Source organism: Leptidea sinapis, chromosome 19 (genome assembly GCF_905404315.1).
Source record: "Leptidea sinapis chromosome 19, ilLepSina1.1, whole genome shotgun sequence".
Taxonomy (NCBI): Eukaryota; Metazoa; Arthropoda; class Insecta; order Lepidoptera; family Pieridae; genus Leptidea; species Leptidea sinapis.
In genome coordinates this window covers 5,496,039-5,609,613 of record NC_066283.1, presented here as the reverse complement: position 1 = coordinate 5,609,613, position 113,575 = coordinate 5,496,039, and the positions used below count along the sequence as shown (strand labels likewise).

Below are 113,575 nucleotides of genomic sequence, written 5' to 3'. Positions count from 1 at the left end.
TATATCAAAAGCTATGAAAGCCCTTGGATTTATTATAAGAATCTCGCGTGATTTCTATCAAGTCAAGACACTGAAGATATTGTACTGCACCTTTGTTCGTGGTCACTTAGAAAATACCTCTCAAATCTGGAATCCCTTGTATTCTACATATATTTCTCGAATAGAAAATATTCAAAAAAGTTCTTACGTTTTCTATGCTACCGTACTAACGACAGATACAATTCAAAGTCCTGCGAGCAGCATTGTAAAAAGCAACATTTACTACAGCTTGAGAAACGACGCATGATCTCTGACATTGCTTTCTTCTTGAAAATAGCTCAAAATAAGGTTGATTGTACAGATCTTCTTTCGACAATTTCATTGAGAACTTCGTCAACTGCACTACGCTATAGCCGTTTATTGTATGTACCTCAATCATCTACTTACTACCGGAGTTTTTGGTTTAGTTAATTTGGATATTTTTAATACAACTGTCAAAGCAATGAAACAATTTATCACGAAAACATTTTTTGAATCCTAACCTGTAAATATCAAGTGTGCTTATTATTAGATTATAACTTTACATGTTTACTCTTTATAATTTTGCTTCTTACTACTTCTATTGTCTATTAGTGAATATCTGTAATTAGCTCTAAGTTTTTATTGTATTTTTATTTTGTGTAAATAGCTGTTGATATTCCTTGAAATAAATAAATTTATAAGGGGTATTTGGTTTGGTATGTTAATTGGCATGCAAAATCACTACAAACTTTGTCACAATAACGTCTAAATGCATAGATAATAATAATAATTAAATTCTGTACTGGTTTTATTGGTTTATTATACAAACAACTTAAAAAATGCAGACGCGCAACCGCTGTTGACGTCACAGGTCACTCTCTCCTTCCACCCGCGCACTAGCTTAACTATAAAAAGTTAGAGCTTATTTTGTTTTACTCATGTGGACTTTGAAATCTCGAAGGATGAATACGTACGTGAGTATATGCTATTATCAATTTCTTTCTCAATTGAAGATCCATTGCGTAGTCTCCTAGAACCATACTAGAGCGCGCAAAGTACTGCGTGAGTGTTGACTGACGACGTCACACGTAGCGAGAACCAGCCGGTCAAAACTCGCGCCTTGCGCCTACTTATATAATTCCATATCGCGGAAACTAATTAAAGTATCGAAATAATTTTTAAACAAAATTTTTATTCTCTATACAGAATACAAAAAGCTAAACATTAAAATTAGTGAACATTCTTCATTGCATCGCGCAGTTAGCCCGCTTAACCATAGACAATCATATAATTTATGCAAGTGAACAGTTTGCATTATTTACCATAGTATGTAGATCTAGTATGTACTCTGTGATTACTCCTAGCGCCACCTTTAGAAAAGGATGTCAATTAAATTCAAAAAAATTCAGTTTGTTGTTGAACTTTGAAGCATTGAATGTTGTGAGAAACAGGAAAGTGGAAACTGGAAAGGAAGGATCAGTAACGGGCAATTTATTGAATTTTTAAAGAACCATAATCTATTGGTGTCCAATTTATTATTCGGAATCTATGATGTGTTTTGAATCTAGTTTATGAGTTTCAAGCAGGAATATACCTACCTATTAAAATGGATCCGTTTACTCAAGTAGGTTGTGAATTCAAATAAAATGCACATAGAATTACAATTTTCGTGTATTTGATTTTTTTACTTTTACAGCGAATGTTGGAGAGGGCACGAGCCAGGCAGGAAAAGATAGATCAAAAACTGGCAAATTCAGGACAAGCTGTGCCAAAAAGAAAACCACTTTCTGAAAACGTAGATGTAAACCCAAAAGCGTCCCCAGGAAATTCACCTAATAAAATAATTAAACAAACTAATTCTTCACCTAAAAAGCCGTTCAAAGAATCAAATATTCATGATACACCTGTAATAAAACGTGCAATAGAAAAGTCAGCAATAGATTCATCACATAAACGAAATGATGTTATAGTCACGAAGAAAGAGTTTAAAAGCCCTAAGCGGGGAAGTTTGACACGAAGAAACTCCGATGTATCTGTTGAAATTAACATATCACATCGTAATGATATTCAAATTGAAGTACAGGTTGAGGAAAGAGACGCACCAATTAGCATCATGTATGATCCTTCTATAGAAAGAGGAAATAATGTTGTAATTGAAGGTATGTAATAGTATCTCTTGTCTTACACTAATGTGTCACAGCTAATTTTTTTTATTGGTAATTATTTACAGTTCAAAACTTTATAATAAAGTCAAGTAATTATTTTCTTGTGATGGTGACATTCTGGAACCTTAAAGCCTATGTGGCTAGACTGAGGGTAGGTAGAATGGTAGTCTTAGATCTTTTCTTTATCTAGTTGTGTCTATCATTAAAGCAATTGGATGCTGGTTTTTCATTCTCATATTAAGACCTATACCGAAGAAGACCTAACGGATGGAAATGGTAGGGAGGCCTTTGGTTAGGGGTTATTATAGGCACCAGGTAGAAAGCGGCATTTAATGTTTGAAAATAGCCAATAGTACAACTTACTACTTGAGCTATGTTTTTTTTTTATGGAATAGGAGGACAAACAAGTGTACGGTTCACCTGGTGTTAAGTGATCACCGCCGCCCACATTATCTTGCAACACCAGAGGATTCACAAGAGCATTGCCGGCCTTTAAGGAAGGTGTATGTGCTTTTTTTTAAGGTATCGATGTTGTATCGTCCCGGAAACACCACACAAGGAAGCTCATTCCACAGCTTAGTAGTACGAGGAAGAAAGCTCCTTGAAAATCGCACTGTGAAGGATCCAGATGGTGGGGATGATATCCTAATTTGTGGCATGTCATGCGAAGTTGGAATGTGGCGGCAGGAATCAGGTTAATATGTAGCTTGTTTTGTCAGTAGCTGGCATGTACCACTTCAAAAGACTTACACACTTTTTAAGCAGAAGCTGTTTTATTTAAATTATACATACTTCAACTTGATTGATGTTACTCTGTATTTGTGGCTAATAATTTGCTTATCAAAAATGTCTGGTGTAATGGGGAATGGGAATATCTCTCCTATTCCTTACTCCTTTATAAACATATTTATTTTAATATTATTAAACAAATAATATCTGATAATAGCTTATCTATTTTGTGTCATTAGAATCACATTAACCATTCTTTTCCTTTGTATAATGAGAGGAGAGTCATTATAATTAGTCTTATTTATGAAAATATTTGTAGTTTTGTGGTATATCAATGTGGTGTTGGTTTATTTTCGTCCAATACAAGTTGCAATATTATTTTCAAGTGTGAGTCCGACAAATGTTTTTCAAAATTGTCAAATTGATCAGTTTTACAATTATATAAATAAAACGTATATTATGTTAAATGCAGGAAGTCAGTATGTTACACCTAGCTATGTTTATCCAAGTCTTTTTAATATACTCATGATTACTCAATATTTTTTTTTTATGAGAAGTAACAAGATAAGCAAGAATTTACTTCATGGTAATGTTGTACCATTGTGTCTCAGTTCTATCCTTGCCAGTCAAATACCCATATGTCTTCGGTTTTTACATCTTTTATTAGCCTATTTTTAAGGTTGGCAAAGTTCTTGTGATTCTGCTGGTTGTGGTGATCTCATACCATTAGGTATGCTTGTCCTACTGATCCATACATTTAATGACTTTTGTGAGTTCTCTGGATCCAAGTATTTAAGGTTGTTTTGGTTGATATATGATTGAAAGTAAATCTGAATTTTAATTTTTTTGAATCATTCCCCTTCACATCAATGCTTATTACAAATCAGTATTAAAAGCCTTTGTACATTATCACCCAAGCTCTGATCAAATATAAGTGTCAAATGTATGTATGTACGCTAAAAGTACTTTTTTAATTCAGAAGAGAGTGCTATAGTGGATTTGATAACATAATCAGATGCATAAAACATATATGTTGTCTAATTTAAAAAAAAAAGCAACTTTGTGAAAGAACTAGTATTAATAGATTATGTGTTACATGTATAATGCACCAGTAGAGTGGAGCTTTTCACATTTAACAATAATACTGTCTGTAACTTTATGATAATTGTTATTAAATAGCTAACTAACTAACAGTGATGATCAACTGCTTGAAATGTGTTCTGTTCAATTTCAGAGAGCAAAATACAACACCATTCACAGGCAGTTGAAATGGCTGATGAAAAGTCTGATAGGGAGAACCACCGCTACAAATTTAAATCAAGATTAGACAGGCTGGGAAATCTATATTCTGGTAAGTTATAAGCACTTATAAACGGATATTAATAATGTTTTAATTCGTATGTCAAAATCACTGGGCAGTGTAGTTACAGATATATCACACTACCCTCTTTCACCTCCTATTATTGAATGTGAGTATTCAATCACATTACATATATATGATGATGTAGATTGACATCCTGTATATGGTCATAAAACATTGGATTTTGGCTATCAAATATAGCTGTCATCTGTCAATGACTGCACATTTCATACAATCAAGTGAATCACTTTTTTCTTAGAGAGTTTCCCTAGGCTGTTTTTGATTGCTTAACCGCTAAAGATTGCCTTAACTCTCACCACCAGGAGTGTAGGAATTATTAAGGTGTGCATGTAGGGTGCCCAATATATCTATTCTATTTACATGCTCAAATTTCCTAATCATAAAAGATAGTTTGTCACGCAAGGTCTAAAGTACATGCCTCTCACTCCAAAGGAACCAATTTAATCCATGCCACATAGCAATGTATTTTCCATTTTCATTAGATTATTGAATCCATGTGTACTTTTTTGGTACCCTTACTGGGAAGGAAAACATTATAATGAAACCTAAACATATCTATAATTAAAAAAAACTCTTTGTCCATTTTGCACATGGCTCAAAAGGGCTTGAACCCAAGTTGAACTGAATATTTGAAATGTTTTTATGAGCTTGTAGTGCAAAAAAAGCAAAAAATGGGAATACAACGAGATGAAATTCTCATGTTGATTTTTAAAAGATTATTAAAAAACAATTTTTGTGTGTTAATTGTGTACTGTCCCATGCAAGCTTGTAAAGTGCCAACTCAATGTGACTCATGCTTTTTCCAGACAAACCAAACCTCTCGTCTCCTATTCACCGTACAGAGTCTGAGTTCACATCTGCAACACCACCTTCAGTACCTCAGATGGAAGTCAAGCCAGCGAATAAACCGGATGGCAAGAAGAAGTTTGGTAGACTTGCTGCACTGGCTGACCAGATAAATAACTGGGAGGATGATCTGAGTCACCATACTTATGTGAGTAAATTTAATTAAAATGCAAACAGTAAAATAAATTCCTTGTGCAATATGGTCCAAGATGTGTGACTTAAACTGCACACATCTACTTCAAAGCATTATCTTACCAACAACCTACCTATTACCAAATGGGCAAACTTCAAAAGCAGTGCTACCTGCATTATAGCTTAAACAGAAAAGATATTCATATTTTACCAGCTTTCTAATAGGTCACACACCACTAAACAAGCACCTTTAAACAATCAAGGTTTCTTGTCAAAGATTATATTATTAAGCCGCTTATGTAATCCTGGTATTACACGATCTCAAGAGGTATGTTCACAGTATCCTCTGAGAATGTTCTGAACTTTTGGATGCATTTGGAGTTGGAGTAACCGGCCAAATCCCTATACAACATGGACCCTTTTAGGTTAATTGCAAATACAGCAGCCAGCCATGGAATAACATTTTAATTGTGTAATATTTGATTGAATAAGAGTTATTAAGTTAAAATTTGTATTTTCAGCACCCAGAAAGTAATAAGCCAATACAGAAACATGACGATAAACTAGAGTCTTCTACGTTGGATATATCTATTCACTCAATCAACGATATCAACAAAGCTCTGCAGAAAACAGATAAGTCTAAGGTAATTTTATTAGCCATGACTTGGTAACAAATTGGTAAACTCAAGTATTCAAACTAGTGATGCTTAAACTCGCTTTATGCTTTACGGTTATTTACTTAACATATAATCTGTTAATAAAAATTAGTTATGTTTGTTATGTGCTTCTTAAAATATACAATTAATTAAAATTAAATATTGTTTTTAAAATGGTAATAAAAATTTTTACCAGTGAGAGGCTTCTTTGCACAAGAAGCCGGCTGGATTCTGGGTACCACAACGGCGCCTATTTCTGCCGTGAAGCAGTTATGTGTAAACATTACTGTGTTTCGGTCTGAATGGCGCTGTAGCTAGTGAAATTACTGGGCAAATGAGACTGAACATCTTATGTCTCAAGGTGACGAGCGCAATTGTAGTACCGCTCAGAATTTATAGGTTGTAATGGGTATACCAATTACCATTAGCTGAAAGTACACATTTCCATTCTATAGTAACAGTCGGGTTTTCATTGTGCATTGTTTTTCTAGCAAGGGAAGCACTGTAGATTTTACTAATTGTAGTTGCGCTTTAGTCTGACAGTGCCAGGTTTTGAGATCTACATACTGGAGTTGTTTGTGTTTCGCATATAGTTTCCATACCATATAGTCAACCTAATATTTTAGTTTGTGTCATTTGAGATACAAGTACTTACCTAACTATAATATAATATAATGGTTAGAATTTAGATATTAAACACCTCATAACGCGAAGTGGTTAACGTTGTGCTCTCGACAAGTCAACGGGGAAAAGGAAATTATGTTTTATTAAAATTCTATATAAACTATGATTACACATATTTTCATTTTTACCGCGATCTAGCGGTAAGGGCCAATACTGCAATCATCACAAAATTTAAGATATTGAATAATACTTGTAATGTCATTATTGAAAACTCTAAATATAGTAATACGTTTTTGAAACGTTTGTCGCTTCGAAAAACAACTTTAAACTCAAATCACAGAGTACCTTTGTATATTGACTCTAATATATAAACTTTTAAACTTATTTTTTTTACCTCAAAATAGCACAGCGCTGTCGGCTACATAGTTCATAGTATAATTTTAATATGATCCTTTTTTAGCTTTTGTAGATATTATAGGTACCTGATATTTATAAATTCACTTACCACTGCTTTTGCCGGTTTTTTCGGGCTGTATTACAATAATATTACTTATGGGCGATCGAACGTCAATTTTTCCCCAACACAATTATCTCAAAAATGCTAGGTCGATTAAAAGAAACAATTTTTATTTAATTTATTAGTGAAAACTGTACCTATATCATAACCGGCACACTAAATAATTACTCTATTATATTTTTAAATAATATAATACCTACTTTAAACGAAAATGACGCAGAAACTGTTTTTCACAGTAAAACTTCACGTCACGGATGACGGAATGAACTATAATAAAAAAGAAATACTAATTATTAATCAATGAATATACCTATCTACTGTAATGATACTAATGTAGACAAAAAACCAAAACAGACATAAACTCATAATATGTCGCGAGCGAGACAGATGTGGGGTCGGGACTCGGGAGTAATCGGTTTATCTCGCTACAATTCGTTAAAATAGGCTAGCCTACCCAGCGGCCCAAGCACTGTTGAATGTCGTATGACAGTGACCAATATTTTTCTAAATAAGAAAACCAATATTTTCTAAGAAGTATGAAATACTCGGATGCGTCATATATGCAATATCGGGACTACTTACCGTACGAATTTAGTATCTAGCTTAAGGTAAAATTGAATGAGTTCTAGAGTTGAGACGTACTAGGCAAAATGCAATACTAGGTATGACGGTGACTGTGACTCAAAAGTAACAGCGACAAATACCTGTTACAAAATACTAGCTGTTATTTTAATACTATCTGTGATAATATACTAGATACTGTAGTGAGACGTGTATTTTTCGTTGTTTGGTGTTACTTGTTAGCGCCATCTATACGTATTACATAGTACTTTCTCTTGTGGTAACTTCGAATTTCAAAAGTTCTGTTTAGGTAAAGCTGTACAGACCTATTAATTATTTTTATAGTTTTGATGTAATAAAAATAATCATTATACTTTCGTATTCAATTATGTTTCAATACTACCTATGCTTAAACAGTGATCCTTACCTAGTACACAATTAAAATGTGCCCTTATCATATGAATAATTCAACAATAAAGTAGAAATAAACATCATAAAAATATATTATTCAGTAGGTACTATCAAATTACCAATATAGGTTTTTTCTTTCGAAGAGGTGGGCCGTATTTTCCTGCACAATATAACTGAATAAATACGATTACAAATAATGATATCAGAGACAGGGTCTTCCATTTGAAATTTACTTCAATATTTTAATTAGGTACCTACCTATCTTATCTTAACAATAGTATGTTAAATAAATGTATGAAAGTGATGTATCTATTATTTACTTATGTGTCTAAAAGAAAAATATTCAGTAAACAATAAAAGTAAACAGGGTTTTTCTTATCCCACATATTTTAAAAGAATAGTTGAACCATAACTATTTTTTTACCTATTGAATTAAAAATAATATAACAGACCTACAAATCACACAATTATAGCTGTATCAAAATACTGTTAAAAAATACCTACTAAATACTCCTAACTATTTATTTTTATTGAACACAATAACAGGTATTACTCAAATATCAGTTGCTACTAAAATACTTGTTCAGTAACAGTCGTTACTAGAATACTAGGTGTTATAAAATACTAGCTGTTACAAAATACTAGTTGTTACAAAATACTCCTAGTACTTGTCACTGTTATTTTTGATATCTTGTCACAGTGACAACCGGTGATATTTTAATACCTGTTACATTTGTAACAGGTATTAAAATATCACCAGGTATTTATTTACCTGTGACGATAAATACGTCTCACCCCTAATGAGTTCGTGTTCAATAGAAGTTGGGTTATAGAATAATTGAAACAAATTAATCTTTATCAAATTTATTATTTATTAAGTTACTGTATTTATTTATTTAATAGATACTTTCTTAACGAGGTAGGCAATGCCTAAAGGCATATATATGATATGCACGCCCCTGGTAACAGAACTTGTCATATCTGCATATCTTCGTCCCCATTAATTACATATGCTGCTCCCTCGGGAACTCTTAAAAAATACTAATAATACACATGATGAATGTGTAAAGGTGCGAAACATTTACATGAATATTTGAATGTCTTATATATATTACAACCACTAAAACATAAAACAAAAAACGATAGCTCACTGGTTTGATTGGCCTGGATAGAATAATACCTTGAAAGGCTATTTATTTATTTATTTATTTTATTTTAATTAGATCCTCAAATGTTTACCATAGACTCAAGATTTGAATTTATTTAGTGAAACTCAAGTATTTTTGCAATTTCGGGTAATTATGAATTTAAAGATAAAAAATTAAAACGTTGACGTATTTCGAACAGTAGACTATTTTTTAACACACTGCAGGCGTGAGTGATAAAAATAAATATAAGGGTACCCTCGGATGAAACAATATTTGGAACCTGTAAACTGATAATTTTCAACACTATGATTTGAGACATTGCTACAAACAAATGGTTAGGCATTAAATATGTGTTAACGACCAGATTGTCTTCTCTCGGACGTAAGGAACCCCTTATTTATATGAGTGCACGTATTATGATGAAAATTTGTCAATCAAATTATTTTGAATTCGATCAATCAAGAACCTTGGAAACAAGATCATATTGTTAAAATTGATATTTTGCGCGGTGGTCGTCTTGTATTTCGAATAAGATCCTTTGTAGTTCTGCACCCTTGATAGACTTGAATATGATATCCATATTGTTGAAATAATAAATTTGGGTGGCGGCCATTTTGGATTTCAAAAGTGATCCCAGATTCGTTCTCTCTAATGCCTTGGAATCAATGTCCACATTATTCTGCATCAACTTTACTACTATTGATTAATCTTTTAATCTGTATATCATTGTCCCCAGACAAAACCTACATTAAAAGCACCAACCCACCAAGGACAGCATTTGAATAAGCAAATAGTAGCTGAGTTGGTAAGTGATAGAGATTTAAGACAGTTATTTAATCATAATTTTTATGGTTTTCTTTTTATATAGAAATATTGAGGTATATAAGTCGTTATTCCCAAAATATATCATTATATGTTGATACTATGGTGTTATAAAATAATAATATTGTGTAGATTGACAAATAGTTTTGCAAGAAAATCACTTCATATCTAATTCCGCTTACCATTTTCGGTTATGATAAATTGCGTATCTGTAGTAAGATAACTCTGTGACAAAAGAATTATAGGTCAATGACCTTAAATTTCGTTTTTCGTGACCGGATTATATATAAATATTTTATACATAAGTAGGTAATAATTTAGATACAATTAATATGAAGTTTATAATATATATTTACTATTCATAAAGTAAATGGGAATCTATTAACTTATAAACCTCGAACGTGAGTTAACTTTTAGCTAATTTGAACATGAATATGTTATTGTAAGTGCAACATGTTTGTAACAGTGTTACAAGGTAAGTTTTTTTTTTATTTACTATGTCAGTAAGAGTTGTATTTCATGCAGTTAAACTGGCTTCAAATCATATTTTATGTACTTTTTATTATTAATGTTATTTATCACGAATGCACTATTTCATTTTACGATTGAACAATGGTGACGTCCTTTACTTTTCCGTATCTTCATCTTTTCAGATTAATATGTTTATTATTCTTTAAATACTAACTAATTTTCTCCACCCGTTTAATCATAATAACGCTTTTGAGTTATATTATTATTAACAGTTATAATTTTGCTTGGGAAATCTTATAATTTGGCTGCAGGATAATGTGTTTAACTATAATAGAATTGTTGTAACGATGTTGTGTTATATTTTTTATGTGTCCTTAACAATGGATTGGAAATGAGAACGTAGGTATGCGTTTTATATCGTAATTAACGTAGCGGCATTTCGTACAAAATAAATTTAACATAAGAACAACAAGTCATAAAACCTGAACTAAATACATTAATTTTATCAATGATATCCTACTAATATTATAAATGTGAAAGTTTGTATGTCTGGATGTATGTTTGAACTTCTTTAACGCGAAATCTACTGAATAGATTTTGATGAAACTTTACAATAAAATAGCTTACACACCAGAATAACAATTAGGCTATAATTTATAAAACTATCGTGTTATTTATACAAAATATAAAAGATTGTGATTGTTACTAATGAATACAACTAGCGCCATCTCTTATCAACTAGCAAGCAAAAGATCAATACAATTTATATGGCAAAACAACGTTTGCCGGGTCAGCTAGTTTATAATAATTTACATCTTATATACGTAACTTTATATTAAATGCACAGGGCAATCATTTTGCATAGTTGGACAATGAAACGGAGAAGTTTTACTGACTCGAATTCAAGGTTCAACGAAGTAGAATAAAATAGTTTTTATTATAGTTGAACTAAAAATGTTCATCTTCATGTTAGTTCAACAGACTGTTCATAGGTGGCGCTTTTTACACTATTCCTTACTACTTTTAGTAACAACATCAGCTATAGTTATGTACGTATTTTTTAGTGTTATACATTAAAAAATTTGACTCAATAATATTTTTGAAAAAATTAAAGGTAAAGGATATTTAAGGATAAACAAATAGATTGAAACGATAAGGCTAAATATATTATTATCTAATTTCATACAACACTCACTTGTATCGCTTCGATTTAAGAATTATATAAAAGAAAGTGTGTAACGCAGAGCTGCTCGAATTGTCGGAGACCCAGTGCTCTTTAAACAGATTGATCACCTTGCGTTGCGTAGAGACGTCGCTTCATTGTGTGTCTTCTATCGCATTTACCACGGGGAGTGTTCCGAAGAGCTGTTTCACCAGATTCCTGCCGCCGAATTCCACCTTACAATTTACAACTAAGTAAACTAATTACTTGACAAATAAGGATAAACAACTGGATGTGTGATGTTCCTCACCAGTCAAGGAACTTTCTTTCGCATATCACAAAGCTGTGGAATGAGCTTCCTGGTGCGGTATTGCCGGGACGATACGACAGGTACCTTCAAAAAAAGCGCGTACTCCTTCCTCAAAGGCCGGCAACGCTCTCGTGATACCTCTGGTGTTGCGGAAGAGTGTGGGTGGTGGGGATCAGTTAACACCTGTTGACCCGTACGCTCGTTTGTCCGCCTTTTCCATAGAAAAAGACGTTAAGCCTCATGTAAGCCCAGTTTTATGCTATAACCCCTCAGGTGACGACCATGATATAGCGAATATCTCGCGTGTATCATAGCACGAGGTGGTGGCGGTGACACACAGGTTTCTAGGATTCCCTATATATATATATATAGATTCCCTAGCTATGCTAAAAACGGCGATTTATACCGTTTTTACGCTAAAACTATAGTTATTTTGACAAAATCTTACATTTTCTACCTAGATTTTGATTTCTCACACACCCCGTCTGCCCTTTCACATTATAATGAAAATAAAAAGATTATTAGTAGCAACGGAAATCGAATGAAATTATTCAAAATTTATATCTTATAATTACTAATATCCGGACGACCGAGCCTTGCTCGGATTTTTAAGAATGTACAAAACTTGAACAAAAAAAAAAACTAATAGGACATCTGGATTCGAACCGGGGTCTTCTGCTTTCCGGATCACCCAATGTCCCATCTGAGCTATAATAGTCTTGTATATAGTGGCGAAATTTACCTTTGTATTCTAATGTTATTGTAGCTGTTTCTCATTCAAACATGGATAAAACCATTTTTTTTTAAATTGAAACCTAGCTAGATCGATTTATCACCCCCGAAATCCCCTGCATACTTAATTTTATGAAAATCGTTGGAGCCGTTTCCGAGATTCAGATATTATATATATATATATATATACAAGAATTGCTCGTTTAAAGATATAAGATTAGGTGTATCAGCATCATTTTATAATGATCATTCAGTCATTTATACACACACATGTTATTATTATATACCGATATAAAATTTCAGACTCAGATTTTTTATTATTAAGATTAATATGCTGCGTAAATATTTATAAAAACTTAGATACTAAGCTATATTGTAATCAGGCAACCCTGAAATGACAAATTTTAGTCCCGATTTGGAACTCGAAATAAAATTGTTAATGTGACCTTTGGAAAAATACCCATGGACAATAGATGCTTGGAGTGTTATTGAATAATAATTTTATAAGTTGGTATACATGTTGTTTAGACTCTTATTCTTCTGATTTAATTATGACTTAATTTTTATTTAATGAAATATATAATAATAATAAATAATAACAATTTATTTATTTCCGACACAGGTCCATACAAAATATAAGATATGTTAGTAAAATAACTGAAATTTATGTTAGTATACACTTAAATAACAATAATTAATACAAAATGCTCGTATGGTAGGGCTACGCATGCAACGCAGGTTCATCATGTTTGTCTGCTAGCGTAGTTAAAATGCTATTGGTACTGTCCCAAAAACAAATGACCAACCATTTTTCGTAACCATAAGGTCGACGTTTTATGACCTGAGCACCTAGTTACAGCTGCTATTAAGCGCATTACAAGTATTGCCATTTAAGAGTGAATAACTTGCCTACCCATGAGGGGTATCTATAAAGATTTTCCCCCAACAACAAAACAAACAATAATTTTCCCTCTATATTGGTTTAGTATAGATATGTAAAATAAATAATAATTGATATAGTATAACTAGCTGACCCAGCAAACGTTGTATTGCCGATATTAAAATCGCGATACAAAAGTAACTGTTGATCGTAGATGAGTGAAAATTTGAAGTTGTATGTATTTTTTAATGCTGACTCATAATCAAACAAATTTAAAAAAAAAAATTCGTGTGGACCACCCTTAAAATTTAGGGGGATGAAAAATAGATGTTATCCGATTCTCAGACGTACCCTACCTAATATGCACTCAAAATTTCATGAGAATCGTCAAGCCGTTTCGGAGGAGTTCAATGTTTAACACCATGACACGAGAATTTTAAATATTAGATAATAACAGCTCCATTCTTTTCGTGTCTAATCCCGATTGGTATCTTGGCGGTAATGTAAAATTTGTTTGCTTTGCATACGTAATAAGCGATAGTCAGTCTATTACGTATAGCATTTGCATATTTACTCACTTTTGTTTTCGTTTATGTTAAGAACGGTATTTCAAGGACTAACACTCTAGGCTCATTAGTTCAAGTCGTGTCCAGAAGGTATATATATAAATCGTCTGTGTACCGGCCGTTTACCGAAATCTGATCAGAATATCTTAAAAATACCAATAATATAAAACGCTCCTGGGCTTCCTCTGGTGTTGCAAGCGATATTGGGCGGCGGTGACCTCTTACCATCAGGTGACCCGCACGCTCGTTTGTTCTTCTCTTTCATAAAAAATGACACTGTGCGTTAGATGTGAACTCGGTGATATTCTGTTCTCCAACGAACATTTTAATAGGTACCACACAGACTATAGAGTTTATCACCGTAAAAAAAAATTTTTGAGATAAGTTCATATACAGCGTAAATAATGCCGGGTTTATTAAAATTACCAAAACTGCTTTTTTGCTGGTCCTAACAAAAAATGGTTCGTAAGTTTTTATTATACTCGTGAAATTACTTCATCGTGACGATTTTTGTATTTTGAAATTTTAAATTCGTTTGTTTATTGTGGTGCGATGTAATATGATGCTATGTTCTGTAAAAAAGATAAAATCTCAGTCAGTTTTCGACCTTTAAATCTGGTATCATTATCTGTACCATAAACATTGTGTTAATATCGCTTTGTATTTAGATTGTAATTCGATGCGTCAAGGCATGGGTATGGACATGTTATATTTTTTGCTTGTGTTTTTATTATTCGTTTAAATTAAGTTGCGACTTTATCTGTACTTTTTGTTCCTTCTTTAAAAGTTTTAATTACCGTACTGATGTTACTTATACGTACCGTTCCGAAAAGCTGTTTCACCTGATTCCTGCCGCCGAAGTCCACCTTCGCAGGGCGATACGACATGGGTACCTTCAAAAAAAGTGCGTACACCTTCCTTAAAAGCCGGCAACGCTCCTGTTATTCCTCTGGTGTTGCAAGAGAATGTGGGCGGCAGTGATCACTTAACACCTTAGGTGACCCGTAAACTCGTTTGTCCTCCTTTCTCTATAAGAAACATAAGAAAATACGTCCGTTAGAGGGAGAGTCTGCGGTACTAAAACTAGTGATGACAACCTCAGCAAACATCGATAGATGGTGGGAAACTATTTACAAAAAAACTTACTCTATTACGTTGATTCTTGAAGTATAAATAACACGGAAAACGAACGAAATTAATTCAAAATGCAAAAATAGTTCAGAGTATTGTCCTGTATTGTACGTGCCTTCGCAGCCATTTGTATTACCTATACGTCAAAATTAGTTCTCTGGACGCTCGCGAGTGGCGCTTCAAATAGGGTGTAAAAAATTTGCTGTCAAACATAAGGAACAGTATGTCCAGTAATATTTGTACAGGTCAGTGATTACAGCGTTACAATTTTAAAAGTTTTAGAGCTAGCGAAGTCGTATAGGCATATAGCGGAGATAAAAATTATTAATAAACCCAGAGGCGTCGTATGCGCATAGAAAAGGTATTAATAACTGAGAGTAGAAAGCCACAGACAAACAGTCTTTCCCTGCATGCGGTGTATTCGAATACAGCATACTCGTGTTATATCACTGTAACGACAGGAGGTTTGCCGTCCGTTTAGCTACATGCTTATTTTGAAGGTACCCATGTCGAATCGTCGTGGAAAAATCGCTCACTCCACAGTTTTATACTCCTTGAAAATAGCACAAATAAAAAAAACCCAAAGCATTGCATGAGTGAGTGATGCCTCTGCCTAAGTGTGGCTTTTTAGAATTTTTCTTTGTAGTGTAGGGGTCCTATTTCCCATATAAAAATATATAAAAAAAATATAAAGATCCAATTTAATAATAATAATAATAATATTGAGACACTTTTTACACAAATTATCTTGCCCCAAGTTAAGCATATACAGCCTGTGTTATGGGTTACAAGACAATGATATATTTAATACAATATACTTACTTAAACATACATAAATACATTTTAACATCCATGACTTGGAAACAAACATCCATATTCATCATATAAATGCTTGCACCTACCGGGATTCGAACCCGGGACCTCTAGCTTAGTAGGTAGGATCGCTAACCACTCGGCTATACAGGTCGTCAATATAGAATCTTCAATTTGTATATAACGTGAATTAAATGAGTTACAGACCGCAACTGAATATATAATAAAATTATAATTGATGGCAACATAGTGTGGACACGCATACATATATACAAATAGCTTCCATAAGCCAACTTGTAAATCGTAGAAAGAGCTTCCTTATGCAAAAACACCAGAATGCATGTAACTTCTTCACCCTTAAAAAATGGCGAAGGTGTCTCTGGTGTTACAAGAGATTGGTAGCGGTTATCACTTGCTAATCATCACGTACTTTTTACTACAATTATTCCAAAAGATTACGAAAATGGGTGCCCAAAAACATAGTGGGCGTAAAAATAAAAATTCATGTGTGTTCTTTATTTAGTTTCACATAAAATTATTACTTCGTTTTTACCTTTGCTTTCAAGAGCTCGACAAAGCAATCAAGTTAATGGCCGCGTCGAACCTCGAACGGCGACATAAAACATCAAACAAAAGGTATTCGAGACCATAGTGATGTGCCGAACTTGAGACATGTCGTAAAATGTATATTATTTCGGGGCCAGAAATAAATATAAAATTTGACCGTCCCAAGTTGTTGGCTTTCTGGGTACGTTACTAATGCCTTTTGCAAAGAGGTTACGGGCTCGACCCCAATGAGATAATACATACAATATTTTTTCTACGACTTGGTTATTTAATTTATTATTAAAACATACAAATACCACAAGTTTTCGAGTTGACGCTTAATATGGGCGGGAAATGTATTGTATGCATACTTATCTCTGGCGAGTGGTTTCATTTTTCCTTCAAGGAATGGCAAAGGCACCTACACCCATACAGCCAACACGGGAAAATTGAAAATTACAAAATATACCTAGCAAAATGTTTAGTCTAACGATTTAAACATGAAAATATTATGTGTGTTAGTTATATTATGGTATACATACTATCTCATATTTCTATGATATTTCTAACCTAGATTTAGTTGTCTGTGGCAACAAAATAACTGTGCTTTTAGCGACATTATTGTACTTTAAACAATGTTTTTTTAGGTCATAAAGTTTAGACTTTTAAAGACTAGATAAAGTATGTATTTTTATAATTGATCGTGGCTGTATAAATCTATACTAATATTATAAAGCTGCAGTGTTTGTTTGTTTGTTTGTTTGAACGCGCTAATCTCTGGTACTACTGGTCCGATTTGAATGATTCTTTCAGTGTTGGGTAGTCCATTTATCGAGGAAGGCTATAGGCTTTCTTTTTTTTTCAAAATTAGGGATCCGTAATAAAATTGCTATTTTGTAACACAAGGTGTAAAATCGAAAACCTATTTTTGCGTGCGCTGCAAAAACTATTGACAATAGAACAAAATGATGTACAGGCTATAATATAGGCAATATTTTTATTACTTATAAAACTATCGTGTGAATTATACTTTATATGGCAAAACAACGTTTGCCGGGTCAGCTAGTGACAGATAAAAGTAGAGGAATAGAAAAAAAAATACTCCTCGTGCTATTTTACGTTTGTAGTAAGAACAATATTGTTATAAATAAGGTATTAAATACAATCAATAAAAAAATTGTTATATCTTCAAAAATTTAACACAACATTCAGTAAGTGATTATGTCGCTAAAGTAACAAAATCTATACTGTCACACAGTCAAGTTGATAGCCGCGGGCAGAATGTTACTTATTTCATTCACACTTTACAACATTGGCAAATCAAATCACCGGAGTGAGTCTACTTACGTAACTAACGTCAGGGTGTCGAATTTGGGTGTCGCCGTGCGCGCGTATTGTAATAATTCACTCTAATAAGGTTCCCCTAAGGCTAGGGTTACTATGGATGCGAGTTCAGACGAAAATTTGTTCTGACGAGTACGTCCGAAATTCCTCGTCAGAACAAGGCGTTTACACTGTGCGCGTTTTCTGTTATTCTGATGGTCAGTTCGTTTCTGTCGTCCAGCGAAGATGGACGAATTTGATGAATTTGATTTTCGTGAAAGTCCACTATTTAAATTATTATTGTTAAATGGTGGAAAGACATTGCATGTCAACGAGTTATTTTCTATAAGAGACGACAAAGGAGAGTTCCAAATGTAGAGTGTTGAGTTCTGTAGCAACTTTCTCCCACTTTTGCCGAGAAATATATCTGTTGTGATAATTTTTGTCTCTCATATCCCACAAACACCTGTTCTCGTACACGAGACTGATCAATTTATCGTTATCCATGGTTGAAACCAAATCACTCGAAATTCACAGACGCAGGTCGTGCGAAAAAATCAAACTCGTTTGAACGCTCGAGCGGTTCTGACGACGTCGTGCATGTTCTGACGCGTTCGTCAAACATTGCCAGTGTAAACACTGTCATTGGATACCAGGCGTTTGTTTCTTCTGACGAATCCGTCAGAACTCGTCAGAACTCGCATCCCTAGCCTAACGCGCCTTATGCTTCATACTTTCAAAAACTTGTACAAATATAAAACTCTCGCATATCGCATGGTCGATATGTAACGAGACAGCCGCGATGACTGTCAAAATAAGTAATTAGTTATGAATTGACTGTCGTATCGACTGATCGAAATTGGGATTGATGCAACGGTGCTGAAAGTGGCAACCAGTTTAGTTTAAAAGAGGCTTACCCGATGTTACCTAATACTTGCTTGGTATAGTTGTGGATTGTGGAAGACTTTCCGTAGATAGATATACTGAAATATACAAAACTAACTTTTACCCTTCGTCCGAGTTGAATAGTTACTTTGGGCATTTTTTTTATATTTTAGGATACTTTTCAAATAATACACATACAAACTGCTCTTTCCGCTGCTGGCAGCGTTCTTCTATTATACAGGGCATATCCCTTGTCACTGTGGACAGTTTCTTTAATAGTATTTCCGTGTGAACCTTATTCTACCATTTCATCTCCATGTAGATCAAAGTTTCTAAAATGCTCGAAAAAATATATATTAATTATTTCTTATCAAGTGACTATGGTTCACGGTTTTATCTTCGATAATGACGAATTTCCATACAAACTGCCATCCCCTATTTCACCCTCTTATTGAATTTTTTCCTTGAAAGCCTCATAATTGGGACGCATTTTGACAGGAAGTAGTGAAAGTGACACAATATGTAATTACTCGCCGGGGTCGTAAATCTACTCTCGAACATCTTTTTATTCGTCTTTCAACTATTCATTAAATCACTGTTACAAAATTTTATTTTATTTTATATTAAATTACACCAGGCCAAAGCCGGCTGTGTCTCTCTTGCTGAATTTATAACATCTCACATTTTTTTTTTGCATAGTGACGGCTAATTTTCAAATTTGAATTCAATTATTTTTAATCTTTGCGGCCGTCAATACAACAAAGATATATTAATACACGGATATCTTCTCCGTGCCTCAGTAACGTTTGCTTACACTTAGGCGCAAGTGATGAACTTTATATAGCTGTATTCTTATTGTTCACTTCACTGTAATACAAATTGGCAGTGTCCAATACATACTAGAAAAATCTAGAAATCTCGAAACATGGACAGTTATAAAAAGTATCTTATCTTCGATTTGCGTGTTCAATTAAGAAATTGATATATTTTTATAATATAATCTTATATATAAAAATGAATTACTGTTCGTTAGTCTCGCTAAAACTCCAGAACGGTTGGACCGATTTGGCTAATTTTGGTCTTGAATTATTTGTGGAAGTTCAGAGAAGGTTTAAAAGGTGAATAAATATGAAAATGTTCGGATTTAAATAAAAACAACAATTTTGTTTTTCCTTTGATGGAGGACACACGGGGGTCCTTCAGAAATCAAATTGAAACAAAAGTTTAAAATGAATAACTAAGTAATTAGAATCTTTATCTTTCTTACTTTCTCAGGAGGTAAAAAACAAATTAATTTTAGCTACCTATAGTTGGTAGATTAACTACAGCTGTTAACTATGATGGCAATACAACGTTTGCTGGGTCAGCTAGTATGTTAATAAATAATACTACTTCTAAACAAATATAAAAATAATATAATATAATAGTTTAAAATTTGAATTAAATTGTTATTTATGTAACTTAACCCTTAGTATACTGTTTTGAGCTCTCTGGAGGCAAATAATGTTGGATTTGCTGGCTGTCGACCACACTTTGATTCCATATGTCCAGATCGGTTTTATTATGCAGCGATATACCCTAAGTTTGTTAGATAGGAATAATAATAGGGCAGACTCTACCGAGAAGCCAGAGTAAGTTTTTGAATCTAAAGTTGATTTCGTGAACTCGGATATCCATGAGTATCTGGAAATACCAACCATATTTGACGAAGTAAAACGATACTCAATGGCTCTACCTCGCCAAACCTCAACCTCTTGCAACTCACCTGATTAGTCTTGAGGACTGAAGGAAGAAAAAAATAATTTGCACATCATAAATATGGCAAACATGTACTTTAAAGTATTCATCTAACTGGTAACATCAATCTAATAAGTTTATGCAAATAAAAACTTTGACTTTGATTAAAGGATTAAATTCGTTTTACGAGAGTCTAACGTCCACAAAAGCATAGAACTGTAAAAGCATTCTTGAGCATAGATAGTACCACAGTGTACTGTTGATTTATAGTCTGTGATAGTTAGCATAGACATTTTCAGTGATAAAAAAATCCCCTTTTTTAAGTCTTTCCCCCGAAGTTATGGCTAAATAAAAGGCCAACGTACCTGAGATTCTGAGGCGCGATGGTCTGCAGCTGGGGGCCCCCGCTAGTCCTCTAGGAACTCCTGGTGGCTAAGGTGCTTGCTCGTTACTTCCTCTCGGCTTGTGTAGAAATAGTAGATTGTTAACCGAGGGTCGAAAGAATCATTTCCCAAGGTATTTAGACGCCCGAGCGCAGCGAGTTCGGCTATAGTCCGAGTAGGAATTGATTCTTTTAACCCGTGTTAAACACTCTTCTTTTCATTTCGAATATGAGAAAAATAAAACTAGTTGTTTATCTAAGCACAGATTAGTGTCCCGCCAATTTATGTCGACTTTTTAAATTTCAAATATGGAAGTTACCGCGTAATTGTTGCGGTTTATTCCGCTCAAAGAAGTTTGCGCTAAGTTCACACTGGCTGCTTAGAAAGTCACATGGCCGCAGCATTTTTTTAATTAGTTCTTTTGTACATAAAACTCTTAAAGTTCATTCCGGCTATTAGATGGGAAGTAATTTGTATGAGTTTTTCCCTCTCTATGAAGGGAAGCAACATTTTCCACCTAATAATCAGATCAAAACAACATTACTTGTATGAGAAATGAAAAATATTTTTTGCGTTGCGTAACACCGAGAACTTAACGATTAGGTTGTTGATCACTGATATAGTATCAATTTACTATTATATTATAATATGCGTTTTGTGTTCATTTGTATTTTCGTACGATCTGTGTTGCTCGGTGACAATTTGGTATTATTAGGCGGCGCAAGAGACAACTGTCATAAGTTTCGCCTCTCAGATGACAATGCCTCTGTTGTCTATGGTATTTCTGTATCTACAGGAAACTGTCGGCGCTATAAATTGCCATAACCAAATTACAAGAAAATAAATAATTGCGGGGCATCCAAAACCAATGCGTCTATTCGTTTTACTATTGCTTTACGGACAATATCGGTTCGACATTACGCATGTTTACGTTCCAAAAGGAAGAACCAATTACAAATATATAGCGAGACAATAATAGTTATGTAAACAGCTTTAAAATTAACGCGTTATACATAAGTATGTACATTTACAAGTGAGAGGCTTCTTTGCACAGGATGTCGGCTAGATTATGGGTACCACAACGACGCCTATTTCTGCCGTGAAGCAGTTATGTGTAAACATTACTGGTTTCGGTCTGAAGGGCGCTGTAGCTAGTGAAATTACTGGGCAAATGAGACTTAATTCTTATTTCTCAAAGTGACGAGCGCAATTGTAGAGCCGCTCAGAATTTTCCAAGAATCCTGAGCGGCACTGCATTGTAATAATGGATTTAATAATAATGGATCAGCTGAACGTCCTGCTCGTCTCGTCCCTTATTTTCATAAAAAAAACGTAAGATTGTATTTTTTTCCTTTTTATTGACGCATCGACTGGTACTACAAGTCGCGATATATCAGTTTGAATGACGTGTCAAAGTTATGAAAAATCCATTGATCTATAAACAGTTTTAATACATCTATCCATATATATATATATATATATATATAAATTTATTGCTGTTCGTTAGTCTCGCTAAAACTCGAGAGCGGCTTAAGATTGGGTTAATGGAAAAGAATGGGTTAGTGAAAATGCTCGGAATTAAATAAAAACAACGATTTTGATTTTCCCTTCGATGTGTCCCCCGTCGTTTAGATATAAAAAAAAAAAACAAAAAATATACTTTATCAGGAACCTTTAAATAGATTAACATACTGTATCATAAGTGTGTGTGTCTGTCAATATTAAATTGAAATAAAATTTCAACTTTTATTTATCGATTGAGGCAGTACGAAGTCTGCCGGTTCAGCTAATATTTTCATATATTTATATCCATCCAGGCCAATTTAGGAAGAGCGCTCGCCAACGCATCTCAATACAGGGTGCGCGACTTGTACCTGACACGGCCGTTTGTTGAACCAAGTTTTTGCGTTGCACGTAGCGCTCCGTATGTTTTTATTGCGATTGTTAGGTGGGAATTTTAGGAGCAATGAACTTGGTTTTATACCTACAGTTCATCATCTGCGTTTCAGAGGACACGTCTCGTAGTCTAGAAAGTTGAATTTTTTCGCGGTCGTCTAACGGAGCTTAAATTTGCTAGATGACGGTTATGACAGTGTAGTATTGGGTCGATGTAATGTTATAATTAGACAGTCTTTCGGTAGCGCAAAATGTGCTACACCTCAATTAATAATAATAAGTAATCTAATATATAAAATTCTCATGTCGCGGTGTTTGTAGTTAAACTCCTTCGAAACGGCTTCACCGATTCTCATTAAATTTTGAGTGCATATTGGGTAGGTCTGAGAATTGGACAACATCTATTTTTCATCCCCCTAAATGTCAAGGGTGGTCCACGGCAATTTTTTTGACATTTTTTTTTATAAATTTGTTTGATTATGAGACAGCATTAAAAAATACATACAACTTCAAATTTTCACCCGTCTACGATCAACAGTTACTTTTGTATCGCGATTTTAATATACAATACAACGTTTGCTAACGTTAACGTTACTAACGTTTAATAATATTAACACACTTACACAAATTATCTTGTGCCAAATTAGGCCTAGCCTGTGTTATGGGTTACAAGACAAGGATATATTTAATACAATATACTTACTTAAACATACATATAAACAACCATGACTCGGAAACAAACGTTCATATTCATCATATAAATGCTTGCACCTGCCGGGATTCAAACTCGGCACCTCTAGCTTAGTAGATAGGATCGCTTACCACTCGGCTATACAGGTTCGCAGAATAAAAGTAATACAAATTAGTACGTTTCCTGTATATATGAGCAAAGATGCTTCAAGTCTCCTTCATTTCTCGCGATAATTTTTTGTTTCCTTATAGGATTATGGCGTTAACAGCCATTTTGTTCTAATAGTAGGCGGCCGCACCGATCTTTTATGGTCTTCGACGCAGGATGTGTTTATATATTCTCTATATATCTGTATGATATGCAAACATAGAAGCTTTTGAAGTGTCTTGAAGATGACCGACGGGTCAATGCATTCCTGGTTTCTGACACACCCAATTCCATTTTTTTATTTTATGATAATAAGGGATTCTTGTAAAAACCATAATTCTGAGCGGCACTACAATTGCTCTCGTCACCTTGAGACATAAGACGTTAAGTCTCATTTTCACCAGTAATTTCACTAGCTACGGCGCCCGTCAGACCGAATCACAGTAATGCTTACACATTACTGATTCACGGCAGAAATAGGCGCCGTTGTGGTACACATAATCTAGCCGGCATCCTGTGCAAAGGAACCGCCTACTAGTAGGTCCATTATTGTGATTTAATAATGTTATGTTGAAACCTGAAACAATATGTGAAAATGCGGAAAATCATAGTTGATAACATAATTACAACCAAATTTGTATGCAAGACTAGTTATATAACATATCAAAAGGAGATATTTTTATAACCAGTCGAGTACTAGGTACTTAATGTAGGTTCTGGCATAGTGAAGGTTAAGGCAAAAAAAAAGTGCGGAAAGCTAAAAAGACTAAACCTAGTAACATTGTAACATGTATTATGAAGTAATTAATTAATTAGTTTAATACTTCTAGCCAACATCAGCAGATGGCCAGATAACCAAATCTAGTTATACAACACGATTAAAGAGACCATTTTCATCTGCTGTTGATGAATAAAAAAACTTGTTACGCCAATATATAGTTTTTAAATTATGATTTATTACACAAATAAAATTTCGAACCCAACTGAGCCATGCGTTCGGGTGACGTATCGTTGATAAATCTTGTATGTCTTGTTCAACTCTCAGGTTGTGGTTTATTTATTTAGAGCATTGGATATAAGAAGAATGTTGGAATCATTCCATATACTCGATTTCAATAAATACATTTATTGGCAAAAATTCGTAATTTGAGTCAGAGTACCTAAAATTTTTTAAATTAAGGTCGAATACGACCTATAGTTTATTTTCTATACAAACATCTACATGAAAAAAACAAGGAAAACCTTGGTGTAATTTGCATTATGCAGCGTTATATATGTTCGAAATACAAGTGGGCAAAGAAGAAGACTATTGAAAAATACATAGTGATTATCGCCGACGACTTCTATTAGTAATATTTTTCTTACTGCATTTTCGATACTAACTTTAATGAAGTGTCGTCCACTCTTGCCATGACCGGCCATATCGTCGTTTTAAGTCAAAGTAAAAAGAAATATTAAAATTTTAACAGTTACAATTCCTCTGAGAAGTAAGCGAGTGTCTCTGTCGTAACTCTTCTGAATGCTACAAAACATGTCGTTTTATAAATTATTGCAATAAAAATCACGGACTAGTAAAAAATGAAGGACTCCGCGCCGTGATATTAGCAAGTGAAGCACCGTTATGCTAGTGTGTGTAAGGTTACGGGGTATGCCAGTTACACAATTTTTTCTCCCTTAAATAATCATATATCCACAAATACCTTTATAGTATTGTTTTTACACTTTTTCACAACGCACGACGGCATTTTTTAAATATTTTATTGCGACGCAAACTGATCTGTCACAGACGATGGCAAATCTCATAATGGCGGCCGATCGGCTTGTATTAGTGTAAGTGTATGCGTGGGACTATGTATCACTGTTATGTAAGGTGACACGGAGTCCTTATTTTTTTACTCGTCCGTGTAAAAAACCGCAAATTGAGAAATAGAGAAAAAAACAACATTCTTTGAAGGTCGCTAACTCGTCTTATACACGGAAATATCTCGACCGAAGCATTAGACAGATAGGAAACTAACTGGCTTGTTGGAAACTTTGTCTTCCGTCATTTTTCTTATTCCTATGGATGGCGCAATGGTTATAGTGCACAACGAATAAATTATACTTTATTTAATAGGGAGATATATTACATACTAGCTCTTACCCGCGACTTCGTGCGCGTGCTATTTTTACTTTGGGTAGTATTTTTTATTTTTAATATACTCACTTTGCAAATTATACACTATAAACTGATGTGGTTAATACATTTTAATAAGCTACCAACTATAGAACTTACATCCCTCTTATCCATCCCCACATCGGTCTAAATTTTAAAAAGGTAAAAATATAAATTTATTTCTTATCAATTGCCTAAATACAAATTTCATAACGATATCTTCGATAATGACGAACTTTCATACAAACTTCCACCTATTTCAACCCCGCCAAGCCTTTTATTCGCGATAAAATGTAGCCTGTGGCCTTTCCCAAGCTCTTGTCTATCTCTGTAATAAATTTTATCAAAATCGGTAGTTTAGGCGTGAAACCTAACAAACTTACATTCACATTTATAATATTAGTAGGAATACCTACAGCTTAAGAAATATTTATATATTCTTCTACGTCATTACAAACGATAACAAATATATTATGTTCATTGATTGTAACACATTTATTAAATACTCTTTAATACACTAATTTAAAAAAAAAAAGAATTGTCATAATTTCGCTCACTGTAAAAAGTATTTTATTCAAACATAATATTATGTGAACTAATCGCTAATTTTTCCGACCACACGTTGAGTGATGAAATGATAGCACCCTATAGTTAGATGTCAACGACCTTGCAGTTGGGGTGTCAAATTTCGTCCACCAATTGTTTTAATAGAAACAATTCATCCTATTTAATGTTAGGAACAGTAATTTATAGACACGTCTCGCTTTCGATTGTATTTTTAATCAGCTTATTGTTGCATATAAGGGCCATATTGATTTGACTGTATAATTAAAAATAAAAAAAAAATATAAAAAAAACAAACAAATCATTTTATTATTGAAAATACATATTATATTTTATTTTATCGTTGTTGTTAACTCATTCTTATTCTACCCACAAATTACACACGTAATTCCAAGTACGTAAGTACAAATTTTGAGCTTCAATTACCTTCAGTTTTCGTTTCGCTTTACTATCATACAGATGTTTATTTGAAAAATGTCAAAACGAAAGCTACAATCGCTATCATTACGTGAAAAACTGAAGTTAATATCCGTTTATGAAAGTGGGAAGACACGCGAAGAAGTTTGTGCCGAATTTAATGTGCCAAAATCTACTCTTTGTAGAATAATTCAGAGTAAACATAAAATTGAATCACAATGTTCTGAAGGACAAGGAAAACTAAAACGTGTACGTTTATCAGAATATCCTGAACTTGAACAATGTTTGCTAACATGGGTTAAGCAACTTCGTAACAAAAACGTTCCGGTATGTGGATCGGTCCACATTATTTTTGATTAAAGAAAAGGCACAAGATTTCGCGCGAAGGCTCGATATTCATAATTTTTGTAGCAGCAATGGTTGGATGGAAGGATTCTCACCTCTATTAATGGAACCCTCTGTAAATGAGACAGATATTTATTTATACCTGTATATCTGAGACACTGGGTAAGTGGAATACCTCTATAAGTGAAACGACATTGCAGGTCCCTTGATGTCTCACTTAACCAGGTTTCACTGTATTATATTTTATTTTATCGTTCAGTTAGCGACGACTCTGAGGTTGTCATTTGTAAAACACCCTCAATACACCCGAGTACTGGAATCGCACTTACCCCCGAGTTATGTTACTGCAGCTACGAGGAATTACGTTAGCAAATAATTACAATTTTATCAAATAAAGCTTAAATTAAGGATAGTGATAGGGATAGTCGCAAAGTGGGGCAACTAATACTAAACCCATCTGGCGTACTCGAGCCATTTACGGTAAAACGTATAAATAATACTATAAGAAAGACGCTGGGATCACATACCATCAATAAGTATTTTGCGTTTTACTAATTTCAGTGTAAAATAACACGAAGCGTATATAAGTTACAAAATTTGAAGATTGGCATTGAGTGTCAAGATGCCACGCATTCAAGCATCTTTACAAATAGCCAATAAAAAGCTATTGTCCTTAGGTATTACGGTATCTAGTTGGGGCGCAGCGACCAACACTTAATCTAAGAAATAACTTATAAACTGCTAACTAACTAACTAGTGTCTTACGGGTGTTTTCAATAATGTATCTATAGTTACGGATACATTGCTGTCACCGTTTAATGACAAGAACTCATCTATCCATAGTTATGTCCAATATAGTTATAGTCCAATGCTTTATGTCGATAGGTTATTGTAATGTAAGTAAGCGGAAAAGGATAGATTTGTCTACCTCTAGTAAGTTAAACTAAGGATAGATAGGTTATTGAAAACGGCCGTTAGTCCGTCAGAATCTTCAGTACACAAATAAAAACGCAAGACGCGTTACAATATGATTTTTATACATTACCCGCATATTTGTACGAAATAAATGTCGCATATATTCGTCCCGGTTATCATATCAACACGAAAAATAAAAGAAAAAACTTTTATTAATACATTTGTACACTACAATAATACCGCTTAGTGTTCGAATTCTTGTTAAATCTGCGGTTTGTTGTTTGTTTTCCTTACGGTGATTCAGTAAGTAGTTTGCATGCAGGCATTTTTGAAAGGAATTAATATGTATCTACCTTATTAATAGTGTTTTAGGACACCTAGCTTACTATCAACGACTTAAACATTTTTTAAAGTAAAATCTGAGGAGATTCTTTTTTCGATATTAACATAATCAAACTAATTAGAATATCAATTTGGGATGATATGATCGATTTTCAATAAATTTATATGTCTAACATAAACAAACATACAATAGGTACTTAATTGCAAGACATAGCAGACTGTAAATAGCTTTTGCATATAGCGACGTGAGCCGCGTTTCATTAACGTGCCAACTATACGATAGCATCTATTGCATTCGCCGAAATATTAATTAGGTTTCCTCCTGCACTCGTGAAACTACAATGCAGCTTTAGTTATCGACGTCTGGATTCCGGTTCCACACGTGGCCAGCGGCAGCCGGTCTCACATCACCGATCAGTCGACGGCACGACGCCGCACGCGATTCACGCCCTTAATTATGTTCCCGAGCATCGTTAGCTAAATCCGTTTCCAATCCATTGTAAATACGGACCAAATTACGTGAACGTTGCAACATCGTTAACCCGGTTACGTTTGAGGAGACGTTTGTGTCGATAGCGCACGTGTTTCTATAACCCCGCGAACGCCATTGTCCAATCGTAGGAGGGCGACGGGTTCCGGCGTGTGTCGGACAACCAATCGCGGCTCGTCTACAATTTCGCCCCGAAGACACACGAACGCGCCCGACAGGTCCCGAGCTCGTCAACAACCCCCAGTGAAGCTTCAGCCCCCAACATGGCCACTGTGGTGGCCGCGCCGATCGCAACAGTCACGAAAAAGCCGTCAATCAAAAAATATAAAGCTCCAACACCGCCCAGGAACGATTGTGACGATAAGGACAAAGAGAATAACGTCATAGAACGCGAAGAGAACTACAACGGCGCAAGTGTTGATTCTATACAAACAAAGCAAGACAAACCGGCGAATTCTCCCGTTGTTAAGAGATTCGCTCAACTGAACGGAAATGCAGATCGGAATTCAGTGCTCTCCAGAGCTGCGATGTTTGAATCGGGCAGTCCCAAGTCCAAGGAGAAGGACCCGGCCGAGATGAGTTTGCGGGAGCGGAAGGCATTGTTCGAAAAGAATAAGGGGACAGTTATTGTGCCGAAAGCCCCGTTCGGAATGGCACCCTCAATAAAAACATTGCAAGGAAACAGAGGTAAGTGCAGTTTTATTTAAAGGTGCTAACGGTGGTTACAAATCTTTTTATAATACGTATATTTTTCAATATAGGTTTAAGGAAAAATGATCCAACTTATTTTTGCGTGCGGTAAACGCATATTGCAATTTCTTAAGGTGTTGCATAATAATTAATATTATTACAAATTATCGCATATATTTCATCAAAGGTTTTGATCAAATGCACAATGTTGCCATTTATTTGTTATTTGCTGACCATCCTCTAGTTCGATTACAATTTAGAAAGTATACCTACAATTAATGAACTTTTAAAATGATTGCTTTTGGTTTTTGTAGATAATATATATCTTAGCATTCTAGTGTTATTCTCTTGTTACCTCAACTTTGATGAATTTTACAATCTTTCGCGCGTGCAGTTTTTTTAAAGCTACAGAACTTTTTTGACTTTGTATAAGTATTCACAAGTGCGGTATTTGCATTACGAATAGGTACCTAACCTGTATTCTATCTGTGCTATACTTACAATGTATTAAAAAAAGTTATACTTTTAACTGCATACCACAGTTTTACAAATAGCTTTTAGCGTTGATTTCTTTTTCACAGTTAAAATTAATTATTTTAGAGAATCAGGGTGCTATGAGTATAAATTATTAACTCAATAACCGTGAGTTGCAGAAAGCATCCTTAAAAGTAATTGTTTCATTAAATATAATACCATCACTTTCTTTTTCATCTGGATAGTCAAAGATAGCATGTGATATAATGAAACATTAACTTTAAGATTGCTTGCTGCAACTAGCGGTAAATTGGTAATAATTTAAGTTTAATAAATTAAAATCGCTTTGAGGCAAATCTAGATCAAGCGAAATGATTTAATTTGTTCACTGTAAAAATATTGTGAAGGAACGCAGACAGCTATTTGTTTTTTTTTTCGTGGTCTGTCACATACTTTGTACAATCAGTTGTAGCAGGCCAGTTAACGTTTTTGAAAAATAAAATTTATTATCTTAATGGATTTTCCTATTATGTGAAATGTATATTTCGGTCCACAAGACCACGTTGGTAATGGAGTGTTTGTTTCTATGAATGAGGTGACGCAGGTTCAGCCCAGTTGTGATATTGGAAGGAGGATTTAGTATGTTTTGCTGGGAGTTTCTTGCGCGGCTTCTTCTCTCTCAGAGCGCCATTTGTATCCGAAGCGGTAGTAGCGTCTAGTATATTAGAAATGACATCAAAAATAATTCTGAAGGAATCAATTTTGAGGAAATAAATGCCTTTTTATGGTCATAAAGGCCTTTTCTATAGAGAGAGTATTTTTCACTACACTGTTATTAAGTCAAAATCAATACTGTATTTATTGACTTAGGTCAGAATATACTAAGCGTATAGAAGACCTGACAGACTAATATAACCTGACAGAATAATGACCAATTTTTTTTTAATTTGTCAATGTTTGCGTTAACTAGTGATTTTATATTCATTATATGGAGCTAATGCACAGAATGGCTGACTTCTTCGCTCTCGCACGCTAAGTTTGTCTATACGCCAGTTGTTGTAAGTGTAACTAAGTTTTACCAGTGGGAGGCTCTTTTGCACAGGGTGCCGGCTAGATTATGGGTACCATAACGGCGCCTATTTCTGCCGTGAAGCAGTAATTATGTGTAAACATTACTGTGTTTCGGCCTGAAGGGCGCCGTAGCTAGTGAAATTACTAGGCAAATGAGACGTAACATATTATGTCTGAAGGTGACGAGCGCAATTGTAGGGCCGTTCAGAATTATTGGGTTTTTCAAGAATCCTGAACGGCATTACATTGTAATGGGCAGGGCCTATCAATTACCATCGGCTGAACGCCCTGCCCGTCTCGTCCCTTATGTTCATTAAAAAAAAATTGGGTCGTTCTCTTATGAATCTTCTGGTGTTACGAATACGAACCTATAAGCCGAAGTGAACACAATATGATTGTTGTTGATCCTCCTCTTTCATCTAATATATTAAATTCTCGTGTCATGATGTTAAACATTGAACTCCTCCGAAACGGCTTGACCGATTCTCATGAAATTTTGAGTGCATATTGGGTAGGTCTGAGAATCGGACAACATCTATTTTTCATCCCCCTAAATGTTAAAGGTGGTCCACACGATTTTTTTTTGACATTTTTTTTAATTTGTTTGATTATGAGTCAGCATTAACTCATCTACGATCAACAGTTACTTTTGTATGGCAATTTTAATATCGGCAATACAACGTTTGCTGGGTCAGCTGGTAAATATATTTATATATATTTGTATGGCAATTTTAATATCGGCAATACAACGTTTGCTGGGTCAGCTGGTAAATATATTTATATATATTTGTATGGCAATTTTAATATCGGCAATACAACGTTTGCTGGGTCAGCTGGTAAATATATTTATATATATATGTGTAGATAGATGTTATTTGAGATTAAACTCACACAAACACTTTACATTTAACGAATAGTGATATAGAAACTTAACTATCTTAGAGAATGTGCACATAAACCTCATTACCCTAGATACATTAAAATTTGGACCAACTAACTGACTTCAATTATGACGTAGCCGGTATTGTTATCATCTGCCTGCGAACTTGATACGACCCTGACTACTAAGCTAGAGGACCCGGGTTCGAATCCCGGTAGGTGCAATCATTTATATGATGAATATGGATGTTTGTTTCCGAGTCATGGATGTTTATATGTATTTATGTATGTTTAAGTAGGTATATTGTATTAAATATAATGTTGTCTTGTACTCATAGAACATTCTGCTTAGTTTGGGGCAAGATAATTTGTGTGAAAGTGTGTCAATATTATTATTATTATTATAACTTGATCGATCGGTGATTAGAGTATCGTGTAGATAATTGTGGAGTAGCGTGAGATGTTTATAAATAAGTTGTATTACTTTCAATTTTCTTCGGGTTCCGCAATGTTTTTTTTTTAATTCCCATTTTTCAATAGTACAATAATTGTACGCAAATATTATTACGATCTAAGCAAATAGGCTTAATTTGTAATTTAGCTGATCTCGAATCGAGGGGAGAATCGTTAGTACAGAATCATGTGTCTTCTTAGAGTTGAATTGGACTAAGCTTTGCCGGCCCCATTCCAAGACTTTGCATACTAGGCTAGACTTAGTAGACTAGTCTTAGATGAGTCAGACAGTGGTATTTCGTTTATACATAAGATTCAACCAAAAATGTGTCCAATAGCACTTTTCTTAGTCTCTAGTTCTATTTGTTGGCACTATATCATCTTCACTCGAGAGGTTGTGTTATTATGAGTCTTGGTCCCCTTTAAATCTCTTCTCAATCGGTCACTCTTTTCAGAGTGCTCGTGGTTGCTAAGATGTTGCAACATTAGTCGCCGCGCCGTTGGTCTCCTTAGTTTTGGGTCGCACTGCCTCCCTCGCGATGCTCCTCCACTCTTGACGGATTGAAGCATTGCGGGAGCACTCCACCACAGGTTTCTGGGTCACTGCTTTGATAAGATCCGTCCATCGCGTGGGTGAGCGTCTTCACGCTCTTTTCCTCTCCACCTGGCCCTGCACTATCAACCGCTCAATCGATCCTTCATTTCCCCTTCTAATATTATGTGTCTTTTTCAATGCGATGAACAATGTAATGTAACTGCCCAAATTGAAAGGGACTGAAAATAGTAGTAGAGATAAAGGTGGGAGGTAGTATTCTAGCCGTACAATAACCTTTTATTTATATTGTAATATTTATTTCCCAGCTACATTATCTCTAGACATGACGTCGATGACGTCACTACGTTGCTTTGTTACGGTGTGCAAAACAAGCATCACTAGGATATCTATATATATAAAAATCAATTGCTGTTCGTTAGTCTCCCTAAAACTCGAGAACGGCTGGACCGATTTGGCTTATTTTAGTCTTGAATTATTTGTGGAAGTTCAGAGAAGGTTTAAAAGGTTTGAATAAATATGAAAATACTCGGAATTAAATAAAAACAACAAATTTGTTTTTCCTTTGATGTGTCCATACATAATTTCTATGCGAGAATTTATTGACGCACGGTTTGACAGTTCTGCTGTGAAACAATTTCATTACGACAGCAGGGTGCATATTTTACGGAGTAATTTTTGTTGTTATGATATATTATTGACAAATTCATTTAAAAACATTATTTTATTTATTATGATATACAGAACGTCTGTCAGGTCAGCTAGTTATTAATAAATAACAACGATTTTTTTCTTCAGTATTTAAGGATTGATGTAACAATGTTGCGAGATTGATTATTATTATAATGATGAAGTAACAATGACAGAATCTGGGTTAAGAAAAAAGATATTTTTTTTGTTCTGGAAGTATTATTATAGGGACACAGAACAACAGAAACTACAGAGCTATTAATAACAAAAGTCAAAACGTAACAATGAAAAATTCTAAACTAATAGTACGAAAATTCCACGACCATAACGGTGATGAAAATGCAAACCGTACTGGCGTAACATGACGAGCGAGGGTGTGAAAGGGGAACGAGAGGGGGCTTCACGTTTCAGCTAGGCCCAGGTAAATGTGGCCGTGTAGTAAATGTATTATCGCTCGTAACAATAGTAGTAATACTCACCGTACATATACTCGTATATTCAAATGTTTATGTGTCAAGTTGATTGCGTAAAGTGTCAAATAAAACAATATATAAAAATGCTGTGATAATGCAAGTCCTTCTGCCACATGTTTAATATCTATTATTCGCACTGTTAATTGTTACAAAAAGACAGTCGTCAGATAACAAAGGTATCGTAAACATGAACAAACGCGACAAAACAAAGGAGGCACGCTTTGACGACAAGTGGGACTTGTAGTTATTTATAAATAACTAGTTGCCGCCCGCGGCGTTACTATAATGCAGGAAAATTACTATAATTGTTATATTAATATTTTTACTTGGTTGGCCTTTATTCAGTTTAGATTAACGTTTAAACACCGCTGGCTAAGGACGTACACTTATAAAATAAACACAAGTCACGTTTTCACTTCTACTTCTCCCAAGTCAGGGATATATCTTATTCTGAGACTAAACTTTGTACTAAGCGTCTTTATAGCCTTGTGGTTAGTAAGCTTCGAGAATTCGTTTGATGATTTTTAAGCTATTGCATAGCTTCTATCACGGGCCTTGAGCGTGGAGACCGAATCCAGAAATTCCGTAACGAAAATAACCTAACACTTACTTAGTAGATGTAGGTATATAGATATTTCGGCACGGTCATTACAGTTGCCGTGGAACAGCGGTTATCACGTATCTACGCTTTTTGTGCAGAAGATCCCAGTTTCTAGCCTGGGGTACATCTAGATTTATTTTAAATTTCTTTATTTTTTTTATCACGTTTTTTTAATTTTTATTATTATGCCAAGCATTTTTATTTAGTTTCACCTGTCCCGTCGTCTGTCTGTAATCAAATCTTGCAAGTTAAATTTTACTCACTTCCATTAATTTTATCAAAAAAATACTGCGTAAATAAAGTAAATAAATAATTATAATTGCATAAGTTGATAAAAAAAGCTATGCAATAGCTTTACCGCGGCAGTCCCCGAGTACCACACGTTTCTATTTGTTTCCGAGTTATTCTTTCAATGTATGTTTTTCTGTATATGTAAGAATGTATTTTGTAAATGAATGTATTAATATATTAGCAGGGAATCGATAGTATAGGCAATGCCATAGTTTGGGGCTGGATAAGTCGTGGGAAAGTGCGTGAGTTAAAAAACACTTTGTGATTGTTTAATATAATAATTATAATAAAAATATAATATTGAAACACTTTTACACTTTACTTTTCCGGCTCATTTGATTCAGTCTCGTGCCAGATTTTGGCGAGACAACACGTCCTGAGGATGCCTCGAGTAGATGCGAAACACGTGTCGAATTGTTTAAAGACAAATATTGGCGGAATTAACACTAAAGAAAGCTCAAATCATTACACTTTTACACTAATTATCTTGCCCCAAACTGGCCATAGCCTGTACTATGGGTACAAGACAACGATATATTTAATACATAATACTTACACACATACATAAACATCCATGACTCGGAAACAAACATACATATTCAACATATATATGTTTGCAACTACCGGAATTCAAACCCGGGACTCTAGCTCAGTAGGCAGCGTCACTTACCACTGGGCTATATGGGTCGTGTTTGACGGTCGACCTTGGCGTAACTTGTTGCAATGTCAGTGAACTGTAAATGGTTTTATGTATCTAATATATAAAACTCTCATGTCGCGGTTATTGTAGTTAAACTCCATCGAAACGGCTTGAACGATTCTCATGAAATTTTGAGTGCATATTGGGTAGGTCTGAGAATCGGACAACATCTATTTTTCATCCCCCTAAATGTTAAGGGTGGTCCACGCTATTTTTTTTTTAATTTTTTTGACTTTTTTATGTTTAATTATGAGTCAGCATTAAAAAATACATACAAATTTTCACCCATCTACAAGCAACAGTTACTTTTGTATCGCGATTTAAATATCGGCAATACAACGTTTGCTGGGTCAGCTAGTAAATTTTCTAATATACTAGCGTATAGACCAGAGATTCCAACACGTTTTTCTCACCGACCACATTCAAAACTTTGCTGGTTCGGTGTACACCTTGCACGTTTACTTCTACCATATTCCAAAAATCAACAAAAATATGACTATGAAAATTTGCCTTACGGCTGAAGTTCCACCCACCATTTAATAGTTTTCGACAAAAAAAGTGAGAATTGACAAGTTAATTTATTAATTGATTGTGCTGTGAGAAAAAAAGAAAATTTTCGAATCAGTAAAGTGAATCCGTTTATGAATTGGGAACTCCCACATTTTTGGCAAGCCAACGTTATCCCCGTCGAGTCTCCTGCGACCCTGGGGTCCACCTGAGTCAATTTGGGAACTAATGGTATAGACTATAGACGAACAAAGCATCCAAGAGAGAAGAACGCCTATAACAGAGATATGGCAAGATAGAAAAGACAAGCCGAAATTCGATTACATACGCTGCGGCAGGCTATACTGAAGTCGGAGGAGTATAACCAGCCACTATGCTTGGTGTTCGTGGACTTTGAGAAAGCCTTTGATTCGAACTAAACCCGGACTTGAATGTACTGGGCATCAATATCATCGGCGAATACATCACTCATTTTCTGTACGCAGACGATATCGTTATCATAGTTGAGACCATGGAAGACTAATACCATATGCTGCTCGACGGCATCAATACAGCATCCGAAGGTCTCAAAAATCGCTAACCACTTTCTCCGAATGACTATCATGACACAGTGTATTCACAAACTCATAGATTTAATGCAATTACTATTTGGCTTCCTTTAAACGTGAGACGTTGGTCTGGCACCCTAAAAAGTTGGAGGTTCTATACCTGTGTTTTTTTTATGTTTGTAACCTCTGAACTCCGTCGTTTACAAACCGATTTAAGATTTATTTCTCATTTTAAATGATACCTGATTGGTGGAATTTAAATTACCGATCACACCATGTTTTAGAGAATATTTCGTTTATAGCGCGAATGGGATGAAAGAATAAAGCCTACCTCCCTTCTGCTACATCTTTAACTAATTATACAACCACGCGTTTCGCAAGAATTTTCTTGCCTGACACAGCCAATTTGTTGATTCATCTTCAAATTTAGCTTCATCTGCAAGCTTAGAAGCGTCCATCTCAAAGGCCTGCAATCTGTAAACTACTGCTAATTTAAATGAATATGCACTGCAGATTTATACTTCCCTTTCGGTATGCCACTTGAATCCTTCAATACACTGACACAATACAGTACTAGAATAGTACTTTAACTTCATACTAGATCGTCCCAATCAACGCACGCACACATACACACGATTTACACGTTCGCTAAGAAATCTTAGGAAGATAAAACTATTGAGTGCCACGCCGTACGCCGCTATATATATATATATAGCATATAGCCCAATGGTTAGCGTCCCTGCCTACTGGGCTAGAGGTCCCGGGTTCGAATCCCGGTAGGTGCAAACATTTCTATGTTTAATACGATTGTTAGTTTCCGAGTCATGGACGTTTATATGTATCTATGTATGTTGAAGTAAGTATATTGTATTAAATATATCGTAGTCTTGTACCCATAGTACAGGCTATGCCTAGTTTGGGGCAAGATAATTTGTGTAAGAGTGTTTCAATATTATTATTATTAATTTCAAGGAGACCGCTGACTACTGTTCTATTACTTGTATTGTGACATTGATTAGATACCATACATCTTGCTAAAGATGTATATTAACTGAAAAAAAAAATGAGTGTCCGTTACACAACGGGTTCCCATCCAACTATGTCAAACTGCTGGCCGTAACGTACAATTCAGCTGTTTATAAATACACCTATCGGCCCGCAAGTGCTCCACTAATCACCCCCCTAATGATAGTTCACGACAAACGCGTGAGTGCGTTGTACAATAGACAACTACGCGGCGGTCATTGTGCAAGAAAAGCTCTCACAATATCATAATGGTAATTTACTAAGCAAACAGTAAAGTGGAAAATTTACGTGAAAACGGGGTTGCATCATATTAGTTAAGGTTGACGTCAAATTTAACGCTTACAGTAACGCGGACTTGAACATAGACTGCGGCATGTGTTGCAACATCGTATTCCTTGGCTAGTTAAAGTTAAAAAGTGACATATTTTCATAGTACAAGATCCCACTGCTAAATTCTGTAGGTTTGTCTTTTTTTGATAAAACTAAATTTAAATGAACGTTAAGGGAGTATGCAATGTATAAGCGATGGTTTGCCTATTAAAAATTGGTTGAACTACCAGTGATTAATTTTGGTAGTCTTTTGTAGGGCGATGTATATGCTTTTACAACAAAATCCCAGAAAATGTTCAAAGCAAAATATTACGTTATTCAAAAGGATTGTTTAAAAACGTTTGTGTGGTAAAGGATACTATAACATAAATTACTTTCTTAATGATACCACAGATTGGGAATGGCGCGACTGCCCTCAGGCTTTTAAATAATAAGTTTAATTCTACGATATTACTTTGTAAACGTATTTTTTTGATGAAAGGAAAGCCTTCTGAGTCTGTTGCGCCCATTCTTCTCAGGTCAGGCATTTGTCTTGAAATGGGTGGTGGGTGAGTTTTTGACTTTCAATAAGTGATGATGTCACATCCTATTTTGAATAAAAATATTTGAATTTAAGTTATAATTAATTTTCGGATATAAATTGCAAGTATAAGTTTTTTTTATAAAATTTTATGTCATTTCAATTCGTTTGTAGTTCTCGATCAGCCGCAAAATTAGAGTTCCCAGGTGTTAACAGGTATACCTATTATTGTTGATTATTTACAATCATTGTGTGTCCTCTAATGCATTTATCACGGGGAGTGTTCCGAAGAGCTGTTTCACCTGATTCCTGCCGCCGAATTCCACCTTCGCACGACACAAGTTAGCATATCATCCCCACCATCTGGATGTGTGGCGGTCCTCCACAGTACGGTTTTAAGCTGTGGAATGAGCTTCCTTGTGCGGTGTTTCCGGGACGATACGACATGGGTACCTCCAAAAAAAGCGCGTACACCTTCCTTAAAGGCCGGCATCGCTCCTGTGATTCCTCTGGTGTTGGAAGAGAATGTGGGCGGCGGTGATCACTTAACACCAGGTGACCCGTACGCTGGTTTGTCCTCCTTTTCCAAACTAAAAAAAAATACCTTTTAAATCTTGTTGTGATGGGGTGGAACCCTTAGTAAGGTTGTACATGTCCTTATTTTTTTTTTCAAGTTTCTTGAAAGAATCATGTTCTTTATCGCCGGCTTTGAATAGTTTCACAAAATAGATATTGTGTTGCCTTTGACATTGCGGTCGCTGTATCAACTGTGCATAGTTTCATTGCCGGCTTCTGTGGTTTCACAGCTGAGCATTCTGTAGACGAGATATTTACATACTATTATTATAAAGGAGTCCATTCACTACACTGTAAATCTGCATTAAAAGTGTCAGTTTTACGAAATAATGTTTATAATTATGGGATACATACATACACACACTCACGCCTTGTTCCCGTCGGGGTAGGCAGAGACAATAGAATGCTATTTGCTTTCTATCCTTACAAACCTCACGCGCTTCCTCTGCATTCATTACTCTTTTGATACATGCTCGCCGGTTGTGGGTGCTTCGGACCTCTCCTTTTCTCAATGATGGAATACCTTTTAATAAATTATTTTAAACGTTCCACTGAAAACCTTGACTTGCAGTGGTATAGAGTCGGTTTAAATAAAAAAAAAAACACGTCTAAAAAACCGACTGCAAAAACTCAAAAGTATAAAATAACTAAAAAGGGATTTATTTAATTACTTACACCGCTTATGCAAATCTTATACCCTTAATATTAATAAAGTACGTGTATGTGACACCTATTGATAGGGTTTAAGTCGGTGCTTGCCCGCTTGGGTTGTTTGGTTCTAGACGAAGCTATCCCCCTCAAAGTCACGCGTGGCGAGTGTAGGTACCTGCTTTTACATTTGGCTTGGCCTGTTACATTATAATACATATAGGTAAATTTGCGTCTGTAAACTTCAAAAAAAGCTCCTGTGATGATTCCTTTTGTGTTGCAAGATAATGTGGGCAGCGGTGATCACTTAACACCAGGTGACCCGTACGCTCGTTTGTCATCCTTTTCCATAAAAAATTGCACTCATTGATCGCGCTCCCAATTAGTCGACCCGAACGATCGTTACATATCCGAGCGTGACAGTGTTAGCTCAGCGCAGCTGAAGTTTCGAAAATGATTAAAAGGCATTTATTTTCTCAATATTAATACCTTTATAATTCTTTTTGATGTCATTTCTAATATACTAGATACTACTACCGCTTCGGAAACAAATGGCGCTCTGAGAGAGAAAAAGCGGCGCAAGAAACTCTCCCAGCATTCTTTTTTTGCGCTCTTTCTAATAAAAATATACAATATTGTACTGTTATTGGTATTGCTATAAAATAATCATAATCTAGTCCCAGGCTGTCCGATCACTTAGATATTCAGCTGTGGAGTAGTCAGATTTAGGAAGAGATTTCTTAATAAAACATTTAAATTTATTTATAGATAATGCCTGAACAGTGGCTGGGACCTTATTATAAAAGTGACATTTACCCTTAAAGCCATTCTGTATCTTATGAAGCCTACTAGAATTAGTTTCAAGCAATCCCTTATTTCTAGTGTTATAATAATGGAAATCATTATTAAAAGCAAAAAGGTGACGATTTTTGTGAACGTATATTAAATTTTCATAAATGTACTGAGAATGAACAGTCATAACATTTATATCTTTAAATTCTATGAGAGACTAATCTTCTTTGAGAGACTGTCTATAACCAAGCTGATATGCCAGCAGTATGACCCCACAGTAAAATACTGTACGTCATGATGCTGTGAAAATAACTGAAGTACACTTATCTACGGTCGCAATATTCGTGTACTCTCTAATCTTTCTAACGGCATATGCCACAGAGCCGAGTCTATCTGCTAGTTGGGCAATATGTGGACCCTACAAAGCTTTTTATCTAACGTGATACTCAAGGAGACCGTAGTGTTCACAAGTTCCAATCTCTGGTCATCTCTCAATTTGATGCGTCAACAATGACACTCTGTAAGTATACAATTTGTAACAGCTGTTGTTACTTAATGAGGACGGTAATTCGATACAGTCACGGATCGCGGACTGGTTTCGTTAAACCGCTCTAGCTTTATAGAAAGGAAAATAACACAGTGTGATATTTTCCCTTCAATAATATCCATGATGATAAAACCACAAACGGTTTGATTCACTTCAAATTGCACGCAGCTTTACAAATCGCACAATATTTAAATTGAATCTTTGAGGTAGCGAGGCTCATAAGTCGCCTTTGAGAGTTTCTTTCGAGTAAATAAGGCTTTATAATAGGAGGATAAAAATGTCTCAGGCTGTAGACCGTCGAAAGAGACGATTCCTGCACTATTGCCCAAACTGACACGTCGACTTATTGGCCTAAACAGACGACATCCGAATTATGGTCGGCACCCTAACGGGTCACACATCACTGAACAAACACCTATTTACAATCGGCGTTACGGACAGTCTTAGGGCAGGGGCTGTCTAACCGAAGATGAAACGGTCACTCATGTAATCCTGGAATGTGCTGGGGTGGCCAACCAACGGGCACAAACCTTAGTAAATACAAGGTCGCTCCAGCAAGTCTGCGAACACCCCAGGAGTGTTCTGAACTTTTGGAAGGAGCTGGGCTGGTTGGAATGACTGGCCAACACTGCACGCAAAATGGACCCAATTAAGCGGTTTAATTGCGGAAACAGGAGCCCTTTACCAATAGGAGGATAAAAAACAATTATTACAGTTTTTGTTTTAATATTTTAAGGCAGAAAGCATTTCGAACAATTCTTGATAATCTTTCAAAGTAAAGTTCGCAAACCGTAAACAAAGTACTAGAATACTACATGTTAGAGTTGGATTTTCATACAACTTCTACGCATAACTGTACCTACGTAATCTATGACGAACTTTCGACCTAGTCACATTAAAACGTAGTAAGCACTTTACGAGAAGGTTTTTTTCCGCGAAGGAAGAATTAATACCTGCATAAATTATTTGCGACGAACAAACATCTGAATTATGCTTTATTTAAGTTGTTCTTGGATACTGCTAATTAATTTTTTTTTTGTGGAATGGGAGGACAAACGAGCGTACGGGTGTTAAGTGATCACCGCAGCCCAAATTCTCTTGCTACACCAAAGGAATCGCCGAAGCGTTCCGGCCTTTAAGGTATACCTACGCGCATTTTTTGAAGGTACCCATGTCGTATCGTCCAGTAAACACCGCACAAGGAAGCTCATTGCAAAGCTTGGTTGTGCGTGAAAGAAACTGCCTTGAAAACCGTATTGTGGAGAACCGCCACACATCCAGATGGTGGGGATGATATACTAATTTGTAGCGTGTTGTGCGAAGGTGGAATTCGGTGTCTGAAATCAGGTTAAACAGCTCTTCGGAACCAATAACTTCGAAATAACTTATAAATTAACATCCAATATACTAAACAAGCAGTAATGATTTCAACCATTGACAGTTCACCGTCACAGTCAGCTGATTGGAAACTTCGGGCGCGGTGCTCGGCGGTGCGAGAAATGCTTGCGACTGCATTGACCACCAATAGTAACTACCCAAGTTATAATAAGCGCGCCGTTGTGGCTATTAAAGTAGCGGGCATTACACGTTGCAATTTTCAACAGGGATGGAAGAAAACCAGTCAAATATAAGTAGAACTTGCACACTCACTTTCTTTCGTACCATCGTACAAGATAACACGACGTGTACTATTGTTTAAAAGTCTTTTTAAATTGCCGTAGTGGTCATCTAGATTTTTTATTATTTGTTGTCATAGCAGTAGTAGTAATACACACGGCCAAAATTTCAGCTGTCTTACTTTGTGGTTTATGACGGACAAACAGACGGACAGCCGAGTCTGACACCGAGATCTGTTATGGAGCGTACTTAGGCTGCTCAGATTGATCTAGCAATTGAGTAGAAAATAGGAAAAACTTAGACAATAAGCCGAACAATAAAGAGATAATTGTTGATCTCTGACTTTTTAAAATACCCGCATATTACAAGAATCGGTGTTGAATTACTTGAATTAGATTGTGCTGTGGAATTTCACAGAGTTCAGATTTTAATGAATGTTAGTCACCTTTAATGATCTGAAATTATGAAAATAAAATTAGTTTCATATTATAATAAAGAAGGTATTTGTCTTTTCTATTGTTAAACTCTGTTAAAGATTAAACGAGAATGTACTGTGTGTAATGAAATGTGCATTTAAGTTTTGCCATAGCTGAAGCTCAGCATAATCTCAGCTGACTCGAATGATTATAAATAACAAATCAAGGATAAGGCCGGGTTCCCACTATGCCGGACCGGCAGATTTACCGGCTCGGTAAAATTTCCGGAAGAGCTAATGGCTAAAGAATATATATGAAGCTGTTCACATTATGCCGGATCCGGAAAAAATACCGAGCCCGGCATTTCTACCGAGCGTTTTGTCACTGCGAAGTGCCGGTAAAACCACCGTACCGGAGTAATGTGAACGAATTTGCGCCGTCATCTGTCCCCCGCTCGCCCCACCCGTGCTCCCCTCACGTGATTCGGCTCGCATTTTCTGATAAAAGTAGACGTGTAGCATGGACATTCAAGCAGAAACTTTAATTACGCTTGTCCAAGAGATACCTGTTCTGTTGGATAAGACCGAAGAAGATCCGGGATCCGGTGTAATGTGAACATTCTGTCCGGTTTCCGTCAGATCTACCGGTCCGGCATAGTGGGAACAAGGCCTATGATTTTTTTTTGTACATGACTGTTTGCTGCTAAAATAAAATAAAAAATATAAATAAAAGTATATATCTCATCCTGAGTTATAGGGTTCACATTGGCTACTCCCGTAAGTACTATTCGGGTTGGGAACCATAAAAAGCACCGCCCTTGGTATCCGTATATCATACTGTGCATACGAGCTTTATAGCGGTATAATAATATGTATAAATAAAATATTCTCCTCTCTTCCTCAGATCAAATAAAATATTCGGAATACTATCTATACTTTGTCACCATTCGACACTAGTGTCAAAGTGCCACAAATGGCAGGAGTTGAGTGGAATAGAGTGGCTAAAGACAGACCTGGATGGAAAAGTTTAATGTCACAAAGGCCTGGCAAACTTCATGATTGATTCATTCATGAATTTGTCATTACATTCGTATTTGGAGTAGCTTGCTGCACTTCTCTGTTTAAAATTCCACTGCGAAAATTTACACTACCCTGTGCTTTAAAGCATTCTTAAAGATGATCTATAATAATAAATTGAACTAATTGACCAGTGGGAGGCTTCTTTGCATGGGATGCCGGCTAGATTATGGGTACCAAAACGGCGCCTATTTCTGCTATGAAGTAGTAATGTGTAAGCATTACTGTGTTTCGGTCTGAAGGGCGCCGTAGCAAGTGAAATTACTGGGCAAATGAGACTTGGTATCTTATGTCTCAAGGTGACGAGCGCAGTTGTAGTGCCGCTCAGAATTTTTGGATTTTTCTATAATCTTGAGTGGCAATGCATTGTAATTGGCATGGCGTATCAATTAATATCAGCTGCTCGTCTCGTCCCTTATTTTAATAAAAAAAATCATCACGTTTACAAAGAATTGAGTCTGTAGTGATAATTTCTAATGCCACCGTCATTCTTTCTCAATATTATCGTCTCGTCGGGAACCTAGCGGATTGCACAATGTCCTCTAGAATACGACACGTACTTACGAAATGTAATTCTGGTTGTGCTGTGACGTCACCGGCTCGCACAACTTGTTTGACGAGATGGTCTCCACGTACTCTGTTGTCTTATCTACGTGACATTGAGCACTGTGCGGGCGGCACGACCCTGGCCTGCCCACTGGTTGTGTTTAGAGAAGTACCTACATTAGATTTAAAAAAAAAATATAATTTACGTTCTATTAAACCCTCGCTCTGCACTCCAGATTCACAGCTTATAAAACGTTAAAGATATTTGGGCTTATGTTCATGGAGTAGTTATCGGGAATTCCGAATTATTTTAGGTGTACTAAGTATCTATACTATATATGTAGGACATATTGAAGTATCACTCTACGTGAATAAAGCAGTTCGGAAGCGATTTCTTGTCCAACTTACTTCTTAGGCCGTGTTGCACCAACCAACTTTAGCAAACATTGTTAAAGAACCGCTAAAGCAAAAAATGAGTTTTTTAGTTTTTAGATAACGTCTTAACTCTAACTGTTAACCGTCCAATCTTCGACGGTTAAGGCTATTGTTAATTGGAAAAATAGCGACCTGTCGAAAATAATGACTTGATATTTCACTTTATAACTTTAACTATTATTAGAATTGTGATGGTGCAACATATTCCGCAGTCTATGTTGAAAGTCATCGTTTCTGTTAAATTTGACTTAAACCTTAACCATAACAGCTAATATGATTCAATCCAGCTTTAGATATTCTATACCTATTTCTGAATATCGCTATCACACATAAAAAATATTCAAATTAATCAATCAATAAATCAAATCAAAAATGTCTTCAGCTTTATAAGAAAAATCAAAACCTCATAGGATCAGTTTGATCACCCAATTTCTGAGGAACGCGCTACATTAACATAAAATACCTCTGCCGTATATCCCATGCCAAACATCTTGTTCGCTCTGAAGTTGCTTGTTTGTCCAGATACATTCCAAATTCGCACCTCCGAGACGCCTTTTTTTTTTATCACGTGCAACAATTCGCAGCAATATCGGAGCGAAGTATTAGTTCGACGAGTGGTTTTTTATTTTTTTAAAGTGAAACTTTTATTACATCGCCTTAATTTAGTTTTTTTTTTATTATTATATTTATTTAATTTATCACATGTCGCATTGTAGTAGGGTTAAGTTGTATCATTAATTTCAACTACTGCTTTAAGGTCAATTTTGCCGCGTATTTTAGGGGGCCTGTTTTAAGCTCTAGCTCCCGAGAGGGAGAGTAGGTTCGAACCCCACTCCCCTGACCAAGGTGTTTTTTAAATTCATTATATTTTTACTAGCTGACCCAGCAAACGTTGTATTGCCGATATTAAATCGCGATACAAAAGTCACTGTTGATCGTAGATGGGTGAAAATTGGAAGTTGTATGTATTTTTTAATGCTGACTCATAATCAAACAAATTAAAAAAAAAAATAAAAAAAAAATCGTGTGGACCACCCTTAACATTAAGGGGGATGAAAAATGATGTTGTCCGATTCTCAGACCTACCCAATATACAGTTCAGAGGAGGAGTTCGATGTTTAACACCATGACACGACAATTTTATATATTAGATTTTATGCAGATATTAAAAAAATGTGAAAAAAAGTTTCATTTGCACCGTGGTTCGCAAAACCACACAATTGCTTTTTTTTACGGTGGAAAATTACAATCATACGGGACATCTGATGGTATGTAATCACCGCAGCCCATACTCTAAATATGTCGTCACTATAAATATGTCTACCATCTATTCGGAAAAAGATGGGCTCGTGAAAATCATAGTACAAGTAAATAAAACACTTTTAAAGGATTAAAACGCGTGTAATTGTATCGGGTCTACATTGGATGTTTGCGTAAAAGTTACATTTTTATTTTAGTTAACCCGACTTTTCAAGACCTTTCCAGATCTCGTTTTCAGGGGGACTGCCAAAAACCATCTGTGTACAGCAAATACCACCTCCGAGGAAATAAATAGCGCTAAACTTGATAATGACGACTATGACAAATACTATCTTTGACTCGCTTCATCTGCAGTCCCCCTGAAAACGAGATCTGGAAAGGTCTTGAAACATCGGGTTAACTAAAATAAAAATGTAACTTTTACGCAAACATCTTATGTAAAACCGTTACAATTACACGCGTTTTAATCCTTTAAAAGTGTTTTATTTAAATGTGTAACACTCGCGTAAATCAAAGAAAATACTAAAGGACAAGTAACTCAACGGCCACTCATCAATCAAATGGTGGTGTAGGTTCTATATATAATTCACATAGCAAAACGGAGTCACTTTTACATAATCAGTGTAACTAAATCGCCGGTGGCCTAGCTCCTTCCCCGATAGCAATATTGACAGATCGGTCGGCTCTCAATCAGCTGCCGACTGCTCAGTGCTAACTGCCGCCATTCGGACAGCGCGCGTCCTGCCGTCGGTAGCATTTACGTCCGATGTACTAAAGTGACATTTACGTGTTTCTGTATATTACGAGTTATGACAGTTTTAAATTACATATTGTAATGAAACAAAGTTGGTTTACGATTGTTGTTTAATGTGAGTGGAATTTGTTTTTTTCTTTTTTTAAGTATTTTCTTTAGTGTTGATAGGGCGCTTGTGTTTCTAATTGGTGAAATGTGTATTAAAGTCATTTGTTTTCTCAATATAGATTCGTTTAATTTCTTTTGAATTCAGTTAAATTGCCAGCGCTTCGGACAAATTAGTCTCCAAGAGAACAACGAAAACAAATAGGAAACGGCGCAAAATTTTGTCCTTTTTTGAGATCTTTTAAAAATACCACTTATAATTTACAATAAGTGAATGCGATGACAATCTGTGGATCAGAATAATGGTTATCAGTAGATACTTTTTTTTAAAAAATAAATAATTATTTATTGATGATTGACTTAACATCGGCTGGGTCTTTAGTATCATTTACTATTAAATTTCTTAATTCCGGAGTTCTATTTATGAAAATCATTTTTTCTTGCAAAAAAATTACGAATTGAATTCAAATTCAAATATTTTTATTCACAATAGGATTTGAACCGACTTATTGAACATCAAAAACTTCCACTTTTTCTAAATTGTGTGCCGCAGACCTGAGAAATCGTGGGAAAGCAATTGAGTGGGCTTCTTCTTATTTTATAAAAAATTGTTACAATAACTTCCCATTGACATAGATGCTGGAATCATGAAATTTGCAGATAAAATAGCTTCAGAACATGTAAAGACACAATTCATTATTTGTTGTAACATTATTATCTTGCCGCCCTTGTTACCCTCGACTTCGTTCGCATTTACCATATTAGTTGCCGTTTTAATACTATCACAAGCATATATATGTACAAAACAATCATATATCTGTCATCGTTAAGGCAGCGTTCGTAAAAACAACCTTTTCGTTTGACAGTTTTTTATCTAACTTTGCATATCCGACTACCGCGAAGAAGTCTTCGTTTTTTCGTTGAATACATACATTTACAAATAATGTGGCATTCGATATGTAACAGACTTTTCAAAATCTGTTCATTAGATCTTGAAATTACTTCCTACAATAAGCTCACAAACTTAACCTCTTACTTCCTTATTCATAATGGTCCGCTAACTTTAAATAGCCGCTTAGGAGTGTTTTTTTTTATTCTGACTTAGGTCAATAGAAGAAGACAGAGTGAGATTTAGCAATGCTTTAAGTTAGCAGACTATTATGAATAAGGGGGTTAATATTTGTATACATAATAGAAGCAAGCTTATTATGCGCCTTTAATGGTATAATTTTCATTCATGTGTCATTTTCTTCAACAAACATACGGACCAGTAGCTTATCTATTGAAAGTAAAATATCAACTGCCCTTGGTCATCTGCAATACGAGAGGTCAACAAACATGAAAGTTCCTCTTAACTTGAACTTGGTCCCTCGTATCGGTTCGGCCATACAGCACACGGTAAAAGATTCCACAAAGTGAATTATTGCTAAAATATTTTTTTTTAATCGAAGTTTTGGTTCTGCAGATTAGCTGAAATATAAAGCCTTTAACAAGAAGGCTGCGTATGAGGCACTAGGGCTAAGTAGGGAAAACTTATGGATTCCATTACCAGAACACTAACGGGACACTGCAGATTAAACAAAAACACCTCTCAATCCTGGGCCTCAGAGCGTGTAGATTCTCTAATAGTGCAGATAAATGTTACACATCCTCTCTGAATGTGGTCCTTTAATGCGTAAACGTAGCATCTCTTTGGAAAGACCAATTCTTCAACCACTTGATAAACGTCAGCTCACTGCAAAATCTTAATATAAATCCAGTGTCCTGATATTTGTTTCCAGTGAACTTCTAAACTAATGAACTGATTTAGGTATTACTTCATGGAGTGCAGTTTACTACAACTTGAGAGATAGGATAGTTTTTAATTTCGATTGGGGATTTAAAACAATATCATTATAACAACAAGGAGCATATTTAACGAAATAACTCCTGATTTTATGGAATATTATTGACAAATTCATATAAACAGTATTTTATTTATTATGTACAGAACATCTTCTGTCGGGCAGCTAGTATATAAAAGATTCATGTAAAGAGACGTTGCTTCATTGTGTGTCTTCTACCGCATTTATCACGGGGAGTGTTCCGAAGAGCTGTTTTACATGATTCCTGCCGCCGAATTCCACCTTCGCACAACACGCCACAAGTTAGGATATCATCCTCACCATCTGGATGTGTGGCGGTCCTCCACAGTGCGGTTTTCAAGGAGCGTTCTTCCACGTTCTACAAAGTTGTGGAATGAGCTTCCTTGTGCGGTGTTTCCGGGACGATACGACATGGGTACCTTCAAAAAAGCGCGTCCACCTTCCTTAAAGGTCGGCAACGCTCCTGTGATTCCTCTGGTGTTGCAAGAGATTGTGGGCGGCGGTGATCACTTAACAACAGGTGACCCGTAAGCTCGTTTGTCCTCCTATTCCATAAAAAAAAGAAAAGAATCAATCTTAGCAGTGAGCTTATAGTTAACAGTGGCTATCACAATACATAATATTGGTCGCAGTGAAACAGGGCTGAACTGTAATAAGGCCACTTTCCAAAGCATATCCATAAGCTGGAATATGTAAAGATAAATATGATATTATCGTATTTGTATTGTTATGTGTTGCATAATATTTGTTGTGTAATAAAATTATTATGTACAAATCGTTATCAGCTTTTTGTGATCCATTGTTTGTTTCAGAGAATAGCCGTGTCGATTTAGATTTTAATGCAATTTTTATTGTGAATAACTTAGTATGAAGAACGCATTGGGTATTTGTGAAGACAAATTCATAAACAATATTGACTATCCCCCTTATACATAGTGTTTTTTCTCATTCTGACTTAGGTGAATAGAAGAAGACAGAGTGAGAATTAGCAATGCTTTAAGTTAGCAGACTATTATGAATAAGGAAGTATTTGTTTGGGAATGTAATAGATGAAATAAAACTTAAGTTAAAAATCTATTCGTCTACCCATCTTCACATTTTATCTTTCAACTTTTTTCTTTTGTTTTTCACCTCTCATTTATAATATGAAAAATAATGCGAACTAAGTAGTAGTTAACTAATATGATCTACCGTAGAAGTTATTCTGCTAGAATTACCGATAAAATGTCTAATGCCCGGTTCCTATAAAGAAGATACGGATAGTTTTCGTTACGCCCAGTAATATTGACTACGCGACGTATTTTACTTAAACTGTTTCTATAAAAACCAATCATACTGTCATTTTACTGATAGATCATTACCAAAGGATGAGCGGTTAATAATGTACTTAAACGCCTCTAAGGCACCATTTACTCAATAAACTCGTGGTCGGTACATAAATTGACTTATACCATAATTCAAGTAAGCGTTTGTAAAAAAAAAGTATTAATTAGTTAAGTATTAATTCCTATTAGTTTTGTTCCTTATTTCACCCCACTTTTATAAACACGCTTCGTTGACGATCACGCAGGGGGTTTTAAGAAGTGTAACTAAGTTTGATCAACAAATTTATGAAATAGCAATTCCTGCCGCCGAATTCCACCTTCGCACGACACGCCACAAATTAGGATATCATCCCCACCATCTGGATGTGTGGCGGTCCTCCACAGTGCGGTTTTCAAGGAGCTTTCTTCCTCGTACCACTAAGCTGTGGAATGAGCTTCCTTGTGCGGTGTTTCCCGGACGATACGACATGGGTACCTTCAAAAAAAGCGCGTACACCTTCCTTAAAGGCCGGCAACGTTCTTGCGACTCCTCTGGTGTTGCAAGAGAATGTGGGCGGCGGTGATCACTTAACACCAGGTGACCCGTACGCTCGTTTGTCCTCCTATTTCATAAAAAAAAAAGAAATAGCATCTTGCAATAGCACAAACAAAATTAATATATAGATGTTAGCTAGGTTAGTATAAATCGCGTTGCAGTGCCACAATGGGGATCGCGAAAAACTCGATGATCGGTGAAGGTTGACGAGTTGTCGGACCAATTAACCCAGAATAGAAAACGACTTAGTTATCGGGGCGGTATGTCGCGAGCTATAGTAACGCCTCAGTAATTCTCGTTCTGTGTCGCTTTTATAATTTGAAGACATTTAAAAATAGTTTAAAAAAGATGAAAAAGGTTGAAATTTAAAATTGACATTAATTCCTGCATTAACGACTAAAGATGAAAAATTATTCAATTAATGTATTGTCATCGGTCCTTGATAAATCTACGAAGTACGAAGAAAACTGGCCGTTTACAGTGGGTCAAATTCGCGCCCAAACGAGTCGGTTACAAACAAACATACATACAGGTGAAGCTAATAAAAAGCATAGGACAAATCAAACGTAATATCGTAGGTTCACTTGCGATTTAGTTTTTCATTATTTATTGATAATTGTGACGCCATTATATATTAACATAAAAAAGAGGTTTTCATTTAAAAAAGAAAGAAGCGTTCCGCTCAGGTCTGAGTAATATTTTATCAAGATGGCGTCAGATTCGCAATTTATTCATCAATAAGTAAGTGATACAAATATTCGACATTTAAAAATTAATATGATTTTGACATTAGATCCGTGTCCGATAGACTTGGAAATAAATTTATAGGTAAGTACTCGTATATAAATTATCTTAATATATATAAATCTCGTGTCACAATGTTTGTCCTCAATGGACTCCTAAACTAATGAACGGATTTCAATGGTGATTACTTCATGGAGTGCAGTTTGGTCCAACTTGAGAGATAGGGTAGTTTTTATTTCGATTTGGGACCCATAAATATTTTTATTTTCAATATTTGTTTTGTATGGACATATTTTCTATGAGAGAATTTAGTGACGCACGGTTTGACAGTTCCGCTGTGAAACAATTTCATTCTAACAACAGGGAGCATATTTACGAAATAATTTTTGATCTTTTGAAATATAAAACAGTTGTTTTTTTACTATCTACAGAACAACGTCTGTCGGGGCAGCTAGTATATCTATAATCATATATCAACCGCGACCTTAATATATAAAACCTGATACACACGTTGTATGCTCGAAAGGGCCTTAAAATTATAAAACAAATGCGTTGACTTGCAGTTGAGTCAATGCGGCTTCTCCATGAGGTGATTGATAAGAACTTTAACGGTTAAATTATTCAAACTTTCGGTGACACATAATCGACTATACTAAAATTTCGAAGGTCCTACATTTTTGGAGTCGGTGTCATCCAAGATAGGTTTGTAACTACATACATAGTTATAGGTGAGATGTGCTTGAGTCGTGAGGAGGCGAGAGTGGGTCGCGGCGGAAGGACACCGATTCCAAAAAGAACAATAATCGTAACTGGAATTAGATTAATAATTAATTTGAATGTATACAAATACACGATTATTTTTATACTTTTTAGTGCACATTATATCTATTGTTTTGGAATAGTGTTTTTGAAGGCGGTTGTTTTTTTTTGTTAAATATTTTTCACATTTCAAATTCAGAAAGCTAACACGTATGTTATGCGTATTTGACAAAAACCACATTCTTCGCTTATGAACATCGCGAATCTTTGCCAAATCTTAGTAGGACAGTCGTTGTATAAACATGACTAACAAAATACCGTTATAAACAAACATTCTACAGATTTCACTTCTATATTATGATAATGGAAGAGCGTTTATATCTAATATATAAAATTCTCATGTCGCGGTGTTTGTAGCTAAACTACTTCGAAACGGCTTGACCGATTCTCATTAAATTTTGAGTGCATATTGGGTAGGTCTGAGAATCGGAAAACATCTATTTTTCATCCCCCTAAATGATAAGGGTGGTCCACGCCAAATTTATTTTTTATTTTTTTGACATATTTTTTAAATTTTATTTAAAGTTTGATTATGAGCAGCATTAAAAAATACATACAACTTCAAATTTTCACCCATCTACGATCAACAGTTACTTTTGTATCGCGATTTCAATATCAGCAATACAACGTTTGCTGGGTCAGCTAGTAATTCATAAAAGTCTTCCATCAATTTCAATTTTTTTATTTTTTTATTACTCTCTTTTAACACCAGAGAATTCATAGGAGTTATTAAGAGTCGAATATATTGTGTGGCGCCGTGACACTGTGGCGCCGTGAACTGTCACCGTGGTGAGAGTCAACGGTTCAATCTATTGTGTTGCCTTCTGCCTTAAATTCAAAGGCTTCATTCGACAAAATAATGGTCGGAATAAGAGATTTTAGTAGAATTAAATGAAAAGTATAAAGGCATAATAAATATTTGTTCAAAAAAAACTAAAATACACGCTTTTCAAACTAAAAACCGAACTAAAAAAATTAAATTTATTTTGAAATTCAAAATCAACATCATATCCTGCCTTATAGATGATTGATGAAAAGTTATATAAATTAACAAAATTCTTATTTTGCAAAATGGAATAATTTTATCAAATTATGTAGTATCATCAGTCCTCGATAAATCTACGAAGAATGGGTCAAAATCGCACCCCAATGAGAAACAAACATACATACAGGTGAAGCTAAGAAAAAGCGTGTAAAAAGGCATTTATTTTCTTAAAATTGATTCCTTTAGAATTCTTTTTGATGTCATTTGTAATATACTAGATACAACTACCGCTTCGGAAACAACTGGCGCTCTGAGAGAGCAGTATTTTTTTTTTTATATTTTTTCCTTACTTTTTTTTTTGTAGCGTCTACTTATAAAAAGATATTAACACAACATTAAATAGCTTTATTTTATTCATTTAATCATATTCAGGAGTATTATCGGTGGAATTTGAAAAGAAAAGTTGAAAATTTATTGAATTAGGCGTTACTTTGCGAAAATCCATAATTATACAAATGATTTAAGTTTTCTTTAGTGTTAATTCCGCCAATATTTGTTTTTTAAAAACAATTCACACAATTGACACAATCTGACACGAGACACATGTCTCGTGCCAGATTTTGGCGAAACACGTGGCGAATTGTTTTTAAAAAGCAAATATTGGCGGAATTAACACTAAAGAAAACTTAAATCATTTGTATAATAAAAGTTGAACCTAATTTAAGTTTGATAACTTTTAAAATATGAACTTTTATATTTACGTACTAATAAATATGAACTCGGGTAAAACAAAGCATTTACTTAGGTAACGGCAGACAACTTAACAACTAAATACTAGTTTTGTCCTTTCATATTATTTTTTTCCTCAATTGCATTTAAAATAAAAAATTATTAATCTAATTGGGAGACCTACCTATACAGATCTTTATAATCTAATATATAAAATTCTCGTGTCAGGGTGTGCGGGACCGAACTCCTCCGAAACGGCTTGACCGATTCTCATGAAATTTTGAGTGCATATTGGGTAGGTCTGAGAATCGGACAACATCTATTTTTCATCCCCCTAAATGTTAATGGTGGTCCACACGATTTTTTTTTATGTAATTTTTAAATTTGTTTGATTATGAGTTAGCATTAAAAAATATGTACAACTTCAAATTTTCACCCATCTACGATCAACAGTTACTTTTGTATCGCGATTTTAATATCAGCAATACAACGTTTGCTGGGTCAGCTAGTAATTCATAAAAGTCTTCAATTTAAATTTTTTTATTTTTTTATTACTCTCTTTTAACACCAGAGAATTCATAGGAGTTATTAAGAGTCGAATATATTGTGTGGCGTCGTGACACTGTGGCGCCGTGAACTGTCACCGTGGTGAGAGTCAACGGTTCAATCTATTGTGTTGACCTTCTGCCTTAAATTCGAAGGCTTCATTCGACAAAATAATGGTCGTAGTAAGAGATTTTAGTAGAATTTTCAATTTACAACGTTTGCTGGGTCAGCTCGTAATTTGAATAAAGTAATGAAATAGTTTCATTCTTATCTGTTTTTATGTTTGTATACATTCAATTTTTGCAGTGACTTTTGCATTTTCTCGCGTTCTTTCATTCTATAGTAAAATATTATTAATGTACACCGTTAGCACCAACTCAATTTTTATCATTCTCATTGGCCTATCTACTAAGAACATTGCAAATTACAGACAAACCGCCCCAGAAGCAAGTCCAAACAGCGTCAAACAAGAGCTCTGACACGTCGAGGACTGGCTCCAAAGACAGCGTCGCTGAAGACAATATCAGCCAAAGCTCGTTGGTTGGTGGTATCAAAGGAAAGTTGGCCGCACTGTTCAGCAAGGAACAGACAATAAGCGAGGCGACTATAGTGAATAAGTTTAAGCAAGAGAGAGAGAAGGAGATGGAGATGTTGCAGAATAGATTCCATTATAAGGTTTGTACTTACAGTATGTCGTGCTCGTTTTAATATAATCGCCTTAGATCATTTATACGTCTAGATAGACTGTGACAGCTGTGAGAACGTCGAAAAAAATTGAGGTTGACTGTTGACCTCTGTTCAGGAGGCTCCTTTGCACAGGATGCCGGCTAGAGTATGGGTACCACAACGGCGCCTATTTCTGCCGTGAAGCAGTAATGTATAAGCATTACTGTGTTTCGGCCTGAAGGGCGTTAGCTAGTGCAATTACTAGGCAAATGAGACTTAACATTCTTGTCTCAAGGTGACGAGCTCAATTGTAGTGCCGCTCAGAAGTTTTGGGTTTATCAAGAATCCTGGGCAGAATGGCATTGTAATGGGCAGGGCGTATCAATTACCATCAGCTGAGCGTCCTACTCGTCTAGTCCCTTACTACCATAAAAAACAACACAACATGACATACAAATCGCGAGTGTAAGACGTACCTTGACACACAAAAGTAATAAACCTGGCCTGTTTTCATCGGTTATCTAACAAACAAAAGGCTCTATCTAAATCCTAGATGTATAAATTATCTAAGCTAATCACATTTGTAACAGTGTGGCAGTTACTTGCCACTGAATAAAATCCTAAACGTACGACATGCTTACGATTATAAATAAAAAAATATTCACGTCGTACCAATTTTTCCTAGAAAAAATGATATTGGCACTATAAAATGACTAAGGGACGAACAACGAAGTGATCCCACACCCACTTTTTGTTTGAAAGATATAAAATACTCTATACTTAAACAATTCGTGGGTATTTGTAAGTAAATATCTTTATCTAAGCTTATGTTTCCGTGTAAAGTTTATGTTTCGGGCACGATTCCAGGATTTCATTCCGGTTTCTTGAGAGGTGGCGTGTGGTTATTCTTACCAGCACGTACCTTCTCCCCATTTATAATGAGTGCATAACTGTTAATCTCAACGTCGCTAAACTTATGAGAAATTGCACTAAAATTATATAAATAGTAACTTCTATAATATATTGACACGGGAGTGGGTCAGGGATTGAAAATAATAATGCTCCGCTTATAGGAAAGAGTCTTTTATTTGCGTTCACTTTTTCTGAACTTTCACTTCGCCGGTCTGCCGCTGTTCCTCTTGTGGGCGGCAGTACCTTCAACGCGTCACACCGCACCGAACACTTAGTCTTTTCTATCTTCTTCTTCTTGGAACACTTCCACTTTTCACCACTTCTTCTTTTTCTTCTTTACACTTTCGAGTCAGAACTAGAACTGCCGTAGGCCACGCTTAGTGCGGCTTATATACCCCCGGATCTGTTCTATTTTTAAAATGATTCTCCCATTCCATCTTTAAATTTAAATTGTACTAGAAAATTCTTTTAGCTATTTCTATCCTGCTTACACATTTTCCATCCCTTTTTTCTGTCGATTTGATCCTGAACTTACTAGAAATTTCCATTAACTTTTCCATACACTGGTAGGTGTATCGAACCCGGGTCTACAGCGTCTAAAGTAAACACTTTTCCGCTGAGCTATGAGTATTGCTGACGGAGCTGTTGAAATTAACAATTTGTTGAAGTTTGACATTCTCGTCATTTACGTTGCAGCTTTGCTACGCAACAATATGTTAAGTAACTGCTCATAGTCAGCCCGGGGCAAAATAACAAATTTTATGTCTCCTCATGACGTGGTCATTCAAATTATTGCAAGAATCATAACACGACGTTTTTAACGTTTTACTTCTAAACAACGCTAAGTTGTATTTTATTGTACAAAATGTAATCTATATATCTATACATATAAAAATGAATTGCTGTACGTTAGTCCCGCTAAAACTCGAGAAGGGCTTGACCGATTTGGCTAATTTTGTTCTTGAATTATTTGTGGAAGTCCAGGGAAGGTTTAAATGTTTGAATAAACATGAAAATCCCCGTTTTTATATAAAAACAACAATTTTGATTTTCCTCCGACGTGTCCCCCGTCGTTCAGAAATCAAATAAAAATAATAGTTTAAAATGAATAACTAATTAGAGTTTTTATATCTTTCTAACTTTCTGAGGAGGTAAAAAATAAACTTGCTTAAAACACGGATAACACTTAAAAAAATGATACCTTTTGTTTGTTTTAAGTTTATTTTATACAAAAGTTAAGGTCTTTTATTTATCGATTCAATTTTCAATTTCAAAATATCTTTATTACCAAGTAAATTAAGTTATGTACAAAACCAGTGTAGGTAGATCCTAGTAGTACAGTATCGTGATTTTAGGTATTGTTTTGTGGGTACTTAGGCCTAATAAAAACATATATATATATATTTATCGATTGAGTGAGGCATTACGAAGTCTGCCGGGTTAGCTAGTCAAAACTAAATTTTTCTCTATATTAAAAAAAAATGCGACGCATAAACGTCTTACTGCTAGCGTTGGTACTTGCCATCCCTTTAGCTTGTATTAGGGTTAAACAACGCGCTACTGTACCAGTAAAAGCTTTCCACATTTAGAAAACACTTTAAAATCTTACTAATATCGCGTTATTATCTGACATTCTCCACAACTGCGTGTTTCGTAAGAAACTTCTTGCCTCGCTCAGCCACTTTGGTATCATCTGCCGAACCTTCGAGCTTAATAGCATACTCCTACCTATTGGTCTCTAATATAGACTGTAATATCTTGAAACGTTATTAAAAAAATGACTGCTTGGAGGAAAGTTACTCCTGGCCTAGTCAACTCCTTTTCATGCTTATTGATAAGGATAGATTGTTATTTTTAAGTGATATCCTTCAATTCTGGGAATAAATATACAAATTTATTTTGTACAAAAATCCGAGCCGAGTCCTAGCGCTCTTACCAACTGAGCCAACCGTGTGAGTAACGCATCGAACGAAAGTTTTGTATGCTTGTTTAACTCTCAGATTGTGGTTCCATCTACAGATGCATCCTGTGGTGGACATACCAAAATTTCTCGGATGGAACCCGAGAGGTACGGGTTCGAGTCGCGCATCGTCCATGAATTTCGGTACAAATTGAATTTGTAAAGGTTTAATTCTTCTGAGTCTTCTCAGTAGCTCCGTGTTCTACATATATATTTAATAATAATAATAATATTGACACACTTTTTACACAAATTATCTTGCCCCAAGTTAAGCATATATAGCCTGTGTTATGGGTTACAAGACAATGATATATTTAATAAAATATACTTACTTAAACATACATAAATTCATATAAACATTCATGACTCGGAAACAAACATCCATATCTATACTAATATTATAAAGCTGCAGTGTTTGTTTGTTTGTTTGTTTGAACGCGCTAATCTCTGGTACTACTGGTCCGATTTGAATGATTCTTTCAGTGTTGGGTAGTCCATTTATCGAGGAAGGCTATAGGCTATGTTTTTTTTTCAAAATTAGGGATCCGTAATGAAATTGCTATTTTGTAACACAAGGTGTAAAATCGAAAACCTATTTTTGCGTGCGCTGCAAAAACTATTGACAATAGAACAAAATGATATACAGGCAATATTTTATTACTTATAAATCTATCGCGTGAATTATACTTTATATGGCAAAACAACGTTTGCCGGGTCAGCTAGTTCATCATATAAATGCTTGCTTGCACCTACCAGGATTCGAACCCGGGACCTCTAGCTTAGTACCTAGGTAGGATCGCTAACCACTCGGCTATACAGGTCGTCAATCATCAACCAGTCGCGCCCGTCAAATAATAAAACCAACATAACTTATACTTAAACTAAATATTTGCCGATATCGTCACTCCATTTATGATTTGACACACATAACACATTATAGCATGTTTGCCTAGATTTTAAGGGTTTTTGGGTCGATTGACGTCACGTGTTGCGTCGGCGGTGATAATTATTCTTAGACCTTACAGTATTCACTTTCTCACCACCGGCACCGTTTAGTTAGCACTAAGCGTGGGAAACGAAGGCATCGCATTGTGGTGCTGGTTTCGAAATATGCTGCACTGTAACTAGGTTTCTTTTCAGTGCTATTCATTGCGGTTTCTCTTTCGTTTGCGTAATTATACTAGTTTTCACTGTTGGCGTTGCGGTAATATTTAATTATTTGCCAGCTAGTACAAATTCACATGTTAAATATTTGCGCAAAAACAAAAACATTAAAAATATAAATTACATCCATTATCTAACATAAGACTTATGCAAATGTTTTGAGTTTTCTTTAGGGTGACTCATCATCATCAGTCTCGTGCTAGAGTTTGGCGAGTCAACATCTCCTGAGTATGCCTCGTGTGGAGACGAAACACGTGTCGAATTGTTTAAAGACAAATATTGGCGGAATGAACACTAAAGAAAACTCAAAACATTTGGATAATTATTATGGATTTCCGCAAAGTAACGCCTACTTCAACAATTTTTCTTAAGACTTATGTCCATATAAAAATTAATCAAAATCGCTTAGCCGTTAGTTACTCTTGTTATTAATTTTTTTTATGAGTTCTGTACTAGCCAGAAATTGTATCAAAGAATTTGTGATATTTTCAGCCAAAGCAACCATCAAAGGCTGATGACTCGGATGATGATCACAGCGAAAACGACCCGTCGGAGAAGGCTCCGCTGATGGGCAGCACCACAAGCCTGTCCCAGGCTAATAAGAAACCAGAAATTATAGCTAACGTGCCAAAAGTAATCGAGAAACAAGCTGAGAAGGAAACAGAAGAAGACAAAGTTGTGGGTGCACAGCCTATTAAACGTAGAAGTAAGTTGAAGTTAATTGGAATTTATTGAAGTAGGCGTCACAACTGAACTTGAACAAACAAATTTGGTCCCATCACCTTTGGTACGTATCTCTTCCGGGGGTAATACGTCACAACAGCCGACCAATCACAGCGCGTCATTTCATGGGACGAGGGTATAAAACAGCGGCTTCCGGCTCATTTGATTCAGTCTCGTGCCAGATTTTGGCGAGACAACACGTCCCGAGGATGCCTCGTGTAGAGGCGAAACATGTGTCGAATTGTTTAAAGACAAATATTGGCGTTAACACTAAAGATAACTCAAATCATTTGTTTAATTGGAATTGTTTGTAGTAGTAGAACTATCTGTATGTACAGTGTTGCTACCACTCCTATTTCTGTCGGAGCCAATATATATCGAATAATATCAACAGATATTGAATTCTTACCTAACAGTATGTTCTATTGAAAACTAAAAATGGATAGATTAAAATATGCTCATTAAATTTGAAAACAACATTTATGAACGATGCGGCCGAACGAACCCTCGACCTCTCGCGTTCCGTGTGAGCGCTCTTCCTCCGAGCCAATCCCAATCCGAGTAAAATTTAAAAATAACAAATAGGTTCAGCTGGTCCCGCTCATTACAATGCAGTGCCGCTCAGGACTCTTGAAAAACTCAAAAATTCTGAGTGGCACTACAAGTGCGCTTGCCACCTTGAGACATGAGACGTAAAATCTCATTTGCCCAGTCTACGGCGCCCTTCAGACCGAAACACAATAATGCTTACACATTACTACTTCACGGCAGAAATAGGTTTTTTACGCCGTTTTGTGGTAGACATAATCTAGCATCCTGTGCAAAGGAACCTGCCACTGGTAAACATTAAACTGGTTACTTGGCAATATCGAATTGTTTCATATGTATATTGTTATTTAATATTACTTATTATATTCTAAATCCGTAAATCGCAAGCAATACTTAATTTGTTCTTAGCCTATCTTTCGGTATCGAAACAAAAAACTTCGACAATGACTCGACGCGAACAACAAAATATTTAAAAATATTAAAATGAACACTTTACAAATTCCAAACTCAACAAAAGCCAAACATTAATAATATAACTAATATTTTAGACATTGTGTATCAGTAAACAATAGCGTATTAATAATGATTGTAATAACTGGCTTCCGGGTCGTGGCGCCATATTTTTCTTTGTTAGCATAATTCGTAATCGGCACAACATCACGGTATGCGTCATAATGAGATTCATTCGTGATTTACTGTAGATTCTAAATTATTTCACGCTTCCATATTTTACATGCGAAAACTATTATTATAATTGCAACGTGCCAGCTGAATTGTTTTGCTAATCTATATATATGTCGCAGGGAAATGATAGTAACAGAGATGCTCGAAGTAAATCCATCGAACAGCATTATATTTCCATGTGTTGCCTTTAGTAAGGCAGTACGCGAGTACCTAACCATTGATCGGTCCGGTCCTAGTTACCATTAACCATTTGTCTATAACCATTACAGGACTGGTGCGAGTAACCATTTTAACCAAAAGAAATCCGCGTACTCACAAATAGAACCATTAATTATAGTTATTTAACAAGTGTCATAGATTAATTTAGTATCTTAAGTAAATAAATACCTTTACCATAAAACCAATATATATATCTACCCCTAAGTGCACCCCTTTTTTATCATATCCCTGCGACATATACGAGGGGAGGTCAAAAAGTTCGCGGAATGACTGGGAAAAAAGATGAAATGATACATTATGTTATTTTTCCTTTTCAATATATTCCCCCTTAACACGAATACATTTTTGGGATCTGGCATATAACTTATTAATACCGTCGAAAAAATAGGTTTTGTCTTGGGCGTCAAAATACGCCGAAATCGCCGACTTGACTTCATCATCGTCTCTAAATTTTTTTCCACGCAGCTCTTTCTTCATCTTTGGGAATAAATAAAAATCGCTAGGGGCCAGGTCTGGACTGTAGGGTGGATGGCGTAGTTGTTCAAAACCGCATCGATGAATGGCAGCCGTCGCAACATGACTCGTGTGAACGGGCGCGTTGTCGTGCAAAAGGAGTACACCTTTTGTCAGTTTTCCTCTTCTTTTTTCTTTAATAGCTTCTTTTAATCGGTCCAATAGGGAAGCGTAGTACTCTCCCGTTATAGAAACACCACGTTCTTTATAATCGATCAAAAGAATACCTTCAGTATCCCAAAAAATAGTCGCCATGATCTTTCCGGCCGATTGCGACACTTTAAATTTTTTTGGGGGTGGTGTGCCTTTTTTGTGCCACTGCATCGACTCCTGCTTTGACTCAGGCTCATAGTGGTGAACCCAAGTTTCATCACCGGTTACAATTCGGGCCATAATTTCTTCCCTAACTTCTCCACAGCGGTCCAAATACTCGCGGGAACAGTTGACGCGCTCACGTTTTTGCAGCGGCGTGAGCATTCTCGGGACCCACCTTGAACACACTTTACTCATGCCAAGATGTTGATGAAGAATATTTAAAATTGTGGTTTCTGATACTCCAACTGATGCTGCAAGTTGTTTCTTCTTCAACCTTCCGTCTTCCAATACAAGTTTTTCAACTTTTTCAATGATTTCCGGCGTAGTGGCCTCAATGGGCCGTCCAGGTCGAGGATCATCTTCAATTGACTCCCTTCCTTGCTTGAAAAGGCCGTGCCATTTGTAAATCATGGTTTTACCAGGAGCAGAGTCTCCGTAAACAGCTAACATCTCTTGCAAAATAGTTTGAGGCGTTTTTCCTTGTTTGGTGAGGAACTTTACGACGGCGCGATGTTCAATTTTCTCCATAGTGGCTAGTTTGTTCCCGATTTACTTGTTCACTCGTTTGTAACTCGAAAGCTAATGACCCAATTAGGCTAGAAATTGGCATATATAGTAATTATGAGTTACTCAAGTAGCGGCTACCTGGAGGAGCGACCTCACCCCCGCCAACCCCGCCATTCCGCGAACTTTTTGACCGCCCCTCGTATATCCACCTATGTATTGAATTGAGATTTGAATTTTGGTACGAATATTCCTTTCTCCTGGTAGAGGTCAGCTAAGAACGGATTTTACGAGATTCCACCCGCAAGAGTTTTTTTTTATTATGAACAGAACAACGTCTGTCGGGTCAGCTAGAGAATAATAATGGGGTTACTAAATGAACTTCTACATTTACAGTTAGTTTTGTCGGCAATGCTCAGGTGACCCGCATGTACGCTCGTTTGTCCTCCTCTACCATAAAAATCAATCTTATTATCCATAAACTTTATAATAATAAAATAATATTGACACACTTTTACACAAATTATCTTGACCCAAACTAGGCTTAGCCTGTACAATGGGTACAAGACAACGATATATTTAATACAATATACTTACTTAAACATACATAAATACACCTAAACAAACATTCATATTCATCATATAAATGATTGCGCTTACCGGGATTCGAACCCGGGACCTCTAGCTTAGTAGTCAGGTTCACTAACCATTCGGCTATATGGGTCGAAATTCAAACCATAGTCTCCAGAATATGTGCAAATATACTTTGGTGCAAATATAAATCTGCTATAATATATTCCCAACAGTAAGAGATCCTTTTCTGATTTCAGGTTCACAACATGACGCTGCGGTGGTACTTTCCATAATAGACGATGTCAAAAGGGTCAAGGTAAACAATAACGCCAAGGAACCAAACGGCGTGGTGTTGCAGCAACCAACGAGTTTATACCCGCAGCTGTCGGACATCGATACGGAAAACACGAGCCGAGAGGACAGCTCAGATTGCGGTGGCTCTAGGTGCGGTTACTATACTGTCGAATGTATATTCTTTTTCTTGTGCATTTAATTGACTGAGGAGAAGTCATCGTATCGCATCTTCGGCCGGAAGTACTAGGAGTTAGAATCTAGACTGTGTTTGATAATACATATACTTTTTTATGGTTCTTTATAATTTTGCTGCGGTAGAACCAAGAGGTTTAGAATCTCGGGACTAATACCTATAGACTTTAAAATTTAGAGACTATATGGTTGGTTATCGATAAGTTTTAGAATCGTGACACTGTGGTTGTATCAATTGATAGGTTTCATATTCTAGAATCTAGAGACTATGGATTGAATTTTGATAGGTTTTAGAATCATGAGACTGTGGTTGTATGTATTGATAGGTTTCATGTTCTAGAGATTATGGTTTGAATTTCGATAGATTTTAGAATCATGAGACTGTGGTTGTATGAATTGATAGGTTTCATATTCTAGAGACTATTTTTTGAATTTCGATAGGTTTTAGAATCGAGAGACTTTGGTTGTATGTATTGGTAGGTTTCATATTCTAGAAACTATGTTTTGAATTTCGATAGATTTTAGAATCGAGAGACTGTGGTTGTATGTATTGATAGGTTTCATATTCTGGAGACTATGGTTTGAATTTCGATAGGTTTTAGAATCGAGAGACTGTGGTTGTATGTATTGGTGGGTTTTTGGTTTGAATTTCGATAGATTTTAGAATCGAGAGACTGTGGTTGTATGTATTGATAGGTTTCATATTCTGGAGACTATGGTTTGAATTTCGATAGGTTTTAGAATCGAGAGACTGTGGTTGTATGTATTGGTGGGTTTTTGGTTTGAATTTCGATAGATTTTAGAATCGTGAGACTGTTGTTCAAACTATCGATAGTTTTTATAATCAAGAGAGCATAATTGAAAATTGTTAGACTTTAAATACTTCGGTTGTAATATACGATGTGTTCAAAACTCTCGATCTTTTGAAAACATAATCTCGTCAAGTTTAAAGTGTGATGAATGTACCAATATATTTAAGACACAATTTAATTGAAAGTATGTTTAAGTGGGACTCTGATCGGTTTTAGGTTTGCCTAATTTCCAAATATTTTAGTTTTTTACATCAGTTTATATATAAAACTAAAGATGACTCTTCGAACTCATATCGACTCTTAAAAATATATAAACCAATCTTTAGAAGTTTTTGTTTTCTTCAAATTTGTGGACAGTTAATAAAATACTTAAAAGTGCCTATTGTATGATGACTGATTCCATACCATATTTTAAATGGTGAATTTAGGGTGTAACGGAAGTAACGGTGGCCAAAATTTGGTTTATATGTAACAACTCTTAAAGGTGGCCCATAAGTAGTTCGTCCGCCGAAATAATGAAACACAATGAAAGGACTGTCCACGAATTCAGGGTTAAATGGAATACACATTAGCAGGTAGCCGGCAAAGTTATGTCGGTATACAATATTGCACAGTTGTACATTTGCACTAATGACAATTTCTAATGTTTATTGTAAAAATTCGTAGTTTTAAATGCCTATGTATTATACTACTGCAGTGTTTACAATAGTAATAATGAATTTACTTCATGTCACAAAAATGTGAAACGTTACAATCAAGGGCATTTTAAATAATTTGCTACGGACCCCGCGCTTGCTTAATCCGGCACTCGGTTTTTTTGGCTAAGCCGGCCATCTGATACTACCATGGACTGCAGGCGAACTATTGATGTGTGATCAACTTAATAATCTTAACACAGAGAGAGACAAAACGCAAATATCTGTTGTCTTGAGTATTAGGTTTATTGGCAATCGTTCTTTTCTATATTCAAAACCTAATTAAGATATTGTAAATTATCCTTAAACATTAGAAGCTACTTAAAAAGAATTTTAATATCAATGAGTACGAAGACTAGGCCCAGTTTTGGGCACAACTTATATTGACTTATGATCTTTTGATCCTAGAATATAGTTAATGAGTTGTTTAGATTATCTATTTCTCATATGTAATTAGTAAAATTATGCCTGCGTATGCTAATATTGAGGGTAGTCGTAAACTGTAGGTTTATTAACATGTAGCAGTAAACTAGCTTTATTTATTTATTTGTTATTTATACATAAATATGTACATAAAATATCATAAATCAGACTATTTGATGTTAGTAGCAATGAAGATATTGTGAAGAATTAGGTTTTTTACAGTTCTTTTAAGTCCTATCACAGGATATATTTTTTTTATAAATATGAATTTTTAGGTCCATTATTTAGATTGCAACGCACTTTTGACGATACTTTTGGACTTTGAATTCAAATCACACTTGACAGATTTTTACCTTATAAAATTTTACTTAGTTGAAACTTAATAAACGTGTTTTTATGTATATATGATATCAACAAGTAGCCGGCATCATTTAATGTGGCCGTTTATCCATTATGCATAGTAACGATGCATAAATTATGTACTACATTTTAAATGGCCATAACTATGCATATTGTCATTATAAATGCATTTGTGTTTTATCACCCGCTTAGATCTGGTCTGTCAATGCCAATGGTCTTATTGCAACGACCGGTTTGTCCGCAATCCGCAACTTTTTTACCCAATGATAACTTGCAACCTACTTATGAGATAGAATCGAAAACAATAAAAAAATATATATGTGACCATTTAACCTCCAGGGTTAACTACTCCTCGCAGCCTTGTAATTCTGCTAGTTGGTGGGTCATTCCTACACCTACACTCCAGTATTACATTTGTGACCGTTGCCTGTTTTATAAGACAGAATCTCCACTTAGGACACTCTTTCACGTCGATTGTGAAAAGATGTTTATTCAGTGTTATTTCGCCTATTCGTGTGCGTTTAGTTCTTAAGTCGTGATCGCTGTGATGCCAATTTTGGCACTTTGCACTTCTTACTCATGTGAAATGCATTATATCATTTCACATAACTTACCGCACAAGCAATATTTTTATTTGTAATAGCGATTCGTGTCAGTAATCAGTAATAAAATAAATTCAAATTTAATGAATTAGAAATAGTTATGCCAGTGCAAGCCCACTAATCACTTGCACTTTCGTCGGGATCTTATTATCATTATGAAATATCCAGTATTCACTTGCATAAATATGGTCTTTGAAATTTTCGTAGGGATCTTATTATCATTATAAAAGACCCAGTAATCACTTGCATAAATATGGTCTTTGAAATTTTCGTAGGGATCTTATTATCATTATAAAAGACCCAGTAATCACTTGCATAAATATGGTCTTTGCAATTTTCGTAGGGATCTTATTATCATTATAAAAGACCCAGTAATCACTTGCATAAATATGGTCTTTGCAATTTTCGTAGGGGTCTTATTATCATTATAAAAGACCCAGTAATCACTTGCATAAATATGGTCTTTGCAATTTTCGTAGGGATCTTATTATCATTATAAAAGACCCAGTAATCACTTGCATAAATATGGTCTTTGCAATTTTCGTAGGGATCTTATTATCATTATGAAATACCCAGTAATCACTTGCATAAATATGGTCTTTGCAATTTCGTGGGGATATTATTATCATTATAAAAGACCCAGTAATCACTTGCATAAATATGGTCTTTGCAATTTTCGTAGGGATCTTATTATCATTATAAAAGACCCAGTAATCACTTGCATAAATATGGTCTTTGCAATTTCGTGGGGATATTATTATCATTATAAAAGACCCAGTAATCACTTGCATAAATATGGTCTTTGCAATTTTCGTAGGGATCTTATTATCATTATAAAAGACCCAGTAATCACTTGCATAAATATGGTCTTTGCAATTTTCGTAGGGATCTTATTATCATTATAAAAGACCCAGTAATCACTTGCATAAATATGGTCTTTGCAATTTTCGTAGGGGTCTTATTATCATTATAAAAGACCCAGTAATCACTTGCATAAATATGGTCTTTGCAATTTTCGTAGGGATCTTATTATCATTATAAAAGACCCAGTAATCACTTGCATAAATATGGTCTTTGCAATTTTCGTAGGGATCTTATTATCATTATGAAATACCCAGTAATCACTTGCATAAATATGGTCTTTGCAATTTCGTGGGGATATTATTATCATTATAAAAGACCCAGTAATCACTTGCATAAATATGGTCTTTGCAATTTTCGTAGGGATCTTATTATCATTATAAAAGACCCAGTAATCACTTGCATAAATATGGTCTTTGCAATTTCGTGGGGATATTATTATCATTATAAAAGACCCAGTAATCACTTGCATAAATATGGTCTTTGCAATTTTCGTAGGGATCTTATTATTATTATAAAAGACCCAGTAATCACTTGCATAAATATGTTCATTCCAATTTTCGCAGGGATCTTAATATTATAATATAAATCCAGTAATCACTTGCATAAATATGTTCATTGCAATTTTCGCAGGGATCTTAATATTATAATATAAATCCAGTAATCACTTGCATAGATATGGTCATTTCAATGTTCGTAGGGATCCTATTATAATAAAAAACAGACCATTTAACTTGATAAAGCTGCTTTCTATTGTTGAAATAATTTAATAACCGATTTATAAGTAGATAATTTATTATTAGATGTGTTTGAGTTTAAAAATATAAATTCAGATACTCTCTCGTTCAATATCATTATATTCTAATATCTCATTTGTTAATTAAATAGAATAATATATATTATATTTAAATTACATAATCATGTTCCTTATAGAGTAGTATATTAGTATAACTTTTACGTGCAGTATATGTTATAATATCGGTCAATTATCATAATGGTGTACTAAGTTGGTAGAATTCGCAAAATTAATCGTGTTCGTAAACAATTCTAATAGTTTAAATGAACCTTGAGCTCTGTCATTTAATGCGCAATAGTAAACTTAAGGTTTAGCTGATGGAGTGCCGCGGGGATTACAATTATCGATCACCGGCATTCGCACAATGCAATAGTGATAATAATAAAAAATAAATTTATTCTATAATATTGCATTTATAAGATTTATTGTAGAATAAATTTTATAAATCCAATGAGATAAAAACATATTGATTTTAAAATATTTTAATCTGGATAACAGCGCCACCTATCGGTAGTTTCACCTAATACCCAGTGATTTCAACCGTTATTAAACTGAATATTTCATTATAGTCGCTCCGGCCGCTTAGAAGTAGAATAATAAATAATTTCTTAATGAAATTACAGCCCTATAAAGGTTCTTTGTGAGCTAGAAAGAGTAATAATTTCGATGTGAGCCATAAGGCCAACCAAAATGAATAATAAATATTTTATAAGACTGTATAGTTGCCTAATAGGGATTAGTATCTCAACTCTAAGAAATTGTTTTGCCTTTATTTATTAAGAATTTTGTAATCAATGTAAATATTGTTGATAAGAGCGGATAGTCCGTTTTTAAAAAGTAACTCAAATCACTTTCAATAAATATAATCACCGTAAATTAACTCTAACTTTGTATCGTCCTTGACGAATTTACAAACTACCACTTGATATGTAGGCACATATACAAAACTATTTGTAAGGACTATAAAAAAAAAAACGTCGTTTTCTTCCTCTAAATTCAAATAATGGAGTCATGTACACTTAAATACAAATCTGAATTTTTGGCTTATAATTTTTTACTAAATATTTGAAATATCACATAAACCGAAGCTTGATAAACAACGCCGCTTTGGGTACATTCGCTGCCACAATACCGAGAGTAATATAATTAATTTTACTCGGTATTGCTGCAGCGATTGCTTGCCGCGAAGCAATTCTGTTTAATTTGAATGTATAGCTCTTAAGTTGATGCAATTTTGTTTCGCATTTTACTTAATTCTAGGACAGTGATTTGAAAGCCAGTAAATATTTTCTTTAGACTGTCACATTGGTATCTATTGTACAATTAATTATTAAGTACTACTTAATAGGATTACTATAACTAATATATATAAAGAAAATGCCATGAATTAATAACTAGTTATAAAATATGAGTTTATTACTTCTTCTGTTGATATTTTCTGTAAGATTATATCTTTATTATATCTTTATCATGTTTGGGATATATTTTAAAGAGTTTAGGTAAAGAGTACCATTAATATGTGTCTATGAAAGGTTTGTTGTGAGCGGAAGTACTCTCTATCCACCCCGTAGGGAGAAGTGACATCATAGATTCGGTACAGTCTACAATAAAAAAAAATACCGACGAATTAACTCACCTCTCTCTAGAAGAATTTTCCTTCTCCTTTTTTGAAGTCGGTTAAAAACAGATTAATATATGAATTAATTACAAAGGACCTTGCGCCTCTTCTTCTCTCTCAGAGCGCCATTTGTTTCCGAAGCGGTTGTAGTATCTAGTATATTGCAAAATGACATCAAAAAGAATTCTAATTTTTATTGAATAAATAAACTTTACTAACTTCTATAATAAATTTAAAACGTACGGTAGTTAGCACTTGTGTTGGTGACTGTACTAAAGGATGTGTGCGAGTCGAGTTGCAACGTGTTTGATTGTGATCTACATATTATATTTCCGACGGATTATATTTGGCTTATTTCTCGGATTAGGTAGTGTACTTTATTTAATTTGACATTTACGGTTAATTGCGCAATGGAAATAGTACAGTAAATGTCACAGTATTCAGTTTAATGAAATCCTTAGTGAAAATAGACAAAATGTCGTGTTAAAATGTGTTTTTGTGTGTATGAAGTCTTTGCTCAATCCTTTTTTCTCAGGCCTATAATTAATGGGCGTGGGCTAAGAGTGCAGTCCCATTTTTGAATACTTCTTAGTTGTTAGTTCATGTCGTCCCAGATGTTGGCTCGTTGAACTGTAGTCGAAGGTCATATTGTTATCCCAGTTCCACGCATAGATATATACTTCTTGTGACATTGGTTAACTGTTTTAGAAATTACATTTGGTTGTATGTAGTACTCATATATATTTAAATTGTTTACTTAATACTAATAAATCGATACAACTTAGGTTGTTGATGAGTAAGGGCTGTTTCACAATGTCCAAATTTCATGTAAGCTCGTTTCTGTACGGGTGCCTAAAAGCGTAAAATAAAAATAAAAACTAATGTTGATCCGTCGGAACTTATTCCGCCTACTGACTGATTCTCTGCGTTGGCGATCTGTTGCGTTCTCATTATGTTCCGATGCCAGTTTCGGAATCTTTCCTTTCTGTCATCATATTATCGTTGATTTGGAGCTTAGCAAGCGGGAGTTATCGATAACTGTACTATAAATTAAAATATCTGTTGTCACTAATATTATGTCCTCATTTCAGTTTCCTATCCAACTCAAGGAATATTAATTGTTTTATCGTGTGTTTAACATAAATCTTCTTTTTCAGCATTATATTTAAGTTTTATCTGTGATAGTAGATAGCGTTTATTTAAATAAATAATTGATCGTACAAATGTATTTTTTATTTTCCTTCGCTTACTGTGACCATGTGCAATGAAAAGTTAATGTTAATAAATATTAGATAAAAATGTAAAAAAAAAATATTGAATTAGGCGTTACTTTGCGGAAAGCCTTATTATACAAATGATTTAAGTTTTCTTTAGTGTTAATTCCGCCAATATTTGTTTTTAAAACAATTCGACACGTGTTTCGCCTCTACACGAGGCATCCTCAGGACGTGTTGTCTCGCCAAAATCTGGCACGAGACAAAAGTAAAAATGTAAAGGCGACCACCAATGTGGTCTCTGATAGATTTCTGTGTCAAAAGTAATAGTTTTTAAGGTTTCTTGCAACGTTAACATCAATATAGGCAGTGTACAATAGTACTTATATATGCAGTGTTCGTCCGGGGCAGTATTGTCCACCATCTGTAATGTTGTATTTCGTTTTCACCGGTTCCAAACGCGCCTTTTAATTGATAGATGGCCGCAGTAAAATAATACCATAATATATTTATAAATAAATGCAAAGTGAGTCAACTCGACCATTAGACAGAGCAACTATGGGATGCGGTAATTAAAGAGAACAGCATCTCGTTCCTGCCCGCGCAGTCCACGATCGTGCCGATTCATTCCATTGCAAATCGGTACTCTTAATTATCACGTACACGAAATCAATTGCATGCAAAATGTTTGTGTGCCACCACAAAACTTTAGTATTTAGTGAAATTTATTATAAAATGGCTGTGGATTAACATCTAATGGAAGTATTTGTGACACTCCGTGCAAGTTTTTAGCAAGAGAAAATATTGTATGTATTTGGTGGTAGAGCAAAAGATTTGACCAACTAGTTGTAATTGCTACAGATAATACTTCCTCTATCACCAAATAAAATATTGAGTGCATGTAGTAATAAAACGCGATACATTCAACAAGTTTTGCTTTAGACAAGAGACAGTACGTGAGAGTCTTGCATTTTTTTCACCCTTTTTTTTTTAGGGGCTAAAAAACTTAAAAGTTGATTCACAATTAAATTATTTTATTTATTTATGTATTTATATTGCGTTACATGCGACTTAAGTTACTAAATAAAACTGTAGTACTAAATAATTATCACATGCACCTCGTAAGGCATAGCAATTCTAACTTAAGTAACTTTTTCAAAGAGCTTATGAATTTTTTAATATTGGTTTCGGCTTTTAAGTGTTCTGGTAACTTATTATAAATTTTAATTAAATTGCAATAGGTACATACATAATTCTAGGTACTAGTCATCATACCACTCACTTTAATCAGACAAAAAAACATTTTAAATTTCAAGAATAATTTCATTTGCAAATACATTGAACGACCAGACGTGGGCGGCTCGGAACTAGACTAGATAATGAATGTTTTCAATAGCTTGTGTAATGTATTATTTAAATAGAGCAAATAATACTATAGCATCATCAGGATATTAGTAAATATTGTAAGAAGTACTTATGACTATTTCAAAGTATGGAGTATTTCGAGGGGTTTTTTGAATGTAGCTCTTGTAGAATTGAAACGGTTTCTCGAGCTTGAAGTACCCCTTGTAGTGTTAGTTTATTGAAACGTGCAATCACAACATATATTCTTCTGTAAGCGTTGATGAAAAATCTGATTTTTACCAATAGCAAGGAATGTATAATAGTACAAGAACAGTCACAAAATCAATTAAAGAAATAGGGACAATTGCTGCGATACAATAAGGTGCATTTCAGATCGCACATCGCTAATAACATGCATTTATATTCATCTTGAAGTTGCTAAATAAATAAGTATTCAGGTTATATTATTTTTAAAAGACAACTCTAACGTCGTCTGAATAGGTAAGTAGTAAGTGTGACACTTTCTCTTTGTCTATCGCGTGACTCTTACCCCTTCTAACGACGTTAGGGTTGTCTTCTTTAAAAAAATAATTTAACATCAATACGTATTTATTTAATACTTAAATATTAAATAAGAACCGGTATACAGAGCTAAACTTGACATAGCAAATCCTAGGCTAGATTCAAATAAAATTTGTATTTTTAGTACCTAACAAGCGACATAATAACAAAAATCCAAAAAAAATTATCACTGAATCACAACTTTTGAATAATATTCAATAGTAATTCAACACTCTTAATTATTAAACAATGGTAGTTGAGACATTATGATATTACTATTCAAATCTAATTGAATAATAAATTTGAAAAAAGGTCATTACTAGTTTAAATAATATTGCCCTACATAAGAATAAGAGACATGCATATTAAAAATAATAATAAATGATTTTTTTATAATATTAATTAAGACCTTAAACATTATGAACTATTTAGATAGGTAATACGGTGGTAGATATAGGAGCTTGAACAGATCCATGACGTGAGCTAAACTTGCACACACATGTCCTCTTAGGCGTCTAACAATAACAAACAAGTTGGTTGGCTCTCGATTTAATTACGCAAAATGAAACGTGTACGTACGAATAGACATTAAAATGGGTAATTATTGCCGAGAAATTAATATTATGTATGTTGAAAAAAAAAAAACCTAGAAGCGACTTCTTGCAACTGCCTCAGCTTGGCAGGGAACTGCTCCTTGTGTATTAAAATTATTTTTAAAAATGTCTCGTATTGTAAATGCATATTTCGCTGACCTCATCTTAATTCTGTGAATTAATTTTACTTGCCAACTCGAACACGTCTATTCTTTATAGATACTATACAACTGAAAAGTGTCCCGCTGCGTTGCAGCATACGCTCGTAGCCTATGTCTGCCTCGCCGGCCCTGTCCTGCAAAATCTGTTTATTTTTATTCTGATGAAAATAAGGGACGTTCAGCTGATGGTAATTGATACGCCCTGCCCATTACAATGCAGCGCCGCTCAACATGATTGAAATATCCAAAAATTCTGAGCATCACTACAACCGCGCCCGTCACCTTGAGACATACGATTGCAGTAATTTCACTAGCTACGGCGCCCTTAAGGCGAAACACAGTAATGTTTACACATTACTGCCTAGCCAAATAGTCGCCGTTGTGGTACCCATTATCTAGCCCGCACCCGGTGCAAACGAGCCTCCCACTGGTAAGGAAGTAAAGTACTGTACTGTACTGAGTCACCTGTGTCGCAGTATTCGCTTAACCTTATGACTGGCCACTGCAGACTAAACAAGCTGACGCTGGGCATGCATGGAAAAGATATTCCTTAGATCTAAAAGTATTGCAGTGTCCCTGGAAAGAACAGTCTTCTTAACCCACATAGCAAAATAGAAAGCTGATAAACCGGTCATCTAGCCTACGATCTGTTGATTGCTGTCTTTATCTGCTCTAGTTGCCAAAATATTTAAGCCTCATCTTCAGCAGATAACGAGAAAACAGAAATAACGAGATCAAGTGATTGCTAGAACAATCAAGTACTAATTTACGTATGTATCCCTTTATTTTTGTGAGAGTATCTGAAGGTACGAGCAGATGAACCCCATATGTTTAAAAGTACAATAATTAAGATCTCTCACAAGACGCCATGACTCCGATCACATCACTCTCGTGTTGTACCTGTTTTCAAACCGAAACAACCGTATAAGCTACTTTTAAGCGACATAAATAGGCGATGTGGCAGTACTGCGAGATACGAACACTGTGTATACAGTTAATTATACTGCCACTACAGAAACAGGTGTTGTGGCACTACTGTCCCAGATCAATCAACCCTATATACGGTTAGTTACACTGCAACTGCAGAAATAGGTGTTTCGCAGTTATGCCCCAGACGAACACTGTGTATACAGTTAATTATACTGCCAGTACAGAAATAGGTGTTGTGGCACTACTGTCACAGATCAATCAACCTTATATACGGTTAGTTACACTGCAACTGCAGAAATAGGTGTTTCGCAGTTATGCCCCAGACGAACACTGTGTATACAGTTAATTATACTGCCACTACAGAAACAGGTGTTGTGGCACTACTGTCCCAGATCAATCAACCCTATATACGGTTAGTTACACTGCAACTGCAGAAATAGGTGTTTCGCAGTTATGCCCCAGACGAACACTGTGTATACAGTTAATTATACTGCCACTACAGAAACGGGTGTTGTGGCACTACTGTCCCAGATCAATCAACCCTATATACGGTTAGTTACACGGCAACTGCAGAAATAGGTGTTTCGCAGTTATGCCCCAGACGAACACTGTGTATACAGTTAATTATACTGCCACTACAGAACTAGGTGTTTTGGCACTACTGTCACAGATCAATCAACCCTATATACGATTAGTTACTGCAACTGCAGAAATAGGTGTTGGCAGTTATGCCACAGACGAACACTGCGCATATAGTAAGTTAAACTGCTTGTACATAAATAGGTGTGGCGGTAGTACTGCCTCCTGACGAACACTGTGCATACATTTAGTTACATACTACAGAAATGTGTGTGGTGGTAGTACCGCCCGAGACGAACACAGTAGTAGGTGTGGTGGGTGTATTGCTTAGACAAAGACAGACATACAGTTAGTCTACCATTGACTACAATATATAAGTGATTATAACTAAAATCTATCTCTGTCGCAACAATAATAAAAAAGTCTTCAAAAAAAAATGCACAAATATGCACATGGTCGCAATAAATGCAAGGAAAATAAAATGAGAAATTGAACAAATACTTATTTCTTAAGTAATTATTAATAGTTCTTTTATTACATAAGTTAATGGATTGAATGTGTATATAACAATACTATTGGAACTTGTACTTATTAGATAGTAGAGTAGATTCTTCGTTCAGTTCAATCCAATAGTCCGCTCGCGACAAGGAAATGGCTATATGAGTCTAGTTCGTGGAAAATCTCTTTGTGTCTGTTTCTGATCTCAGGTCTTTCTTATATGACAGTTTTATATACGCCGGTACGTCGATAAAATATGCGAGCCGCTATTTATCCTGTTAAGTTTTAGTTATTTATGCAACTGTTGTGTAATAAGGGGTATTAAAACATGAATGTGGGTTTATAGTATCACATGAGTGTTTTAATGCCTAATTATCAACAGTTGCATACAAGACTTTATCTACACCCATAATATGAATCCTCTATAAAAGATTCTGAAACAGTTAGCGTACTGCTGACATTAAAAAAGCCAGTCTTATTAACCATAATATCATCCAAAGGAGTGTTGTAATGAAAACGGATGATATAATGTTGTACTGAATTTCTTTACAACACTCGTTTGGATGATGTAATGGTAATGAGGACATTTGGGTGTTTTAATGTTGGCAATAAGCTAACTGTTTTAGAATCTTTTAATAGAGGATTTAAAGCATGGGTGTAAATAAAAACTATTACTTGAAAGACGTTAACTGAGTCGTTTTGTTTTAATAGCGAGGAGAAGACCCCGGATAAATTGAAGAGAGCAGTTGATCTGAACAAATCGGACAACTGGGCGGACACCTCGTTTGGCCGGGAAGTAATGAGTGTGAGTATATCTATAGGTACAAGATTTGAATTTTTTTTTATGAAAAAAGGGACGAGATGATAGGAACGTTCAGCTGATGGTTATTGATACGACCTGCCCATTACAATGCAGTGCCGCTTAGGATTCTTGAGTAACCCAAAAATTCTGAGCGGCACTACAATTGCGCTCGTGACCTTGAGACAAAAGATGTTAAGTCTCATTTGCCCAGTTATTTCACGAGTTTCGGTGCCCTTTACGCCGAAACCATAATGTTTACACATTACTGCTTCACGGCAGAAATAGGCGCCGTAGTGGTACCTATAATGTAGCCGGCATCCTGTATATATATGTAAGTACTAGCTGACCCGGCAAACGTTGTTTTGCCATATAAATTGTATTGATCTTTTGCTTGCTAGTTGATAAGAGATGGCGCTAGTTGTATTCATTAGTAACAAACACACTTCTTTTATATTTTGTATAATTCACACAATAGTTTTATAAATTATAGCCTATTTGTTATTCTGGTGTGTAAGCTATATTATTGTAAAGTTTCATCAGAATCTATTCAGTATATTTTGCGTTAAAGAAGTTCAAACATACATTCAGACATACAAACTTTCACATTTATAATATTAGTAGGATTAGTAGGATAACTGACATCATCATGCTATTTAAATTTTTTTTTTACGTTTTTCAGTAAAATATTAATAATCTGCAATATTTAAGGTATTTCCCCTCCATGTGACATAGCCGTGGGACGTCCTGTGTAATTTAAATACAAATATTTTTATTCAAAATAGGACGTAAAATCACTCATTGAAAGTAAAAACTACCACCCATTCCAAAAGAATGCCTCAGTCCTGAGAAGAACGGGTGCAACAATCTCAGCGGGCTTTTTTTTTATCATAAAAATGGTTACATGGTTACGAAGTAATATCGTACAATTAAACTATTTTATCTAATAATTTAATAGCCCTCAGGCTCAGGCGGGCGCACCATTCCCAATATGTATTATCGTTTACAAAGTCATTTATGTTATAGTAACCTTTACCACACATCGTTTTTTTAACATTCTTTTGAATATCGTAAGCCTTTGGTTTTAACATTTCTGGGATCTTGTTGTAAAAGCATAGCATATTAAGACTTACTTACTAGACTTAGCCGAATAGTAGGCATTATAAGTTTATGTCTGTTCCTGGTGTTAACATTATGATAATGACACTGACATATACTTCTAGGTGGTAAAGAGAAACAATACAAGCTACAAGAAGGCCGTACAGAGCGATTCTGACGAGAGCGGTTGCGACAGTGAGCTGGATGATCTGCTGGACGAGGCTCTGCAGCACGAGGGCCCCACGCCGCCCAAGATGAATAAGGTGAATGAGGTAACGAGCGAAATCGTATGCCAAGGGTTTCATGTCGTCCCTTAACTCTCCCTTTACTCTGTTTATTGCTTTGCGTAAACGCAACAGTTTAGTTTTGATTTGTACTAGTATTAAGAATAGTAGGCAAAAAAAACCTAAAAAACACGCTTTTCATAGTATTTTTTAGTTTGTTTTATTTATAAAATAATTAGTAATTAAAAATTCTCTTTGGTATTCGAAAATTTCCTAATGTTAGATAAATCGGTTAAAGATAATGGTTGAAATTTAAAATTAACATCAATTCCTTCCATATATACACGAAAATTATATAAATTAACAAAAATCTTGGAATAATGGCCAAGTTAATATAACTTAATAAAATGTATTTACTAAGATAAATAATCATTTACGGCCGTTTTCAATAACCTATCTATCCTTAGTTTAACTTACTAGAAGTAGACAAAAGTATTCTTTTACACTTACTTACATTTCAATAACCTATTGACAGATAGCATTGGACTATGACTATATTGGACATAACCTTGGATAGATAAGATCTTGTCATTAAACGGTGACAGCAATGTATCCGTTACTAGAGATAGTTTATTGAAAACGTTATACGTCTCGATAGATTATGACGAGTCGCTATCGCGAGTGTAAGACGTAGCTTGACACGCACACTAAAGTATTAAAATTGGCCTGTTTTTATCGGTTGTCTATCAGCAAGCGACTCTATCCAGATGTATAAATTATCTATGGTATTTACCAGCGCTATCGCAGGATCGTATGGAATTCACACCAATTAACTCACAGAGTCTAAAGATACAAGATCCAGTTTCTCAACTTGAAAAAGCCAATACAGTCGAAGCAGAACCTGACTGAAAAAATAAATAAATAAGCTTATAAAAGATTTTCCTAAATGTGATGAAAATATCATGGTGCACCTCATTTTACACGAGCAGTCTGTGGGTCGACTATGCGCAGAAGCAGTACAATGCCCTGCGTGTTCAGTATAATAATGCGTTCAGAATGTTATTGGGGCTGCCACGATACTGGTATATGGATAATGGTATTCTGAGGGCATTTTCTCACAGGTTCGATTGTCAATACCTGAACCACTGCTGTTTGATACATGTGCTGACAAGTCGGTCCTGTCCTAGATTAGGAAGGTTTAGATTTTAAGATATCTTGTACTAAGACTAGGTTTTAAGGTATTTTGTTACAACATATTATGATCCTTTGTTGGTCGAAATAAATAATTTATTATTATTATTATTGTCCAAAATATAGGCGGAAATCACCAATGGGTACAGACTAGTTCTAACAAATAGCCATCAACATACATCTTCTCCGTTATTTATTCACTCTTAAGTGAGCAGAACTGAAAAAATTAACATTTTGGCCACATACTCTGTACGAGTTTATATTGTTGTCAATTAGATTTATAAATCACATTATTGAATGATTCTGATTAAATAATAAACACAAGTCTTCCTGAAACAATTTTGTTGCAATATTAACATCTGTATAGGGCCCTGTGCTTCCCCGGGGCTTAAAAAGAATTGGGGAGGCCCAATGGTGTCGTAAGAGGCGACTAAGGGCTTTTTAGAAGTGAGAGTCACGGTGCCACCTTATGACGTCAGCATAAAAGGGCCAACTCGTCAGAGTTAATTACCACACTCGCACAGAATACCGGCGTGAAGTAGCAGCCTAGTGCCGCTATGTTTCGCATAGGTTAGTGTTGAGGACCTGAGACCACCCCATGACCGTCCCTTCAAGAGATTTTACCCCAGGGGTACTGGTTGTAACAGTGTCGGAGAATCCCTCCCCGACCATTCTCGCCCGTGCCACCCGTCGTATTCAGAGGCAGCAAATTGAGCAAAATTTTTTGCCTCATGCCGGGTACATTATGTGTGTACGTTAGGGAGTGTATATAAAAAGGGAATATTGTCGATGCACTACAAACAGAGAGTAATAGCCACGTCATTTGATGGCAAGAAGGTTTTAAAGATGAGTTGCCGAGATCTGAAGCGAGAGTAGGCTTATAGTCAATAATAATATTGTATATCGAGTCGGTTCCTTTAGGGCTGCCTCTCATCATCCAGTTTCGTGTACCAGGACAAGGGACAGTTCAAGTCGCCGCTGAAGAACCAGCCCCTGGCCACACCCGTCAAGCAGGATCGTGGCAACGAACTGGTCCACAGCGTGAGCTTCTATCGAAGAATGCAAGCCGTGAGTATGCCTTGTTCTAGAACAATACCTCATAGTACTGTAGCGCGTGAGTCCTCCGTCACACGCTTAATCGTTGCAGAATAAAACAATCTAATACTCTCTGGTACTTTTACTTTACTTCATTCTCTAATCTCTCTTCTATTCCTATTGTCTTCTTACTCGCGTCAGTATTCTAATTTGAATCATTTATTATTCTTTATCTTTACGGCCAACCTTTTAACAAGGAGTTCTTATCCGCATATAAGAACCTCGCAGTCTTTTTTTGAAGTCACCAGTGTCGTATTGTACTGGAATCCCTTGCAGTGGGGAGGTTCCTTTGCACGAGATGCCGGCTAGATTATGGGTACCATAATGGCGCCTATTTCTGCCGTGCAGCAGTATTTTTTTTTATATCATAATAAATAACGAGCCGAGTAGCATGTTCAGTTGATGGTAATTGATACGCGAAAATCCCAAAAACTCTGAGCGGCACTACAATTGCGTTCGTCATCTTGAGACATAAGATGTTAATGGTGTCGTTGTGTAATAATCTAGCCGGTATCCTGTGCAAAGGAGCCTCCTATTAGTAAATTAAAAAACCAATAATTTGTATTTATATCACCTCAGTAACATAACTACAGTGCAGCAAACGAGAGATGGGAGTAATAGTGTCAGTCAATAAAGCTTTGTATGTTTCAGTCCACGACTCCATCGTCCGCGACGAAAGTAGTGCGGCACGTGTCGCCGGAGCGCGAGCCAGCCGCGAACGACCCCGCGGCCAACGTGTCGACGGTGCGGCAACGCATTAAGGAGCTTCAGGCAGAGATAGCCAAACAGCAGACAGTTATATCTCAGGTGACATTATAGAAGTGATAACTTCCTTAGCCGCGTAGGGCACTTTTTTGTAAGAAAAATGGATTGAAATGACATGCTCATGACTAGCGCACCCGATAAAATAAATAATATAAATAAATATTAATATATAAATAATATATATAGTTCGACACTTTTTGGATGGGTAAAATCTCGTGAGTTCGCGTCACCGAAATGCTTATAGCAGTATATCTGTAGCTATACAGCTGACGTATTGTGCAATATTAGTGCTGTGTATATCTTATAAATGAAATAGAATGGATTTCATGAAAAGTTCAGTTTGTATACTGTGCATTGTTGAAATAGTGTTGTTTGATTAATATATTATTGAAAATAAGTTTTAAAAATAAATTCTAATTAATAATTTAATTGTTTTCAAACTTTATGAAATTTTATATTTTAATACTAAAACTTCTAAGTTTTCTCTTCTGCCGATATTCTTTATAGGGGGATCAAACGGGCAAGAGGCTCACGAGGCGACCGCCCATGAACATTCGCCCACCAGGGGTCAAGAGATGCGTTGCCGGCCTTTAAGTTGGGATTATGCTATACCTTGAAGGTCCCTAAGTCGTATCGGTTCGGGAAAACTGCAGCCGGTAATTAGTTCCACGAAGTGGCTGTTCAAAGCAAGAAATCTCAAAACGCGCGGTTTTAGACAGACGTCAACATGATGCGGGTGAAATTTTGCATTTTGTGGCGACTGGTATCAACCCGTACAATTCTGAGCACTTCCCGCGAATCAAGCCGTTGTATGCGTTCAAATGGGAAATGAAGAGTAATGGGGAGGGCCCACCCAGTTATTATAATAATTATCTTATTAACTAGCTGACCCGGCAAACGTTGTTTTGCCATATAAATTGTATTGATCTTTTGCTTGCTAGTCGATAAGAGATGGCGCTAGTTGTATTCATTAGTAACAATCACACTACTTTTATATTTTGTATAATTCACACTATAGTTTTATAAATTACAGCCTATTTGTTATTTTGGTGTGTAAGCTATATTATTGTAAAGTTTCATCAAAATCTATTCAGTAGATTTTGCGTTAAAGAAGTTCAAACATACATCCAGACATACAAACTTTCACATTTATAATATTATTAGGATTATGATATATTATTAATTTGACTGCTATTATGGCGGAGCGATAGCAAATCCGATACGGTGTTTTTGAGATCTCGTATTCTAATTTGTGCTTAACATTCTGTTATTTGTAATTACTATTATTTCTCTAATCGTTTAAAAGGGCGTTGCATAAAATCTAGGTCGTAAGTGATCATAATCAAAATATATATTTTTATATTTTTTGTTTTAAACAATGTACTTAAATAAAAATATTTTGATTTTGATCTAATCAGATATGATATTTGCAGGCCAGTCAAGCATTGAACCTGTGTGCAGCCACAATAGAGTTTAGCGGTTCCACTGAGCAGGCGGAAGGTGAAAGACTGCTTCTCCTGGCGAGTAAGTGTACATGCTTAGATTAACAAAATAGATATTTGGTATGACGAAGAAGTACATACAAACGTAAAACTATATAAGATATCAAACGGTAGGTACTGTATGTAATTTAATAGAAACATTTTTTTTTAAATATGCCATCGGCCATTTTGGTATTCCCCTGGCACACCATGGACATCACATCTTCTCGGTGCTTGTTCTCGTTGAAAATCGCGGGCGCAGTGGCGGCTCATATCTAAAGTGGTAGATAGTGGTATGGTGAATTTCATACTTCATATAGTTTCGAATTTCATCTAGGACGTCTCCTAGGTCTTATGTATACTGTAACGTTCATCGTTTGCTCACGAGTGAAACAACTAATCTTAACTATGTAGTACTATACCCGGACACGTCCACGGGCAACCAATAGCCGATTAGAACTGGCCTTCGGCTGTACTGTGCATTCCTTATATAGCACGCAACGTCGCACGGTTAATGTCACTGTCGGTGTCGTGACAGTGACAATGATAGTTTACACATGCTCAAAGACTAGATGTCAGTACACTACATATACTACATACCACGTTGAATCCATTCTGCTGTATCGTATATCTCATGATATACGATACAGCAGAATGGATCTATAAATTCTCTAGACAGACGTGTTAGAATTCTTTAATGCTCTGAATTTTTTTTTACATTGGAATCTACAGTTGCATGGTGGTCTAATTACTTCAATCTTAATGTTTTTTCTTGTACGGGATTTTTTTTAACCAGTTTTTTTTTTTTTAATTTTCTTCAAATATTTTTATCTTTCATTTGTATGGGTTTTTAATAAGTCTTTTACCATTGTTTGGTGTTGGCGAATGTCTCAGTTATAAATTAGAAAACGACGTAGACAATAAATAATTAACGTATGGTGGGCAATGCATCCAAGTCCATCAGCAGCACTGAACAATTCTTCTGTATTTAACGACATGATTAAAAATAAGATGATATGTCAACACGTGCTATCGTTCCTAACGACAAGTTCAAACTGGTTGAACTTATTCACGTCACGAGTGAATCACGCCTACCGCCGCTAGTTCGACGTGAACACACACAAACAGCTTCGAATATTTGATATAACTGCGAGCACAACAGTACGTGACATTCGCGAGGGTGCCCGCTACTTTCGCCATTCTAGATAGTCTATGACAGCTGTGAAATTGAGTGTAGAACTAACCTCTATTTTGAGCAATACACGCATACTAACACAAGGTATCATACAAATCACGAGTGTAAGACGTAATTTGTCACGCACACCTGTTCCTATATTCCTGGCCTGTTTTTATCAGTTGTCTCACAACAAGAGACTATTTATAGACATATAAATTATTTAAGGCTGTGAGTTTGATATTTCGTGACCGCGCCTACGGCATCCGTGAGTCAGTGTGAACAAGCACTTAAGTTTTTCTAATTCGCTGGCAAAATAGTGATTCCTCTGGTGTTTTAAGAGTGAATGAGCAGCTATGATCACATACCATAATATAAGACATAATAACAATTAAAATCTTTATAAACGATCGCATATTACGTGATACTTATGTAGATGGGGTTGGTAATTTTAACGCACTTATTTTAATTATTATATTTAATACAATTTGGGCAGCGTTACCCCTTAGAATTCACATAATGTCTACTCGAATAATGGCTCTGGCTTATATAGGGCACGACCGTCTACCGTGATGATGATACCAACTGTTAGTTGGCACAGCTGTAGTGCCAACTAACTTACACGATTCAAGTTAGCTAAAGATCTAAAAATTATATGCTATTATAGTTATTTTTAATTATAGGGATTATTATATCAAATAGTAAGTATTTAAATATTAACAGTAGTGGCACTTTATGACGTTGGTAGCGCTTATTATCACATCAAGCTGACACTTACTACTGTAAATATTGCATATAGCACACCGGCGTCAAGCCTGTCTCCACGAGGTCCAGCGGCTGCAGGTGGAAGGTGCTGGACCGGCAGCCACTGCCGGCATGGCCTCGCTGCACATCAACAGCATCAGGGTTCCACTTCGCCGGGACTACATCAGGCAACTGAACGCTGGTGAGACATATTATCTATTGGAGCCAACAAATCAGTTGTAAACACTCACCCCCTTATTCATAATGGTCCGCTAACTTTAAACAGCCGCTTAGGAGTGTTTTTTCTCATTCTGACTTAGGTCAATAGAAGAAGACAGAGTGAGAATTAGCAATGCTTTAAGTTAGCAGACTATTATGGATAAGGGGGTCAGTAAATAACTAGTTGTAACCAGATGATGAGACAGAAATATTATTAGAAGTCATAAGGTTGAATAAATTGCAATTTCACAACATTAGTAAAATAACTATTTTCCTTACTTTTCTATAAGATTAGCACCTTCATAATAATACAGTATTAATTGTACAATAGAATAGGTTTATTAATGGATTAATAATTATTATTAAATTTTGTAAAGAGGGGCTAACGTAAAAGCTAAACAATTAATTGTTAGTTTTATAGTGATGTCCCTCACTTCTGGGATTAATCATACAAATTAAATTTATAACCAAAATTTATGAACAATGCGGAGTCACAACATGAGAGTTGAACAAGACATACCAAGATTAACGAACCATAAGCCACTCGAACGGTTGGATCAGTTGGTAAGAGCGCTCGGATGGAACCCGGTGGTCTTGGGTTCGGGACCCCGCAACGTTCATATGTTTTTTCTTTATTTATTTAGGGGCTTTTTTATGTATGTAAATGTCAGCTCCATTATAATCTAAGTACATAAACACTAAAACAAAAATTTTTACCTTAACAAACTATACAAAAAGAAAGTTAATAATAGGAAAAACAAGTTATACAGTTTAACAAATAAGACTTATGGGTTCAAACAGTCTTATGGCATCCTTAGATGCAGGGCGGGTAAATATATTTACAAACATGCCCATATCAAATCTGTTCAAACCCATAAGTCCTACCATTTCATCTCTACTAGACTGAAATCGGACACATTCATTTAATACGTGTTCAACATTCTCAATCATTCCACATGAGTCACATAGAGGTGACTCCGCAATTTTCATAAAAAATTTAAACTTATTCAAAGGCATGTGTCCGGATTTCAGTCTGTGAGCAATAATTCATAAATTTTAGTTACAAATTTAATTTGTATAACACAATAGCTCGTTAATTTCGTGTTATGAATGTCTTTCGTAATTATACGAAAATGAATAAAGATGAATAAATAACACTAGTTTCTGCCCGCAGCTACGTTACATTTCAAACATAATTATTTAAAAAAAAAAATACTTGGACTTTACATCTATGAATTCAGCAAATATATTCTCCATGTTCAAATATCAGGATACAAATTTTCATAGTGATCGGTTGAACGCTTTTGGAGTGAAACGAAAGTACTTTTATAAGGATATATAAAATAAGATACAATTATCACTTATTGAAAGTATAAAACTACCACCCATTCGAAAAGGTATGCCTCAGACCTGAGAAGTACGGCGCAAGAAACTCAGCGGGCTTTTTTTTTTAATAAAAATATGGTTACAATATAAAATTGTGCCATAAAATTCATTATTTATTAGACTGAGGGCGGTAGCTCCATTCCCAATCTGTGGTATTATTAAGAAAGTCATTTATGTTATAGTAACCTTTACCACACATACGTTTTTTAACAATTGTTTTCAATTTGGTATCATTGTGAAAGCTTCGCAGACTAATTGACGTTTAACGACAAGGCTTTAAAATAGGGTTTCATTACTGAAATTGCCAAAATAATTAAATATTCTGTAGAATATCGAATAGAAAAATAACATTTGTTGTACAAAAAAATTGGCAGTTGCTGATAGAAGTGAAAGCTTAGAACTTGTACTATTAAAATTTGATATTTCATAATGTTTGAAAACAATTAAATTATTAATTTCAATTTATTTTTAAATACTTATTTTCAATACTATATTAATCAAACAAAAACACTATTTCAACAATGCACAGTATATATACATACACATTAAATTTTTTATTAATCTAATCATTTTAATTTATAAGATATATACACAGGACTAATGTTGCACAATACGTCAGCTGTATAGCTACAGATATACTGCTATAAGCATTTCGGTGACGCGAACTCACCAGATTTCACCCATCCAAAAAGTGTCTAACTATGTATATATATTTTTTTTTATTATTTATTTATCGCGTGCACCAGTTATGAGCATGTCGGTAGCGAACCCATAAGATTAAGATCCCCTACCAAAAAGTGCCCAACGAGGCTAGGGAAGTTTTAACTTCAAAAATAAATCAGTTTCGTAATTGCATTGCTATATATATCGTATTAGTGGGAGGTTCCTTTGCACAGGATGCCGGCTAGATTATGGGTACCACAACGGCGCCTATTTTTGCCGTGAAACAGTAATGTGTAAACATTATTGTTTCGTATTTGTTTCGGTCTGAAGGGCGCCGTAGCTGGTGAATACTGGGCTAATGAGACTTAACATCTCATGTCTCAAGGTGACAATTTCAGTGTCGCTCAGAATTTTTGGATTTTTCAAGAATCCTGAGCGGCACTGCATTGTAATGGGCATGTCGTTTCAATAACGTCCCGCTCGTCTCGTCCCTTATTTTAATAAAATAAGATGTATAGTAATGTATGTGTACGTGTGCCGGCAGATGGCGCTGTGGGTCACCACGCGGTGTGCCTGCTCAAGTGCCGCGACCGCGTGCTGGCCAGCAGCATGCAACTCAGCGAGCCCACGGCGCCGCTGGCCTTCCCCGACGAGATCCGAATGCACGGCCTGGCTAGCGACTTTAAGGTAAACCCTACCCTCGCTCACCGTACCCTCATAGACATCCTCAACAGAAGATGTGAAGGCGGAAGCGATAATTTCCACAAAATCGAAGTCAAATAAACTTTACAATTTTTTTTTATAATATTGACAAACTTTTACACAAATTATCTTGCCCTAAAGTAGGCATAGCCTGTACTATGAGTACAAGTTTGAAATAGTAATTACAATAATAAGGCGGCGAAGTATAATCCGGCTAAGTACAAAAAGTTTTGCTTAAAACGTAGTGGATTTCGGCTAACTCCGTTTTATACAAGATTATAGCCGTCATCTGTCAATCTATCAATGCCTGCACGTTTCATACAATCTAGTAATTCGCTTTTTTCGTTTCGTTTTCGCTTTTTTGAGAGTTTTGCTAGCCTGGGTTGGCTCAGTTGGTAAGAGCGCTCGAACGGAAATCAACAGGCGCGGGTTCGAGTCCCGCATCGTTCATACATTTTGGTTATTGTGTATGTATGCTTATATTTGTCCACTTATGTAGGTAAGGATAAAACTATGTACTTGTACACAGTTATTCATCCTCTTTTCAATACATTTTTACTTCTCAGTTAATTTGTAAATTATTATCTTCAGGTGACAATCGAAGTGTATCTCCTACAAGCATCAAAGGAACTTCTACCGCACAATGTCAAATATCACATATTCAATAAGAAGGTAAGAGTTTCTCAATTCTCCATCAATCTACAATAATTCATAATACGTATTTTATCCATAATTTTAGCATAAAGAGAGCAATTGATTTAATGATAATACGGGTGGAGCAGTCAACACATACAGCAGCCATTCACGAGTTGATGCTTAGACCAGCCATCGCCCTTTAATCTTATCTTATATTTAAAATTCTCGTGTCACAATGTTCGTTCCCGTACTCCTCCGAAACGGCTTGACCGATTCTCATGAAATTTTGTGAGCATATTGAGTAGGTCTGAGAATCGGCCAACATCTATTTTTCATACCCCTAAATGTTAAGGGTGGTCCACACGAAATTTTATTTTGACATTTTTTTTTAAATTTTTTGATTATGAGTCAGCATTAAAAAATACATACAACTTCAAATTTTCACCCATCTACGATCAACAGTTACTTTTGTATCGCGATTTTAATATCGGCAATACAACGTTTGCTGGGTCAGCTAGTAAAATATAATATTTGATTAAATTAACGTGAAAACGCACTGACAATTAATTATTAAAAACTATTATGAATATATATAAATTTAACTTCTAAAAAGGAGATAGTTGCTAATAAATAACATTATATACTAAATTACAATTTATAGGCTCAAATATAAATAAATGATCTTTATATGTACGTTGAAAATCATTCTATTCAACTCACACTTACTTGTGGGTTTCTGAAATGTTTACTCAGAACTATTATTCTCCAGAGCAACTCGAAACTGCTGACTCCGAAATCAAAGGTTTCGGAACTGAAGGCGCCCCGTGTTCAGAGTCCTGGAGGCCCTACCGTGGTGCGCAGTCCACAGTTCCAGCTCCATGGCTACTGCATCTTTGCACTGCAACAGGCGAACCGGACAACCTTCACTCTGAACAAGGTACTGTAGCAAAGACTTCGTATCCGAACATAAAACCTCTTTGCTGCCTAGACAGCCAAAAACCTAAAAGTGTGTTTGGACCTTTATTAAATAACGCACTTGCAAAGAATTGTGAGGTTATAAATATATGTAAACCCAATATAACATTCAATAACCTCGTAAATTCCATACCAAAAATAAATCCAAGAGATAAAACAATCATAGGTATAATGTTTGGTACACTCATAATATTAGAAATAAGGACCTAATTAAAAATATAGAAAAACTAATTAATATTTGCAATAACACCAAATCCAAAGTGATGACACAGGAGCAAAATAGAAAAATATTTAAATTAAGTACAACTTTGTATAATGCAACATTCAAATACAAATCATTTCATTAGTTATAAGCTGAAATTAACTAATGGTAGCCTATACCTACCACTAAGATTTAAGCGACAGCTGGCAATAGCTTATAGTTTTAATCAACACACTACTTCCTCTGTAGTGATATTTAATAAACATGCCTCTATTGGGCAAAATTGTAAAATAATTCACATACAAGTCTCTATTGGGCAAAATTGTAAAATAATTGACATACAAGCCCCTTTGGGCAAAATTGTAAAATAATTGACATAATAGCCTCTAATGGGCAAAATTGTAAAATAATTTACATACAAGCCTCTATTTGGAAAAATTGTAAAATAATTGACATACAAGCCTCTATTGGGCAAAATTGTAAAATAATTGAAATAGCCTCTATTGGGCAAAATTGTAAAATAATTGACATACAAGCCTTTATTGGGCAAAATTGTGAAATAACTGACTCACGTACGGACTTCTTTGGCGTAATAAAACAAAAATCTTTAAAAAAAATATTCCTCGTGCTATTTAACGTTTGTAGATAAAACAATATTGTAATAAAGGAGGTAATAGGGGCTAAATAAGGTAGAAGCCTCCTTTGGCGAGCAAGTAATAATTTTAATAAATTATCTAGGGATAATATAATCGATCTTTTTCAGACTAACTTTATGACAGCCAGGAGCATCTTAAGCCGGCGTTCCTTTTATAAGTATTAAGATAGTAGTTAAAAGTAGTACTGTAATGACACTGAAAGTTACTTGTGTATTAACTGTTCTAATTGTGAAATTATTATAAATTTTGTTTCTTAGTATCGTTGAATTTAATTATTCTGTCATTACTGGTGGAGACCTATAATTGGCTCACAGTTATGTAGATTACCATATAAGGTAGCTAATAGCTATCTTCCTAAGAAATAAATAAATACAACCAATGAATATATTATTATACCGCATAATTTATTTAAATAACGTGTTATTAAATATCATTAAATTATCTTTATACAAACGGAGAAAAAATAATTATGTTAAAACTCGTATATAAATTGAAATTTATTTAATTCTCGTCCATTGTGGTTCAGTTGAGATATATGAGTTATGAGATGCTTGGTAGCTGAAGTATGTTAGAAATGGTTTAGTTCACCAGCTCTCGTCAGAGTGACGGTGTGCGCGCGCATCGTAATAATTCACTGGGATAATATTTCCCTACCGCGCCAAATTAAGTATATTTACAAAAAGAAATTTAAATTGAGAGAGAAAATTGAAAGACTTGTCGACAACAGATACTGGGTATGAATTGATTTAGAGTGACTGGGCTGTATCCATATGATTTTTAATCCCAACGTGTATATGTTGATACTGGTACTGTCTGGTTCTTTTATGAATATCGATATATATATAATATAGCCTAGAACAGATTCCCTTACTAGTAACATTTTTTAGGACCTAATATAAAGATCCAAAAGACCAACCAACCAACAAATAACGATAAACCAACATCTTCGGGGGTTGGATTTAGAATGGCGTAACCGTGTGCGTGTAGAATAAACATTCTAGTTCGATGACGTCACACAGATGTTAAGGCGACAATAAATGCCAGCGACCTTGAGCGATATGAGTTCACGGCTGTCGGCCCGCCATCTGTGTAACAAAGCTAATATTTTCAAAATTCTTGGGTGGAAAACAGTTTATATGCTTACAATCCTCGTTATTCACTACTAATCTGAATAAATGAACCTACACACAAAAGTACAAGCTATAAGAATAACTTTTCTGAGAAATGTACCAAAAAAATGCGTCACGCCATGCCAAAAAACTTGTTCTTAACTTCAAAGAAAAACGGTAGTTTAAAAAGGCGCGGCAGTGTTAATTATAACCAACAGCAAGCATTAGCAACCTACAAATAAGACTTAAGGATATGTATAACAGGATTAAGTAGTGTTCATAGCTCAAATTGCTATACTTTCACCACAAAACTTGTCTAAAAACACCATTAAGCGTGTTTTCTGCTTACTCTTCGCCTTAATATGCCAAGGTTGTCACCAGGTCCCGTGCGGCAGCCCGCTCGAGGGCTCCATCCACATGAGCATCGCGGCCCGAGTGCGAGTGTCTGCTCCGCCGCCGCACGCCGCCTTCCTCACGGCCTTCGACGACGTGAGCGGCCTGGGCGCCTGGCACCGGCGATGGTTCTCGCTGCGACCGCCCACGCTGTCCTACTGGAAGTACCCGGATGACGTGCCCAAGAAGGTGGCTCTGATAATAATAATAACAATATTCACACACTTTTTACACAAATTATCTAGCCCCAAGTTAAGCATATATATAGCCTGTGTTATGGGTTACAAGACAACAATATATTTAATACAATATACTTACTTAAACATACACAAATTTATATAAACATACATAAATACATTTAAACATCCATGACTCGGAAACAAACAACCATATATCCTTATCGACTAGAACTATCGGTATATAATAACCCTAACGGCCTAAGAGATAAATTACTGTCTTCTACTGTCTGTAATGTTAAGCTTTCCCAATATACCCGATAAGTCATTCTTATCGCCCTATATTGGAACGCGTGAATTGTAATTTCCATACAAACTTCAATCGCTGGTAAGCTATACGTTCTCCCATTGACAGACAGCTTGTACGGATATATTGGGTTTATTGGGACAGAAAAGTCAACGTTAGTTACGATTTTTATCTCAAGTAGGCCACAACCGGAGATTGACTGAATGTTGGGAACGACCGTAAATCTTTCCTCAGTTGTTTATAATTTCTATATAAATATAACTGGGGATGATTGGTCACATGGATCCTCGCGATTGTCCATTGCTGTGGGCGTTTAACACGACAGCAAGTTAAACACAGTCTTACAAACACAGTATAATAAGTTACAACAAACGTTACAATAGTAAATGTAGGATCATTTCACAATTACGATGACGTAATAAAGACGTGGTGTCCCGACTTGCGCCTGCGATTAACTGCCTTTCTCGATTGTTCTTCTCTGACTGGCTGAGGCCTACTCGCCCAGCCGCTCTCGCCCGCTCTAGCCGCACGCCGATTACACCCTGAGCTAAGACGAATACCGAATCATTATCATACTCGCTTATTGGCTCGACGTTCTTGACTGCAACAAATATATTATCAAAATTAAACCTTATTTATTTCTATTGACAATGCCATCTAAAAAAGAGCAACGTGTTCATTCCAATAAGATGTATTGTATCGTATATACACTTCATTGAATTGCGTTCTTAATTTTCACGATAATGTCTTGACTAAATAATATTCACAATTACAATAAATGGATAGAAAAAATCCTGGAAGTGTGATTTTCACAATATTTTTAAGTATCATTAACACAACCGCACGTTGCACTAGGTTTGACCATACTGCCAAACACGAATAAGGCTCGGCGTGACACTATATCTCTTGTCGATCTTTAGAAACTTACTTACTTGTATAATAATTTAGTTAGGAGTAATTTATTTAGGAATAATCCCCAAAAAAAAAGAACCGGTGTATCAGTTACATAACAGACCATATATGTAAGAAAAAAACCAATTCTAAAACATAAAGAAAATAGCAAATCTATATATATAAAAATGAATTGCTGTTCGTTAGTCTCGCTAAAACTCGAGAACGGCTGGACCGTTTTGGCTAATATTGGTCTTGAATTATTTGTGGAAGTCCAGAGAAGGTTTAAAAGGTGAATAAAAAGGAAAATGCTGCTAAATTAAATAAAAACAACAAATTTGTATTTCCTTTGATGTGTCCATACATAATTTCTATGAAAGAATTTATTGACGCACGGTTTGACAGTTCTGCTGTGAAACAATTTCATTACGACAGCAGGGTGCACATTTTACGAAGTAATTTTTGATGTTATGATATATTATTGACAAAATCATATAAAAACATTATAGTATTTATTATATACAGAACATCGTCTGTCGGGTCAGCTAGTAATTAATAAATTTCGTTCAATCCGTTATTTTATGTAGCTAGCTTCTGGCACCGCGCTAGTCACTCCCCGCCAACTTTCAATAGTAAATCAGCTTGTAGTAAGTAGTTTTAGTTTCAAAGTCTAATAAACTTACGCTTTTGTGTCACTATAAATATTTCCTTTAATTATATGTTGGGAAAAAGTAGAGGGTGTTTGTAATATTTCACATATTATGAAAGCATACGCAAAGTTAAGATCTCCCATTTATTAATTTAAACTAATGATATATACAACATTTTCATTAGCATTATGAACACAGATAAACATGATGGCCTCTTCTTGCGACACTTTGCGCTTGGACATGTGCGTTTATTTATGCCCTACCATAAGAGCCTTCAGTTTTAATTATTGTTATTTATGTGTTTACTAACATAAAATAAATTATTTAAACTTTGGTGAGACATGATTAACTTATTTTATCTACACCCATGCTTTAAATCCTTTATTAAAGATTCTGTAACAGTTAGCTTATTGCCAACATTAAAACACTCAATGTTTTAATAACCATTACATCATCCAAAAGAGTGTTGTAATGTTGTACTGAATTTCATAACAACACTTCTATGTTTTTTTTTATCCCTTCATGCGCCAAGAGTTTCAACAGACAGCCACATTCTTATTGCTCGATGCGTGGTATCTGTATGAATTTCCAAAAAATAACATTTTCGTTTAGGCACGTTCCACACTACCAGAACTTCGCGCGCCGTAAAAAAAAAGTAGGTTATTCGAATCCCCGCCATTTTCTTCGAAATTTTATTGTTTTGTTTACATAACATGAGCGATTCATTTTAAACGCTGCAAAAGAACATTATATTCGAGTGAATTTTAACTATTGTACTATACTTAATGTAAATTACCACTAAAATAAATAATTGTTTCATTAATACTAATTAGTTTATTTGTATATAATCAGTAATGAATGGTATTAGGTTACTACTAAGACTGGTGTTTTAATGTAAGCAGTAAGCTATATGTTCCAGAATTTTTTAGAGGATTCATATTCTGGGTGTAGATAAAGTCTTGTATGCAACTGTTGATAATTAGCTATTAAAACACTCATGTGATACTATTATCACATTCGTGTTTTAATACCCCTTATTACGCAACAGTTGCATAAATAACTGTAGTAATACGGCTCTTCTCACGATTTATCGGTGTTAGTACCGACTAGTTCAGTGAACCCACTACACTCACCCTGATGAAGGACCTCGGAATGGTCTGAAACTAGTCGGCACCAACACCGATAAATCGTGAGTAAAGCCGTATTACTAAATAAACATAAAATAAGTTGTTTTACTATCATATCTTGTATTTTGTATGGATCTCTGTGTCTGAAATAAAATTTATATTAATTACCATTGCAGATGCCAATCGGTGACATCGATCTAACGACAGTGATATCGGAAAAGGTGACAAGGGCCCCGCGTGACCTCTGCGCCCGTCCCAACACGTTGCTGCTAGAGACGTCCGTACCGGCCGGGCTCATCGTGGCCGACAGCGGGTCGCTGGTGTACGTCAGGGGTCCCGACGGAGTGGTTCGCAGACGGCACCTGCTCGCTGCCGACACGCCGCGGGACCGGGACGTCTGGCTGGAGATACTGAACAGGGCTCTGGAGTATGTCAGGTGTTGCTTAGACGACGACTGATTGTTGCTTCGACGATGACTCACTTGAGTATATGCATACGATTTAAAGGAATTAAATTTGTAACCAAAAATTTGTGAATGATGCGGGACTCGAACCCGCGACCGCTCGGAGTCACAACCTGAGAGTTGACCAAGACATACAAAGATTTACGATCTATGCGTCATTCGAACAGTTTCCCCAGTTTGTAAGAGCTCTCGGCGGAACCCGAGAGGCACGGCTTCGAGACCCGCATCGTTCATAAATTTTGGTAAAAAAATTATTGTCCACAAAATCATAAAAAAATTACTGTTTGATACCCCGAAAAAAATAAACCAAAATTTTTTATTCAAAAAGGAACCAGTTCACTTCTCGTATTTGTAGCAAAGATATTGAACACATCGACAAAAAATATACTAAAAGTCACAAAACAAAACGATAACAATCTTTTGACTTTGGACCTCAAATACTCAGTTGAGGTTGCATGGGGACTGGTTCTATTCTGCAAAGCGCTAGGAAATTAATCCCAGAAGTGAGGGTTATCACTTTAAAAATAACAAATTGTTTTGTTTAGATTTAAAGAAAACTCGATTTTTTTTACAAATATTATTAGTTTAGAATAATGCCTGCCAATGATTTGATGATAATATTATTTTGAGCAAGATACTTTTGAAAAGTGCAATAATTTCTTGGTATACCAAATATTTGAAAAGCGACACAAATGGTCAGAGGAAATTTGAAGTAAAAAATATAAATTTTCAGCAAAATATGTCTATGTTCGTGCGCGCCAATCGCGCCATTTTTGTATTTTGGTAGGCGTTTAGTATCCGAGTGGGTTGGCTAATTTTAAGATTTTTTTAAATTGAAACTCGGGGTGAGTTGCAGTTGTATGTAGCTATGTAAGCTATCAAATAACACTAAATTATGCATATTCCCTATTGTAAGCTAGTTGTTAATATGACTGCGATAATCAAATACCCTCACGGACCAGTTAATAGTGTAGTGGTCTTAAACTTCTTTGCTATAGGAACCAGTGTTTCCATTACAATACAAAATACAATTATATAATTGGCTACAAATTTTAAATACAACATTGACGATAAGCCTTTTTTATTGTTTAAAATTCAATCTCGTTTCTAATCTATTTAAAAGTCAATATTAACAAATATATATTTCCGTATTTAAATATTAATAAACCAATTCGATCACTTAGAAACCAGTCTGACCACACAATAGAGAACACTGTTAACAAATTCCTAAATTTAGTGTATATTATATTTTACTTTGATGACATTGTATGTTAAGTCAGTTGTTTATTATGTTCCAAATTGTTTAATAATGACTAGAGGTCTCAATATGCTCTGACACCGATTATACATACTTCTTAAGAAATCAAAGTTGATGAGGTTTCTCAATTACAGAGAAAATTGACGAAATGACCTTTTAAATCTTACATTACTTAAATTTTACATCTGACATTCTCGCCATATCTGACATTTTTAATAATAAAACAACCAATGATTGGATTATTTAATTTATTTATATATAATATTGAAAATTTAATTTGCGATGCCAAGTATTTTAAATAGTATTATGTAATATATTCATCTATAGCCTAGAAGCCACGTATCTTATATTTTCTACTAATTCCATACTCATTTTAATAAAGATCATGAAAAGTTCCAACAGGCATGCACATATATACATATATTTAATTTTAATTTGATGTATTCTTAATAATAGTTTTTTACTCGAATATTATTATTTTATGTAACATTTGATATAGTAATTTAGGTCATAACATTATATTATTTTAGAATACTTATTAATTTAGTTTAATCATAGAAATATCTAAATAAAAGAAGGTAATAGAAGTGTTTTAAGTGCTCATTTCTTGCAGAATGTCTATATATATGTGTGTACATATTTTTACATTGCAGCGTACGCTTGCAACGCACTTGCTGCAAATATTGACGGACTTGCTGCAAAAACTGAGTAGCCAATTTAAAAAGACAGCAGTTGAATAAAGATTTCCGATAAAATAATAATAATATTGACACACTGTTACACAAATTATCTTGCCCCAAACTAGGCATAGCCTCTACTGTGGGTATAAGACAATGAAAATATATTTAATACAATATGCATACTTTAAACATACACGAATATGTATGTATATATAAACATCCATGACTCGCAAACAAACATCAATTTTCATAATTATATCAATGTTTGCACCTACCGAGATTCGAACCTGGGACCTTTAGCTAAGTTGGCAGGGATCACTAAGCTATATGTTCGAAATGTTATTACATCTCGATACATATAGATATACTCAAATACATTGTTTTTTCGTATAATAATTTACAATTGTTTCACATGTCTCCTTATCCGATTAATATACTAAATCACTACTAACTCGCTGGTGGTCTGTTACTCAACTATAGGTGATATGTTTGACCCGGCTATTTAACTTCTAGTACCTTCTTTTTTAATTAACTACGAGCCAAATTTTCCATTTCCATGTTAATTTTTATTTTCAACATATGTAGTACGAATAATTTTACCAATAAGCTCGTTAAAAAGTGACGATAATAATTTCATTAGACTTGAAAAGGAATCATAATATATGTTGGACACTGTCAGAAATTTGGAAACAGTCTTTGATTACTGAATATTTAGATAATTTGTACGTCTGGATAGCGTCTCATGCTGCTAGATAACCGATGAAAACAGGCCAGGTTTATTACTCTAGTGTGCGTGACAAGCTACGTCTTACACTCGCGATTTGTGGTAATCTTATCAGCAGATAATAAAAATCACAAGTAAATTATTTGCCTGAATGGGTGAAGCATTTGCCTTAGTCATATTTTTATTCAATAAAAAATGGCAGCAATTTGAATACTGATATATTGTTGGTGACAACTAACAAAGCCTTTAGCTTTAGATAACTTATACATCTAGATTGAGCCTCATGCTATTAGACAACCAATGAAAACAGGCCAGGTTTGATACTTTAGTGTGCGTGACAAGCTACGTTTTACACTCGCGATTTGTTTGTCACTTTTTGTTAGTGTGCGTTCGTTGCTCAAAATAGAGGTTAACTGTTAACCTGTTAATTTTTACTGACATTTTCACAGCTGACACAGTCTATCTGGACGTATAAATTATCTAAGACTTACAAGCGCAACCTTGTTTTGTCGACGTTCATACAACTTTTCGGACTATAGAAGTCGCGGCCAATGTTCATAGTTTCCATACCTATATAGGTATGGAAACAAAACAGATTTTTTGTCAATATTGACAAAAAATTTGAACTTTTATTTTATTGTCTCTAGAGTGTTTAAGTTTAAATTAAAAAAAATCCTGAATAAGGAAATTTAAAAGCAAAACAATGTTCTGAAAAGGAACTTGTAAAATTGTCAAGTTCTACTTTGGAAGTTAGCCAGAATCATTTGCAATGAAATGTAATTTTATGAAATTTTGCAATTTACAGTACAAATATGTTGCTATTCAAGTAACTGTATATAAAATCAATTTATTTTAGCAATAAAATTGTGTAATTAATGTGTTGGTTTTATTTATGGTATCTTATTTTTATAAAAAAACAATTCAATAGTGAAATTCTTAAAAAGTAAACCGCTTATTGTCTGACATTAAAACTTAGATAAGATAGATGGACAATATATGACAATTAGACCTCTGGGGCAACAATGTGAACGGGTGCATTACAGGGTTAAATTTTAGGTCCTTTTCTATTCGTATTCTTTATAAATAATCCAGCGTATTTCATAAAAAAACTTGTGGTAAATTGGTTTATTTTCTGACAACACTTCATTAGTTTTTATAGTCCCTATAAATTTGATGCAAATAGCGATCTATTAAACAGTGAGAAATTCACTATTGGAGACTACAATATTTCTTGCAATTACATTAGAACAAAACGCAGAGTCGATTGGAGTCCCAATATTGACAGCTGAAATTATCATTTCAGCCGGAAGGCACTGACACGGACAAAGGCCTACCCCAAAGATCTCCACGACGATCGGTCCTGCGCTGCCCTCATCCAACCTACTCCAGCGATCTTGACCAAGGTCATCGGTCCATCTTGTGGGCGGCCTACCAACACGCCTTCCGGTATGTGGTCGCCATTCGAGGACCTTACTGCCCCAACGGCCATCTATCCGTCAAACTATGTGCCCTGCCCACTGCCACTTCAGTTTCGCAATAATTTGAACCATGTCGGTGACTTTGGATCTCCAACGGATCTCCTAATTTCTGGAAACGCAGGGAAAACTCCGAGCATAGCCCTCTCCATTGACCGCTGAGCAACAGCTTCCTCATAAGGCCCATAGTTAGCGACCATGTCTGTCAAATGACTATTAAAACTAAGTCAAAGATTATGCTAAGCTCGCACTCAGCTAAGTTTTACGTAATTAAACTCTGAGCAACATCTAAGTACGCTCTATAGATTTCAGCCTGAGTTCCGCTGGCTTTGCAGTCAGGAAAATGGGAATCTGACAATAATACAGCGCGCCTATTTCATTGTTTCCACAGTATAATGTCATACGGCATTATGCTTTGAGAAGAAAGAGAATTTGCAGCAGAACAAACTTGATACATTACAACAGGTAACTATGGTTACGAATACGTTACTGTACCTACTAAAAGTAGGTATTATATTCGTAGTAGCATAATATAAAATTTTACTTTATGCTTCTCGTCAGTACAAAACCATCCTATATATAAAGTCTCATGTCCTCCATACGGCTGGACCGATGGGTATGAAATGTCACTATATGTCAGTATCACTAAATGATAAGGGTTTTTTTTATCATCTAGCCGGCATCCTGTGTAAAAGAGCCTCCCACTGGTAAAATTCTTCCTAGAATGCACATGCGGCCTGAGACAACACTCAAATTTATTTAGTTCTCAATGCTAACCTAGCCGCAACAAAACGGGACTTAACTGCTACTTCACACCGATTTTCAGAAAATCCCAAGAGGTATTTGGAAACAGTGGTCATTTTACCATACAAACGTTCTCGAGTATTCTCCTTGGTTTTTGATCCTAGATCAAAATTATTTTCAAATAAGATCCATATTATCATTATTTGTGTCTCTCTATTTTTCCTTTTTTTATATTTATTTTTGTAATTGCTAGTACCTGAAAAAGTGCTTAAAACTGCTTAGTCGTATAGGCCGCAAACAGATTAGGCCTAGTAGGTATATAAATCGGACAACAATAAGCGGAAAAATGCAAACAGTACGAAACAGACATTCAGTTACCAAAATTAAGTTACGATAAGTTCATTTCGGAGGAGAAAATTCGAGAACGAAACCCTGACTTTTTAGAGGTGGGTGAGCTTTTTTTGAACGTACTCTATCTAAACGTATCGTTTCAGACACTACGCAAGGATGTTTGAAAATTGGGTTGATCGGGGTAGAAAGTTCCTTAAAACCGCACTCTATGGTGGACAGACATTCAGGTGGTGAGATGATATCCAAAGAATATCGAAGGTGGAATTGGGTGACGAGGACATCAAGTCAAATAGCTCTTCGGAACATTAATGCAAAATACTCAGCGGTGGATTTACACTAGGGGCACTTGGCCCAGGGCGGCAAAATTTTGAAAGTCAAAAAAAATTTTTTTTAGTCTTATCAAGATTGCTCAGTAATTAATTAATTCTGTTAGTTAACAATTTTTGGTTTAATTGATAATTCAAGAAATTCAATTGAAAAATAAAATATATAAACTATAAGTTATAAGTAAGCGGATTTTTTTCCGGTGCCCAGGGGCGGCATTAAGTTTAAATCCGGCCCTGAAAATACTGTAGCCGGAAAACAATTTCACAAAGTAGTAAAGTGGGTCATCTGATGTTAAGTGATCACCGCCCCCCACATTCTCTTGCAACTCCAGAGGAATCACAGGAGTGTTGCTGTGTAGAGTTAAGAGTCCTGGAAACTTCGCACATGGAAGCTCATTCCACAGCTTTGCGGTGCGGTATGTATATTTGGTGAGTGGTAGGTATTTTAGGTTGAGTCACACGGTTGCGATGCTGCAATTAATAAGGTAAAAATAAAAAACATAGTATTTTTAATCTTCGTAAGTATGTATTCTAAATACTACAGACTCGCCGATCAAGTGCATTTCAGGGATGAAAATTACAATTAATTAAGAAAGTGGTAATTGTAAACTTTTGTTCATAAAGATAGACTTTTCATTTTACGACAAATTATATTAAAAGCATGTTTAAGATAGTTTAGGCGCAACATACAGACAACACGCATCATGGGAAATATGATACAAATTTAACATAGAGATAAGGCGCCAGTTGAATGCAGAGTTCAGGAATGCGATAGTGCTGTCACCTAATTATAATCATGAGGGTGTCGATAAATTTAAACAATGCTTCAAGTTTACCATCTTACACTAGAAAAAATTTCAAATTTTCTCACATCTAAAATATTTCTTACCATTTCTCTTGCTTTGCGGTGAAAAAAAAACTCGTTTTTTGTAACAGAACCTGATGGGCTCGGATCAGTCATAATGAAAAAAGTGTGTTTGTACTTATATACGTATGCACGCAAGAAGTTATACTTCTTTGGCTTAACAAAGCAAAAATCCTTAAAATAATATTCCTCCATCTATTCTACGTTTGTAGAATCAAATCAAATCAAAATATTTTTTTGCAAGTCACATTTTACAGTAGGATGGTTGGTACATTAATGGGTAGACAATATGTGACGCCCTGCAAGGGCACAGCAACGTTATACATAAAATAAATAAGTCTTATACATTTTATACATTCTTATACTATATTGTAACTAATTCTCACACTTGTAATTAAAAAATTCGGGTAAATCGTAGAAGCATTTTGAAACTAAAAAATTTTTAAGATGTCTTTTAAATAGAGAAGGCTTCTCTTTATTTTTAATTTCGTTTGGGATGTGATTATTAATTTTTATTGCCATGTGGTGAGGGCTCGATGACACTAATGACATACTTGTTTGGGAAATTTTTAATTTGTTTAAATTTCTATTATTTCGCTTGTTATTTGGTAGTGTTGAGTATAAGTCCGAATGTTTTTTAACAAATTTACATGCTTCTAGGATGTAAATTGAAGTAAGAGTTAAAATTTTGTGTTTAATAAAATATGGTCTACATGAATCCATCTGCTGAATATTTTCTAAAATTCTGATACATTTTTTTCTGTTGAATAAATATATCTTTTATTTCACTACAGTTTCCCCATATTAATATTCCATATGATAATCTAGACTGTGCATATGCATAATAAGCAGCAAGGGCAGATTTGTAATCTGTTACGCGTTTTAGTTGGTAAAGAGCATAAGTAAAAGATGACATTTTGCTTTTTAATTTCTGTAGATATGGCTTCCATGTGAAGTGTGAGTCTAAATCAATTCCCAGTAGTGTAAAGAACAATATTGTAAAAGTCTTACAAATATGGCTTTGACAATTAATTATTAAATAACGAATACGGCTGTATGGGTTAGAACCCTTTGCCTGTCCTAATAATGGACGAAGAAACCAAAAAAAAAAAATAACGATATCGCAAGCGTCTGAAAATTTTAGGAACCAACTTCACCCTGTTTCTTTTGTGTTACAGTAAAGCGCGCGCATCTTTAAATTTCACTCTCATCATTTATTCATAACGTGCCTAAAGAAGCTATAATATAAAAATAACTTCAATAAAAAAAACATGGGACCCCAACTTTAGTATTAACGCGATAACACAGCACTACACTGTAGGCGTGCGGACAGCGGGGGGAAATATGCCCGCTCTTTACACCACGCCCCGACTGCATTCAACTCACGCGCTCATAATAACAGATTGTTGTATCCAAATTTTGGGTATTTTTTTTTTCTGAACAGCGACTCCTTGTTGCTATCATGCTGGATTGTGGGGAGCTTGTATAAAGCTGGTAAATCCAAATATCATCTTAAATGCTTGGTCATAGGTTAAGCAATATGTCGAGACGAGCAGGACGTTCAGTTAATTGTAACTGATACGCCTTGCCCATTACAATGCAGTGGCACTCAGGATTCTTGAAAAACCCAAATATTCTGAGCGGCACTACAAATGCGCTCGTCACCTTGAGACCTGATGTTAAGTCTCATTTGCCCAGTAATGTCACCAGCTGCAGCGCCCTTTAGACCGAAACAAAATAATGTTTACATATTACTGCTTCGCGGCAGAAATAGGCGCCGTTGTGGTAACCATAATCTAGCCGGCATCCTGTGCAAAGTAGCCTCCCACTGATAACACATGTCTACAGTTGTCCGAAAGTAGTGTAGGTAGTATTAATTGTAGATTTTTATAAATAAGTACATAATGTGACATCACTAAGTTCCAATATAACACATTTATTATCGAATATATACAAGTTGGTTAAAAGTACAACAATCTTCGACCAGCCATCGTTTAGTTACAGACTTATCGCTTATTTGTCGTCGTCATAAGACAACTGAAGGTCTTCCGGCTCCAACCGCTTGCGTCTGAAGTCTGCAGACACCACTTGCTTCAAATCATGCTGTGAACAGTTTATCAAATGTCATTAACAGATAATCTTCGACCTAACAAATACGTGAAACGATATGTAATGTATATTCATAGGCATATAAGTGAATTTGCTAGAAACAGTCATAACCATAATGTTAACACCAGAAACAGTTATTCTTTATTTATAGTCTTTTGTGTGTATATGCTTTTACAACAAGATCCCAGAAAATTTCCAAAACAAAAGTATGACGTTATTCAAAAGAATTGTTAAAAACGTTTGTGTGGTAAAGGTCTTTCTTAATGATACCACAGATTGGGAATGGAGCGACCGCTCTCAGGCTATTAAATAATAAGTTTAACTGTAGAGTATTAATTTGTAAACATATTTTTTGATAAAAAAAAGACCGCTTAGATTGTTGCGCCCATTATTCTCAGGTCTGAGGCATTCGTTTTGGAAATGGTGGTAGTTTTTTGACTTTCAATGAGTGATGTCACATCCTATTTTGATTAAAAATATTTGAATTTGAATTCGTTCTTCGTGGTCGATAGTATAAATTACATCCTTAGGCTGAAAGCTTAGCGTACTAAGATGTTGCTCAGACTTTACTTATGTAGTGTGATAAAACGCGAACATGACTTTTGCATTGGGCTGTCTTATCTTAAACTCAGCATATTTAAGCTGTCAAATGACCAGATGACATTGACCAAATGATCTCAGACTTAGATCAATAAAGCGTACTTAGACTTTGCTCAGACTTAAGGCGACACTAAATGCTAGGGACCTTGAGCGATATGAGTTCACGGCTGCCGGCCCGCGATCTATGTAACAAAGCCAACATTTTCAAAATTCTTGCGTGGAAATCGTAATATTTTAACAGGCGCAAACAGTTTATATGCTTACAATTCTCATTATTGATTACTAATCGGAATAAATGTACCTACACAAAAAAAAGTACAAGCTATATAAATACCATAGCAAATAGAGAATAGTACTAAACAAATGCGTCATGCCGAGAAAAAACTTGTTTAACCGCAATGAAAAGTGGTAGTTCAAAATAGCTCTGGAGTGTTTACTTATAACCAACAGCAAACATTAGAAACTTACAAATAAGCCTTAAGGGTATGTGTTATATGATAAAATAGTGTTCATAGCTCCAAATGGTGTAATTTCACTAATAAACTTGTCTAAAAATGCCTTGTTTGCGTGGTTTCTGCTTACCCTTCGCCTCAACTTACACTTAGCTGAGTGCATGCTTAGCATAATCAATAATTGAATTCGTTTTTCTATAAAAACGAATTCAATTATACAAACTTTCAGCTGTCAAATAACTATTTATTTGACAGCTGAAAGTTTGCCAAAGCTAAAACAGCCCAATGCAAAAGTCAAGTTCGCGTTTTATCACACTCAGCTAAGTTTTACATAAGAAGGTCTTAGCTAAGTCTAAATTCGCTCTATAGATCTCTATAGTCTTTGCTCAGACTTTACTTACGTAAAACTTAGCCGAGTTCAAGCTTAGAACAATTTTTTATTTCAGCGTCAGCCTAGTGATAACGCACTTTGTGAATGGTTAAAGTAATAATGCAATATGATTATTTTCAATTAAAAATGGTACAGATGACTTACAATGGTACAGAACTATAAAAATCTAAATAAGAAAGTAGGTAGTAAATGTGTGGTAAAATGTGCTATCCCTTGCGGGACGACTGTCGCTATATACACACATCATTGGCGTGCAAAATAACGGCAAAACGAATAAATTAAGAAATATTAAGGGCCTACATGGAGCCACAGCCCGAGTGTTGAAGAAAACATACCACGATTTACACATTATACGGCATGCGGACGGTTGGTTTAGCTGGTAGAGCGCTGGAATTTAACCCGAGAGTTGTTATAAAAATTTAATTTGTATATCAAATGGACTTGTACAGCAGCGGTTTGCATATGACGGCAATACGAATACAATTAGAAATTAGGTGCCGTAACTTGCATCCCGTGCCACTAAATAAAGTAATAAAAAAAAGACATATTGAGGGACAGAAATGGTGTGCAAAATTAAGATCATATTTTGATTGGTATAGTTGAAGGTTGTGTAAGAGTTTCCGCAGTCAGATATACAGAAATATAACTATATTAACGCGTTCTTCCGAGCCCGCCGTTCCAGTGAATACTAACTCAATCCGCCAACTTTAATCATCCGCTTAAGAGTGTTGTTTCTCATTCTGACTTAGATCAATAGAAGAAGACAGAGTGAGAATTAGCAATGCTTTAAGTTAGCAGACTATTATGAATAAGGGGGTTAATCACTATCTACTCGTTAGCGATCTATAAGTCACCTATGCGGCGACATGTTTAAAGCGCTTTGTCGCTTGTAGAACCTTCCTATTTATTTTTCTATGATAAGAACGAATCCTTTGTTGGTGAAAGTGCCTTAACTATCTTGTCGCTAGGTACTCCTAACTTGTTCTATATCTTATAAGATACCCAACTTACAATGAATCGTTTGCATAATTTGGTAAAAGGTCCACAGTCCACATAAGTAGGGGCGTTCCTCTTCCCACCCTTCCAGTCCTTGCTGAAGGTAACCTGGGATGATATCAAGGTCACCAGGACGCAAAATGACAGGAAGGCAAACAATCTAAAAAGTGAAAATTCAGTTATTTATTAACTTATAAAAAATATAGACTTTAATAAATTTAAACTTAAATCTAAATTATCGGTGTGCAGTTAAACAGCTTGTCTTTCGAACAAGTCCTCTTCTAAAAATTTCTACACCTTACTGTCTTTCACTGTGTGGATCTACTTTTTATGGAAGAAGAAGTTGAAACCACCTGATGTTAAGTGATCATCGCCGCCTACATTCTTCAGCAAAACACCAGAACATCACACGAGTCGGCCCGTTGGTTGCAATGGTGTTGAGACTCGCGGCGATTATTAGTTACGAGTAGATGACCTTCAGAACTGTGCTTTCTACTATCGTAACAGTGGTCGGCAAAGTGCGGCTCCAGGGCCGCATGTGACTCTTTGGCTCCTCAAGTGCGGCTCTGGCACAACAGTAGCTTTGAAATACAATTGCTGGATTTTGAATCAAGCAAGGTTCAAGGAAGGAGATATGGTGCTCTAAATTCGGACATCTTTGTGTTGAATTGGAAATATTGGAGATGGAAAATGTGATCTTAGTTCACACCACAAGTGGTCTGCTTTGAATGACTTGGAGCAGGAAGATATGATCATTTTCAATGCTTGGAATAGTATTACTGACGCTTACTATCAGGTAAAAAGCAAGCGTTTGCTGTTCTTGCCTTCTTAAAATCATATTTAAGCGAAAGAGTTCAGATAATCTATGTAAATGGCAAACGGTCTTCGGGAAAACCTGTGGGAATAGGTGTTCCACAGGGTTCTATTCTCGGTCCTTTCTTGTTTCTTATATATATTAACGATCTACCGTTTGTGTTAGATCATAGCCATGAGATTGTATTGTTTGCTGATGATACTTCACTTATTTTTAAAGTGAAGCGACGTGCGGATATTGATGACGAGGTAAACAATGCACTCTCAAAGATAGTGCGTTGGTTTGAGACTAATAATCTGCACTTAAACAGTAAAAAATCAAAGATTTTACGGTTCATTACACCAAACCTAGCGGAGGTACAAACCAACGTACTTATAAATGACCAGAGATTGGAACTTGTGGACACTACGGTCTTCTTGGTTATCACGTTAGATAAAAAGCTTCAGTGGGGTCCACATATTGCCCATCTAGCAGATAGACTCAGCTCTGCGGCATATGCAGTTAGAAAGATTAGAGAGTACACGAATGTTGCGACCACTAGATTAGTGTACTTTAGTTATTTTCACAGCATCATGACGTACGATATATTACTAAGGGGTCATGCTGCTGACATTGATATAGTGTTTGCACGGCAAAAGAGAACTGTTCGTGTATATATCAGCTTGGTTATAGACAGTCTCTCAAAGAAAAATTTAAAGAAATAAATATTATGACTGTTCATTGTCAGTACATTTATGAAAATTTAATATATGTTCACAAAAATCGTCACCTTTTTGCTCTTAATAGTGATTTTCATTATTATAACACTAGAAATAAGGGATTGCTTGTAACTAATTCTAGTAGGCTTCATAAGATACATAATAGCTTTAAGGGTAAATGTATACACTTCTACAATAAAGTCCCAGCCACTGTTCAGGCATTATCAATAAATAAATTTAAATGTTTTATAAAAAAATGGTTCTTTCGTAAATCCTATTACTCCACTGCTGAATATCTAAATGATCGGACAGCCTGGGACTAGATTGTGATTATTTTATAGCGATAGAAATGACTGTACAATATTGTATATTTTTATTGAAAAGATCGCAAAAAAAAGAATGCTGGGAGAGTTTCTTGCGCCGCTTCTTCTCTCTCAGAGCGCCATTTGTTTCCGAAGCGGTAGTAGTATCTAGTAGTATAAGAAATGACATCAAAAAGAATTCTAAAGGAATCAATTTTGAGAAAATAAATGCCTTTTATGCCTTTTTATGCCCTTTTCGGTTCTACATAGTACATACATATGGGAACAATATATTTCAAGCATGAACATTATCAAGAGTTAACTGATAAGTCGTCTTATTGGTGAGAACTTGGAATCAAGTTTACCTAACATTAAAAACAATGACATACAGACCTGACTTACTCATACTTTCCAAGGAGATGCAAGCACATTTAGTTTTATTTAGTGTACTACTTATTTGGTGTAATAAAAAATTACTAAACAAGCAGATGTGGCTCTCAATTTTTTTTAAATTGTTGTAATGTTCATAATTGGCTCTTTGGCTAATAAGTTTGCCGACCACTGTACTATCACATACTATTACATTAGCCTGCCAAAGGGCAATTACGCTTGCTAATAATATTTCTGTGACACAAATAGGTCAAACCTTACAAGATACTACACAATTAGAAAACCTCACAAGTTTTGATTACTACCAACAATTTGAGTTACCAATCGACTATTTTCAGAACAACAATTACATTAAATGCTTTTTATTTTTGCTTATTTTCTCGTTGAGATTGTCATAAGAAATAAGTATGTTTGTTAATAAATGGCCAATTATATTAAAACGGACACGTCGTAAATATGAAATGTGTTAAACACAAAATATTCAAACTATATATTTTATTATACGTAATGGTCAAATGCAAAATCTCAATTTTCAACATTATTACAAAACTTAGTATAAATTATAAAAAAGAGAAAAAATTACAGAAAAAATAATGAAACACTATAGGTACCTATGTACATTGCTATCGATCTAAAGATATGTAGTTTCATAATCAAACTAATATAAAAAATATAAACAAATGCTATATATGTGGGTGTAAAATAAATAAGTCGGTATACTATAAAAATAAAGTCCCATATCCAATATAAATGTAATATAATAAATAATAAAAAAAAATATAAATTTCTTAAGTTATTGCAAAGCAGAAGCTGTAATCCAATATTCATTGCAATGAGAGACTCTATATCATGGCCTTACATGATTTTAAATAACCTGTCGTGATGATTTCTATTTGTTGTGTGTCTCGTTCTATCTGTTAGTACTATCGAATAGATGTTACCTTATCCAAATTCAAATAAAATAAGATTAAATCAATAAGGCTGAAAAACTAAAAAATTATCAAAGAGCAGTGGTACTTATCATAATGACAGGAAAAGAACAGATAGACTCATGTCCATCAAAGTGGGACACCTAATTTAAAAAGATTACAGCTCGAATGTCGATGGACAGGACATATGACCAAAGCCAGCAGAAAAAATAGACAAAAATCATGACAATGGCAAAAGGAAACAAAATTAATGAAAGTAAAATGGAAACAGGGCAGACGAGTCATGGGACGAGCTTATATAAATGTGTGTAGCTATTATAAAAAAACTAGTGATATTTGGACAAGAACAGCAAGAGACTAGAAGCTGGAAGAGTCCTATATGTCACAGGATAAGTAGGTAAATTAAAATATAGAGAAAATATGAAAATAATATACAGAGATATATACCTACATAACAAATAGTAGCACGCGTTACATAGACCTACCTACAAGAAACTTACTGGCCTCTCCTCAAATCTTTCTCGAAACTAATTATATACCTACTTCATGGTAACATTAGAAAACCACAAAATTATAATTAAAATTTCTCCAAGTACACAAAATAGCCCCAAAATAAATCTCTACAAGTTTACAATTCTTCAACTTTATAAAATTGAATTTAAATTTTAGCGATATTTAAGTTTACTGTGTAGTTGTAGAATGAACAGTAAGTAACTATTCCCAAATTCAAACTTATTTCTAAAAACTAATATAATTTCTTGAAGCTTAATAATACAGTTAATTAGTCGTTAAATTACCTGGTACTGAAAGTATACATATTGCCTCGTAATACGATGTTTCCTGACACAATTGTAAAAATGTTTTAAATATAATATTGTCCAGTTTAGCCTTTTATACTTTCCTGGGACGGATCTGCGCATCTTACGTCAAAGGAGAATTATGAATAGAATATTTTTGTATTCAATAGACAAGTGTGAAAATATATTTTATATTTAAAATGAGCATTTACTCGCTATTTCTACGTGTTTACTTAAACTCCTAAATCTTTTTCTTTTTTTAACGGATTGTTAGCAAAGTAAATGTTACTACAAACTAATTTATTACACCTAATTAGTAAAAATGGAATTAAAGATAAAAGAGAAATAAATATCTCGCGTTGATCGATAGTAATATAGAGGTATTTTGTAGCTCTGCAGATTATATTGCGTGAGTTTGGAAAATACGTTTTCCAAACTCACGCAATATAAGAAGGATAAACGAGTATACTTACCTACTACATGGGGCACACTTAAAAGTTTTGCACTTCTAGCTAATCGGAACTATTCGAATTTCGAATGTTATATTTTTTGAAACGTTGCAACCTTCGTAGTAATAAAGAAAACAATTGGCAAGAAATCATTTGTCAATTTTTATCACACATCGATGTTCTACGTACGCAACGAAAATGGAATTAAGTCGAAAAGATTTTAGAGCGATGATTTTTTATTATTTTAAAAGTTCTCTCTCCGCAAGACTGTGCCGCTCGTCTTCAAAATGCTTTTTGAGAGAGAAGCACCTGGCTTGAGGACCGCGAGGCGGTGGTTCGCTGAATTTGAGAGAGGTCGGGTTTCTTTACATGACGAATTTAGTGAAGGGCAGCCTTCAACTGCCGTCAACTAAAATAACGTGGCTACTGTTATGCGGTTAATTGAAGAAAATCCGTGGATTACCTATGAGGCAATTCAAAGACTATTGGGGATGGGTATGAGCCACATCAGAAAATTTTACACGAAGAACTGAACGTTCGGAAACTTTGTTGTCGTTGGATACACATAATTGATATTAATAATATAATTAAACATAAATGTAAAATGTTGACATTTGATAGGTTACACCTATCTAATTTTTATAAAAGACAGCTAAATCGCTATCCTTTTATTTATTTTAAAACTCAGTCAATTATTTGGCAACCCGGTCCCCTGCTTCTATTGAGCAGGTTAGTAAGTCGATTAGCACTGCTTCTATTGAGTAGTGTAATAGCTTGTTGGCCTCTGCTCCTATTGAGCAAAGTAATTATTTGATTAACACTGCTTCTATTGAGCAGTCTTATAGTTTAGTTTCTGGTTTGGAATATGTTCCAAATTATTGAAATTAGTCAATAAGTCAATAGGGGACTCCTCTAGCAATATAAATACACAATGTACAAGTAATAGTAAACATAATAATTGTAAAGTTATAAACCTGATGCACCAAAATATGCAAGGATTGTTAGAACTGGAACTGGAGTTAGTAATGAACCATGAAAATATTGATATCTTATGTCTTACTGAATACTGGCTTAGAAAATATGAGCTCATTTTTAACTCCAGTGGTCATCGGGTGGCAAGTGTGTTTAGCAGAGAAAAGGCAACACGTGGCGGCTCTCTTATACTTATAAGTAAATCATTTAAATTCAAAGACCGTAAAGATATTGTGGGCCTCTCTGTTGAACGTACCATTGAAATAGCCTGTGCAGAGCTTGAGTGTGCCATTGTTGTAAGTATATACAGACCCCCCGATGCATTATATGAGTTATTTGAGAGTGTATTGGAGGAGGTTCTATCAAAATTATCAGAATCTAAGAAATATATTATGATTTGAGGTGACTTTAATATTAACTTATTAGAAAAATCCACCACAAGTATTAGATTCAAATCTTTGTTTAAATCATATAATTTATCAAATATTTTCTTAGAACCTACTGGAGTAACCAGCACCTCTTAAAGCTGTATTGATAATATTTTTACTAATTATAAACCTATTTCTCAATCAATAATTAGTAAACTGAGCTCAGACCACTTTGGTCAATTAGCCTCTTTTAATATTGAAGGGAACAAATGTACTTCAACTAAAAAGTTGTTTTTTTCCGACATTCCAGTTTCCATCTCAAGCACCCTTGTCTCCTCCACCAGTGTTGCCGGGTCACTTCTTTTGGAAAATGTTAAGGAATGTAAACAAAATTTCAAATTCAGTGTTGTTAGCCCAGCAGAAATAATTAAAACTTTCAGATCCTTGGAAATGAAAAAAACTGCTGATATATGGGGCATATCTGTAAAAATAATAAGTTCTGTTATTGATGTCATAGCACCATATCTAGCACTAGTTTTTAATAGCTGTATTGAACATGGCGTGTTTCCTGACCTTCTGAAGTATAGTAAAATTACACCAATATTTAAATCGGGACTCACTTCTGACCCGAATAACTATCGCCCTGTTTCGGTGTTGCCGACCCTTAGTAAAATTTTTGAAAAAAATATTTGAAGCCAAATGCTTACTCACTTTAACACTCATAAGTTACTTCATATATAACAATTTGGCTTTACTAGGGGACGCTCGACTACGGATGCAGGTGTTGAACTCATCAGGAATATTTTTGAGGCCTGGGAGGAATCACAGAATGCACTTGGTATCTTCTGTATTTTATCTAAGGCTTTTGATTGTGTTCAACATTCAACGCTGGTCAGAAAGCTATGCCACTATGATATAAGAGGATCTGCAGTCGATCTTCTGATCTCATATTTAAATAATAGGATTCAGAGGGTCGAGGTGAATGGCAGGAGATCTCCTGGGACTCCTCTCGGTATGGGGGTACCACAAGGGTCTATTCTTGGACCCTTCCTCTTCCTAATTTATATAAATGATCTACCTACCCTTGTAGAAAAAAAACACAAGGTGGTATTGTTTGCGGATGACACTTCACTTATATTCAAAGTGAAACGAAGCCAAGTTTTATATGACGAAGTAAACAATGCTCTATCTGACATCGTGTACTGGCTTAGCGCCAATAACTTAGTGTTAAATAATCATAAAACCAAATATATTAAATTCACCGCGCCAAATGTCAAAAATGTAGATGCGAATATTTTATTAAATGGAGAGGTGGTAAAACCAGTGGAATCTGCTATATTTCTTGGCATTACTCTTGATTCCAAATTGCAGTGGGGCCCCCATATTGAAGGATTGGCGAATATGCTTAGTTCTGCAGCATATGCG

At 35.2% G+C, this 113,575-nt stretch overlaps 2 protein-coding genes and 1 long non-coding RNA gene across 8 annotated transcripts; 2 read left to right on the top strand and 1 right to left on the bottom strand.

Annotated features, from left to right (window-relative positions):
* Positions 1-1,411: 1,411 nt before the first annotated feature.
* LOC126969973 (anillin) lies at positions 1,412-96,289 on the top strand. 5 transcript variants are annotated; one of them, XM_050815619.1, is made up of 21 exons: positions 1,412-1,624; positions 1,697-2,159; positions 4,129-4,245; positions 5,082-5,269; positions 5,775-5,897; positions 9,907-9,975; positions 29,112-29,580; positions 55,450-55,694; positions 60,214-60,427; positions 64,059-64,245; positions 77,046-77,139; positions 78,357-78,503; positions 80,568-80,714; positions 81,393-81,548; positions 82,940-83,030; positions 84,961-85,107; positions 87,718-87,860; positions 88,467-88,547; positions 89,281-89,448; positions 91,835-92,035; positions 95,174-96,289. In XM_050815619.1, exons 1-21 carry the CDS (start codon positions 1,607-1,609, stop codon positions 95,453-95,455), a joined length of 3,750 nt encoding a protein of 1,249 aa, XP_050671576.1. In that variant the 5' UTR covers positions 1,412-1,606; the 3' UTR covers positions 95,456-96,289. The 5 variants fall into 5 exon arrangements, with proteins under 5 accessions (XP_050671576.1, XP_050671575.1, XP_050671573.1 ...); XM_050815618.1 differs by having other exon boundaries at positions 29,025-29,580; positions 78,357-78,494; positions 80,601-80,714; XM_050815616.1 differs by having other exon boundaries at positions 29,025-29,580; positions 78,357-78,494.
* On the top strand, positions 64,261-71,678 carry LOC126970039 (uncharacterized). 2 transcript variants are annotated; one of them, XR_007730519.1, is made up of 3 exons: positions 64,261-64,613; positions 64,691-64,882; positions 64,945-71,678. It is a non-coding gene; the product is annotated as an uncharacterized LOC126970039 (long non-coding RNA). The 2 variants fall into 2 exon arrangements; XR_007730518.1 differs by having other exon boundaries at positions 64,261-64,882.
* Positions 96,290-103,832: 7,543 nt separating the features above from the next.
* Positions 103,833-111,786, bottom strand: LOC126969691 (uncharacterized; the record flags this gene model as incomplete). The annotated part of the gene is made up of 3 exons (XM_050815238.1): positions 103,833-103,986; positions 106,447-106,556; positions 111,747-111,786. Coding segments are annotated over 3 exons (240 nt in total), but the record flags the coding sequence as incomplete, so codon positions are not given.
* Positions 111,787-113,575: the final 1,789 nt, after the last annotated feature.

Bases quoted from the DNA above. Each gene is read 5' to 3' on its own strand.
- LOC126969973 (XM_050815615.1), top strand. The intron at 5,898-9,906 runs GTAATTTTATTA...CATTGTCCCCAG, and splicing joins AGAAAACAGATAAGTCTAAG to ACAAAACCTACATTAAAAGC. The intron at 89,449-91,834 runs GTACTGTAGCAA...GGTTGTCACCAG, and splicing joins CAACCTTCACTCTGAACAAG to GTCCCGTGCGGCAGCCCGCT.